At 42.1% G+C, this 117481-nt stretch overlaps 6 protein-coding genes and 1 non-coding gene across 9 annotated transcripts; 4 read left to right on the forward strand and 3 right to left on the reverse strand.

Annotated features, from left to right (window-relative positions):
* Window positions 1–1397: 1397 nt before the first annotated feature.
* On the reverse strand, window positions 1398–2357 carry LOC114229946 (olfactory receptor 13C7-like). Its single transcript, XM_028139143.2, has one exon. It carries the CDS (start codon window positions 2355–2357, stop codon window positions 1398–1400), a length of 960 nt encoding a protein of 319 aa, XP_027994944.2.
* An 8516-nt stretch (window positions 2358–10873) lies between these two features.
* LOC103286599 (olfactory receptor 13C7) lies at window positions 10874–11833 on the reverse strand. The gene has a single exon (XM_008142148.2). The coding sequence runs from the start codon at window positions 11831–11833 to the stop codon at window positions 10874–10876; it is 960 nt and encodes a 319-aa protein (XP_008140370.2).
* A 5073-nt stretch (window positions 11834–16906) lies between these two features.
* On the reverse strand, window positions 16907–17863 carry LOC103286598 (olfactory receptor 13C7-like). Its single transcript, XM_008142147.3, has one exon. The coding sequence runs from the start codon at window positions 17861–17863 to the stop codon at window positions 16907–16909; it is 957 nt and encodes a 318-aa protein (XP_008140369.2).
* Window positions 17864–28355: 10492 nt separating this feature from the next.
* Window positions 28356–29315, forward strand: LOC103286434 (olfactory receptor 13C7-like). Its single transcript, XM_008141915.3, has one exon. The coding sequence runs from the start codon at window positions 28356–28358 to the stop codon at window positions 29313–29315; it is 960 nt and encodes a 319-aa protein (XP_008140137.2).
* Window positions 29316–32049: 2734 nt separating this feature from the next.
* On the forward strand, window positions 32050–34564 carry LOC103286596 (cerebellar degeneration-related protein 2-like). Its single transcript, XM_054726849.1, is given in 3 exon segments — window positions 32050–32068; window positions 32719–32866; window positions 32868–34564. Coding segments are annotated over 3 exon segments (1323 nt in total). The 3' UTR covers window positions 34024–34564.
* Window positions 34565–41923: 7359 nt separating this feature from the next.
* RECK (reversion inducing cysteine rich protein with kazal motifs) lies at window positions 41924–107215 on the forward strand. Of its 3 annotated transcripts, XM_008141914.3 has the most exons (21): window positions 41924–42065; window positions 53287–53345; window positions 61175–61249; window positions 62168–62204; window positions 65348–65433; window positions 67088–67135; window positions 78236–78269; window positions 80988–81185; window positions 82207–82474; window positions 86690–86869; window positions 87165–87377; window positions 89413–89549; window positions 91438–91578; window positions 93023–93214; window positions 94123–94245; window positions 97026–97197; window positions 101064–101256; window positions 102421–102631; window positions 103811–103884; window positions 104617–104772; window positions 105685–107215. In XM_008141914.3, the coding sequence occupies exons 1-21, from the start codon at window positions 41966–41968 to the stop codon at window positions 105892–105894; spliced, it is 2907 nt and encodes a 968-aa protein (XP_008140136.2). In that variant the 5' UTR covers window positions 41924–41965; the 3' UTR covers window positions 105895–107215. The 3 variants fall into 3 exon arrangements, with proteins under 3 accessions (XP_008140136.2, XP_054583182.1, XP_054583183.1); XM_054727207.1 differs by lacking the exon at window positions 86690–86869; XM_054727208.1 differs by lacking the exons at window positions 86690–86869; window positions 87165–87377.
* On the forward strand, window positions 95368–95531 carry LOC129151798 (U1 spliceosomal RNA). Its single transcript, XR_008558432.1, has one exon. It is a non-coding gene; the product is annotated as a U1 spliceosomal RNA (small nuclear RNA).
* Window positions 107216–117481: the final 10266 nt, after the last annotated feature.

Here is a 117481-nt window from a genome sequence, read left to right on the forward strand (position 1 = left end):
TGGTATGGATCCCATTTGAGTTGGGTGGTGACTCTGGATTGAGGAACCCTTGGGGGATGGAGATGAAGGGCAGTGTAAGCTAGCACAACCCTATTCCCTCTACCATCTTCTACCTTCGTTTTGGCTCCATTCATAATTTCAGCTTAAAGATCTCATTGGGGTTTTAGTCACTCGAATAAAAACATGAAACATCACTGGCCTCAAACTGTGAAGTTGAAATAATACATTTGAATAAGTGTAATAATATGATAGTATTCCTGTCCCCCAAAACAGTTTATCTTGAATTTCACAGAGAATACTAATGAGAATTTTCTTCAACATTTACACCATCTTCCTGCAATAACTCTTTCTCAGCAAAGACTGATTGTTTGGGTTGTTAGTTTGTTTCTTCTCTATTGGATTAAAAATCTAGATGAACTATCAGAGGTTTTCCATTCTGCTCACTCTTTTCTCTGGACTTCTAGATTGATTACTCTTGGGAGCTGGCTTGGAATTCCTCACCAATTATGAGGGTGATTCTTAGATGCCTCCTGGTGAGCATCACTTCCATCTCCCTCTGACCTGTCTGTGGCTTTGGGGATTCTTAGGTAGAAAGTGAGTGATGATTCCACTTGGCTGCATGCTTGGTCTAACAAGGTCAGATGATTAATGAATTAACCTGATCTCCTTGACACATATCAGTTCCCACATTACTCTGATGACCCATAGGAGGCCAGTGATATCTAGGGACAGAACCCAGAGATGAATAACATTTTTAAAAAGTGAAAAGACAAGAAGCCTGAACCTTTGACTCTTGCATCTCTTTTGCTACATTTTCCTCATTACCCTCTCTGCTCCAAGAGTATGACTGATTTTCTGGTGGGGACCTTGATTAAGGAGAAGGAAAAGGGATTAATTATGGAGACATAGGGAGGGGAAAATTTAGGAAACAATTTTAAGAATTAATAAGGAGAAAGAAACAATGAGGATAAAGATAAAAATATTCTGCTATTTAATATGGAACAGGAAGAGTGGAAAGGTAGCATAAAATAAGGACCATTCAAATATATTCAAAGAAAGAAGCCAAAGAGCCATTGAGTTTAAGACTGTCAGACTAGAGCTTTTTATAAGTTAAACAATAAAACTTGAAGAGCTGCTTTTTCTTGACATCGATTTGTTCACTATACATCAGAGATAGAGAGCTATAAGGCTTTACCAACATGAACATACTTTTATAGAATTGCTTGTAGAATGAGGTGAAAAAAAGTCTCATAAAACGTTTGCTGTTCACACCTAGCCATTTTGTGGAATTAGACTTGCCTGTGTAACCTTTGATGTAGTTGGCCCTTCATCTTGAACTCTGAGATTCTCAGGTGAGAGAAGCTAGAGAGCAGAGAACCATCAGAACTTTTCCTCCATCACTGGGCGAAATGTTTGCGAAATATCAGGTTCTTTACAGCGGCTTTCACGTCCTTGTTCCTCAGGCTGTAGATGATGGGGTTGAGCATGGGGGTCACCACCCCATAGAAGAGGGAGATGAACTTGTCTGAAAGGTCCTGTTTGTCTGCCCCCAGAGGGTCTTTGGATTTGGGTTTCCCGTACATGAAGAGGATGGTCCCATAGAAGACGACCACGACTGTGAGGTGGGCAGAGCAGGTAGAGAAGGCCTTTCTCCTCCCCTCAGCCGAGGGGATCCTCAGGATGGTAGCAATGATGAACACATAGGAGAAAGAGATGAACAGGACTGGGATGCCTAGGAAGATCACGTTGGCCACTGTCATACTGATCACATTGATGGAGATGTCAGCACAGGCCAACTTCAGGACAGCCAGGATCTCACAGGTGAAGTGATTGATGATGTTGTCCCCGCAGAAGGGCAGTCGCATTGCTAGGGATGTCTGTACCATGGCAGTGGAGCTTCCAGCTACCCAGGAGCCGGCAGCCATAGGCACGTAGGCAGACTTGCTCATGATCTCAGGATACCTAAGGGGTTTGCAGATGGCCACATAGCGATCGAACGCCATCATGCCCAGAAGCACACACTCCGTGGCTCCCATGGCAAAGGAGAGAAACATCTGCACAGCACAGGCTGAGAAGGGGATGGTTTTCCTGGGAGTCAGGAAGCTGTCAAGAATGAGGGGAACTGAGGAGGTTGTGTAGCAGATGTCCAGGAAGGAGAGGTTCCCCAGGAAGAAGTACATGGGTGTGTGCAGGTGGGAGTCAGAGATGGTCACCAGGATGAGGACCCCGTTGCCCATCAGGATCACCAGGTACATCAGCAGGATGAGCACAAAGAATGTACTCACCAGCTTTGGGTGGGCAGAGAGGCCTAGGAGAATGAACCCCAACCCTGGGGAGGTCTGATTGGACCTGTCCATGTTGCATTTACTTTGTCATCTTCAAGAACTCAGAAAGCCAGCTTCATGATTCTCTGATGCCTAAATTGGTCAGAAAGTCAGTAGGGAAACGCCTTGCTGAGCAGCTGGAGAACTGTTCTGGCAATGTGGATGGTTCTCTCTGTTGTTCTAAGTAAAATGCAGAGGATTAGATCAAAATCTACCTGAGGTTATTTAGCCACCCCATAGAGATGTTGGAAATGTCACCTGATTGAATTTAATATTCTAATCAAATTCAAGATAGGAATTACTCATGTACTTCAAGTTATACCATTGATTCACTTTAATCAATTTTGTGAGAAGTGTTATATTTCATTTGTATGTTTTTCCCCCCTTTGGGACATAGATCTTGGGGAACTAACTTGTCTCCTTCATCCTCAATTGCTGACGGTTTCCCTCTCCACATACTTTTGGATATGACTTTCTTCCCCATTTATAGTTCTGTCTGACAGTCTAAAGGCCCCTAAGCTATTCATTCATTCATTCATTCATTCATTCATTCCTTCACTTGCCTGACAAACTCCTCTGGAGCCCTTGTCAGAAGAAGTGGGCCTTCACCAATCACTCATTGTGTGGGAATCATTAAGTCCCCTTTCCTCCCCGAGCCTTGTTTCCCTAACTCTTACTTTGGAATGGATTATTCTAATGGTATTTCATCCCAGGGCCTAAATGATCTCATGAACTTCTCATTCTTGGACTTTCTCTCATACCAATGAGATGTCCTTTTCTCTTTCCTTCAAGTTACCCCCATGCCACTTAGTCAAGGGATGAAGCCAGCAACGGGGCTGAGACCACAAGAGTCTACACCTTCTTTAAAAATTGCTCTCTTACCTTTTTTTTTTTGTAGATAAGTTAATAAAGAAAATTACTTCTTTGAGGTCTGGGAATAGTCCAGGGTCAGAAAATTGCCAATCTGGTCTGAAGTAGCAGCCAGAGGAGTTGGAGCCTGAAATGTGTTAAAGCTACGCTTTCTTGTCCTTGGATAAAATCCACAAAGGACCGTCCATTGGCATATATGAAGCCATTTAAATTCTACCCTCCTATTGGGATTATACAAGTCCCTGAAGTAATTTAAAGTTTAGAAACTAAAGTGACAAAGTTTAGAAACTTTATACATCTGGGATTATGTCCCCAAGACCCAATTTATTCTGAAGTCCTACCAGAAATACTTTCTTCCCCCTCCCTCCCTTGTACCCATCCTGCTGAGCTATTGAAAGCTCCAGTGAAGAAGGGTCATTTTGGTCCTGCCAGAATTAACATCAACCCTCAATCAGTGAGAACTCTCACCCAGAGCCCATGATATTCGTAAGAGGATGTGAAACCCATGGCAAAGGACAAATCCTTGCAGCTCAGTAGTATCCTTGGCCCATTTCCAAATTCAGGATCTTAGGGCTGGAAAGAAGCAAGTGACCTAGAAGGTGCCCTTTTATCTGTGTCCCGCCAAATAGATTCTGAGCTCTTACCATAGGCCAGGCCTTTAAAGGGCATTGGGAGGGTCATAAATGAGTAAGGTCTGGGCTCCTGCCAGGAGAGTTTCACAGCAGCTGTGAGCTTGAAAAGGGCCCTTTGATGGCAAAAGTGATATCCTATTGTTTGAAGTCTTTCTTATGTGTGGGTGCATGAGTATCCCATACCTATGCTTCTGTGAAAGCGTGGCTGGTTTACCATTGGGATCTGGTATCCTCCACTTCGAAGATCCCAGCCCAGCTGAGAGCTGTGACCACCCACACAGCAGAGAGGAGCATCTTAAACCAGGAATACTGTTTTCTGACATATCTCAACCACATTCTAGTATCCCCTTCTATTTAACACTAATTCTGGGCATGAAGGGTGGCACACGTGTTGAGCTCTCATTTCACAGGTGTCCTTGGTGTCCAAGAGGAGGCTGCCCGATGTCAGGAACAAATAAAAGACTTGAGTGATTCCTCCCACTTCTTTTACAAATGGCACACGCCTGCATTGTGCATTGGCTTCTAAAGATCTTAGAATCAAATATATGCTACTACATTCATGGTCACAAATCATTATGCCTTGCATAGATTCTTTTTCTTTCTGCGAAATATATTACATATACAGAAGAATGTAAAAAGTATATTGCAATAATTAAGGAAAAATATTAAAATATACGTTATGTACCACCATAGCTTAAAAATTAGGATGTTTCAGTGCCTTAGATTCCCCTCTTATTTCTCCCTGCAATTAAAGTCCCTTCTCTTTCTTCCAAAGGTAATCACTATTCTGACTTTCATGGAAATCATGTTATTCTAGGCAGAATTTAATGATCTCCATCTCACCCCATGATCCCTGTACTCTGAGGATTCAGTCAAACTCTCACCTAGGTGCTGCTGTGAAGATATTTTGTCAATGTAATTACAGTCCCAAGTCAGTTGACTTCAAGATTAGAAGATTATCCAAGTGGGCCAGACCCAATCAGGGAGCCCTTTGATGCAGACAGTTTTCCCAGGCTAATAGCAGAAGTAGAAGACAGACTGAAAGCATGGGGAGTATTTCACCTGCCATTTCTGGCTGTAAGGATGGAGGGGACTACAGCAAGGGCCTGAGAACTGCCATAAGAAGCTGAGAATGGTCCCTGCCAGTAGCCAGCAAGGAAACCAGGACCCTAGGCCAACAGCCCCCTAAACTGAATTCTGCCAACAGTCTGAATTTTTTCAGAGCCCACCGAGACAGCTCACTTACAGAACTGTTAGGCAATAATTGAATGTTGTTTTAAGCTGCTAATTTTGTGGTGGCTTGTTATACAGCAATAAAAAGTGAATATACACTCATAGTTTTCTTCATAGTTTTACCACCTACAAATGTATCTGCCTACAAAGCATGTTCCATTTAATAAAACTGAACAACAATGAAAAACTTAGCTTTATTTATTTATTTATTTATTTATTTATTTATTATTGTCTAAAGTTTTACATATGTCTCCTTTTTCCCCACCCCAGTCATTCCCACCCCGGGCAAGCCCCCACCGCCCCAGTGTCTGTGTCCATTGGCAAAACTTAGCTTTTTATGTAAAGGAAAAACTTGCCATTATCCGGGGGAAGACTCACCTGAGAATATAACCTTATAGTATTAGCCCATTCAGGAGAAGTCGGGCACGGCTGTAGTGCGGTCAGGTACCAGTCACCTGACAGAAATACCATCAGAGGAAGTGGTTGCTGTGTTTTCTGCTTCTAAGCTCTCACTATGGCTCATTTCCTACTCTTAGGAGCAGGCCAAAGTAGAATATTTATGTGGGGTGAAATGAGTGTCCTCAGCTAACCCAAGCAGCAAGGCATGGAGAGGGAAGAGGGACTTACCGGTGCGTGATCAAGATAAGGCAAGCCCTAACCAGTTTGGCTCAGTGGATAGAGCCTCGGCCTGTGGACTCAAGGGTCCCGGGTTTGATTCCGGTCAAGGGCATGTACCTTAGTTGCGGGCACATACCCAGTAGGGAGAGTGCAGGAGGCAGCTGATCGATGTTTCTCTCCCATCGATGTTTCTAACTCTCTATCCCTCTCCCTTCCTCTCTGTAAAAAAATCAATAAAATATATTAAAAAAAAAAAGATAAGGCAAGTGCAGGAAAGAAAGAGAGAAAACCAATGTCTCAGCTCAAAGGCAGTCGGGAGGAAGCCTTTTTCTACTCAGGCCTTCAGCTGATGGATGAGGCCCGCCCACATTGGGGAGGGCAATCTGCTTTACTCAGTCTGTCAATACAAATATTCATCACCCTCACAGGCGCACCCAACATAATGTTTGACCAAAGATCTGGGTACCTCATGGCCCAGTCAAGTTGACACATAAAATTAATCATCACTGTGTGGTATGGAATTCTAGGAACTTACTGGAAATCATCTTCCTTCTGAATTTGAAGTTACTACTGGTGCAAAGTCAGAAGCTATTCTAATTCTTGATCCTTTGTAATGATAGTCTTTTCTCCCCGGAATGATACAGTACCCATGCTCTCAACTGTGCTTGCTGTCCCTCAGTGCAGAAAGCCGTTGTTTTATACTCTGCAGAGAATAAACCTTTTGTTGGGGCAGGTAAGGGACAGTTGACCAGTGTCACAGAATGGGGGAGGGGTTGTAGGGACTGTGTTTTTAAATATGTTTTTCATCGAATCCTTCTTATCTTAGTTGTACCCCCTTCTTCCTGGGTCCAAAGATACCTGGTACGATGGCTTCTTCTGTGCTAGAAATCTGACTGTTGCTCAGCCCTCCTAGTTTGTGGCTTAGGATTTGGTTCTATCAAATCTACTATGAAAATGACTACTCATCCAGGCATTTTTCCAGCCTTCCAACTGTTATCACTCTGATGTCTCCTTCTTCTCCTTCACCTTATACATTTTGTCATTGCAAAAATAAAACAAAAAAATGCTTTATTGTCATTTTCGTGGGTTTCAGAAAGGAGCAAAAATGGACGCATGTGTTCAGCCCTCCTTTACACCTCAGTCCTGAGTCCATGCAGTTTCTAACATCCTCTTTTGCTTTATTTTTTGTTTTAGTTATTGTTTCTTGTCTGTTTCCCTTCTGCTAGAACGTAAGTGCCACAGAGGCAGGGTTTTTCCCTGTTTTGTTCACAGATGTATCCTAAGTATAAAAGTAGGACCTGGCTTGCAGCTACTTAATGAATAGTCGCTGACTAAATTAGTAAATGAATTTTTGACCTATCCCTGTTTTATTCTTTTCCCCACATTAGCTCTTGTTATCTATTTTAATTTCTATTTTTGTAAACATTTGAGAGTGTGCATAACATGTTGGTACAGTAAAACATCTATACCTTTTATAAATAAATAAACACACAGTGTAAATGGTAAGGAAGCATGATTTTAAAACCTAGGAGGCCCCTGACCCCAGATACCGAGGCTGCACTACAAATGCTATAATAATCTGGGATTTGTTTCAAAATAACCCAGGAGAGGGAGAAGTAATCCATGGAGGTATAGGTGAACAGGATTGGCCATGAACTGATCATTGTTGAATTTGAGACATTAATATCTAAGGATTCATTTTATTATTCTCTCCACTTTTCTATAAGTTTTAATTTTCTCATAAAATGAAAGAAAAATGACCTCAAGTCTTAGCTCATGTATTGCAGCTTCTATTTCTGTTTTTTTTTTTTGTGTGTGTGTGTGGGTTTAGTTCTCTTTATGCACTCGATTTGTCATCTCTTTCTGCAGACCAGCTTTCTCTGTCTTATAAGACCCATGGCCACATCAGTCCTGGATTTATGTGGTCTCTCAGTTTAAGAGCCCTGTGCCGCCCTGGCTGGGTAGCTCAGTTGGTTAGACCATTACCCCAATACGCCAAGGTTGTGGGTTCACTCCCCAGCCCTATGCCAACTAACAAGGGTCCCTATATCCAAATCCCAAATTCCTTGGAGAGAAAAATATGGTGAGCCATATTTTGGTCAAGAGTCCAACCATCTGTGATCAGGAGAAGAGACATGACTGTCCTTTAACCAGGTGCTAAGGGAGAAGATATTCTGCCTTTGGTAGGCTTTCTAGCTGGTATGCTACAGGCTCCAGATATGCCAAGCTCAGTGCCCGCTCCCCGCCCCCCAGGGTCACTAAGTAGGACATGTAGTGTGACCTAAGCCCCCAGGCGAATAGACTCATCCACTTACCCCAGGGTGCCATTCAAATCCCATTATTTTCTATGTATTTCATGCCAAGGAAAAGATTGGGAAATATTGAACTAGTGGGCAGGGTGAGGGCAGGTTCCAGAGAAAGTTATCTACAATATAAAACAAACCAAGGTTACAAGCATGATAAATAGGGGAGCTGGAACCTAACCCAGGTCTGGTTCCAAAACTTCTGATGCTAACACCACACTAGACTGCCTCACCCGACTATCCTACATGATTTTTGCTAAGTATTTCCAGTGTTCACAGATTATGAAAAGAGGACATGTGTTCCTTGAGCATTGGAGTTTGTGTGGTGTCACAGTTTGAATTTGCTGGGAAGCAAACTCTGAGATGGAGATTGGGGTGCAGGAGGTTCATTAGAAAGCACTCTTGAGATCAACACTGGTGGGAGGGAGGATAAGGAAGCAGGACTGGGCAGAGGGAGAAGTTGGGCTGTGGTGCAGTTTCAACAAAGGCTTTGGCCAACCCCATGGAACTGGGATGGCGCTACAGAATTGTCCCAGTGGGAGCAAGACATTTATATCCCTCATTAATCGGTCATGGGATATGGGCTGCCCTGAGGAAGGGGGCATGACGTTGGGTGAATCCGCTCTTTTTACTTACGAGCCCTCTTTGGTAATTCCTGAGGATGACTGAGAGCTGAAGGCTGTGTGCTGGCAGTGCTTTCAGCAGCTGGAGGAACACCTCCTTCAGTCCCGTAGAAAGATCTGGGTGGGGATTAGGCACAGTTTTTCAAGTCAAAACTAGTGAAATAAAGTTGTTGAAAAGGAATTTTGCTCTTCAGTTATGTTTCATATATTTTTAAAAATATATATTTTTATTTATTTCAGAGAGGAAGGGAGAGGGAGAGATAGAAACATTAATGATGAGAGAATAATTGATCAGTTGCCTCCTGCATGCCCCACACTAGGGATCGAGCCTGCATCCCGGGCATGTGCCCTGACCAGGAATCAAACTGTGACCTCCCGGTTCATAGGTCGACACTCAACCAGGCGGGATGTTTCATTTTTAAGTCAATTCTTGACTTAGAAAGGTTGGAATTAATTCCCGAGTTAATGTCATCCTCTCTATAGTGAGCTAAAAAGTGCATGGAATGACTCCATGCTCAATAAGGCAAGAAAAGTTCACACCAGGGTGGCACAGATAACACTGCCTTTGAGATGGTGAAACACGAACATGCCCCATGTGCTCACTCTTTCAGCCCGAGACTATTGAAGGGGTCACACAGGCTGTGACTGGTGTCCTTGTTTCTGCCCAGTGTGGGCAGGAAAGCACCATGAGGCCAAAGAGAGTTGCTGGCCATGTCTTAGGCAGGAGGAACCCCAGGCACCCAAGCAAGGCAGGCAAGGAGCATTTTCTTCTTCTTCCTCTTCTTCTTCTTCTTCTTCTTCTTCTTCTTCTTCTTCTTCTTCTTCTTCTTCTTCTTCTTCTTCTTCTTCTTCTTCTTCATTAGAAAGTCTTGATTCTCGGGAAAAAAATGGACATCCAGTTGCTTCAAGGAAACAGAGATATTCAAAGTTCTCTGTGTTGCAATCGCTTGCCCTTTTTCATTTCTCTACTGATTGAGAGCCTCACATATTTTACTTCTGGACCGCTTGTCAGGTACCTTACTTCACCTTATTCTGGCCACGCCTTACCATTCTGACTCTGGCTTCTCTCAGACTGCAGTGGCACCCTGCTCTACTCCCTCCCAATAGGTCCATCCTTTAACTCTCCGGACTATAGAGCCAGACTATGTACAAGACTTACTGAGGGCAGGAAAATTAACCTTAAAACTGGATGGAATTAATGGGTTCCAGCTATGAGTGCTCCCAACCTAAGACCCTCCATGCCTGTGTTACAGGATCTGTCTTACTTGCCCTCAAAGGAAATGCCTGACATGGAATCTGCATGGTTCCAACTCCTTTGAGTGTCAGGGAAAGGAAGAAGACCAACTTCATTCTCATCTCCAATGTCAGCCCTGCCTTCAAGAAAAATAAAATTTGAAAATGTGCCATTTCATCTACAATGAAGACAGTTTTTTATACTGTTACTAGAGGCCTGATGCATGGAATTCGTGCAAGGGCCTCCGCCCCTGCCACCACAGCAGCCGCCTCTGCCTCGAACCCTGCCCGACGCGGCTTTGTCTAGAGGGAAGGACTTGCAGAAGGACATCCGGTCTAATTAGCATATTATGCTTTTATTATTATAGATGTCATGAAGTTTTTCCCACACTGTCTCCAGAGTAGCATTTTGGATCTTTATGTAACATAAAGGTACATTAAACTGTTTTTTCCCCCAAAATGGAGCAACCTACTCACAAAGATGAGTTCAGATGTTCCCAGTAGATAATCAGAAAATTCACTAAGTGTGTTTGTGTGTGTGTGTGTGTGTGTGTATGTGTGTGTGTGTGTGTTTAGCAGCATTCCACTTCCATTCCCTCAAGTCACTCTCTCATCAGGTTTTACATTAAAAAAAATAGGTCCCGTAAAATTTTCCATTATATGTGTCATTTGATTTTCTGGTCATTTCTTTTATTTTTTAATCATCACCTGAGGATATTTTTTCCATTGCTTTTAAATAGAGTGGAGGAAGGGAGGGAGGGAAGAAGGAGAGAGAGAGAGGTGAGAGAGTAACATCAATCAGCTGCCCTCCACAAGTGCCCCAACTGGATCAAACCTGCAACCCAGGCATATGCCCTGACTTGGAATCAAAGTGGCAACCCATTGATGGACAGGATGATGCTCAGCCAACTGAGCCACTTCAGCCATGTTCATTACTGTTCACATGTGTCTTCTTTGGGGGACACATTCTTTTGAGATTGGTGGGTGAAAGCAGCCAAGGGGAACAGAACTACACAGGGATATCTATTCTCCAAACATCACTGGGTGAAGATTTTCTGACTCACCAGGTTCCTCATAGCAGTCTTCACGTCCTTGTTCCTCAGGCTGTAGATGATGGGGTTGAGCATGGGGGTCACCACCCCATAGAAGAGGGATATGAGCTTGTCTGAAAGGTCCTGTTTGTCTGCCCCCAGAGGGTCTTTGGATTTGGGTTTCCCGTACATGAAGAGGATGGTCCCATAGAAGACGACCACAACTGTGAGGTGGGCAGAGCAGGTAGAGAAGGCCTTTCTCCTCCCCTCAGCTGAGGGGATCCTCAAGATAGTGGTGAGGATAAAGATGTAGGAGACAAATATGAACAGAACTGGGATCCCCAAGAAGATCACATTTGTCACTCCCATACTGACCACATTAGTGGAGATGTCAGCACAGGCCAACTTCAGGACAGCTAAGATCTCACAGGTGAAGTGGTTGATGATGTTGTTCCCACAGAAGGGCAGCCTCATTGCAAGGGATGTTTGAACTATGGAGGCAGCACTTCCAGCTGCCCAGGAGCTGGCAGCCATGGGCACGTAGGCAGTCTTGCTCATGACCATGGGGTACCTCAGGGGGTTGCAGATGGCCACATAGCGATCGAACGCCATCATGCCCAGAAGCACACACTCCGTGGCTCCCATGGCAAAGGAGAGAAACATCTGCACAGCACAGGCTGAGAAGGGGATGGTTTTCCTGGGGGTCAGGAAGCTGTCAAGAATGAGGGGAACTGAGGAGGTTGTGTAGCAGATGTCCAGGAAGGAGAGGTTCCCCAGGAAGAAGTACATGGGTGTGTGCAGGTGGGAGTCAGAGATGGTCACCAGGATGAGGACCCCGTTGCCCAGCAGGATCACCAGGTACATCGACAGGATGAGCACAAAGAACATCTTCTCCAGCTTTGGGTGGGCAGAGAGGCCCAGGAGAATAAACTCTGTCACAGAGGCTGTCTGGTTGACACTTTCCATGGTAGGTCTCCTCTTTCAACTGAAGAAAATACTGAAATCCAAACTCAGCATTCTTTGCCCCGCATAGGCGCAGGCCATCTGGTCTTGAGTTCAGTCAGGCTGAGTGATTAGAAAACAGTTCTGAGAGTTCACAGTCTCTATTTCTTCCTAAGAAAAAGAAGCAACAAGACATCAAATTTACAATGTTTAAAAACGGTGGTTCTAATCATTTAATGCATTTAATCAGAGACAGCACGTTTATTTTAGCGATTCCATGTCTTATGTGGCAATTCATCTCATTAAACTTGGATCGTAAAAATGACTTTACGTTTGCTCCATGTTCTTCCACTGTGCCAGGTACTAGTGATATGATTAGTTGTGAATACTCACTTTATTTCTGTTCTCCAGATCATTCTCACAGAAAACATACTCCTGTCGTTCCCAAGATCTCCTTTCTCATGGGCAGCATCCATCTCCAGGGCTCTCCATCCATCCATCTATTCATCCATTCATCCATCCTTTTGTCTGTGTCTGAACACCCATCCATCAAAACACTTGTTAATAACCCAGTATGTAGGAAGGACAACTCCTATGAGGAACAAGGGTGCCCCATGGCCCAAGCTTCAATGGACTCACAGTCTGACAGGGAGGGGGAACACAAGGTTTAGGAGAGGCCAGAGTGTCTGGAAGGGCACTCAGGGTATTGGTAGGAATAGGAGTTATGGAAAGCTACTTTGGCGCTTTTTTATTTATCATTCTACTGGGTCACCTTCCCTCCTGGTGAGTGTCCACACAAGAATCAGTGGATATTAACAGTCCTTCTGGCTCAGCTCCTCATTAGATATGTTACCCAGATTAATATCCTATCACTAATTATGCCCCCCCAGGTAGTCTAGTCCAACCCTCACTTCCATCCTAGATCGTCTGCACCACACTGGAGCATGGCTTTTCAGTTTAGGCTTTATCTCTTCTCATGATAAAGAGGTCACTACATTACCAAACAGTGTATTCCATTATTTGCAGAGCTCTGGAGTATTAGAAAATGCTTTATATTGAACCAAGCAGGCAGCTTTCTAAGTTTTTCTTATTTAACTTCCATCCAGAATTGCATTGAATTTGTGGAAAGTCACCTGGCCTGTAAGCCACAGATTTGGGCTATATTCTGCTTAACCTTCTAACCTGCTATGTAGAGTTTGAACTCCTTTCCTCTCTTCGACCCCCAAGTTACCCTCTTCTGAATTGGGACTAGAAGAGAGCAATGATGTTACGAAAGAGAACTTTTGTTTTCTTAAATTCAGAACCCTCAAATGTAAAGCAGAGCTGCTCTTGAAGTGGGGAAGGAAGACTCAGAAAGTATGGGCTGCGCAGGCCATGAGGCCGCTTCAATTCCAAGCCACAATGATATAGGGTTCCAGGAGACCCCACTTATATTGTAGACAACATAAACGATACCCTCTGAAGCATAACTCCAGGACAACTCCAGCCATTTCCATGGCCACAATGTGAATGGTGCTCCCTGGAGTTGTACAAGAGGAGGCTTTGAAACCATGTGACCCTCTCATTTCTCAAGGAGTCTCTGAAGTTAGGGAGTTCATAAAATGAGATTGAAAAGTTGCATAGGTTTCTTGCCATCTCGGTAGTGGTTGTTTTTTTTGTTGTTTTTTTTTTGACCCAGGAAGAAGGAGATCTGTATGGCCCTCAATCTTTGTGAAAGCACTGAAATTGTTTCACTTCTTCCCTTCTCAAGCCCTAACCCTTTTGGGGGGAAAAATCCAGAAGCTGAAAAATATTACTGTGTTAATGAAAGGTTAAGGATTCCTTTTATAAGAACTCTCACTTACCTTGATCAGGAACCTACTGAGAAAGGGTCGCTTTGTTTGGGGGACACACCTGGGCCAGAAATAGCAACACCAATTTGAAAGGCCCAGGCTGAGATGTCCACCTCTTATTTGAAGAAGTGATGAAAGCCAGTTTCCCCCACTCTGCCTTGCTTCTGTGTTTTAGGCAAAATACCCAAAGGAACAACTAACACATGTAGAAGAAAAATTGAAAGCAGCACTGTAATTAGAACTACAGTGTTCCCTGGAGTGATTAAAAGTTTGGAAATGGAATCATAGAAAGTCAGAAAACTTTTTATATTTCTGAATCAATGTCCCCAAGATCCAATTATTGCTGAAAGCACTCCAAAAAAGACTTATTTTTCTCCTTTGTTCCTGATAGAACTTTCCACTCTTAAGCCACTAAAGGACATCAAGGGAAGCATTTCCATGTCCTGATTGAACTTCTGCAAACTTCAAAATGCTTATCATTCTTGAAAAGAGCAGCTGAGAAGATAAGAATTATTTATAAACATGCTATGCTTGTGACACATGGAACCAGCAGCTGTGAGCACAGTGCTTCTAAACCATGACTTGGGGAGACTTTCACCTAGAGCTCTAGAGCTGTGGGGAGACTTCAAGGAGGAGGCAATTTCTGGCCAGGCATTGAACATGGAGGATAATTTACAAATAAAGGGATAGGCAAGGGATGGAGGGAAGGGGAAAACCATGTTGGGGACAGAGGTTGGCACAGGTCTTGGACTTGATTATTTCTTCCACAGCCTTAACAAGTTGTTTTTTTTTTGTTTTGTTTTTTAATATATTTTATTGATTTTTTTACAGAGAGGAATAGAGAGTTAGAAACATCAATGAGAGAGAAACATCGATCAGCTGCCTCCTGCACACCCCCTACTGAGGATGTGCCCACAACCAAGGTACATGCCCTTGACCGGAATTGAACCTGGGACCCTTCAGTCTGTAGGCCAACGCTCTATCCACAGAGCCAAACCGGTTAGGGCTCAAGTTGTTGTTGTTTTTTTAAACTTCATTAACTAGAAGTTATCGAACACAGTCCAGGGAGGCCATTCTATGTTGGTAGAATCTGGAATGTGGAGGCAGCCTTTAAGATGGCCCCAGTGATTCTTGCCTACTGGGATTTATGGCTTTGTGTAATTTCCTCCCCATTAGTGACTTGCTTTTAACCAGAAGACTACACTCTCTTTCTGGGTTTGATGAAGCAAATAGCCAGATTGGAGAGACCCATTTGGCAAGGAACTGAGAGAAGTCTTTGGGCAACAGACAATGTAGAACTGAGGTCCTCAGACCAACAACCCTCAAGGCACTGAGTTTCACCAATATCCATGTAAATAAGCTTGGAAGTAAACCTTCCCCAGTCAAACCTTCAGATGAGATCCCAGTCCTAGCCAACATTTTGATAGCAGTCCTGTGAAAGACCCTGTAGCAGAGAACCTAGATAATATGTGCTCAGGTCTACATAATCTGTATTAGATATACATAAACCATAATCCATATAATGTTATAATTTCAGCTTTAAATGCTCATGTAGATGTTGAAGAAATTAAAAGAAAAATAGTTTTCTATTTACTCACATATCTACAATCTCCAGTGCTCTTCTTTCCTTCTTAAAAAACTGACTTTCCATTTGATATCATGTTTTCAACATGAAAAACTTCTTTTATATTTATTGTTATACAGATCTGCTGGAAAAAAATACTCTTAGTTTTTAATTTATCTAAAAGAACCATTATTTTGTATTCATTCTTAAAATTTTTTTGCTGCTTATAGAATGGTTTATTTTCTTTTTTAATATTCTTAAAATGTTTTCCACTATATTCTAGCTTGTTGTTTTTCTGATGAAAAGCTACCAGTCATTCAAATCTGCTTTTAAGATTTTCTCTTTATTTTTCCTCTTCAGCAGTTTGATTATGGTGTGTCTATGATATATTTTATTCTTTTTATTTTTGTTTATTATTATAAAATTTTCTGGTTGTTGTTGTGGTTTTTTTTTTTTTTTTTTTTTTGAATCTGCATTGCTATGTCTTTCACCACTTCTGGGATATTTTTCTCTATTATTTTTTGAAATATTTTTCTGCTTCATTCTTTCTCTCTTTTTGTCTTCTGTGATTCAAATTTATATGTTAGACCCGTGGTCGGCAAACTGCGGCTCTTCGGCCCCTTGAGTGTGGCTCTTTCACAAAATACCACGGTCTGGGCGAGTCTATTTTGAAGAAGTGTCATTAGAAGAAGTTTAAGTTTAAAAAATTTGGCTCTCAAAAGAAATTTCAATTGTTGTACTGTTGATATTTGGCTCTGTTGACTAATGAGTTTGCCGACCACTGTGTTAGACCATTTTTATGGTCCCAAAGTTCACTAAGACTCATTTGTTTCAATCTTTTATCTCTGTTTTTCAGATTGAATACAATTTATTGTTCTATTTTGCTGACTTTTCCTTCTGTAATCTCCAATAATTTGAAAGCCCAGCTTGTATTTTTAATTTGAATATTTCAGTTTTTAGTTCTAGAATTTTCATGTTATCCTTTTTTACTTTCCCTATTTTTCTATCTATTCATACATTATGATTATATTTTCCTTTACCTTCTGGAGCAAAGTTATAATGGCTTCAATTATTTTTTCTCTTTGCAGAGATTAGATTAGTTGGGGAAGGAGGGGGAAAGGTAGGAATAGATATGCTCTATGTACAGCAAGAGGTGTTCCCCAAAATTGGCTCTAGAATATTAAACAGGAAATAATTAAACTGGAAACACTCTGAGCTCCTACAGTCAAAGTGGCATTAAATAGTGTCATTTGGCATGTCTTGTAACTTTCCAAAATGCAGATTGGATTTTAGTTTGGACATCACTTAACTAGTAACTGTTCCTCATTGCCATGCTCCCCATTGCACCGCAGAGCAGAGAACAACATGATTGGCATATACAAATTGCAGCTGGTCTGTACATGAACTAAGAAAGAAGTATAATTTTTTACAAAGTTGTAATTTTATTGCTTATTTTTTCAGAATAAAAATAAATTTTAAACGTCACTTATTCTTGGTTCTACATGATTTAGCACAACCCCCTCTTCATTCTAGAGAGTTGATGTTGCATTGTTAATCACTCAGGAAAGTCCCGTCCTGATGGACATTGTTTGGGCAGTTTTGTGATAAAACCGAGCAAGTCTGTACTTAGCATGCGGTCATTTCTTAGGGGATCCCCTGTGTGCACAGAATCACAAGACACTCTACTGCTTCCTCCCATTGTCACCGGGTGAAGTATTTCTGACTCGCTAGGTTTTTCATAGCAGCCTTCACATCCTTGTTTCTCAGGCTGTAGATGATGGGGTTGAGCATGGGAGTCAGCACTCCATAAAAGAGAGAGATGAGCTTGTCTGAAACATCCTGCTTGTCTTCCCCCAGTGGGTCCTTTGATTTGGGTTTTGCATACATAAAAAGAATAGTCCCGTAGAAGATGACCACCACAGTAAGATGCGAAGAACAGGTAGAGAAAGCCTTTCGCTGGCCCTCAGCTGAGGGGATCCTCAGGATGGTGGTGAGGATGAAGATATAGGAGACAAAAATGAACAGAACTGGGACCCCCAGGAAGATCACATTGGCCACCCCCATACTGATCACATTGATGGAGATATCAGCACAAGCCAACTTCAAGACAGCTAGAATCTCACAGGTAAAATGGTTGATGACATTGTCCCCACAGAAGGGTAATTGTACTGCAAGAGAGATCTGCACCAAAGAGTTGACTCCACCAGCCAGCCAGGAGCTGACAGCCATGGGCACGTAGGCAGCCTTGCTCATGACCATGGGGTATCTCAGGGGGTTGCAGATGGCCACGTAGCGATCAAATGCCATCATGCCCAGAAGCACACACTCTGTGGCTCCCATGGCAAAGGAGAGAAACATCTGCACAGCACAGGCTGAGAAAGAGATGGTTTTCCTGGGGGTCAGGAAGCCATCAAGGACTAGAGGGATGGAAGAAGTTGTGTAGCAGATGTCCAGGAAGGAGAGGTTCCCCAGGAAGAAGTACATGAGTGTGTGCAGGTGGGAGTCAGAGATGGTCACCAGGATGAGGACCCCATTTCCCAGCAGGATCACCAGGTACATCAGCAGGATGAGCACAAAGAAGGTTTTCTCCAGCTTCGGCTGATCTGAAAGCCCCAGCAAGACAAATTCTGCCACAGTGGATTGGTTGGCCACTTCCATTTTAAATTCTCTCTTCTACCTTCAGGAAAACTGAGCAAACACATGTTTATAGGAATCCATACTGGGGATTGTAATGAGATGCTTCCAGCAATTATAATTAAATGTACCCATTGACACACCAGTTTGTAATATCAGTATCTAAGGGACAAAATTCACTGTCTACTAAATTTACCTTAAGTCTCAGGCTATATCACATCAAAATCAGGAAAGGGACAGCCTGGTAATCTAATCAAACCATGATATATGAAAGAATTTTAGCTGGCTCAATAGTGTTAACCCTTGAGGAAAGGGATGCATAAGGATAAACCTACATGAAGACCAGAAAACAGAAACCCAGAGGGTCAGCCCTGCCTTTCCCCAAATTGTCCCTCCAGTGTCCTGGGAGGTTGTCATATTCAGTGATGCTGACCAGTGACTACCTCATTCCCCTGGTTCTAATTCTGTGCTTGTGTAATAATTTTTCTGATGGTAATTTGGCTCCCCCTGGAGTCCTGTACAAAAGGAATGTGATGATTAGGGTCTGCCTTGCATTTACATTTGTTACTCGATGCCTGGTTTATACTTCATTTCTTACGTTTGGTGCTCTCCCTTCATGACACTGTCAGTACGGAGTTTCTGGCTGGTGGACTATGGAGACCCTAACAGAGGCACTTCCACATCCCCCCTGTCTACCCATGCCTTTGTCCACGGCACTGCAGTTTCCTCAGTCTACTCTGGCCCTAGGGGCTGGGGAGCAGGAAAAGAATCCAAGGACAGGTGTCCTATGTGCCTCCCACTGTGAGCATCTGTGACATTGTGATCAGGCTCTATGCTTCTGGAGCTGTTTTATGTCACCACTCCAAGCTCAGACCCTTCTCTATCTAGTTGACCATTCTAACCACTGCAACGCCACCGTAATGCTTTCTCCACAGGAAAGCAGACAGTTCTACCCAGCCTTGCAGAGAGGTGACTCAAAGGAGCCACTGCATATAGGATGTCCTTCCGTCACCACAGAATGGTCCACTACATTAGAGAAAACCGCAAGCCTTGACTGCTCATGTTAAAATGAGGAAACAAGATCAGAGAGGTCACAGGCAGTGCAGACAGGGCCAGGCCAGAGCCTGGTTCCCGACCTTCTCCCCAGGGCTCCTCCCTCACCACCCTGATTGTATTCTGGCTCCTCCATTTGTGCCAGAGCAGGTTTACGGAGAAGCAGAGGAGCGATGATGAAGTCGTGGTCCTCCTCACTCTCCCTAGGACACTCATGAGAGAGACAGGTATCACACCTTTCTCCAAAGTATCTGCCTCAGAGCAGGGCTTGGGGGTGGGGGCTGGGGGGGCCGTCTCTGGGCTTCACACATTGCATCTGTGACTATTACACTGCTGCTGGTTGGGGGCGATGGAATAGGAGAAGCCATTGGGAAGCTGTCCTCATGCAATTTTCCGAGATTAACTGTGGATGTTGGAAATATTTAGGGAAAAGAAATCTGTTTTTGGAGATATTAATATTATTGACTGGAGATTTGCAGACTGGGCAGGAATGCTGTAAAACAACTAGCCTTGCCTCTTTCACCGCCCTTGTATATGAATACCTTCTATGAAACAATTTTCCCATTCCTGCTTTGAAAATCTGGGGGTTTGTGAGTGCATGCTTCCCATTCCTTTGCCAGGCAGGCTTGATTGTTGGAAAGTGTCCCCTACTTTAAGGAGACACTTCCTTCCTCTAATGTCCTCCCCACTCCTCACTCTGTCTGCCCCCACACGGGTCTAGGCTCCCAGGACATGCCTGCTCCCTTCCCCTAGAAAAACCCTTCAGACATGGAAGCTGTGACCAAGTCCCCCTCACAACCACCTCTTCTCTTCCTCCCACCGACCTGAAGAAGCTTTAGCCACAGAGAGCACTCCATGTGGGGATGAGCCATGGTGGGGACAGGAGCTCACCTGGGCAGAGGTCTCATGGCAGGGAGGATGCTGGAAGGCGCTGGGCTTGGGAGGTGATTTGCTTCAGCTGCCCTGCTTGGCCCTCCCTGGTACAGCCCTACCTGCTGGGGCTGTGCCTGGAAGCAAATCGTGCTTAGTTGTCTTGAGGCTCAGCAGTCCCTTCGCTTACACAGCCAGGTAAGCAAAGGTTAGGGTTGACCATGGGTGAAGCGGCTCTGGCTGCTCCCTTTCAGTGGCCTCCTCCATGCCAAGCAAGAGAGCAAGAGGAAGGACAGGCTGAGGAGCTGCTTCCCAGGGGTCCTGGCAGCCAGGCCCAGCCTGCATGCGCAGGGCAGACACCCCCTGCTCTTTGCCCCTCGCCCTCTCCCCAGAGGCTCTGTCCCAGAGCCATGGAGCAATTTGGAGCTCTGGTTGTTTGGGGCCAGCTTCAATCCCAGAAGCAATTTAAAGTTTGGTGATAGTCCTCACAGGAGTTTAGGGCTTGTGTCCTGTAAACCCAATTAGGTAAGATTCAGACAGTTCTGTGTAAGTCATCTCACTACAAAGAAACATTCCTTAGCCCAGCCGTGATGGCTCAGTGGTAGAGCGTCAGCCTATGAACCAGGAGGTCATGATTCGATTCCCGGTCAGGGCACATGCCCGGCTGGCAGACTCAGTCTCCACTGTGGGGTGTGCAGAAGGCAGCCGATTAATGATTCTCTCTCATCGCTGTTTCTATCTGTCTCTCCCCCTCTCTTCCTCTCTGAAATCAATAAAATACAATTTTTAAAAAACAAAGGAATGTCTTTGCAGACATTCCTGGAAGTAGAGGGATAACTAAGGTCTGGGTGTGCTTTGACCACAATGGTGTCTGTTAGCGGGGCTCTGTACTTGTTTTTGCAAGGCTAAGTGTCAAAGCAAGAAGCGGAAGGTTTGCCTTTTTCCTGAGCAAGCTGGCCCTCCCTGCAGCCCCTCAACACTGTTCCTCCAGAGCTGCCCAGGCCTGGCCTCTGCCCTTAAAAACAGGGAGCATGAGACATGGGCCAAGGGCCGGCACCACGCACTAGAAAGAGAGCAGAAAGGACAAGGGCAGGTTGCAGCTACAGTCTGTGAGATGACTGCCAAGTGCCCCTAGGTTATATGGGAGCCCAGAAGCAAGGAGGGGGTCAGGTGGGAGGCCAGAGGGGAGAGTGTGAGGGCACCCATGTGAGAGACCTGTCAGGAGAAGAAATTACGAGGTTTAGGGACAGGTCAGGATTAAAGAAAAAGACTGAACGGAGGGCAGGAGTCCAAAAGTAAGAGCAGAAAAGGAAAACAGCACAAAACAGGAGACAGGAGGGAGGGTGTGTAAGCTAGCGCAGGAGACTGGGGACCAAAAGGTTGTTTGGACCTTCAGTCAAAACAGTGAATTCCTCTGCCCATCTCCTTATTCTCAGCCAAGCACCAAAGGATAAGGAGATAAATAAAAAATCTTTCCTGTAATCGAGTAGACACGGAGGGTTTGAGTTGACAGTGAGATTCGAATGTTAGTAGTTGTTGCCACTTGTTGAGAACAGAGTGCTTTTAATCAACCTCCCTTTAACTATTTCCCCAGATAAACTAACAATACTCATTCCCTCTGCAAAATGCATGCACCAATATCCATGGCAAGTCACCCGCTCAGGGAGGGTGGATTGTCAGGCAGGTCTGCTCCTCCTAGCTGGGAGGTACACTAAGAGGCATGTACACATAAGGAACTGGTGGATATTGAAATTGGGTCTCAAAAGATCTGTTGGTCCAGAAAGAAATTCACTTCAGACTGATTCATTTGCCTGTCAGCATAACTATTATTGCTCATCTCACATTCGGTTCTTATAAGTATATTTCTAGTAACACATGATCTCGCTCATCTAGGGGAAATAAATGATGAACAACATAGACTGATGAACAAGAACAGAACCAGAAATAAGGAGGCATCGACCGGACTGTCGGGCCTCAGAGGGAGGGTAGTGGAGGGTGGGGGTAGGGGGGAGAGATCAACCAAAGGACTTGTGTGCATGTATACGAGCCTAACCAATGGTTAAGGACAACAGGGGGGTGGGGGCATTCGTGGGGAGGGGTGTGGGATGGGAATGGGGGGATGAGGACAAATATGTGACACCTTAATCAATAAAGAAATTTAAAAAAAAAGAGAGAGAGGCAGCTGAAACTGGTTTGGCTCAGTGGATAGAGCATCGGCCTGCGGACTGAAGGGTCCCGGGTTCAATTCCGGTCAAGGGCATGTACCTTGGTTGCGGGCACATCCCCAGTGGGGGATGTGCAGGAGGCAGCTGATTGATGTTTCTCTCTCATCAATGTTTCTAACTCTCTATCCCTCTCCCTTCCTCTCTGTAAAAAATCAATAAAATATATTTTTTTAAAAAGAGGCAGTTATGTATGGTCCTCTGGTTACTCAAGCCAGTTGTTAATCTTGTAGTTATATTAATTTTATTTAAACTAAATACACTGAGCTAAAAAGGGTGAAAGGAGTTGCTTTTATGAAAACTAAGTGGAATGCTTTGGAAAGACTCGTTAAAGGCAAGTTGTTAAAACAAATCATTGTCATATCAGATGTCAGGGAGATCGCTGTAAAATCCTAGACAGATTCTGCACTTTGGTACTTTTGCAAAAAAAAAAAGGTCTTTGAGTTCTTACTCCACTTTAAGAAAGTTGAAATAGAGAATTGTAGACAATGTATCATAGGTGTGGTTAGTTAAGAGTCCAAATTGTGGGCTCATAGGAAAGAAAAGGCTCTCTTTCTGCAGTAAACGTTTGGCAAATAAGTCCAGTTATTTGTTTTAAATTAAAAGAAATGTTTAAGGCGATGGTTCTCAAACTTTTCCATCTCAGGATCCCTTTACATTCTTCAAGTAGTTTTCTGTTCCTTTCTCTCTTCTCCTTCTGGTACTTCCATTACACATTATGTTACACTTCATAGTTTTATCACAGTTCTTGGAAACTAGTTTTTGGGGGAGGGGGTTGTCTTTCTTTCTTTTCTATTTTGGACCTACCTGGTGACATATCCTCAAGCTCAGAGACTCTTTTCTCAGCTGTGTCTTCCAGTCTACTAATGAGCCCCATCAACGGCATTTTTCCTTTGTATTGCAGTGTTTTTCATTTCTAGCCTTTCTTTTGTATTCTTTCTTAGAATTTCCATCTCTCTACAAACATTACCCATCTCGTCTTGCTTAATAGTCTTATGGGAGTTCCCTTGCATGTGACAAGTCACTTATCTTTTGCTGCTTTCAACATTGTCTTTTTATCTTTGACTTTGATAGTTTAATTATAATGTGACTCGGTGTCACTATCATCCACCCATCATCTGAGCTACAAATATTGGCTCGACTCTCTTTCCTGGCTGCCATATCCAACCAAATGTTGATGTTGTATTTTGTACCTTCCAAATACTTCTTAAATCTCCCTGTCTTCACCACCCTTCAATCACTTCTCCAATTAGTGTCCTTATCTTCACTTTTGAAAAGTGTTTCCCTGTCTCTTTAGTCTTTGTCCTCCGGTCCCCAATCTTTCCTCCACATTGTGCCCAGAAGGATCAGCCTCATATGCAAATGTGATCATGTCAGACCTTCACTTAAAACTGCTAAGCACCTCCTCTTCCCCTACAGGAGAGAGTCCTAACTCCCAGAATGCCCAAGAAGACCAACCACAGGTCCAGCCCTGCCTTCCTCCCCATCAGCAGCACCTGCCCCTTCCTGCTGTAGTAATACTGCCCTGCTGATCACGCCCCATCCATCGCTGGGCTCTTTCTCATTTCTGTGCCTTTGTTGATGCAGCCCCTTCTGCCTGAGGTGCTTCCCAATTCCCCTTCCTCGGGCAAACTGCCACTCATCTGTTCCAGTGGTGTGCTGTCAATGTGTAGCAACTGGATCTCCAGAACGAAAAAGCCCTGATCTGGATCATTTGCCGATTTTCTGTGATGTAAACACTCCCACGATATCCAATTTTAAACTCCCAACAACATCGCTAAACGTAAGTCGGGAGGAGATTGCACAATTGGTGAGCCAGCTGCAGCACACCACGGACCTCAGATCCCCTGCAGGAAGTCTGGCCCTTTCTCCCTCTGGGCTGTCATAGCAGTGTGGGCATTCTCCCTGTCCTACACTTCCTACCTTGTTTGGTAATTTTCTTTCATGTGACTCTCTCTGACCACTAGAGGGTGCACTCCTGAAGGCAGAATATTTACTGCATTTTCTGCAATAATCACTTGGTGAATAAAGGAATGTTCCCCTTCTCTGGACCCATCCCTGTTCTGGTTCACATTCTGTCAGTGACGCCCCAAGAGCTCTCAAAGCACATGCACAGATGATAGGACGCTGAAAGGACAATGATTTAGAGAGATTTCAAGTGAAGTCTGAGGAAGAACAGGGCAGGTTACTTCAACGGGCCTAATCCAATGAGTTGAAAATTTAAAAGGAAAGTATTTCTTTCATTCAGACCTTCTAAAAACTACTATAAGGCCCTGGCTGGTTTGGCTCAGTGGATAGAGCATTGGCCTGTGGACTGAAGGGTCCCAGATTCGATTCCCGTCAAGGGCACGTGCCTGGGTTTCCGGCTCAATCTCCAGTAGGGGGCGTGCAGGAGGCAGCCAATCAATGATGCTCTCATCATTGATGTTTCTCTCTCTCCCTCTCCCTTTCTCTCTGAAATCAATCCTATATAATAAAAGCCTAATATGCTAAGTGCCCGGTCATCCGTTCACCCAATTAAAGCATAATATGCTAATGATATGCTAAGGTCGCTCAACTGCTCACTATGACGTGCTTGCTATGACGACCACCAGGGGGTAGATAGTTGACTATTCGCTATGACATGCACTGACCAACAGGGGCAGATGCTCCGACCGGTAGGTTAGCTTGCTGCTGGAGTCCAGGCAATCAGGACTGAGAAAGAAGGGCCACATGCCCTGGAACCCTCCTGCGGTCTCTCCCTGGCTGGCCAACCTCCCGCATCCCTCCCCAGCCCCAATCGTGCACCAGTGCCCTCTCACAATCTGGGTTTAGGGCTCCCCACCCCCAACCCGAGTGCACGAATTTTGTGCACCAGGCCTCTAGTAATAAATAAATAAATAAATAAATAAATAAATAAACAAACAAACAAATAAATAAATAAATACAAACAAACAAAAACCCACTATAAGCACAGACTTGGAGTGGTGGGGCTTGGCTACAACACAGGAGAAAAGACTGGTGGCTGCTGGACTCTGAAGGGGATTACAGTGTTCAGAGAAAAGGAAGGAAGGAAAAGGAGGCAGGGAGAGAGGAAGCGCAGGCGGCAAACCTTCTCCAGTGCCTTCATCCTAATTGGATCTTGGGGATCTTATCCCAGAAGAATACAGACTTTCTAAACTGAGTACAACTCACTTTCCAAACTTTAAATGACTTTAGGGACAAAAATGATCCCAAAGAACAGACTGGAGTTTAAATTATCATCTAAGGGCACTGTCCAGTCCTTTGGAGAATGTGCCCTTAAACACACAAGGCAGGCGGAGGGGAGGGACTGGCTGGACCCCTCACCTGTCACACATTCTGAACTCTCACCCTGGAGCTTCAGACCCAGTGTCACTATGTCTGACCTGCGGCCTCTTCCCAGCCCTTAGGAAACAAATCATTGTTACTCACCGTTTTTCTGATAAAGGTAAGCGCAGGTTTGTTTGTTTGTCTGTTTTTTTGTTTTGTTTTGTTTTTGTTAGTCCTCACCTGAGGATATTTTTCCATTGCTTTTTTTTTTTTTTTTTTTTTTTTTTAGAGAGAATAGATGGTGCATGTGTCTCTAAGAGATATATTGATTTTTTTTAAGGCCCTCAGAGAAGAATAGAGACTACACTTGTTTATGTTCATGCTGAAGCCACACTATTTCTGGATTTTAAAATGTATATATTTTTATTGATTTCAGAGAGGAAGGAAGAGGGAGCGAGAGATAGAAGCATCAATGATGAGAGAGAATCATTGATCGACTGCCTCCTGTACGTCCCACACTGGGGATCTAGCCCGCAACCTGGGCATGTGCCCTGACTGGGAATCGAACCGTGACCTCCTGGTTCATGGGTCAATGCTCAACTACTGAGCCATGCCAGCCAAGCTATTTCTGGATATTCTGAGGGCTTTCTGTGGAAGAGGGCTTAAAGCTGCAAAGGAGCATATTTTAGCTCAGCATCAAAGGGGAACCACTTCCAAGTGAAAAGACCCTGGCCAGGAAGTTAATACAGCACCCCACACCACCCAGGGAGTCAGGCCAGGCGGGAGGACTGTGAGGAGTGCAGTAAGGGGCTTTCTGCTTTGGAAAGGGAGCAGATTGTGAAATAGACCCTAAGGCCTATTGTCCGTAGCATGAAAGCGATTATTACAGTCCACGGTGATGATGACAACATTGACGATGTAATTACTTATGTAATTAATAATGGTGATCACCACTTCCCCACTAGATTTTGAGCTTTTTGAGTTAGGGGTTATGCCTTTCATTGCTGTGATCCTGGCACCTGGAATTCTGCCTGACCCAGAGCAGATGCACAATACATGTCTGTCCACCTGAATTGAATTATTATGGGACTGACCTGGTAACAGCTACAATGCGAAGTACCAACCGGGGAGCGTCTCGTTCTCCAGGAAGGAAGTGCCCCTGTACACCGAGGAAGGGGCCGGATAACTGAAAACACTTGGAACTATGGACGGGTGGGAAGTTCATGAGTATTTTAGATACAGAGCAAGTAAAACTTAGTGCCCAACACCCTCAATGTTGCCTAAAGTTTTCTACTGGCCCAGCATACTAGTAAATCCCAGTTTGGGGAGCACTTAGCAGTCTGAGGAGAGATTCAAGCTGCCCAGAAAGAAGAGCTGACAGAGCAGGACTAGGGCGCTCTGAACAGTGTCAGGGAGAAGCCAGTGCCTCCCGAGCAGGCAGACGGAGAAGGACAAGAAGGGAGAAGTCAGAATTCCCCTTCAGCCTCAGCAAGGCCACTTGCTGCGCTAACTGTACAAAAGGATCAACAGCCTGTTCAGACCTTGGCACTGTGGTCTGGGCTGATTCTCTCAACAGGTAACGCCTCAGCAGAGGCTCTTGGCTCCCACCAGCCCCAAGGAAAGGGACACTTGAGTTTCATTTTTTTTTTACCTGTTGCTTATCTTTAAAAAATAAATTTATTAGGATGACATGGGTTATTAAAATTATATAGGTTTCAAGTGTACAATTATATGTAATACATAATCTGTATATTACATTGTATGTTTACCACCCAAAGTCAAATCTCCTTCTATCACCATGTAGGACCCCTTCTACCTTTTCCTACCTCCCCCATCCTGCTTTCCCTCTGGTAACTACCATACTGTTGTCTGTGTCTGTGTTTTTGTTTGTTTGTCTTGTTCTTGCATTTGTTTTTGCCTTCAGTTTGATAGCCCACAAGTGAGTGAAATCATATGGTTCTTGGCTTTTTCTGTCTACTGATTTTGCTGCTCCAGCATGATATTCTCAAAATCTATCCACCTGGTCACAAATGGCAGCGTTGCGTCTTTTCTTACAGCTGGGTGCTATTCCATTGTACGTATGTCCCACCTCTTCGTTACCCAGTCATCGATTGAAGGACACGTCAGTGGCTTCCTTGTCTTGACCACGGTGAGTAATGCAGCTCGGTGGCCCGTGTTGGCCCCGGGGCCCACGATGCAGTGCCTCATGGTGCACACGTGGCACAGCTGTGGCCACGAGAGCGCTGACCTTCACAAGCTCACGAGCCGCAACCTCAGTCACCCTGTGTATTTTCACTTACGTTGTCCTGTCACCTGCGTGCCATATTTTTTAAAAATATATGCCAGGTGTTGCATTGGCAAAATTTTTGTGGAAATGATTTAGAGACTGCAGTGATGTTAACCTTCCTTCAGAGTGGATTTACGTTTGCTTCTGTTTGATATTTGGGAGCCAAAAATCTGGGACGGCCTCCATCCAATTTCAGGGCTTGGGGAAATTTGCAGCTAGCTACAAAACCTGTAAATGCGTGTTTCCTTCTGATTCACTCTTATGCTTATGGAGCTGCCCTGGGGGTGGGATCCGCGGCCCTCCCCTCCAACAGAAGGAAGCTTCATTAGGAACAACTTCGTGGGGGGCCTTGCACTTCAAAACCTGCTCCCCACCTCCAGGAGGCTGTCAGCAGCGCTTCTTGGCCTCTCGGTGACCACCTCCAGAAGCTGCAAATGCCCCAGTTGAAAACAGCCCCAAGTGCTGATCTTACTTCTCTGAGTTCTTACTTATCCAAGAATGATGATTCCTTATTGTTTTATTTACCTTGCCAATACTTTACACAGATGTTTTATATAGTTTGTCCAGTGTTTATAATTGCCATCTGCAGGAGAGTTAGGGCAAATTAACGCGTTTGTTCTTACTGAAAACAGACGTTAAATATTGATCTCTACTACGTTTTTCCTAGAATCCTGTAGAGATGACCAAATTATCAGCGCTATTCTCCAGTTGCTCAGCTGGGTGGGGATTTTGCCTGGCTGACCAGGCACGTTTGGAGTCAGAGAGTGCTGAGGTTGACCTTCTGAGTTACTGCAAGTGACAGAGTAGTTACAACATGGACAGGTCCAATCAGTCCTCCCCAGTGGTGGGGTTCATTCTCCTGGGCCTCTCTGCCCACCCAAAACTGGAGAAAACCTTCTTTGTGCTCATCCTGCTGATGTACCTGGTGATCCTGCTTGGCAACGGGGTCCTCATCCTGGTGACCATCTCTGACTCCCACCTGCACACACCCATGTACTTCTTCCTGGGGAACCTCTCCTTCCTGGACATCTGCTACACAACCTCCTCAGTTCCCCTCATTCTTGACAGCTTCCTGACCCCCAGGAAAACCATCCCCTTCTCAGCCTGTGCTGTGCAGATGTTTCTCTCCTTTGCCATGGGAGCCACGGAGTGTGTGCTTCTGGGCATGATGGCGTTCGATCGCTATGTGGCCATCTGCAACCCCCTGAGATACCCCATGGTCATGAGCAAGGCTGCCTACGTGCCCATGGCTGCTGGCTCCTGGGCAGCTGGCATCACCAACTCAGTAGTTCAGACATCCCAGGCCATGAGGCTGCCCTTCTGTGGCGATAACATCATCAACCACTTCACCTGTGAGATCCTGGCTGTCCTGAAGTTAGCTTGTGCTGACATCTCCATCAATGTGCTCAGCATGGTTGTGGCCAACATGATCTTCCTAGGCATCCCAGTCCTGTTCATATTTGTCTCCTACATCTTTATCCTCACCACTATCCTGAGGATCCCCTCGGCTGAGGGGAGGAGAAAGGCCTTCTCTACCTGCTCTGCCCACCTCACAGTTGTGGTCGTCTTCTATGGGACCATCCTCTTCATGTACGGGAAACCCAAATCCAAGGACCCTCTGGGGGCAGACAAACAGGACCTTTCAGACAAGCTCATATCCCTCTTCTATGGGGTGGTGACCCCCATGCTCAACCCCATCATCTACAGCCTGAGGAACAAGGACGTGAAGGCTGCTGTGAAGAACCTGGTACGTCAGAAACACCTAACTAAGTGACTGCCACAGTTTCCCAGACTGTCAGAATGCAAGACCTCCAAACTCCTCATTGTACCTGTGGGAAAATGGTAACCCAGGGAGGTCCTTGGCGATCAGTGGAAAGAGCCTTTTCATTTCTGCCACTACTGATTAGTTTGTTGGCTTCATACAAAACTACGCTGTATCATATAATAGCTATATTTTGCTGCCCAAATCTTAAATTCTCTGATACCAGAACTTGATGAATAGCTATAAAGCGTTACAGATGTGGTCAAAAGAAACAAAAATTTGAGTAGTACAGGGCCTTAGAGTATGTTATGTTTCCCTGTGTAGAACTGTTGCTTACTCTACTCTGGTCTCATTCCAAAGACCTTTGCTCTATGTGATACAGGGACCAATTAAAAAATGTCATCTGCCTCAACGTATATCAGCGATCATTAGCACCTCATATATTAGCATGACTTATCTTGAGCAGCTGCTTGGTTTTGATCTAATGGAATCTTGTCATTCACCATATTCTCCTCTTTTTTAAAAAAATATTTTTATTGATTTCAGAGAGGAAGGGAGAGAGATAGAAACATCAATGATGAGAGAGAATCCTTGATCAGCTGCCTCCTGCACGCCCCACACTGGGGATCGAGCAACCCAGGCATATGCCCTGATTGGGAATTGAACCATGGTCTCCTGGTTCTATAGATCGATGCTCAACCTCTGAGCCACGCCAGCTGGGCCATATTCTCCTCTTTATTGTCAGTGCAGAGAAGCTCAGAGGCAGACATGCCACCTCACTGCAGGAATTGCTAGAGGGCTACATGACTGAGTGCCAGCAGCTCCCCTCTTTCATCCATGCAGCTGATGTGCCACCTGGATGGCAGTTACATACACCCAGCACACACTCCATGAATGCCACACTGTGATGTAACCCCAAAAAGATTGTGGGGAAGCAAATGCAGAAAGCATTCTTAATTCCACAGCTAATAAGAGGCCAGCAGTAACAGTTACTCCTTACCACCAGTGGCACAGGTAAGACTGGCCTTGGAGCAGCGTAGCTTCCAGAGCTCTAAGTCCATGACTTTCTCCTACACCCAAGGAACATATTGAAATAGTATGTGTTTGCTGTATTACAGAGATCATTTTAATCCTCTTAAATTTATATTTGTAAAAGTCTGTTATTACCAAATTTTGGTCCTTAATTATCAGTATATAGCAGGTTGTTTTCTCTTTTTCTTTTCTCCCTCTTCCTTCCTCATCCCCCTGTTAAATCAGCTCCCTCCCTAGGGGGTGAATAGGGGGGAAAAGAGGGACATTGGTGATACTCTCAATAATAAAAATGAATTTTTTAAAAATATATTTTTTTTAAAAAAATCAGCTTCCTCCTCTTACTGGTTGATAGGTACCTCCAAAGTTATATTCATTTTCTATTGCTGTCTATATATTTAAAACCTATTTGAATTGGGGGAATAAAAGATGTTTGGAATTCATATTACCTACTAATGTAATTGTATTATCTAAAATATCAGAAAAAAATCTTCGTATTGAAAATGGCATCTCTTTTAAGAATGGTGTACAGGATAGGGTAAAATTAGGTTTACAGTTGTGAGTATGCAAAACACAGAGTGTATTCTTGTATTATTTATTACTGGATTATTTTCTGTATGAACAACTGTAAACCTACTTTTGCCCCATCCTGTACATATGTGTGTGCACATACGTGTGTCTTTGTGGGGTTTTATAATTTAAATGGGAAAAGATTAATAACAATGTGTTGATTTATGGCTGCCCAATTTAAGCTTTCTCTCTAGCATAACTCAGTTATTTCCTGTACACAGACCTTTACTTCAATCAGTCTTTTCCCACATGTTGACTTCCTGTTGTGAAAAGAATACATGAATAAACCAAAATCTCTCGCAACCATGTCTGATAAACTAATAACCAAAAATGCTTTCAAATATTTCCTCTCTATAAAAGGAGCCCTTTGGCACCACACTTCATATTCACCCCTATTTTTACTGGGGGAAAAAAAAGATTTAAAATTGCCTCCCTTGCTTTTATTTACCCCAGTACATTTGTGTAATCCTTGGCTAGGTAATCTGAGGAAGTTTTAATCTAGCTCCAATTAGTCCAAGATTGCAGTAAGACCGTTACCAGCAGCATGCCAGTTTCAGCTGTTGGAATAAGCTGACTCTGATGGGATGCTTCTGCTGCATCCCATAAGTTTTGGTGTATTGTGGTGTGTGTTTTTGTTTGTCTGGATGTATTTGTTTTCTAATTTCCTTTTTTTTATTTTTTCTTTGACCCAATGGGTGTTCATGAGTGTGTTAATTTCCACATACGTGTGAATTTTCCAGTTTTCCTTCTGCTATTGATTTTTCGTTTCATCCCACTGTGATCAGAAAAGGTACTTGGTGTGAGTTCATTCAGAGGTAAATTTGTTAAGACTGGTTTTATAACCTGACATGTGATCTGTGCTGAAGAAAGTTCCATGTGGGCCTGAGTGGACCACAGTCCCAACCTCCTCACTACCCAGAGGTGGGTGGGGCCTCTGCTGTGAAAAGAAAAGTGGTTGTAGCCCAGGAAGGGGTGAGCAACAGGACACAGGGAGGGTCTGGGCTCTCTGTTGGGGTCTCTGCTTCTCACTTATTCTCTGTGCTGTCTCTGCATTTATCTTTGTCTTGTGGTCTCCACCTCATCTAATTCGCTGCTAATAATGTGGGTAAAGCAAGTCTTAGTAATGGTTAATAAGAGGATTGAGGCCATGGCTGGGGCCCTGGCTGGTTTGGCTGCATGGTTAGAGCCACAGCCTAAGGATTGAAAGGTCTTGGGTTCGATTCCCGGTTAACGCCATGTACCTCGGTTGCATGTCTCTCAGGTCAATGTTGTTGTTTTTTCTCTCTCTCTCCCCCCTCCTCCCTCCTTCCCACTCTCTCTCTAAAAAAAAATTAATGGAAAAAATATCCTTGCGTGAGGATTTTAAAGAAGAAAATAAAATAATAACAACAGGGTTGGAAATGAAGACTTTTATAACCCTTTGCTTCCTCCCCAATTTTTTAATCCTCTCCATGAGAAACAGCGATGGGGTGCCTCCTGCATGCGCCCCACAGGAGATCAAACCCACAACCTAGGTACGTGCCCTGACCCAGAAACGACCCCGCAACTTTTTGATGAATGGGATGATGCTCCAACCCACTGAGCCACCCGGCCAGGGCCCCCAACGGCCGGCACCTGGCGGGAGCGCCCCAGCCAGAGCCACGACCCAGCCCCCCGCCACCCCCCAAGAATAGAAGTCTTAATAGAACTGAGGCCGTTGGAGCTGGTGGGGGGGCGGGGGGGGCGCTGCTGGGCGGCGCGAGGCTAACGGCGGCTCTGGCTGGAGGCTGAGGGGCCGGCGGGGCATCCCCGGGCAGAGCCTGAGGCGGGGCCGCAGCCCCCGGGAGACACGGCCGGCCGAGATGCTGGCGGGGAAACGGGGCGGAGGAGTTTGAGAAGAAGGAGGACGCGCCCCGGTGCGACCCCTGAGACCTCCCGCAGGATCTCCAACTTGCTGCTGAGCTTGGGAAGACATCACTGGGCCGGGGCAGAGGTGGAGGGCTCTCTGCAGCAGCTGCAGCTGCAGGAAACCGAGGCCCTGGCCCAGCAGATGGAGCTCCCGCCGCAGGTGAAGGAGCAGGGAGCGAAGGTTTACGAGCACCTCGCGGTCACGGCGAGGGAGCTGGAAGAAGCCAACCGACAGCTGGCCGCTGACAGCACGGCCTCCCAGCAGAAGTTTCTGAGTCTGGCTGAAATGATCAAAAACCTGCAAGCCAGCACCCAGCAGCTCCAGGGCCAAGTGGAGGAGCTGAAGTCCTTTGGCCAAAGCAGGGGGAGCCCGGGGAGGCGCGGCCCAACGCCCGCACCCGGCTTCTGGGGTGGGAACGAGCTGCCTGAGCTACGCCCACGCGGCGTGCACGACCCCGCGTCTGCAGAAAAGGTCGCTTCCTTGCCCAGTCAGCCAAGCCTCTGCGCAGAGGAAAATGCGCATTTGAAGAAGCTGGTGAGGACGCTGCGGGCGCGGCTGAGCCTGGAGCAGCAGCGGCGGGGGGCCCTGGAGGAGCAGTTCGGGCTCGTGCTGAAGGAGAACGCGGAGCTGGAGCAGCAGCTGGGGGCCGCCAGCGGCTACCGGGCCCGGGCGCTGGAGCTGGAGGCCGCGGTGGCTGAAATTCGGCGGGTGCTGCAGGTGGAGCGTCCCTCCGCCGTCGAAAAGCTGGTGCCCGCCTCCCTGTCTGTCCCTTTCAGAGAGCCCGGCCAGAGCCTGCTGGAAGAGATGCCGCCGACGGTGCCCGAGGCCCAGCGGAGGCCCCTCCGGAGGCCGCTGCAGCCCAACAGCAGCAGCAGCAGCGAGACGGTGCTGAGCAGCTTGGCGGGCGGGGACGTCGGGAAGAGCCACGAGCGGACCTGCATCCCTTCGCCCGTGGAGCAGAGGGGTGTGTCCCCGCCGCAGGAACTCGACACACTGGATAGCGCCCTGAAGGCCAGGTACGAGGAGCGGCTGACGAAGTGCGAGCAGCAGACGGGGGACTCGCTGTCCCACAAGGCTGTGCAGACGGCCAGGGCCCCGCCCCCCGCTGGGGCCGGCACCGGCACACCGCCTCCCAAATACAAAGCGCTCTTTAAGGAGATCTTCAGCCGCATCCAAAAGAGGAAGCCGATCGACAAGCAGGGAGGGAAATACCGCTCTCTCCCCTCTCCTTAATGGGGCCCCCAGCTCCCCCTGCTCATTGCCTAATCTCCCATCACCCCTCTCCCACTCAGACATGTGTGTGCAGACCCCAAAGCCTGAAGCTGCTCACTGCTTTGCTTACTTAGCAAGTGTGTGTGTGTGTGTGTGTGTGTGTGTGTGTGTGTGTGTGTGTGTGTGCGCGCAGTGAGGAAAGAGGATGGCTCCTGGTGTCAGTTTCCTAACCCAGGTCCCTTTAAGCCCCGCAGTAAGTCCCTCCCGTGACACACGGGCTTCTGGCCGCCACCCATTAGGCCGCCCTTCCCTGAGAAGCCCCAGCAGCAGCGAGGGCAGAGCTGTGCTCCTGGAGAGGTGGGCCTGGAGCTTCCATGCTTACATGCACAGTGCATACTGCAGTCAGCCGCCAACTTGAACTGTTCCCAAGCACTGTTGGAGGCTGTGAATTCATGAAGACCGTTCAGGGGGAAGTAGGGGGTCTAATCCAAAGAAACAGTATTAACCCAGTAATTGCATATATTTTCCCTAAAAACCAAATAAAACTACCTTTGAACATGAAGAGAGAAAAAAAGACTTCTATTATTGAATTCTGCGTGATTTCCCTAATTAATACAAATGGATTCTTACTCAGGAAAAAATATATGAGAAAAAAATTCACTTGAGCTTGTGCAAGTGAATCTTTGTTCTTATAATGAAAACAGCAAACGTAAATAGGTTGGGGTGAAAGCGGATGGAAGAGTCAGAGGCTCACAGCTGGCGCTGGCCATAGACTCAGGAGCATCCAAATTCCCAGAGGACCCTCTGGGGACCAGGGCTGGTCCTGTTAGTCCCAAATTACACCTGATGCTTGCTTTGTTCCCTCGAAGGTTAAGTCCAGTACCCTTTGTATTGTGGAAAGCCCATTAACCTTCCAAATTGAATTATTACCATTATTATTACAATTATCCCAAAGAAAATAAGATAGCTGTTCAAAGAGCAGCTGGGTGGGGGGGGGGGGAATCAGGAGTGGGGTAGGCAGGTGGCCCAGGTCAGCACCTGAGCCATGTCTCTCTAGAGGTGCCCTCAGCTCAGGCCAGGCAGCCAGAGACCTGCCTTCCAGTTCTGTCTCCAACACCATTTGCCACTGCTGAGTGCTTGGCGAAGTGTCTGGGCCTCGATTTCCTTGTCTGTAAAAATGAGATGTATCACTCCATCCCTCTCACTAGACAATGAATGTGGAAACACCTGGGGTAAGCCCAGAGAGGGGGATTCACGGCTCACCCGCCACAACCTGCCACTCACTGAATAGGGTTCTCCTCTGGGCTCGCTCTCCCATTCATGCTTTCCACAGTTCGTGGGCAATGGCTCCAAACTTCTAGTGCCGTTCAGGGCACTATTCGAAGGAGACTTGGCGCCTGATTGTGGCTCTGCCGCTAATGCCTGCTGCAATCCTGCCACCTGGTGGACATTTCTGCAAGCTCCTGCGATCAGAGCTTCTTGAACTTTATTTCATGTGCTCGTCACCTGGAGATGTTGTGAAAAGGCAGATTCGGATTCAGTGAATCTGAGGTGGGATCTGAGACTCTACGTCTCTCACAAGTTCCCAGGTGATACCTAAGCTGCTGCTCTGCAGGCCACACTTGGAGCAGCAGGTCCTGGGAGGCTTGGGGCCAGGGCTGAGGGACCGAAGGAAGAGGCAGGGAAGCACCTCCCGTGGGGAAGCCCCTGCTGTGTGCCAAGTCCTCAGGCATCAGCCACCCAGTCTGGTCTCTCCAATGCTAGGGCAACAGTTTGCCCTCTGACCTCACTTCTTTTATGGATCTAAGAGGAATTGTTGCTTTACCAACATGTTCATCTTTTTATTTGCTAGCACAGAGGGGCCACTCCAAGCGTCTTACATGCTAGACTAGAAACGATGCATTCCTATTCAAGAAGCTCTAAAATGCACAAGAGCAAATAGATATAAAAATGTGCTCAAATGCAAAATAAGAGGCATACATAGAGCAAAGGAAGAAATACTGTCAAATTTTGCAGAAAACACTATTCTTGTGTTTCTAAAAATTAACCAGAAAACTATTAGCAGTTATATGAGTTCAGAAAATTAAGGAGATAGGAATAACTTCTCAAAAATCAATTGTGTTTCTACATATCATCAATAGGCAGAAAAAATAACAGGAATAATACCATATTTACACTAGTAAGTATAAAAAATTTTGGAACAAACACAATTCTAGTCATGACAGATGGAGTCAATTAAAAAAATTGTTATGTGAATATAAAGTAAGGCAGAGTGATTGACCAGGGCTTGGAAGGAGAAATACTACAATAAAAATGACCTCAGTTTCTACAGTGGAAGCTCTCAAATTGTAACAAACAGAAGGACTTCTTTAATATGCTTATTCCAAGGCTCTACCCTCCAAAATTTGTATTTTTCTATGTCTGAGGTAAGGCCAATAGGAAACCTGGGCTTAGAAACATAGTTATTTAGTGTTTATAATCCCCCAAGACTCTACTGAACTACATGCATTGCTAGTGAAGAACAATTGAACAATACAAGCCTCTTTTGAAGGTAACAATGTTAGATTCTTCCTATCAGATTTGAACTTACTATGAAGTATCAACTACTAAACTATACACCACTGTAGTTTATTAAGTTTTGTAAAAATCAGTGGTATCAAAGACAACAGAAAATTCCAACTATTCAAATTTAATATGTACATGCCAGATCAAAATTAATAGCACAAAGAAGGAAACACTTTTTAATAATGAGTGAGAACAACAATATTCAATTGAATGAAGGTTTGCCTTTGATTCATACATCACACCATACGTTACCATAAACTTCAGATGAATTAGAATTAAACATAAAACATCATCATGATTACAAAAAGCTAAAAAAGAACAGAATGACATATTTATTCCAGCTGTGGAAGAGAGCGTGAAAGGAGGTATCAGAATTAAAACAGACATGTTCAAGCATACATTGTAAAAAAACCTCTTGAATAATATAGTCTGACCGAGCAAAAATCAAACTCTTCCCAAATGGAGGTCCCTCAAGTGTTTGATTTGAGTTTATTTTATAGATATTCTAAATAGCTTTTAATGTGTAGTAAGACAACAGACACACACAAACTTGTTCTGCTTGGTTTTTGACACTGGTTACCACCATGTGTTGTTGAAGTGATTGCCCTTTTTTTCCTACTTTTTTTTTTTTAATATATTTTATTGATTTTTTACAGAGAGGAAGAGAGAGGGATAGAGAGCCAGAAACATCGATGAGAGAGAAACATCGATCAGCTGCCTCTTGCACACCCCCTACTGGGGATGTGCCCGCAACCAAGGTACATGCCTTGACCGGAATCGAACCCGGGACCCTTGAGTCCGCAGGCCGACGCTCTATCCACTGAGCCAAACCGGTTTTGGCATTCCTACTTTTTGTTGTTGTTGATTTCAGAGAGGAAGGGAGAGGGAGAAAGAGAAACATCAATGATGAGAGAGAATCATTGATCGGCTGCCTCCACTGGGGATGGAGCCCACAACCCAGGTATGTGCCCTAACTGGGAATGGAACCTTGATCTCCTGGGTTATAGGTTGAGGCTCAACCACTGAGCCACACTGGTGGGGCGAAGTGACTGCCTCTTGAATAGTCCTCAGAATAAATGTTTTCATGCCGTTTCTGTGCATTTATTTTATCTTCCTTAAATATGTCCTTGATTAGAAAAAGTGTAGTTCTGCGCCGATCTTTTCTTTAATCCCAAGCCTATGCACATCTGCTTACTTATAATTGTACCAGGCGGTACACATGTGCACTGTTCTCAATCAAGTGTCGGGTGAGGCTCAGAGTCATCTGCGTGGTGCATGTTCTCCTCATGGTGTCACAACCAATTGCACAATAACAAGTGAACATGTAACTGACCACACAATAATAACGCCGCATTATGAAGGTTACTTTATGTGTAAGCTAGCTTATAAAGGCCAAATTCTGTTATATAAAAGTCCATGTGCTGCCTATAAAATTTGGTGTAGTTGCATGAATATTGAGAAAACTTGTGGATATGTCAAAATTTAGATTTACTGGAAGGTGAGACACATTTACAATATCTTCTCAAGAAGTCGAAGATAAAAGTAAAGGAAAGAGAAGTCAAGAGACTTTGCCCACGGTCACACAGCTAGTTAGTGCAGAGTGCCATTTGGACTCAGGTGTATCTGAAGCCCATGTTCTTTCCACTATTGGTAAATCACATTGCTGCTTTCTATCTCGTGGGAAAGCTAACTGCTCTGATGGTCTTAATAGAGGGAAACTGGAAATAAGCTATTGGCTTCATCACAGAACAGCGAGATAATCTAAAGTGGATGTGCTATTTGTTCAAGCCTATTGACCATGCCTGAGGCCAGTGTCCAACTATTTGCCTCAATGGGCAGTAACAGTCAATAGAGCCTCCAGGTCCCATCTGCTTATTGGCTCCCTTTACAGGAGGGGTAACGATCCAGATATTGAACCAGAGAATGCTTGGCCAAGAAGTACCTCAGTCTCCCTATTTTCTGACTTCCCCCAGGATGCAGGAGCTGGCCAGCCATCATTCTGGGTGGGAGGGTCTTAGGCAGCTTCCACTTAGTGTCTTCACAACTCAGATTGAGCCATTCTCCTAACATGTCTGTCACAATGACACATCTTGGTAGTAGAGAAATTGACTCCACTAACAGAGAGCCCCTAAGCTTAACTACTTTGTTTGACTCATCCAGAGCAACTTTGCTGCCATATCTCATGAGAGTTACCTGAAAATAAAGTCATTTCTGATTCTACAGCTATGAGATTTTCAAGTATTCAAGCATTCTCTTTGTGCGTAAGACTTCAGGTACCACTTCTGTGAGTCAACCAAAGTGAGCTCAACTACTCCCATAACTGGGGAACTTAGAATCTTTGAACAGCAACTGGGAAATCCTTTATCCTTTTCTTCCTTCTTCAGCCTCTCCTTCAGAGTCAATGATTTCTGAAGGGGTAGGTAGATGCTCTTTCATTTGCTACTGCTATGAGTTGAATTGTGTGCTGCCCTCCCCTACACCGAATTCCTAACCCCCAGATCCTCAGAATGTGACCCTATTTAGAAATAGGGATTATTGCAGATGTATTTAGTTAAGATGAGTCCTACTGGAGTAGGGTGGGCCCCTAAATCAATATGACTGGTGTCCTTATAAAAGCAGAAATTTGGACGGACACGTACGCACAAGAGGATCCCACATGAACAAGAAGGCAGAGATCAAGATGATACATCCACAAGTCAAGGAATGCCAAAGATTGCCAGCAACCAATGAAGCTAGGAGAGGCATGAGTCAGTTATTTCCTCACAGCTCTCAAAGGAACCAACCTTGCCAACACTTTGATCTCTGATTTCTGGTTTCAAGAACTTAGAGATATAAAAAATTTCAAGAACTTTGAGACATAAATTTCTGGTTTTTAAGCCACCCAGATTGTGTCACTTTGTTATGGCAGCCTAGGAAACTAATACAGGGAGCAATGGTCAAATGACCCATCTCCATGGCTTATAGCAATCAGTCCACCTATTGGATTACCTTGGGAGTGGTATCAGGTACCCATATGACCCCATTTTTCTATATAGAAACCCCCTTATAGGCTTCCCTTATGACATTTTCTAAGGTGCACAGAAGTAAGGAGACCAACTGTCCCATTTTGCCTGGGACTAATGAAGTTCCTGGGATATAGGACTTTCAGTTTTAAAACCAGGACAATTCAAGGTAAAGCTGTCGTATCATACATCATCGAGATAGATACCAGACGCCTTAATGAGCCAATTAATTAGGGGTCTTGATTCACTCGAACCAAGAGGGAGGTGTTTCCAAAATCTCAGAGCCCCGTCATAGAGGAAGTGTCTAGTATTTTTATACCTTTTGAGCTTCTTTGTTTGCAGGTTTCACAAAGACCTCTGTGTAGGTTATTGTTACAGTTACAGTTTGTAGCCTTGACTACATAATGAGTTAGTACTTGGAATTATTATCAGTATTAGTCTATTTTAAAATGTCTATTACGTTGGATGGCTAGCTTGCAAGGTCAGACAGTTAAGTTTATCTTTTTCTATTATTTAAACTAAAAAACAAAGTCATTTTACAGGACAACAGACTGTCTTAAAGTGACAGAGTTTATAATGACAGAGTTTACAGAACAAGGGATTATCTAACAATAGCAGAGAATTTTAAAAAGCAGTTTTCTATACAAGATAGAAGTTACTATGCTTCAAAGCAAGATGTGTCGGTCATTTTACACGAGCCCTCTTTTTTTTTTTTAAATATATTTTATTGATTTTTTACAGAGAGGGATAGAGAGTTAGAAACATAGATCAGCTGCCTCTTGCACACCCCCTACTGGGGATGTGCCCGCAACCAAGGTACATGCCCTTGACCGGAATTGAACCCAGGACCCTTGAGTCCGCAGGCCGACGCTCTATTCACTGAGCCAAAACGGTTTCGGCTACACGAGCCCTCTTTCTGCTCAGGTCCTTCTGGGGCCCAGTTGGGCCCAGAGCAACCATCTTAGTTCCCTCAGCTGAGCCAGGTTCCCACAAGAATTGGGGAATTCTGGGCAGAGGAGATACATGTTGTGAAAGGAGTGAAAGCAATTAAGAAGTCTGGAACAAGATAAGAGGTTCCGAGAGGATGATGGCAGGGGTACAGGGAGGGTGTGAAGATGAAATGGAGAAGGCTGTGAAGATGAAGTGGAGAAGGCTGTTTGGGTCCAATTGCTAAGAACCTCTGCCGCCATGTTAAATAACCGTACATCATTCTATCCTGTAAGAAAAAAGATGGCCTCTCAGAGAGTTTGAAGCAAGAGAGTTGCCATCAGAGCAGATGCTTTAGAAGGATTATCATAACTTATTCATGTTTTCCTTTTGTAAACTTAGGGAGACAATAGGTATAAAGAGACCCCAAGACATACAAACCAATTTCAGTATATGGGCTTTGTTTGGAACTTGAAAAACTGGGAAAGGAGATTATGAGACAATAAGGGAAATGTAAACACTGCATATTGAATGATATTAAGGGATTTATCTCTGGTTATATTTTGTTGTTGTTGTTGTTTTTAAGGGGAGGGAGAGGAAAAAGATATTAATTCAGGAACTGAGAGAGGAAGACCGAGAGCTTTGCTGGCCACTGTACCCTTTCAAACATTCCCCCACCGGTAGCTGCAGGGAAGGAGAGGTAAGGGGTGACGTGGGGTCCCACCTCCAAACTGTCTCTTCAAGTCTAAACCTGACGTTCAAGGATCTCCATATCTGGACACACAAGCATCCCTCCCCCAACCTTTTCCTGATAGGATTAGGTACTTAATAGTACATCAAGGGCACATGGAAGCCATGCGTGTCAGAGAACTTTGGGGGTGAATCTGTGCCTCGGGCCCTTGTCAGGGGACCGTGTCTCCAGCGGCGAACCTCAGACTTTAGGGGAGGCCGAGCTGTCCCGGGTGACAAGCCTTCTTTGGGTGTCTGAGCAGAAAAGGACATTAAGAGGATTATGGAGGGTACGCGAAAAGGTAAGTTACTCTGGTTCAGCCTCGGACTTGGTCTTAGTTCTCCTAAAAGTGCTGGCGGGGTGATCTTGGGCAGGTCCGTCCCCTCTCTGAGCCTCAGCGACCTTCTCTGCAAACCCCGGGAGGCGGTAGAGGAGTTCCCAGGGCCCTTCAGCTCGGACACCCTCTGCCTCCGCCCCGGGAGGTTGCCGGCAGGGGGTCTCCGCCGCGGAAGCCGACTCCCAGCTGGGCCGTAACAAAGAGCCGGGGTCGCGGGCACGTTCCCGCCCCCAGCAGGTTTTGGAAACGCCTTCAGACCGAGGGGCGGGGCTTGACCACGCCGCAGCCAATCATCAAAGGTCCAGGGTGCCGGGGCGTGGCCTCCGCGAGCAGCGGCGGCGGCGGCGGCGGCGGCCGGGCTGGGTCCGAGCATCCCGCGGCTGCGGACCTCCGGGCAAGGACATGGCGACCGTCCGGGCCTCTCCGCTCGCTGCGCTGCCGCTTCTCCTGGCCGTTGCGGGGGTCGCGGAGGTGGCAGGGGGCCTGGCCCCGGGCAGCGCGGGTGAGTGACTGCTGGAGCGGCGGTCCGGGGCGGCCGCCTCAGCGCTCCAAGATGGCGCGGGCTGGGAGCGGGGGGCGCGCGACCCCCCAGACCCGGCCGCGGCCGGTGACCCAGGGCCGGAGGTCCCAGCTGGCGGGAAGGGGTGCCGAAGCGGGACGAGCGAGGACCCCTCTCCACCCTCGCTCTCCCCGCCCCAAAGGCCAGCTGAGCTGGGAGCGGGGACCCAGGTTCGAGGCCTTGCTCTGTCACCCACCGGACCGGGTACTCCCGTTCGGCCCTCGTCTCCTCGCCAGGCTCGGTCGGGGAAAGGGGGCCGTGCCTTCGCCGAGGATCGTCGCGAGGGTTGGATGGGTTTGGGAGGTGCGGCCAGCCCACCGCCGCCCTGACCCGTTATTGTTACTGGACCCTCGCCGGGTTTCGAACGGCAGACCTCGGGCGGCGAGCGTGGACGGGCCCCGCAGCTGCCGGTTCCGAGTCCCAGAAGAGACGGGGCCAAGCCTTCCATCCGACCGCGCTGCGGCGCGCCGTGTCCGGGACGGCGCCGGGCTCCGACTGGGGACGCTACAACGTCAGCCAGCTCGCGCTCAGGGCTGGCCGGCTTGCGCAGAGTTCTGGGTTTGCTCCGGAGGAACTGAGCCAACAGTGGATGGGGAAGTGTTCGGTGCTTACGGAGCCTCCTTTGCTGGGCTTGGAGTTGATGCGAACACCTGCCCTCCAGTAGTTCTCTGGCTAGAAAGTGGGGTACATACAACAGGACACAAGCTGTGGCATTCAAGGCAGGGGGGTCCAGAGGAGATGAAGGGCTGTGGGTGCACTGAGGGAGAGAGCTGACCTCCATCCACCTCGGGTGGAGGAAAACTGACTGACCCTCCAACTAGGCACCAGACATGCAAAAGGGATGGAGCAGTGCCTTGCTCACCGCGAGAGCCTACACCTAGAACGAGCAACATCAGCCCCGACAGTAGTTTGAGGACGCCTGTTAAAGCTTTGTGGGGTTGTGTGGTTTTTTTTTTGTTGTGTTTGTTTTTTGTTTTGTTTTGTTTTTGGGGGGGGGGGTTGCAAGAAAGTCTTTAAAGAAGGGAGAGAATTATGTCAGGAACCTGGGATTAGTTCATTGCATTGGGTTCTAAATTTAGCTGTCAATTAGATGGAAATCATAGGGGGAGAGAGAGAGAAAATGCTTTGTGTTCTTGCTAAATCAGCTTACCTTTCTGGGCCTCGTTTGTCTCATTAAGTTAAAGATACCGAACTAAAGCATTTCCAAAGTGATGGACCATGGTTCATTCTCATCTCACAACTAATTGGTTCTGTGGTTGATAGTAGAGTGAAGTAGTTAAGAATACTTGAACAGGTTACTTAGCCTCAGTCTTTTTGTTCTTTAATATCCACATTATATATTTATGTAATACATTTTTGGTGTGGGAATTGAGGTAATACCTGAAAAGCATTTAGAATAGCATATAGTAAGCACCAAGATGTTAGCTATTAAATGAGTTTGAGTAACACTGCACATTGTACCCCCTTTCTTACAAATTCAAAAAGCTTGTCAGAATCCCATGAAAGGGTCCAGGGATTCCTGTGGTAAAGAAACTTGTTTGCTGGGGGAATGGGGAAATGAGTGCTAATGGATATGGGGTTTTCTTTAGGGTGATGAAAGTGTTCTAAAGTTAGATTGTGGTGATAGTTGCCCAACTCCATGAATAGACTAAAAACAACTTAATTTACACTTTAAAAGGAGGATTTTGTATTATGTGATTGTTAATATATAAAGTGAGACATTAAACATGTAAGAGTTCATTTGAGCAACAAATGATTCAAATGGGCAGCACTAAACAGGACGGGACAGGAGCTCAGGGGAAAGACTTTCATAGAGAAGAGGTGGAAGCAAAGAACAGAAATTGTTTGTTTGGCAATAGTTTAAGTGGATACCTTATTCAGGAAAGCCTGGGTGGCTGTTTGTGATTGATTGTCCTTAGGTTTCAATTCCTTAGCCTTGAGGTATTATAAGGTTAGGTTTTGGATTGCTTAGGTAGGCTATTAAGGAAAGCAGTAAAGCCACCTCAGTCTAATGGCCTTGTTTAATCAATTTATCATGATTTATATCAATCAAATTATTATCCTCCTATATAATAAAACCCTAATATGCAAATCGACCGAACAGCAGAGCAACCAGCGGAAGGACTGGTCGTTATGATGCACACTGACCACCAGGGGGCAGACGCTCAACGCAGGAGCTGCCCCCAGTGGTCAGTGAGCTCCCACAGGGGGAGCGCTGCTCAACCAGAAGCCAGAAGCCAGGCTCATGGCTGGTGAGCGTGGCAGTGGCGGTGGTGGGAATGTCTTCTGCCTCCCTGGCAGTGCTAGGAGCAGCGAGCAGGCTGGCGGTAAGGAGCGAGGGGTCCAAGACTGCGAGAGGGATCCCGGACTTCAAGAGGGCACAGGCCAGGCTGAGGGACTCCCCCCCCCCCCCCCCCTGCACACACACACACACACCCTAGTGCATGAATTTCGTGCACTGGGCCTCTAGTAGAAATATAAAAACTTGTTTGCTTCTAGAACTCTTTTTTTCTTCCTAGCACCTGGGCTAGGTGATTTCTAAAGGCCCTTCCAGCTCTAAAAGTCCATGACAGCATAGAGTTTGCATTGTTTGATTAAAAAGAAAAATTTCAGTTTGATCTAAATGTGAGATTTGTCCCTTGTACTAAATTCTAGGAAACATTTATTACCTGTTTCTTTACATAAAGACCATTGAGTACTACAATGGACAAAAGCTTCCTCTGTGTATCTGCAGAAAGTGTGGAAAATGTTCTTCAATCCTAAGCAAAAGTTGAGAACACAGTATTAAATTGTATTTCAGTGAAGGCTGAGCTTGTATTCCTGCTCTTTCCCCTGTCCTTTCCCCGTTCAAGATTGGATATGCCTGTTAACTCTGGTATAAGATTTTACAAGTGTTATCTGTTCTGACACAGGTTTTCATTCCTATTCTGGGGAGGGTATGAAGGTGAGGGAATGATATTATTTGCTCAATGATTATCATCTCTTGGGAAGTTTGACCACACCCTCTACATTGGAGTAATGCCACGCTTCCTATTCCAGTACACTTTCCTTCCACCTCTGTCCTCCCCCTTACCCCCCTTCCACACCCCACCACACACTTCTAGTGTTCCCTTTGAAGAATGGGATGGGACCTTAAAATGCAGTGGATCTGTCATGCACCTGATAATAGCTCTGTTTCTGTTTAAGATGTTTTGTTATAGAACAAAAGAGGGAAAGAGGGAAATTACAGGCTAGGTTTCAATAAGTTGACATTTGAGGAATTATGTAATAGTCAACCCAGAATCCTGAAAAACAGTGTAATAAATTTTAAGTTAGAAAAAGCAAACGCCTATCTGGAGGAAAGTAATAAGAAGCAGATTTTATTTCCAAAGACGTATCTTGGCCCACACACTGCAGAAAGAGCTCGAGTTGGTGATAGACCAGATATGACAGTTTACTCTGGTAGCCTGCTAAGACTTCCTGTTTTATATCCATAGATTTAAGCAACCTTTCATTAATCATACTTTCCACCATGTGCCACTTAATGGAAAAAAGTAGAATAATGTCAGGAGGTGGTTTTTATATATTAAAAATGTGGGTTTTAAAAGTGCAAAACAGATACTAGAGGTGTTTATTCAAAATATATTTATTGAGTGCTTACTGCTTACTATATGTCAGGTACTCTTCTAGGTGTAAGATTGATGTTCTTGAGGAGCTTACACTAGTAGCGGAGAGATAGACAATAAACAGATAAATAAGATGATTTCTAGTAGTGATAAGTATGCTATGAAGGAAACCAGATGATAACAAGAGAATTCTGAGAGTAGAGGGAGAGTGTTCTTTACATAGTGATGATGAGAGGTCTGTTTTAGAAGGTAAAAGTTCAGAACCAAGATCTGAAGACATGAAGGTGCTGTCCTTAGGAACAGATTAGGGGGTTATGTGGCCTCTAAGAGGGGAGCACATAGAAATCCAAGGGTAGGAAATTCAGCACAACACAATCTCAGAGACTATTTTGGAAACTAGAAGGCTGCCAGGAATCAAGACTGCTTTTGGAGACAGTCTCTCTCTACCTCTGATTGGTTCTCTCTCGTCCATCTCTTGTATTTCCTACTCTCCACCAACCAGCTTCCTCTTTTAACTGTACCACCATGAAACTTCCATTTTCCCCACCCATCTCTTCTTGACCTTATAGCTGCAGAGTCCACCACCAACTGGTTGCATACCTCTGTGCCTAAGTATATGATTGGGATCAATTTATCTTTTGACCTAGGCCAAAAACTCATGTTTGTTAAATTATGGGTTGGTGACCATATGAAATGTGGTACTGAAGTGGTACAATGAGGGAAATAAAACTTTTTGTGCTTTTTTTTCCTGATACAAAGGCATTTTATAAGTAGAAAGGTATTACTCAGTAACCAATGAATAAAAATTTTTGAGCTGAGCACTGTGCTAAATGGGTACAAGAAGTTTACAGCTAGTCTGGGGATACCATAAGTACAAACATGAAATGATGAGAGAAGAGTTAAGTTAAAGTTTCCAGTCCTGACTAGAATAGTAGGGATTTAAATAGCCAAGAAAACAAAGTAAAAAACAAAACAAAAACAACAATATGGCTTGGAGTTGTTGGAAAGAAAGGCTTACTAGGATAGGTCAGCAGGAGAGGGCACTTGAGCATTTCAGGCATAAAGCTGTGTTCAAGGTAAATGTAGGCTTTCCTTGTTAAAAAATAATGGAATGTCAGGGCAGGAAAGGTTAGAAGATTTGCAAAATTTAGAATTAGAATAGCAGGAAGCCATTATAGGCTCTTGATTAGAAGAGTAATATTATGAACGGTCTATTAAAAAATTAATCTGGCCCTAGCTGGTTTGGTTCGGTGGATAGAGCATCGGCCTGTGGACCAAAGCGTCCTGGGTTTGATTCTCCTCAAGGGCATGTACCTTGGTTGCAGGCTCCTCCCCGGCCTGGGCCCTTATTGGGGCTCATGCAGGAGGCAACCAATTGATGTGTTTCTCTCACATTGTTGTTTCTCTCTGTCTTTCCCTCTCTCTTCTACTCTCCCTAAAAAAGTCAATGGAAAAAATATCCTTGGGTGAGGATTAACAAAAAAATAATAATAATCTAGCAGTCATATCGGTAATAGAATTAAATGAATATAATTGTTTTTTGCAGCAGTGCAATATGAGGCAAGCAATGGAGGTTATCTGTATCTTGCAAGTGATTCAGAAAGAAATAGAAAATATATATCTGTCCAGATAGATAGGTAAAGCAGTGTAACAAGATGATAAGATGTTAGTAATATTGAATCCAGGTGGTTGGGTATATGGATAATCATTTTACTGTTTTATTGTTTGGTTCTTCATTGGCTGTTGATATAATGTGTGTGTGTGTGTGTGTGTGTGTGTGTATGTGTATACACACACACACACACACACACACACACATCATACACACTAGAGGCCCGGTGCACGGAATTCCTGCACGGGGGAGGGGGGTGTCCCTCAGCCCAGCCTGCACCCTCTCCAATCTGGGACATCCCTCTCACAATCCAGGACTGCTGGCTCCCAACTGCTCACCTGCCTGCCTTCCTGATTGCCCCTAACCGCTTCTGCCTGCCAGCCTGATCACCCCCTAACCACTCCCCTGCCAGCCTGATTGATGTCTAACTGCTCCCCTACCAGCCTAATTGCCCCTAACTGCCCTTCCCTGCAGTCCTGGTCACCCCTAACTGCCCTGCCCTGCAGGCTTGATAGCCCCCAACTGCCCTCCCTTGCAGGCCTGGTCCCTCCTAACTGTCCTCCCCTACTGGCCATCTTGTGGCGGCCATCTTGTGTCCACATGGGGGCAGCCAGCTTGTGTGTTGAAGTGATGGTCAATTTGCATATTACTCTTTTATTAGATGGGATATATATATATATATATATATATATATATACACACACACACACACACACACACACACAAACATGTATATTAAAGGGGTAAATGCAACAATTCATTTATAAATTAAAGTTGCAGTTGTCATTTAAACATTTTAAAAGTGATTGTCCATTTCCAGACTGTTTTAGAAATAAAGATTTGACTAAAAGTAAGAACAGATTTTTTATTAACATGTCTTTTTTATTTAGAATGACCTTTTTCCAGTATTAGCTCAGATTTAGTTTTTCCCCATCAATAGTTTGGGATATATATGTTCTGTTTTAGTAATTTTTTAGGAAGGCATTAATTAGAGAAAATCTTTATTTTCTTTAGAAAAGAAAACAAGAATGGCTTTTCATTAACCAAATTGAATTATAGCTTTTGAGAGGTTTCTGTGGCAAATCCTGTAATTCGATGAATATTTTAACTTCAAAAATCCTATAATTCTATGAATATTTTAGTTTAAATTAGGGTGTGTATTTATTTTTTTAAATGCTGGTTGGTCTTAGAAGTTGCATTTTTCCCTTGTGGCTGGAGCATGTGCTTCCTGCTTACTTGCCTATCTTTAGTACACATGTGGCCCAAACCAGCAGCCAAACCTTGATGTTTCTAATTATTGGATAATTCGGCTTGCATAGTTCTGGGGTACACTAATACCTTCTTAAACGCAAGATACATGGCCTTTAGTATCAGTTTTTTATCTTTATTAATTTTATAATTACAGACTTGGAATAAGAATGCAAAATAAAACATTCATTCTTATGTCTTTAATGAGAATAACACTATTTTCATTATGTCAATATTAATTTTTATTTTGAACTAATTTACCTTTATTCAATTCCATTTTATGAGAATAAGAGTTTTTCTTAAAGAACAAGTAATTAGATTAGAATCAAATAATAAACACAAATTTCTAGAATTCATTGTCTTTTGTATAAAACATTAGTCCTTGGAGAGTTTTGGGCACTATAATAGTTGACTGACCCACTTAATCCATTTAATAGCTCTAAAAAACACAAAGAACTTTAATTGCCACATAATTGCATTTGAAACCCTTCTCCCCATTCTTAATGAAGACATATGAATTGATGCCTATTTGTAGACATTTATTTCTTGAAAAATATGCGTTATTAAAGATTCTAACAACTTTTGTTGTCCCAGAGGAAGAAACATGTGTACCAACATAGTAATGGTTAAAGTTAAGACTAGAATGTGGAAAATGTGATGGAGCATTAGGTTCCCTAGCCTGTTCGAGGGAGGGTGGCAGTTTTCTCCAGGGAGGAAATGTACTATTATAGAGGAATGCTTGGTTGTGAGGGGGAAGGGAGTTATTGCCGGAAGACTTCAGGCTGACCTCTTTAATCCCATTTTGTCAGAAATATCAGGCATTTGGAAAGACTAAAAGAAAATGTGTCAAAATGTTAATATAGGTTCTAGCAGGACAGTGAGAGCATAGGTCATTTTTTTAAATCCTCAGCTGAGGAAATATTTTATTGATTTTAGAGAGAGAGGAAGCGGGGGATGTGAGAGAGAAACATTGATCAGTTGTCTCCCATCTGCACTCCGACCAGGGACTGAACCAGCAACCTAGGTATGTGTCCTGACTGATAATCGAACCCGCAACTTTTTGGTGTACAGGACAACGCTCCAACCAACTGAGCCACCTGGTCAGGCCTTTTCTTATTTTCTTAATGAAAAAAAAAAAAAAAAGTTATTTCAAAATTTTAACTCGGCCGGGAGGGGTCTCACTATAAATTTCACCTTCACCTTTAAATAGGAAAAAATAGGCTTTTTATATTTATATTTTAAATAAAACCTTCCATTGTTATTGAAGTTTTAATTATAATACATTTTGTGTTTCTGTTCTTTGGACCTTTGCTCTAAGAAACTTTTCCAGAAATTCCGAGGCCCAAATCAGACTCTTGTCTGCCTGATTGTTTACTTTTTGCTAAGCCTCTACTTATTGTGACCATATGTTATGAGCTATGTATCGTTGCTCATGATCAGCTGGATTTTCTGCCCTCATGTGACCTTTGTGTTAGAGCATCGATGTTCAGTTTAGTGTCCCACAGCAGGCACGCTGGCATGCCACAGGAATTTTTAAAATATGCAGTACCTGCCTGGCCAGCGTAGCTCAGTGGTTGAGCATCGACCTATGAACCAGGAGGTCAGGGTTCGATTCCGGTCAAGGGCACATGCCCGGGTTGTGGGCTCAATCCCCAGTAGGGGGGCATGCAGGAGGCAGCCGATCAATGATTCCCTCTCATCATTGATGTTTCTATCTCTCCCTCTCCTTTCCTCTCTGAAATCAATGAAAAAAAATACTTTAAAAAAGTGCAATACCTGACTATTTAGTCAGGGCACTGACCTCTTTTCCCTTAGATTGTCAAATTAAAAAATGACAACAGCCAACACAGTAGTTGTGAATGAATCAAAATTATGCAATCCTGGCCTGTGTGGTTCAGTTGGTTGGGCATTATCCTGTGCACGGAAGGGTTGCCAGTTAGATTCCTGGTCAGAGCAAATGTCTGAGTTGTGGGCTCCATTCTTGGTAGGGGACATGCAGGAGGCAGCTGATTGATGTTCCTCTCACATTGATATTTCTCTCTCCCTCTTCCTTCCTCTCTCTCTAATAATAAATTTTTTAAATCTTTAAAAAATTGTGCCATTTTTTTCAGATCAGCAAAATATAAATTTTTGGTGTGTGCCACAGGATTTTAGTAATTAGTTTATGTGTGCCATTAGATGAAGAAGGTTGAAAATCACTGCTCTAGAATAGTAAAATGCCCCTCCTGATTATCTCTATAGCCAATTTATGAATTTCTCTGGGCCCATAATGCTGTTCAGCAACATTTTGTCTTTTCTCTAATTAGATATTTCTCAAATTGACACTCTGAAATGTTAGTAAGTGGCATCAAAAAAGGCTGTGCTATGATAAATCAGTCTACTTAGGTCCCTTTATAGGAGATTAATGAAGAATATTAGCATTTTAAAGTATTCTTGAAGTCCTGTAGTGAAGAATTCTCTTTATCATTCCCAAATTTATTTGTATATGGAACTTTTTCTCTTGAGGGATAGATAATAACAACTCATGAAACAGTGTTTAATAGAACACAAGTTTGAGAAACGTATTTATATACCTTCTTTCTTTGTTCTTCAGAGTGGCTCTTCCAGACCTCTACGATTTCAGTCCAAGCCTCCAACCCCATCTCAACCCTTTTTGTTTTTAGACCTAATCACTATTTCACTGAGAAAATGGAGGCTGTCAATTTCCCTCTTGATTTATGAGTGCCCTTTCATCCTTTCCTCTTGTCTAGACTTTGTTCTACCATCAGACTGTAACCAGAGAGCATAATATTTATTCATGATTGTATCCCTAGTCCAAATACAACCCACATCCTATCTTATGGGTATACATCAACTGGGTATACAGCAATTCAATTCTGCACTGACCACCCAGAGTTAGAACAGACCATACAAGTTAAAGGGCATGAGCCTCAACAAGACTGCTCTTACTTCAGACACCAGCCACACTTTGGGGGTCCTCAGGCCACCCACACTTCTGACCAGCTGGCTATAAATCCAGATTTACCATGACACCCTCAGAATGAATAATTCACTGCAATGATTTGTAGAACTCAGGGAAGTGCTATAATTATGATTACAGTTTTATTATAAAAGATACAAATCAGGAGGACCAATCAAATGAAGAAACATTCATGGTCAAGTCTGGGAGGAAATGCAGAGCTTCTGTGTCCTTTCCTCGTGGAATCAGTGCATCCTCCTCCTGGCACATCAGTGTCTTCACCAGCCAGGAGAGGTTCACTGAGCTTTGGTATCTAGAGATTTTATTAGGATTCCGTCACATAGATGATTAATTGAATTATTGGCCATGTGGTTGAACTCAATCTTCAGTTCCCCTGTCCTGCTGGAAGTTGAGAGATCGAGGTGATATCCTGAGGATCAAAGCAACTCTCTTATCACGTGGCTGACCTTTCTGTACCTGAAAATATCTAGGTGAGACCTTGGGTCACTTCATAAACATAACAGAGGCATTCCTATTACTCAGGAAATTCCAGGGGTTTAGAGTTTCCCCAGAACCATGGACAAAGGCCACTCTAAAAAAATGGAAAAATCTTCCCTTGATCCTGTATCCTCGTATAACTACCACTCTCTTTTTCCCTTCCATTAGTGCTAGACTTCTCGAGAGCTAACTTTATTTGCTGTTTATACTTCCTCATCTCTGGTTTACTTCTTAATATCATTCACTTCTACCAAGTCCACAGAAAGTACATTGTGGTCACTAAGTGTCCTCGTAATTAGTAAACCCATTTCTTTTTTTGTCTTCATTCTAACCTGACTGTTCTGGTGTATGACACTAGCTCATTGATGGGCAACCTTTTGAGCTTGGTGTGTCAAACTTCGCCAAAAAACTAAGCATAACTCGGGTAGTGTGTCACTTTGAGGAAAAAGCATTATTTCGCAAATGTTTCATCCTCGGCATGCGGCCACCTTAGCGGCCGCGTGTCATCAGAAATGGCTACGCATGTCAGTGCTGACACGCGTGTCATAGGTTCGCCATCACTGCCTAGCTACTCCCTCTTCTGTGATGCCACTTTCTTGCTACCGTTCTAACTCTTCCATTTCAATCTCCGTCTTTATTTCTTCCCATGTCTCAGATATTGCTGTTCTTTAGAATTTGATGCTGTTGTTCACTTCTCACCAGAAACTCTCCTTAGGCAATATCACTAATTTCCATATACCTTCTTTATGCTGTTTCCAAATTTGGATCTTTAGACTTGGCTTTACCTGCAATCCAGACTTGGATTTCTGACTTCACTGGAATTTCTATCTGGATGTCCTGTAGGAACCTTAAATTTAACATGTCCAAAACAAAATTCACTCTTTTTTTCTTTTTAATTTAACCTTACATTATAAGTATAGTAATAGAATAGAGTCCATAGGGCAATTGTAAGCATTGAATAAGATACTGCATAAAGCAAACTTAGTAAAATTCTGGCACATGGAAAGTACACAGTACATTAGCTATTATTACATGACAGTCTCTCTATGAGACTACAAGCTTTTTGAGGGCAAGAACCAACCGAGCATTGTCCTTGGCTTCTGCTAGATACACAGTAAAGTTTTGTTGAATTAAAATGAATAATAATAACCAGTTGAATAAATTTTTTGTTGTAACTATTCAATTTAGCTTAATTATCTTATTTAAAGTGGACAACTTTGGGTATTTATTTTTTCTTCCTAGGTGCATTGTGTTGTGATCATTCCAAGGATAACCAAATGTGCCATGATGTATGTGAACAGGTAAGCTTACATAATAATTCTAGAGGGTATTAGTTATGTAATTGTTTATAGTTACATAACTGAATGCAATGCATGATCTTGGATTGGATCCTGGAATTAAAAGGACATTATTGGGATAAATTGGTGAAATTTGAACACAGACTGTAATAATACTGGATCAGTGCTTGCTCTGATCCTGAATTTGGTGATTGTATTGTGGCCAGGTAGGATGGTGTCCTTGTTCTTAAAGGATACATGCTGGAATTTAAGAATGAATAATGTGTCTGCAATGAATTCTAAAACATTTCATCAAAATAATAGTAATAATAATGTGCTTATGCAGAAAGTTAAACCATATGTTGCAAAATAGTGGGCCAAGCTAGATGAAGACTGGGTGTTCACTGTACTACTTTTGAAACTTGTCTGTAGGTTTAAATTTTTCTTGTTGAGCCTTTTCAGGCAAGTTCTACTGAAACAATACCTAAAGTCTTAAAGTCTTCCCTTTTCTTTCATCGTCTTGGTTGTGTAGTTCTAGCCTTAGTGCTTGAAAAGTAATGGCCTCAATCATCTTTTTGAATTCTCAAGTAATTATCTGGATTTTGTCACTGCCTAAAAACAAGAAAGCTATCTAACTGGGATTAAAAGTACTCTCAAACAATATTGTGAATTTAGAAAGATTTTGCAAGATACTTCCTAATTATAAAACAAGTCTGTGACTCGGCTTATCTAAATAGCTGCCTCAGAATTCATGTTGCAACACTACAGCAGATTAAGTTTTCTACAAACCTATTCCCAGAAAAATAGCTTTTAAAAGCAAAAATGGCCCTTTGATGCTGTCACCATAAGGGAGTTTTTAAAGAAGCTCTGCTACTTTTGAAAACACTGCTTTCCTGACTTTTTGCTTTGTTTCTTCTTGTTGTTTTTTCCCACTACGTGTTCTAATAGGGTGAATGATTTTTATGAGCCACCTGCAACAGGCAAATTCTAATTTCTTAAACTCAGAAATGTTAGAAATTCTATAACTTAGTAAATTAAATGAATACTATAGTTACCCTACTATAGAACATTCTTCCCTGACCTAGTTTCACTTTGAGAAATTAGGCAAAGAAATAAGGCAAATTGGACCCTAGATATTGCTCTTATTACTAGTTACACAAATGTTAAATCTAACTTTTATCTCCAAGTACACTAAACTGCAGAATTAGATTTACTCCCAGATGTGGAGAAGTAAGGTCTGAGTTACATATGTTCACTTTCTCCTACCAAACTCAGCAGTCGGTAAGTCAGTCAGCTAGTCAGTCTTCACAATCACTTGTAGGTGTGAGTGAGTGAGCCTTCTCTCACATGGAGAGAAGCCAGGCTGCTAAAACTAGCAGAGCTTACTCAAAATGAAAGGAAATACCTGGAGTAAGGAATAATTATTTCTTCAGTAGAGAATGAAGAAAGGATGGAGTCTTGATGACATTTAGGTTTTAAGTTGGAGTGAATGGTAGTATCCCTGACGGTTTTGGGAGGTTGGGAACATTTTGGTTTGGGGAGGAAGGTGAATTGCTGAATTATCAGTGAAAACCGCTGTGTGAAGACAGTTGGAAATTTGGAATTAAAACTTTAGAATTTGAATTTAGATTAAGTTAGGGCTGGTGTTTTATAATAGTCAATGAAAGAAGGTATTCGATGTCAAGGAGTTTGTGATCTGAGAAAAGGCCTTTAATTTTTAAAAGAAGACTGTTAGGAGAGATACTCTAGAGAAGGGATTTTGTTTGCTTTGTTTATGCTGAATCCCTCACTCACTGCTTAGACTGGTGCCTCACACGAAGAACTCTCAATAAATATTTCTAGATTGACTGACTGGAGTGGTGGGGCTCAAAAGTCATAGTGCAGAGATTTAAAACCTTTTTTTACATTTAAATTTATTATGTAATATTTCAAGTTTGAAAAAATGTATTTTATATATATATATATATATATATATCTCAATATCTTTCCAACTGTTATAAATTCTTTGAATATAGAGATTGTAACCTGTTTTATTCATCTTCATTGTGCTCATATCATACCATTGCTTAAGGAAGTTGATCAATGAATGTGCAAGTTGTTTGGTGAAGACATGGATGCAATGAAAGGAAAAGTTAGGATATTATTTGGGGAAGTCAGTAAGTCAGTGCAGGAAATTAAGATTTGTTTCAAGAAGCGAGTCTTTGCTTGTTTAAAGACAAAACTAAATGAGTTATGACAGAGAGAAGAGATAAGTATGAGGTAAAAACCTCTCAAGATCAGGATTGTAAGCTCTACGATCTGATTATTTCTGCCTTGAATGGGGTACAGTTTTAGTTATTAAGTTATTTGCTCTTAAACACACAATATACACAATATATATATATATACACAATACATTTTTTCAAACTAAGGAAATAACTAGAGGACCAGGGGCTCAAAGCCAAGTGTGTTTGATTACTCTTAAATGATTTGTGTAATCATAGTATGTATTCTGATAAACTGGGTAAGAATGCATCTTTCTTAAGTGTGATTATCAGTTTAGTGAGAAAAATAACTGCTTCTGTTCAAGTATACCTTATCTAAAAATATGTATATGCTGCCTTCTTTAAGCTAAATTAGTTATTTAACTTATATTCCTAATATTATTATTAGTTATTCACATTTCTAATAAGTTACCTTAGTTATTTATATTCCTAAGAACTATCTTTCTTGGTTAACTATAATCTACTTTATAATTTTGGAGACAAGAGTAACCTGATAGATTACCTTTTTTTTTTTTTTTTTTTTTTTTTAATCCTTACCAAAGTATATGTTTTTTATTGATTTTAGAGAGTGGAAGGGAGAGAGAGAAACAACCATCAGTTGTCAACCAGGGATCAAACCCACAACCTGGGTATGTGCCCTGACCAGGAATCGAATCCTCCCCCTTTCAATGTGTAGGACAACGCTTCAACCAACTTAGCCACACTGGCCAGGACGATTGTCTAACTTCTTAATTTTGCTTGTTAGCTATTCAAAAATCTGAAACCCAGGGAACAAATTTTTTTTCCTGTGTGCCAGGTTCTTTACATGCATTATTTCATTTAATTCTCACACTAAGTCCTTGAGGGAGATAATATTATTGTCTGCATTTTATAGATGAGGAAACTGAGGTATGGGAAAGTTAAATAACTTGCCGAGATCTGTAAGGAAATAACTAGAGGACCAGGGGCTCAAACCCAAGTGTGTTTGATTACTAAGTCCATGCTCTTAGCCACCAGGCTGAGGCCAAGTAGGTCACTCAGTACATTGTTCTTTCTGCTGTTCTAAATTGTTTCAAGTATTGTAGGTTTTTTGCTTTGTTTGCTTGTTTGTTTGTTTGTTTCTGTTTTGTGAGGAGATAAAGTTGAGGCAAAAGAGGATGAGTGAAAGCATAGCTTTCTCTGTACTTCTTCCCATTCCACTACCAATGTCATATGCTTACTTCTTTCTTTCTACCTGTTTTTATTCTTCTTGCCTTTGATTGTCTTTCCTTTTTCATTTATTTCTTTCTTCTTTTTTATCTTTTTATCATGGGAAAGATATATATATAAACACACATACACACACACAGTGAGTGGCCAGGTTATTATGATCTCTGAACGCATAATAATCTGGCCACTCAGTGTATATCCTATATAATAAAAGGCTAATATGCAAATTGTCCCCTCGACTAGGAATTCGACCAGCAGGCAGGCCGGCCAACTGCCCACGTCCCCTCCCCCTGGCCAGGCTGGCTGGACCCCACCCACGAATTCATGCACCGGGCCTCTAAAATACACACACACACACACACACACACACACACACTGAGTGGCCAGATTATTATGCGTTCAGAGATCATAATAATCTGGCCACTCAGTGTGTATATACACATACATACACACAAAGGTAAATGAAGATATAATAACCCCCCCAAGCTGGTGTGGCTCAGTGGTTGAGTGTTGACCTATGAACCAGGAGGTCATGTCATGGCACATGCCCAGGTTGTGGGCTCAATTCCCAGTGTGGATGTGCAGGAGGCAGCTGATCAATGATTCTCTCTCATAGTTGATGTTTCTCTCTCTCTCCCCCTCTCCCTTCCTCTCTGAAATCAATAAAAAATTTTATATATATATATATATATATAAAATAAACTCCCATATTCAGCTTCAGCATTATTAAGTCAAGGCTAGTTGTGTTTCATTTATATACCCATCCACTTCTCCACCCCCAATTATATTAAGACAAGTTTATATTGAAACAAATCCCAGTTGTCATATCATTTGATCTATAAATTTTCAATTTGTATAAATACAAATATCTAGTTATTTTTCAAGTTTATTGTTTCATAATTTTATTTTTAATTTGAATCAGAATCCAAGTGAAATATATTGGTTATATATCTTTTGGTTATATATCTTTTCTTTTGATATATGGGTTTCTTCTTACAATTTGATGAACAAATATGGTCATTTATTCTGTAATGTTTCCCATGGTCTGAATTATGTTGTTCACATCCCCATGGTTTTAACCTGTTCCTCTTTTCTCTATATTTCTTAGCAATTACTAGGTAGATTTAGAGTAGAGCTATTCAATAGAAATTTATACAGTAATGAAAGTATTCTATATCTATGATCCAGTTCAGTAGTCTCTAGCCACATGTGCCAAGTGAACACTTGAAATATGATTAAAGAGACTGAGAAACTGAATTTTTAATTTTATTTAATTGTAATGATTTTACTTAAAATTTAAATAACTACACATGGCTAGCAGCTACCTTATGAAACAGATCCAGAGGCTTGACCAGATTCAGGTTAGGTTTTATTTGTTACGTCTTCCTCGTAAATAGTATTGTATCTGGTTGTCTTTTTTTATAATATTATCAGTCATTATTGATAATCGCCTAAATGCATTAACTCACTAGGGGTTGCAAAATGGTGATATTCTAGCTATCTTCACTTATTAATTACTAGTGGCCCAGTGCATGAATTCGTGCACATTGAGAGGAAATTAATTAGAACAAATATTTTAATACCACTATTCGCCCTTTCTCTATAATATAAGTATCAACTAAATTCAGAATCGACAATGACAGGTCGAAACACACGCATGCGATTGGCGCCAGTGAGAGCTTTATATGTATCGCACATGCACGAGTCAACTTAGCTTTTTATAACTATAGAATAAACTTGGTTAGTTGGACCTGCTTTCTGATTTAGCTAAACTTTTTCCAGCCCAGTGAAGCACCCCAACTTCTCTTTTAGGTAATTGTCAGCAACACAGCAGTAAATATCGACACAAAGCAGATTATATTGTAGACCCAGGGAGAACAAAGGGTAAAATATTTAACTGTGGCAGTGTTTGACTATATTTTGTGCAGTGAGAGAACCTGAAGTCATTGTCAAGGTCCACCATTTCTTCTTTTCAGTCAGGTCAAGTTTCTAAGCTTTCTAACTCTCCATTTTCTGGCTAATGAAAAGAAAATAGGATTCCACCAAGTCTCCTATCTACCTCCTCCAGGACTTCTGTGAGGATCAAATGAGATGAGGCATGGGAAAACGCTTCACAGACATTTGGTTAAAGTGTGAAATGTTTGCACATGGCTATAAAGCAAGTTGTGTTCCTGGGCTAAAGAAACTCCAAGGAGGCTAGTTGCTAGGGAGAGGAAGCCAGGCGTTATTACTACGAAACATCATTACCTGGCACCCACAGCCACTGTTTCCAGGCTGGGCTGGGCTGTGGGCCACGTTTTGCACCATGGGATCTCGGCAGCATCGGCTGCAATTTGGGGGGATGTCACTCCGGGGTGGTGGAGGGACCTGTGTCCCACTTGGGGGAAGCCGAGTGTTGCTTTTTGGGTGCTAGGTCTGCAGTGCCATTTCTCTGTAAATGGCCAGTGCTCATCACAGCAGCTCCTGCATTGAGCATCTGCCCCTGGTGGTCAGTGCACGTCATAGCAACCGGTTGGATGGACACTTAGCATATTAGCCTTTTATATATGTATATATACTAGAGGCCCGGTGCACGAAATTCGTGCACAGAGGGGGGTTGTCCCTCAGCCCAGCCTGTACCCTCTCCAATATGGGACCCCTTGAGGGATGTCCGACTGCCTGTTTAGGCCCAGTGGGATTGGACAGTCAGACATCCCTCTCACAATCCAGGACTGCTGGCTCCCAACTGCTTGTCTGCCTGCCTTCCTGATTGCCCCTAACCGCTTCTTCCTGCCAGCCTGATCACCCCCTAACCACTCTGCTGCCAGCCTGTTTGCCCCCAACTTCCCTCCTCTGCCAGCCTGGTCACCCCTAACTGCCCTCTCCTGCAGGGTTGATCACCTCCAACTGCCCTCCCTTGCAGGCGTGGTCCCTCTCAACTGCCCTCCCTTGCAGGTCGGGTGCCTCCCAACTGCTCTCTCCTGCTGGCCATCTTGTGGTGGCCATCTTGTGTCCACATGGGGGCAGGATCTTTGACCACATGGGGGCAGCGATATTGTGTGTTGCAGTGATGATCAATCTGCAGATTACTCTTTTATTAGATAGGATAGAGGCCTGGTACAGGGGTGGGGGCCAGCTGGTTTGCCCCGAAGGGCGTCTGGGATCAGGTGGGGGTTCCCTTGCGGTGTGGGGCGGCCTGAGCGAGGGGCCTGTGGTGGTTTGCAGGCCTGCCACGCCCGCTGGCAACCCAAGCAGAGGCCCTGGTATCTGGAATTTATTTTCCTTCTACAATTGAAACTTTGTAGCCTGGAGCAGAGCCAAGCCTGGGGCTCCCTCAGAGGCCGGCAGCCATTTGTTTTGGGGTTATAATTGAAACTTTGTTGCCTTAAGCTGGTGGGCCCGGCCAGGGTGTGTGGAAAGCTTTGCTTCCCCTGTTGCCGTCGGCAACCCTGGCCTGCTCTCTCAAGCTCCATTCTGCCGCCATTTGTTTGAATTTGTTTACCTTCTATAATTGCAACTTTGTAGCTTGAGTGGAGGCTTAGGCCTGGCTAGGGCAGGCGGAAAGCTTGGCTTCCTCTGTTACCTAGGAAACCTTGCTCTCTGTGGCTGTAGCCATCTTGGTTTGGGTTAATTTGCATACTCGCTCTGATTGGATGGTGGGCATGGCTTGTGGGTGTGTCGGATGTATGGTCAATTTGCATATTTGTCTATTATTAGATAGGATAGAGAGAGAGTAGTTTGGGAGGAAAAGACTTCTAAAACTAACTGGAGATAAATCTTTTTTCACTGTCCTTAGCATTTATGGATTTTATAGTCTTAACTGTAACCATGAAGGTATGTCTGATATACATGATGATTTATAATTTACTGAGACATCAAAGAGTTAATCTCATTAACTGAAGTTCTGTTTGGAAGTGAGCCAGGTAGCCTTGTGAGTGAACTGTCAACTCCTCAGCATCTATATTAAAAAATACAGTTTTGTTTCTATTTTATGGCACTTCGCAGAGAAGTTTATGCCATAATGCTATTCACAAATTTATTCTTCACCAATATCAAGGTATAAGGTAGTGTTATTTTTCATTGTGGTCAGTTGACTTAAGCAGTTTGTAGAACAGTTTAGAATAAATTTATTGGGGGTTTTTCTTTTGTTTTCTTCTTCTTTTTTTTTCTCCCAGGCTACAGTTTGGTAGCCTGAATTTCTCTATTTTTGGTCATTAGGGAATAGGGTCTAGACTTGCTATATTTGCATTTTCTTTGCCAAATTAACCAACCTTTTAAAAAATGTCATTTTAATGGAGATCCTTTCAAAGGTTTTTCATTTATAAGAGTAAGATATTCTAGACAACTGATAAATCCAGAAGATAATATTTTACTACTACTTATGAAAAAATGCCACAAAAACTTTTTTCTTTTGTCAAATAGATATTCTCCTCAAAAAGTGAATCCCGACTAAAACATCTGTTGCAGCGAGCCCCAGATTATTGCCCCGAAACAATGGTAGGTCTTGTTTAACTTAACTATGGAAGCTTTTGTCTAAATGAAGTCATCTAATGAGTTCCCTTTAGATTTAACAAAATTTTCAATGTGAAGAAGGTTTGTGGTCAAAGTAAAATGTTAGATTTATCTAGATACTTTTAAAAGATCTTCACACAAATTGCTAGATAAAATATCTTTTATTTTTATTTATTCTCTGATATATGAAAAAATAATATTAAATACAACTGTAGTCTTTAAATTTTATTATAATAGTTTATCTGGAATTTGGAATTGCACTTATTATATTTTGGTAATTTAATGAAAACTATATTAACTAAATTTTATATTTATTTTGACTTTGAAAAGTTGTATTTGTGATAAGGGAAAATGTATGATTTTTCATTATTCCTGTCTTCCCATTTTCTGGGATACAGTAGATGTATTGCTTGCCTGTCTGAATCATGTAACTTAAAATGTCTCTAATGCTTGGGTCATCATCCTCAGTGTTTGAGGTACTCATAAACCAGGCTAAAAAAATCTGAGCTTGCCATGAGTGAGTCTCTTTAGATACGGTACAGTAGCTTGGGTTATGTGATGGGGGAGATGGAGATCACACAATTCTGACTGATACATTTTCGTTTAGTCACTCTATACTTTTGTCTTTGTACTTAGAAACGTGATTCCAGTAAGCAGCTTGAGTAACCAGACTAATCTTCAGTGCTCTTAGATGGGAAGATGGGAAAAGAGCAAGCAATATTTTGCATCTGTTTTATTTTTTCCCCATAAATATAGCTGGTTAATACTCATATAGTACTGGAACATTGACTGTTATAGACACAAACGTAGTAAAATCAGCTGTACATAATCTCTGTAGAAATTAAGTGTTGTATTTAGGAACTGGTTATCTACATAAAAGCCTTTTGGTGATTACAATTTTAGGTTGAAATTTGGAGTTGTATGAATTCATCTTTGCCAGGTAAGTAATAGAAGTGTAACATTTAGCACTTTTATTTTTAAAAACTTACTGTGATTGTGAAACCTGTGTTATAGCCCTATAACTTAATGTATACCCTTAAGTTTCTATCCTCTCTTTCCCATAGGCACTCAAATTTTCAAATGTATACTTTCTTCTCATTCACTCAATACTTAACTGTATTCTTGTCTCTACTTCTACCATTCTATTGGTAGAACTGGGTTTTTGAAAGATCACCAGGATCTTAGTTCATAAATCTTTATAGCTTTTTCTCAGTACTTACTCTCTTTGATTTCTCTGACATTTGATATTATTGACCACTTACCTCCTTGTGGCTATATCTTACCCTTTCTTACCTTTCCCCTCTTAACTTCACACCACTGCCCCAGGACTGTGGTTATTCCTGAGTACAGACCTCTTCCATTCTCTCTCCACACTCACTGCTAACTAATCAGCTCTGGGAAGGTAACTTTCAAATCCTAGTCAATTGGTTGTGACTTCTAGACATCTCTACCTGGATCACTGCATCTAGGTGGTATCTGAAGTGCAAATCCAAAGCCAAACTCATTTTATGATTGTCTCTCTTGTGAATGATACTACTAGAAACCAAGTTATCTTTGACTGCTTTTTCTTTCTAGCTCCACTGACTGTCCACTTATAAAATCTTGCATTTGTCTTCACTACTCGTAGTTCAAGCCTTTCTTTTTAAAAAAAAAAATATGTTTTTATTCATTTCAGAGAGGAAAGGGAGAAGGAGAGAGAGATAGAAATATCGATGATGAGAGAGGATCATTGATTGGCTTGCCTCTTGCAGGCTCCACACTGGGATTGGAGCCCACAACCGGGCATGTACCCTGACTGGGAATCGAACCAGAGACCTCCTGGTTCATAGGTCGAAGCTCAACCATTGAGCCACGTCGGCCGGGCAAGCCTTTCTTACTACATTCTTGGGATAGAATATTGTAATAAACTTGTAACTGGTATTTCAACACATCACAGCTGTCCTTCTGAGTCTTTCAAAAAAAATTCCTCAAGGGTATCCATTTCCATTGAAATAAAAGCCAAACTCCCTAGCCTTGCATTCATGGTCTCCTAGGATTAAAGCTTACTTTCCAGTCTTAGTTAAAGCCGGTGCCTTGAAACACGGGAATAAACCTTACATATCTCTGAACTTTAAAGGCTGTCATACAGTGTGAAATTTGCATTTTAAACATTTGTCTTCCTGAAATTGCCCACATTCTTACCTGTCTTCCTAATTATCCCTCTAATGTCCTGGAATTTTATTCATATATATATATATATATATATATATATATACACACACACATATATATGTGTGTGTGTGTGTGTGTGTGTGTATGTATATGTATATGTATGTATATATATGCACATACATATACATACACATTATTTTTACCAAACTGCGATTTCTATAATAGAATAAACCATCTATTTTATCTATTTCATAGTCCACAAAATATCTAATAGAGTGCCTTGTACATAGTAGAGGCTCAGCAAATATAAATACTTGTCGAATAATTTAATATTTTCTAAGAAGCCACTGGGTATGTGGAAACAGCAATATATGGCATTATGATATAAAAGTTCACAGAATTTATGACCTACAGTGATTCCATTCAAAATTATATCTAAAATCTGAGTGATTCTCAATAGCAAAAATTTAAAGGAAAGTATAGGCAATGGGGCTAGAAGAGAGTCTGTTGCCCTTTTTACTCTTAAAACATGTAGGGATATAGAGGCTTATGATATTCAGTATTTTTAGCCAATTGGGATGGTTTATATTACACAGGGGTGGACAAAAGTAGGTTTGCAGTTGTTTGTATGGAAAATACTATAATAATTAATAAATAATAATACAACAATAAGTTGTATTTTGCATCCTCACAACTATAAACCTATTTTTGCCCCACCCTCTATTTTTAGAGCTTTATCGGTGGGCCACTTTTTTTGCTTTTGTTTGTTTGTTTGTTTTTTTAGCAGAATGCTTCTGTTTGTTGTGTTAAACTTTGATTTGGAGAACTATGCTACCTATAGCCTTTGAATCCCTGACATTTTTTTCAGATGTAAATAATAATCTAATTTAATGTATATGTTGGTTTGAAGACCCATGTATTACATGGAAGCAACATAAACCATTTTTTAAAATATATTTTTATTCATTTTTAGAGAGAAGAAGGGAGAGGTATATATAGAGAGAAACATCAATGATGAGAGAGAATCATCTATTGCCTGCCTCCTGCACGCCCCCAGATCCAGCCTGCAACACGAGCATATACCCTGACTGGGAATCAAACTGTGACCTCCTGTCCTGGTTCATGGGCCAGTGCTCAACCACTGAGCAATACCAACAGGGCCGTAAAACATTTTTTAAAAGATATAAGGAATTTGCATCATCCCTACAAGCATAAATATTTTTCCTCTTCATAATTATTATATCTCCTCATTTTATTCTAGGAGTCATTCATTGACATTTGATGACAAAAGGGATCTAAAAATACACTAAAATACTTTTTATAATTTTATAAAAAGGTGATATTATAATACATCTTGTTATCAGTGATTTGGTTGGAGAAACAGCTGCTGTACATAAACTGAACCAGAAGACTTACTTTGCCCATCAAAGTTAGTCCTGGCTCATAGGAGATGGTCCTGTCTGTTTACTAAGTATTGATTTTAATTGGTGTCATGGGTTTCACACTGCTGTAGGTATTTAATATGTTTGAATTCAATATCACTTGTGCCCCTCTTTGTTAAGTTAAATTGTAATTTTTGCCTCTGTTTCACAGTCTAAAGGTGAGGAAGGCCTCTCCATGCTTTCCTAAATCTGTATGTCCTTGAAAGATGCTACCTACCCAAGAATGAGAATGACCTAGAGGGTATAGGGTGGGCAGGGAGATGAGAAAAAAAAACAAAGGACCTGATAATTATGCTGTGAGGTACCTCAGAAGACTGATAGCGTTGGGAATAAGACTGAGGGGAGAGGCTTACTAATTTTGAGGCTCTTTTGTCTGAGCTAGTTTTTCTGTAAACACTTTGATTTTTAGTGGTATCCACAAACCAATTTGACATGCTATTTGTATTTGTCACTGCTTATGACCAAAACATTGGAACATTTTGTTTTTAAGGTGTGTTTAAGAAATCCGATGGCTGGGTTGGCTTAGGCTGCTGTGAACTGGCTATTACCTTGGAGTGTCGACAGGCTTGCAAGCAGGTAATACTGAGCAATCAGGCTCTTGAAAAGCATGGAGTGCAGTTTGGGTTATAGTTGAGCATATGTCTTTAACCTTGCCCACCTCATACCTTTGGAGAGGTGACCTATAAAAGCTGAAAATTTAGTACTTCTTGCAGAGACCGCTTCCCTTTAGACTCGCTGTTTTTTCAGTTATGGCTGCTGCATATAATACCCCCAGCCCTCTCTTATTCTTTCTCAACTTCTCTGCCACACAAAGAAAGAATATTCACAAGTTATATAAATATCTAATCCCTATTGTAGGAATTGAGGCCTTTTGTACTTTGCCTATGGTCATGCTTAGTCAGTGCTGAATGACTCCAAATGGTCATGTGAACTTGGGCTATGCCTGAGTAAGAGCAGTTGATACAGTTGGCTTATTTTGCTTTCATCTTCCCTTCTGTCTTTCATCCTGGGTTTTCCCTGAGCATGTTCTTATATCCCTTCTCAGCTCCTAAGGTGAGCATGACTCCTACAGTGAATTATGACTTCATTTTTATTTGATATATCTCTAGTCCAGTTCAGGTTAGGCCCCTGAGTTATTCCGCGTTACGTTTATTTTTATAGTAGTTCCTCAGAGTGTTGTCAGAAAACTAGTCTGGTTCCTCATACTCCAAGTGGTGGGAGTAGACTTAACTGGGAAGTTTAGGTGGACCTGAAACCACTTTCATTTTCTTCTTCTAGTTACTGTCCTCTGGACAGGGGTATGTGAGACATAGTGTCACCTTCACTTTCATACATACCCCAGCAACACCCTTTGGGCAGTATACAGCCTGGCTATCTGCCACTCTCCTCCAGGCATTGGGATGAAGCTGAGTTGCAGAAGATTGGAACTATAATGGATCTAGTGGGACATAAAACAGTTGCCTGTACATTCTGCTTCTTGCTCTCCCCATCCTCTTCAGCAGCCTATTGAAAATTACATGAGCTTAGGTGATAGAGCAGAGGAAATAGAACAAGGGACCAGAGGCCATGCCTCTAAAATGTCTCTAAATAGGGACTGATATCATGTGGAAGAATAACCACCCCTCAGCAGATTTGTTTTGGCTTGTTTTATATAGAAAGTACATACTTTCTATGTAAAAACTTATTATTTCTCTGAGCATCAGTTTCTTCATCTGTAGAAGAGAAAATATCTCCATTAACTTGTTAAAAGAATTACATAAAAATAACTTGTTAATTTCTAGGCATAGCCTTCCCCTCTTTAAATGCCCTTTGTGTTATATATGGATCTTTTCTGAGGAAAAGTCAGTATGAGAACTTATAATATGAAGGGTTAAAGAAGAAGCAAAATATAAATATCCTGGCAGAGCTTCACAAGAAAATTTTCTGCAGAGTGGAATTCAGCTGGAAAAAAAAAAGTCTTCTGATTTACATTTCCTTCAAAGTTATCTAGTTTCTGAAATAACAAAAAGACTGTGTTATTATGTGAGATTAAAGCCATAAAAGGTTAGAGTGAAGTTCTAGCATATCTGATAGGTTCTGGGGCTGGTGTTTGTTTAAGAGAAATAGCATGAAATGTGTTTGTTGTATATAAGGAACTTTAAAATATTTGAGCATAAGGTTTTCCTGTTTTATTCTGTGCTGAATGGCAATGTGTAATAAAATTAATGGAGAAATTTGTTGTCTAATTTAGGCATCTTCAAAAAATGATATTTCCAAAGTTTGCAGAAAAGAATATGAGGTATGTATATTATTTAACAAATTTGGATAGACTATTCAGATATTATAAAAATTGATAGAATCACTTACATTTTAAAATGAATTAATTCTTACATAAATTGCCTTTTACTTTTCAGAAAATATAGCCTTGAGAAAAATATCATTTACCTTGTTTAGAAATCTTAAGACTTTAATTGACTTTTGTTAAAATTAAGCATTAATTTAAAATAAATGACTAAATCACATATACAGAGGATTTAACCTATAATGTTTTCTTAACAAAGCAATTGGTTGTATCCAAAGTTGTAAAATAGTTTTTCTTAGGATCCATATTCTCTTTTCTTCTTTTCCTATCCCTTGACACCCCCCCCCCCAAAAAAAAAAAAGAAAAGAAAAGAAAAGAAACAAACTCATATTGCTATTGTGAATAGCTTCAGTTTTTCCTAGGATCTTGCATTTGGGTGGGGTGTGGTGGAAGTACTAACTTACAAAGGCTGTATTAAATCTGAAGGACTCTTGTCACCCAATGGTGGTATTTAATGCACTGTGATATCTAGATGGGAGAGTTATTAGGGCAGGAGTAGGTAAGGTGTTTCATATTATGCAGATATGTACAGAAGAGTGTCCCTGATGTGAAAAGGTTTCCTTATTGGGACTACTTAGTTTTGTTTCTAGAACTTCATGGTTAAATGTGACAGTATTATTGTTTTTTCATAGTATAAGACCATGTAATTAAGGATACTTAAGTGCATATACCTCATTCATCATCAATATTAATAAAAGCACAATATGCTAATTAGACCAGACGACCTTCTGGACAAAGCCAGGCTGCAAGGGAAGCCCAGGTCCTGGGGGCTAGAGGGAAGCTGGTGCCGGTAGCTGGGGGAAGGAAGGCCTACTCATGCACAAATTTCATGCATCGGGCCTCTAGTTTTTATATATAATCACTAGAGGCCTGGTGCACAACATTGATGCACACAGGGGTGGGGGGTCCCTCAGCCCAGCCTATGCACTTTTGCAGACTGGGAGCCCTGGGGGGATGTCTGACTGATGGCTTATGGGAGTAGGCCTAAGCCGTCAGTTGGACATCCTTAGCACTGCCACGAATGGCCACGGCCACTGTGCTCGCCAGCCATCAGCCAAACTTCTGGCTGCGTGGCACTTCCCCTGCGATGAGCATCTGCTCCCTGGTGGTCAGTGCATGTCATAGTGACTGGTCGTTCTGCCATTCGGTCGATTTGCATATTATCCTTTTATTATATAGGATTGGAATTCCTATTGCTTTTTTTTTTTCATCCTCTCCCAAGGATATGTTCATTGATTTTGGAGAGAGAAAGGTGGGGAGGGGGAAGAGAAACATTAGTCAGTTGCCTCCTGTGCAAGCCCCAACGAGGGATTGAACCCACAACCTAGGTATGTACACTTAGCAGGAGTCAAATCCAAAGCCTCAAAGCTTATGGGACGATGCTCTAACCAACTGAGCCACCTGGCCAGGGCCCTATTGCTTTTAATAGTCTTTGTGCTCTTGGAGAAGAAAGATAGGACAACTTTCTTAACTGCTTCTAGATTATAGTTCTGATTTCCTTTTTTTTCTTTTCTCAAAGCTTATAATTCTACCTCTTGATTAATATTTTTAAATTGGAAAATCTTATTTATCTTTTGTCTCTTTGTACTATTTGCTAACTTACCTCTGTTTCTCTGAAGACAAATTTCCAAATTAACTGTAACTTTTCCTCTGTTATTATTGAAGGGAGCCTTGCTACAAAGAAATAAAAGATCTTTTTTTTTTTCTTATCTCTCTACCTTTGAAATAACTAGTTTTAGTTTCTCTTGAACAAAGTGGCTAACTATAATTCCTTCTTTTTTCCCACATGATGTCTGACATTGTCCATCTCCTGTAGCCTGTCCTCCATTATTTTAGTGTGCTTCCTTCTCTTGTCTGGATTTCCGCATTGCCCTAGGAAGTCTGCCAGTATGTGTTGATGAAGGACGGGACAGGAAAGGTAAGAGAGATAAACACTGTCCTATGAGAGAAATACTAAGAGTAGTTTACTTTTAGTAGTTTACTTTTCTCAGTCTATGCTCTCTTACTTGGCTTAGAATTAAGAACCTATTTTCCAAAAAGCTACATGCCAAGAGAGTTCATTTGTATATATAAAAAGTTGAACCTACAAATAATTCAAGATAGTTCAAAACTCAGTTTGATTTCTTATATGTCTTTAGAAATAAAAAGAGCACTTTTAATACAGAAAGTATTATAAACACCAAATAACAATCACTCTCATGATTGTTGAAATTTAGTTTAAAGATAATGTCTAAAGTGAATTGAGTAAGTTTGGTATTGTGGAACCTATTTTAACTAGATTGGTTATTTTTCAACATTAGAATAATTTATAAAATTAGGCTTTTAGTATGTTTTCCTTAACACTAGAGTGGTCCCTGTAGTGAACTTCTAGTTGTGTAAGTTTTCCTTTAGGCTGACAATTTTAGGGGTTAGCATTTATCCTGAAGGATGTTTTTTTATAGTTTGATTAGAGATTCAGAGAGTGAGAATATATTCAAAGGAGCTATTGTTTCTCTTTCCTGGTGAGCTGATGCAGAATGGCTTTTGAGGGGATTTCCTAAGAATTTACTTAATTGAATAAAGTTAAAGCAGTTTAATGACATTTAAGATTCTGAGTTTCATTTTCAAGGAAGCTAAGATAATCAGTTAAATGTAAGACATTATTATGTCTGATTTTATAACATCTAGTTTCTTACACAAATCAATAAATATTGAATACCGAGAGGCAGGAGGTTTTTTGTTTTATATATATTTTTACTGATTTCAGAGAGGAAGGGAGAGGGAGAGAGAGATAGAAACATCAGTGATGAGAGAGAGTCATTGATCAGCCTCCTGCACACCCCATGCCAGGGATCAAGCCACAACCCAGGCATGTACCTTGACTGGGAATTGAACCCCGACCTTCTGGTTCATAGGTCGACATCAACCACTGAACCAAAACCGATGAGGCCCCAAAGTAGGCTGATAGCAATAGAGTCGAGTATTCAGGAATAAATGAGAGATTTAAAGGCAGAATCCATCCACAGAATTTGTTGATGGATTCAATATAGGAGATGATATTCAGGAAAATATAAAAAATAATTATTAGTGAATTGGGAGATAGAACTGAAGAAATTGTTTGGCATAGCAGCATATAGGGACAGGCTGAAAGAGTTTAAGGGAAATGGTGGATAGAGAAAGTCTTCTAATTGGAATACTAGAAGAAGAAGAAAGAATATGGAGTTGATTCAATGTTTAAAGAAGCCCAACAAATCCCCAGCAGGATTTTTAAAATTTATATTTATAGACACACCTCATAACCAATGATCTTAAAAGCAGTCAGAAAAAAAGGACATCACCTTTAAAGGAGACCATCAACTGACTTCTCAATAGCATCAACTGACTTCTCAATAGCAACAGAGGAGGCCAGAGACACAATGATACCTAAACTGCTCTGAAAGAAAATAACTTTTAATCTAGAATTCAATGTCTATCAAAAAATTTTTTTCTAAGAAAGAGGGCATAATTAAGATATTTCCAGACAACAAAAGCAAAGAATTGCCATGACTAGACCCTTTATAGAAAGATTCCTCTCTAAAGGAAGTTGTAAAATAGCTATAATTATTGAAATGCAAAAGAAAAAAAAAGAATGATCACAATACAAAGTGGGTAAGTCACAAAATACACATTGTTTAAAACAATAATGTATTTTTGAGTTTTTTAAAAAGAAAATACACAACAACAATAGCATATAGCATTGGGAAGGTTGTGTAAAGAAATTGAAGTATATTGAGTGTTACGTCTTTTTAAATGTTAATACCTATATCTCAGAGGTAGTTAGGAATGCAGGACTAAAGAAGAGAAGAGATATCATGCCCAAAGATAACTGTGAAGTAAACCTTGAACTTCAAGAGTGAAAGAAAACTATGAAAGAAAAGCATAGAAAAGGGGAGAGGGCTAGGTTTTAAAAATTGCTTCTTTAGGGAACTAGAAGAGAAGGAGCCAAATACTAATCTGAGAGGACCAAATCTATGTTCAAAATGAAATGAGATATTCCAAGAAAAAGAACTTCTGTCACTGGCAATGTTCAAGCAAAGGCTTACTGGATTCACCTGTTGTGGAGGGGATTTCTGCAGTGGACAGGAGATTTGACTAAAGATCTCTCAACTCTACAGGTCTCTTATTCTGACCAACACTTAAGAAAGAATACTTCCTTCAGTACTTAAGACTACTTCTTTCAGAATCACATCTGTTTGTTTGAGGCCACCAAAATCAACCAGTGGCTTGATAACTCTGGCATGGACATGTTCAAGTGTCATGAGAATGTTCACTTCCAGGTTCTCCATGCATTTTCACAGGCTTGGTCCTTAGTTCACCTAGAAGTATTGGTCAGGCCACTGGATTCATGAATATGTGATGCTAGAACCAGAGATGATACTTGAAATACTTAATAACTGGAACCCCATAGGCACCGACAGAACAAATGCGGGCTATAAGCCATCAGTGTAGCCATACTAGTACACATTGGCTGATTAGAACTAAAGTAAAACGAATCCATGTTTTCCATGAATTGTGATACAGGGGTAATTTTTAAAAATTGTCTGATGATAGTTATTTTCTTCCTTGAACGTCATAATAAACATCAAGATGATCTGAGGCTGGTAAATTTCCAGGGACCTGGCAATGGTTGATGACACAAATTTTAGTTTCAGGTTGATAAATCCATTTTGTACCTTTATGTCAGTCCTTACCTACCATTCTCTTAACATAATGGCCATAAATATAAATACCTTTCCATTTGCTGCATGACCCTCTGAAATATAATGCTACAAATTTGTCAAGAGACTTACTTCGTCTACAGATTCGTCTTTGTGCTTTCCTTTGTATTTTCAGAAATTTCATTTTCATTTCTCTTCTTTCTTTCCTAGCTTTGTTCAGTCTAGTTATTTGGTGTTATTTTATAAGGAAGATGAGAAACTGTAAAGGAAAGTCCGTAGGAGATATTTTTGTGAGAACTCACTTTTTTTAAATCTTTAGGCATTTAAGTTTTCAACTCAACAGTTGCTAAACAAAACTAAAATAATATTCTGTCCTGGAGCTCTGGTTCTATAAGAATACTAAAATAAAATTAAGATTCAGGGTGTTAAAAAGAGGCTCTAAGAAGCTCAATAACAAAGATGGTTGGCCTTGTGAGTTTTAGGCTCAGTTCTTTCCGCATCATTCTATCAACATGCTGCTAAATGCATAAGAGAAGGATGCAGGTATGTGTTAAATTTTATTTTTTGAATATTCACATGGTTCAAAGTTCAAAATGTTATACAATAAAAAGTCTTTTTTCACCTCTTGTACTGCAACCATTCAGTTCCTTAAGTAAGCAGAGATATTTTATGCATATAAAAGCAAATATGTACAGATATTCCTCCTCTGCCCCCCTGTAACACAAATGGTAGCCTGCCATACACTTTGACCTACCCCTGGATGCCCAGTGTTTGGTGCATATTTATGTATGTCTACATGAGCTATACAGTATATCCTCAGGAAATTCAAAATTAAATGTTTTGTTCTAAAGATTTCTGTGAATTTTATTTTGTTTCATTTTCTCTCAAATTAACCTTGATTCTAGACTTACTACCAGAAGCATAAAGAAAAGGGATGAAAAATGAAAAAATAGCCCTAATTAGAGATAGGATTACAGGGATGTCAGCACCAGCAGGATTATCTGGATAGCCGGAGGCCTCCTGCACCTCACTGTGATTGGATCTGTGCTGCAGTGGGTCTCAGAATAGAGGAGACAGTCAGCTGTGGGGGGTTTTAACAAAAAGAATCTTGGGGTACTTTGCCCCAGCAAAGCCTTCAGGGGACCTAAATGTAAAGATAAGGAAACTCCGGAAATTGTCGTGATATAGTAAGTAGAAAACTGAATGGGAGGCTTGGTAAATGGTAAAATGCTATATAGGTGTACTGTATCAGACTAGATTTGAGCCGTTACCTGCAGCTGATGAGCTCCAAAAAGAGCGAAACCGATTAGGTCCTGCAGTACTGGCTTAAGATAGTATAAAACCTTGATTATGTTCCATTTGTATATTGTTTCATTTTGTCATACTTTATATTATAGTTTGGGGAAGATAATAACTCCTATTTAGTCTCCCAGTGCAAGTGTATTTCCTCTCTAGTCCATTTTTCTGAGAATGAGATCATCCCAAAAGGGAAATCTAATCATTCAGATTATATTATGACCTGGTCTAATCTCCATGGCCAGGTTTTCCCCACTGGGCAATCTAATCTACTCCCCCGTAACTTCATTGCCCCTATATGATGACAAACCCAGAATCTTCTTTGCTAGCTTCATTTAAGTACTCCTGAATCACTCCTGAATGTGTACTTTTAATATGCAATTGGCATTTCAAATCAGGCAAACTGATTGTTACCCTCCTTACCTTCCCTTCCCCTCCTTCCCTCCTTACCTTCTGCTGCATACTCCACACACACACACACACACACACACACACACACACACACACGCGCGCACGCACTCGCGCACCCCAAAACAAAACCTTTTTCTTATATGTCTTGCTTGGTTGTTCCAGACACATAAACTAAAAATCTAAGAGGTATTGTCTATTTTTTCCTCTTTCTCACCATCTACAAATAACTGGCTATCAAGCTCTAAAAATTTGCCTTCGAAATATATCTTAAATCAGTCTGCTTTCCAGAGCCTCAATTACTGTCTTAGCTGAGGCCTTTAAATCACTTGCTGGACAATAGCTGCCTAACTAGCTTTCCTATTTCTAATTTCTCCTTTTATCTACTACCTTCAGTACTCTTAGAATGGTTTTTTGAAAGACCAAATATAGTCATATCACTCCCTTAAATAAAATACATGGTCAATCTCAGAAATTATAAGTTGCATAAGGGAGGGAAGAGTCAAGTGTCTAGATAGAGAATAGCTTGTATATCAGACTGAGGAACATGAACTTTATCCTATAGGTGAGCCATTGAGGATTTTTGTTAATTGTAGTTGTACAACCTGTTTGTTCTACCGGGAAGTCACTCTTTCTGACTCCATTCTATCACACCCCATTCAGTGATATGATGGAACTGGCATCTTACTAGCTAGGGAGAACTGATGATTAAATATTCAGGAGTTTTATAAACCAGTTTTAAATTTGAAAGCAGCTATGATTAGGGTATTAATGCTGTGGACATCAGCAAATATGGCAAAATCTGGACTCTTTCCCCCCCTCCCCAAATTATCCAACTAGCAACTTTGCTTCAAATTTTGACTTAGTTTGTATTTAAAAACTTTCCTGCCAAGTTCTCTTGCCTCCACACACATAAAATTGATTGCTACTTCTAAATCCTTTACATGCTTTATTATATACTATTTGTCATAGGATAATTCTGTGCACATGTCACTTTTTAATACACTCTGAGTTCCTGGAGGCAGAGTCTATGTCTCTTTTTTCTTTGCATCTATCATTCATTTATTCACTCAACATTCATTGAATTTATACACACCAAACTGATAGACTTAACCTTTTGCACTCGGGTGTTGAGTGTGACTCGACACGGTTAGCATTAGAATAAAGGAATCAAGAAAAAAGCAAGCGAGTGCAAAGGATTAATTTGTGTCAGACACTGTTCTCAGGGTACAAAGATGAAAGGATTTAGCCACTAGAAGCTCATAATCTAGTTCATGACAAGAGAGAAATTCAAATAGTTCATTACAATACAGTAAGACAAGTACATTGCTAGAAATCTGTACAAGACACATTGGTGCCTGGAGGGAAAAAAATCAATCCCTGTTCAGGGTAATGGGGAAATCTCCACAGAGCAGGTAAGACTTAAAGGATGAACAAAAATTTTTTGCCTGTAAAAAGGCTCTACAATTAGTATTTTTATAGATAGAGCTGAAGGCCCGGTGTACAAAATTCGTGCACTTGCGGGGGGGGGGGCGGGGGGGGGACCCTCAGTCCGGCCTGCACCTTCTCGCAGTCTGGGAGCCCTTGGGGGATGTCCGACTGCCATGGAGGTGGGAGAGGCTCCCACCACCGCCATTGTGCTCACCAAGCATGAGCATGGCTTCTGGCTGAGCGGCGCTCTCCCTGTGGGAGCGCACTGACCACCAGGGGGCAGCTCCTGTGTTGAGTGCCCCTGGTGGTCAGTGTGCATCATAGCGACCGGTCATTCCACCATTCAGTTGATTTGCATATTAGCCTTTTATTATATAGGATTTTTAACAGAAATTTTTTTTCCACTCTGGACAGCTGACTTGCACAGGTTCTTTATTTCAGAATAAATAACACTTGTATAAATGTCTATAAATTAGGCATTCTTTGGATGAGCAGAGAAAGCACTGAATATAGCACATCATTGAATAGCATTTTATTCAACATTGTTTAGTAATGATGTTGGTGAGAGATGCTGTAGGAACTTAACTCTTGTTTATATCAATAAGCCAATGGTAAAATAGCATTACATGTCCTTTTGTGAAAGTCACAGAACCTATCAACGATGTTAAGTGAGGACGTACTGTATTGTATCTGTTATCATAATAATGTTGTTCAGCTGTGTAGTGAAGTTGAAGACCTCTTGAGACCCTGTCAACTCCGGTATACTGACATGCTCTTTGGGTCTCTGATGTGGTAGACCTTTACCTCAGTAACACTGTAACTTTGATCTAGTCTAGAGTAAAATGAGTGGTGAGGGAACTGTTATAGGAAGGCACATTGGGTATAATATTGGTGGCAGAATGTCAAAAGAGGCTCCATTTAATAATATATTTATTATATACCAATAATTATAAACTCTCCGTTACTTCCAGTTTTTGCCACCAGATGGCGATCAGACATTTGAAAGACTTAATTGACTAAGAACTCAAGATTGGCTATCTTAAGAAATGAGAAAAGCCTGGCTGGTTGAGCTTCGAACCATGAGGTCACGGATTCCCGGTCAGGGCACATGCCCAGGTTGTGGGCTCAATCCCCAGTGGGGGGCATGCAGGAGGCAGCCGATCAGTGATTCTCATTGATGTTTCTATCTCTTCCTCTCCCTTCTCTCTGAAATATATAAAAATAAATAAAAAACTAAAAAAAAAAAAAAAAAGAAATGAGGAAATATAAATTAATGTTGTGACTCATTATGTGTATATCTTAAGCCCTGTCAAACTAATCAGCAGTAATTAAACAGTGAAATGTAGAGTTATCGCTTAGTTACCTAAGGTATAGTTACCTAAGATATAATTTATGCCTAAATATAGTTACCTAAGATTAGAAATCTTCTATCACAAAAGGTGACATGATTAGAGTGTATGTAATCATGATGAGTGTAAAGTAAGCAAGAGAAGGATTGAAGGCCCATTCTTTTAGACATTAAAATTGGTAAAGACAAAGAGATATAAAAACAGTATTAACACTGAGGAAATATAAATGTTTTTTGTTCAACAAATTAGAGTGAATCTATTTGTGAAGGGTCTATAAATAGACATTAAGAGAAATGAAAGATACTTAGGGAATATTTCTGAACTCTGGAAATGATGTCAAGGGAGACAGCTGGGCCCCACAACAAAACCTTTTTCTTACATGTCTTGCTTGGTTCTTCTAAATCAAGGGTCAGCAAACTTTTTCTGTAAAGAGCCGTACAGCAAATACTTTAGGCTTGCAGGCCATATGGTTTCTTTCTACCCAATTCTACCATCTTAGTATGGGTAAAAGCTAGGGTCTATAAGTATTTTCCTTTCAAGGCCTGTCTCTGGCATCTGTCAAATAAGGAGTTAGATTAGATCATCTCTGACATTTTTCAGATTTTGTGTCGTTTTGTACCTCTCTCAAGCTAAGTGATCCCACAGGCTAATCCAGAGTGATATTTTATTTGTAAGGTCAAATTTTTATTTTTTTAAAATATATTTTTATTGATTTCAGAGAGGAAGGGAAAGGAAAAGAGAGAAACATCAATGATGAGAGAGAGTCATTGATTGGCTGCCTTCTGCACACATCCCCACTGGCATGTGCCCTGACTGGAAATCAAACCACAACCTCCTGGTTCATAAGTCGATGCTCAACCACTGAGCCACACTGGCCGGGCTTGAAGCTAGGTTTTAAATATCAGTAAAGCTGGTCCTTTAACAAGTCCAGGTCACATGGCTTGCTTGTGATTTAGCTAAATCATCTCTATTCAACAATAGGGTGCACTTGATTTCCATTTACCTTTTATTTGTGCCCATATCATTTCTTTTAATAATTCATTCTTTTCCAACTGTGAGTGATAATAATCATAGTGAACAAACCCTGAATATCCAAATGGCCATGTATAGGAATATTTTGTTTTTGTTTTTTTCACTTCTTATTTTCCTTACAATGACTTTAACACAGTGTGATATTATCTAAGAGTGATCTAAGAGCTTTATAAACACTATTGAGTCTCAGGCTCTGCTTTTGACCTGCTCTGTGACTTTGGGCAGTTTATCCCCTACGGAGAAAACCAGTTCTTCATCTGTAAAATGGTAGAGAGATTCCCCATCTGTCCACAGGATGGCTATGTAAGAAACACCTTTGAAGCCTTGTTTAAATTTTTGTGCCTTACTCCTGAGTCTGTTTCTAGTCTAGGATAAGGCCTAGGATGCTCAGGTGATACTAGTGCATGGCCAAGTTTGATAACAATTAAAGATGACTCCTAAGATTCTTGTAACTCTAACATGCAGTGGTTATATGAAATATATGTAATTCCCTATAGGTCCTTTATTATATATCATTTTCTGGAACTTTTATATATTCCTGCAAGAAATAATTGAGATTAATATATTGTAGTTTCCCCCAAATACACACATTGGAACAGCTTTGCATAAACTTGGTTTGCCATCACATGGTCAGTTTATGGCTCAGATGACAATCTTGATCCCTGATGTGTATTAGAAGATGGTCTCCCTTTTCACTAGAATGCCATCTTATAGCTGTTTTGTTTCCAGTCTTGCATTTAGAAAGAATTAAATGTTTGTGATATCCTGATTTTCATTTAACCATAAGTGAAATAAAATTAGAAATTCAGTATGGTTGTTAATTTCTGTTTGTTTTTAATTTACAGAATGCTCTTTTCAGTTGCATTAGCAGAAATGAAAGTAAGTATATTATTGATGGTTCTACAAGCAGTCCAAAGGGCAAAGCACAGTTTACAGATTATGATTTAGCTGTTTTAAATACTGCCAAGACCCTGGCATTATAACTTAGGCTCTTAGTAAGCCATCTGAAGGAGTGTGCCCCGCAGGATCCTGATAGGCACCTTCCTCTGGAGTGTTGAGGCCATTCATTCCCATGTCCTATTCTAGTGCTAGATGTATTAGAGGAAGATCGTGTATTTACCCCATTTGAGTAAATAGGATCACTTTCAGAAGTTAAGAACTCCCACGGGATACAATGCTGCACTTGCCGAGGGCTGCCTCTCAGTTCAGTCAGCAGACTTTCACTACTTCCTCTGTGTGGAGCAAACACACATCTATAGGGGCAAACCCTGTAGATAAACAACTCTGGGACTTGGTGGCTTTTGGATAGTATCACTGATAAAAGTGCTGTGGGACTTCAGAGGAAGGAGGGATCATATCCTGCAGGGGTGCTTAGAGGTGACTTCATGAGTTGGTGACTGTGCTAGGCCTTAAAGCAGTGGTTCTCAACCTTCCTAATGCCGCGACCCTTTAATACAGTTCCTCATGTTGTGGTGACGCCCAACCATAAAATTATTTTCGTTGCTACTTCATAACTGTAATTTTGCTGTTAATGAATCGCGGCCCACAGGTTGAGAACCGCTAGCAGGATTGCCTAAGACCATCGGAAAACACAGATATTTACGTTATGATTCATAACAGTAGCAAAATTACAGTTATGAAGTAGCAACTAAAATAATTTTATGGTTGGGGGTCACCACAACATGAGGAACTGTATTAAAGGGTTTCAGCATTAGAAAGGTTGAGAACCACTGCCTTAAAGGATGGGCAAGATGTGAACAGTGGAGTTGGAGGAAGGGCATTCCAAATGAAGGGAATAGTGAGAGCAGTGAGAGATACGAAACACATCTGAGGAACAAAGAGTTGTCTAGATTAGCTTGGCGGTGGGGTGTATCAAAGAATAATAAGAAACATTAGCTGTCTATACTTTATCGTCTACCCTTTCTTCTACCCCTCTGGCACATAATCTTATGTCCTCCTACACTGATGAGGAAGCCAGCATAATGTGGAATCAGATGATAGGCATCCTTATCCTGTTCTCACGTTTCTCTTCTGTCCTCAGCATACCCCAAAGCCCCCACTTTATCCTCATTGACATTGACAAATGTGATAAATGTAGCCATTAAGAATTGTTCTTTGTGATGCAAAAATGCATCAGTGAACACAATAAATTTGGTAGTAATTACAAGTCAAAAACTTATGTGGCACAATAGGTGTGAAACAATGTCCTTGCCCAGGGAACTGAGGCCTGTCCTGCATTAGTTCAGTCCTAGTTTAATTAATTTATATATGATATTATCATTATCATTATCATTTCTGGAAGTTGCCTGAACTCCCTGCAAATTCACCAGAAATCTGATTCTGGTTCCTCCATAATCATCTCTAACAATTATCAGAGATTTCCTACCTGCCATGTCTTGTCTTCCTTCAGCTTCCCACAGATTCCTTAGCCTCTCTATGAATATCTCTTGCGCTTTCCATTATAAATTCCACATTTGCACTACCCAGTCACTCATCTAGCTCTTCCCAGATACTTTAAATGGTCCTTTTGATTTTCAAAAATACATAAATCCAGAATCAAATGTGGGTTTTACTTTTCAAAATTGAAAAGGTTATATCAGTTGTGAGGTGAAGACTTAATTTAGGCATATTCTTTTTTTCTCTCTGTTTTGAGGATTTTTATTTTATTTTTATTTTATTATTATTTTTTTAATTTCTTTATTGATTAAGGTGTTTTAGGCATATTCTTGCAGATGTTCAAACATTGTAGAACTTTGGGGCTTTTGTTTCAAAATATATAGTTATATAATAGTCAAACTTATGAAATGATCCTGATATCTCTTAGTTTTTTCAAAATATATTTTTTAATGATTTTAGAGAGGAAGGAAAAGGGAGAGATAGAAACATCAAAGATGCGAGAGAATCTTTGATTGGCTGCCTCCTGCACGCCCCCTACTGGGGATGGAGTCGGTAATCTGGGCATGTTCCCAGACAGAGAATTGGACTGTGACCTCCTGGTTCATAGGTCCACGCTCAGCCACTGAGCCACACCAGCTTGGCTATCTCTTAGTTTTTAATGGTCCTATTTTATAAATGTGAGACATTTGGAGGTTTGTTTTATTTTGGTTTTATTTCATTTTGTTTTGCTTTGCTTTGTTTATAAATAAATCTCCACAAATCTAATGTGGAAAGCCGTTCTAGTAGTTCTCAACATGGGCACTATTGGCATTTCGGGAAACATTGGCTGTGAGACTGTCCTGTATGTTGCAGAACATATACTAGTCCTGACCCTCATGCACTAAATGGCATCAGTGTTCCCTAAGTCACAAAAACCAGAAACATTAACATATGCATCACATTCTCCCAGGGGGATGGTATTACTCCTGCTGAAAAGCCATTGGACTATAAGTTGGCCAATAGTGACTTTCTTATACTGGTGAGCACCTGAATGTCCCAATGGCTATGCCTACAGTAGTGCTGATTTTAAGTACTTGTCTTCTATGGCATGATTTTATTTCCAAAATTCAAAAAGACACATGTTGTTTTGTCATTATTATGATGATTTATTGTTAGCAAATAGCTGATCCATTTCAATGTCCTGTCCTTTTTTCCTCGCAGTGGGCTCAGTGTGTTGCAGCTATGCAGGCCATCACACAAACTGCCGAGAATACTGTCAAGCCATTTTTCGAACAGACTCTTCTCCTGGCCCATCTCAGATCAAAGCAGTGGAAAATTATTGTGCCTCTATTAGTCCACAATTAATACACTGTGTGAACAATTATACCCAATCTTACCCAATGAGGAACCCAACAGATAGTAAGTAAAAGGGACATATTTCTCTCATTTCAATCTTTTGTAAAATAACTTGTAAAAAGGAAGTAAAATTTTGTAGATATCTGCAGTCTGGGGCATTTGTTTAGACTTTACAGATTGGACATTATTGTCACAGCTAAAATATGCCAGAAAGACAGAGCTGGCAAGGGTATGAAAAAACGGGCACTCTCTATTCTGAGGTAGGAGAATGTGTTAGTATAGATTTGTGGCGGGGGAGGGGGCTGGGTTACAACTATGAGAATTTCAAATAATTATACCTTTTAATCTAGCAATTCCACTTTTCAGACGTTGTCCTTCAACAACACTTACAGATTGGCAAAAATTTATCTACACATATAAAGGATATTTGCTACAACATTGGTGATAATAGAGAAAAATTAGAAAAACCTAAACATCCATCAATAGGGTATTGATTAAAAATAATTAACTAAATCATATAGCTATATAATAACAACTACCTATTTACATAGAAAGAATTTCAATATATAATAAACAAAAAAAGTTGCAGAACTAAATGTATATGATACATTTTTAGTATATACCTATTTGTTCCATATTATATGTATCTGTAATGTTTGGATTTTTACTAATAAACAATTATTACTTTTATAGTATAGAAACATCAATAAATGAGATGAGAGCCTGATATTTTTTTAAATGTCAGCTTGTACATCCTATAATCAATTTTCTTCAGGTTATCAAAGTTTAAAAAGCTGACTAATTAACCAACTGACAAAAAACTGATAGGATTTATAAGCCAGATGCCATTGTTTTTATTTATACTGGTGATTTCTAGTAACAGATACCTAGTCTATAGGTATACCTGGTAAATATCTTTATTTACTATACTGCAAAGTAATGGAGAGGGAATTTGGTGGGCCCTGTATACTGCAGATATTGATATATGACTCAGAGAAATAATGGTTTCTAGTATAGCACCATGTTCTGAGTAGTACATGACATAAAACCAGCTAATTTAGCTACTTATATCCTGAAAATGTAGGTTTATATTGCTGTGACAGAGCTGAAGACCATGCTTGCCAAAGTGCCTGCAAGAGAATTCTAATGTCTAAGAAAACGGAAATGGAGATTGTTGACGGCCTCATCGAGGGTTGTAAGACCCAGCCCTTGCCTCAGGATCCTCTTTGGCAGTGTTTTCTTGAAAGCTCACAGTCTGTTCACCCTGGGGTCACTCTGCACCCTCCTCCCTCTACAGGCCTTGATGGGGCTAAATTGCATTGTTGTTCTAAAGCAAACACTTCAACATGTAGGTCAGTATCTCATTTTCCTTTATTAAAACCAGTAGAAAATAGCACTTTAACTAATGATTTTAAGTCTAACAGATATCTATTATACTCTTGCATTGTGTAGACTTGAGTTTAAAAGATATAAAAATCTTTCATTCTTTTATCCAGCAAATATTTATTAAGTATCATATATATAGTAATCTCCCCTTATTTGCAGTTTTGCTTCCCATGGTTTCAAGTTACCCTGGATCAATCATGGTTGGAAAATATTAAATGGAAAATTCCAGAAATAAATAATTTATGTTTTAAATTGCATGCTGTTCTGAGTAGTGTGATGATATCTCACACCATCCACCTCATCCATTCTGCTTTGTCCTTCCCGGGATGTGAATCATGTCTTTGTTCAACATCTCCAGGCTGTATACGCTCCCTGCCCATTAGCCACTTAGTAACCTTCTAAGTGATCAGATCAGCTGTCAAGGTATTGCAGTGTTTATGTTCAAATAGCCTTTATTTTACTTAATGGCCCCAAAGCTTAAGCAAGAGTAGTGATGCTGGCAATTCAGATATGTCAAAGAGAAGTCAGAAAGTGCTTCCTTTAAGTGAAAAGGTGGAAGTTCTTGACTCAATAAGGAAGGAAAAAATCCTATTCTGAGGCTGCTAAGAACTATGGTAAAAATAAATCTTTGATCAGTGAAATTATGAAGAAGAAAAAATAAATTCATGCTAATTTGCTGAGAGAGAGAAAAACCACATTCATATAACTTTTATTATAGTATAATTATTTTATTATTAGTTTTTGTCAATCTCTTACTGTGCCTAATTTATAAATTAAACTTCATCAAAGGTATGTATGCACAGGCAAAAACATAGGATATTATAGGGTTTGGTATCCACTGAGGGTCTTGGAATGTATCCCCTGCAGATAAAGGGGGACTACTATATACACAACATTGTTTTTGTACATTGAGTGATGAAAGCACTGTGTTTGGGGTATAGAGGATTAGTATTGGCAAGGCAATAAATATTTTTAAGTAATGCAATATGGATTCCACACTTGAGGATATTAAGTAAGCTTATAAATTAGAATATATTTTAATATGTCTGTCATCTAAGGGATATTCTCTTTGTTAAATTATGACACTTTGGCCCTGACCGGTTTGGCTCAATGGATAGAGCGTCGGCCAGCGGACTCAAGGGTCCCGGGTTCGATTCCAGGTCAAGGGCATGTACCTTGGTTTCGGGCACATCCCCAGTGGGGGGTGTGCAGGAGGCAGCTGATTGATGTTTCTCTCTCATCGATGTTTCTAGCTCTCTATCCCTCTCCTTTCCTCTCTGTAAAAAATCAATAAAATATATATTTTTTAAAATTATGACACTTCGAACTTAACTAACTTTTTACATATATTAGTAAATAGCCTGGGTTGACACTTATACCCAAAGTTAGGTAGCAATGTATAGGTATTCATTGACAGTACAGATACAGGATGGAGGAAACAAAAGCTAGAGACAAGAATAAATGGAGATAACTAAGGTCATGGTGGAAAACAGGTGAAAAAGAAGTTTACTTTATTGGAGATGTTTTGGGTGAGAAGGGACCAAATATTACTAGAATATCCTGAAGTGAATCTGACATCACAGGAGTAAAACCATCTTTCCTGTGGTTTCTAAATTGGATGAGCCTTTTAGCAAAAAAAGTGTGCCTAGAATAGCTCATCAAACTTGACCAAAGAGATGAAAAATATCCAAAGAAAATTAATAGAAGGACTTAAAGAGTAGTGAAGTTGGTCCTGTAATTAAGGAGATTGGGTTGCTGGAAGGAGCTGATAAATGTATTTATGGGAGGGATGCTGAGTAATTCTTTGAATGTCCACAAAAGAGTTTATGCCCTAAAGTCACTGGAGATTGGAATGGTTGTGTTATCTCGAAGAAATTCAGTAAAAAACAGTTTGTCTTCTCTTACTTTGATATAAGGTTTTCTGTTAACTAATGCTTTAACTTCCATCTTATTTTGTCCTCATTAAACTTTGTAAGATGATTGATTGATATCTCAATTTGTATAATTCTTGTTTATATATAGAAAAATAACTCGATGTTGAACAACTCCCCCAAGGTCATACAGAATGTTAACAAAAGGGCTTAATGAGGAGTTAAGTTGTTCTGTACTAGAGAAAGGACTGATTTCCAGATCAAGGTACCCAATGTAACGTGATCTCACCTTCTTCATCCCCATGATGTGTAAGCTCCTCGAGAGCAGAGACCTTGTCTCTTTTATTCACTACTGAATACCCAGTGCCTTAAACAGAGTCTCACACTAATTAGGCACTCAATAAACATTAATAGAGTGAATGAACAAACATAAAATTAAAGATACACTCCTCATAGGAGTAATTATGAAAATCAAATAAAATGTTACAAGAGTGGAGAATTTTTACGTGTGAATTTGCATACTTTAGTAGTATTAAAGTTTTGTACTACATGTATTTACATTTTTATTATATTTATAAATTTTTAAAAATTAAATTAATGAATATAATGTGTAAAAGCACTTTAGAAATAGTAATGATATTATTTTAGCTATATTTAGTATTTAAGTTGCATTGTAATCATTGACTACTGAAAATAAGAATGTCATGTATTAACTACAATAGGAGATAGAAGTTTTGGAATTCATAAGCCTTTACATAGAGAATGTCTTCATATATCTTCAGAAATATAAGTGGTTTGGGGATAGTTTTTCAGGGAGAAACTGGTGAACCCTAAATCTGTAGTGCTTATTAAAAGATGTCTGAGGACCATGTAACAGTTTTGCCTTCTGTGATTGGAACATAAATATAGTGAAACTAGTGGCCCAGTGCACGAAATTTGTGCACAGAGGGGGGGGGTGTCCCTCAGCCCAGCCTGCACCCTCTCCAATCAGGGACCCCTTGGGGGATGTCCGACTGCCGGTTTAGGCCCAATCCCTGTGGACATCCCTCTTGCAATCTGGGACCACTGGCTCCTAACCACTCACCTGCTTGCCTGTCTGATCACCCCTCACTGCCTCTGCCTGGTTGCCCCTAACCCTTCTGCCTGCCTAATTATCCCTAACCTCTCTGCCTGCCTGCCTGATCGCCCCTAACTGCCTCTGCCTGCCTGCCTGATCGCCCCAAACTGCCTCTGCCTGCCTGCCTGATCACCCCTAACTGCCCTCCCCTGCCAGCTTGATGATCTCGCCCCCAACTGCACTCCCCTGCCGGCCTGATCTCGCCCCCAACTGCCTCTGCCAGCCTGATCTCGCCCCCAACTGCCCTCCCCTGCCGGCCAATTTGGTTCTAATTGGTTGGTTTCTATGTCAGTCAGCGTCAAAAGCTCCGCCTCCTAGGCAGCCATTGGCTCCTCAAAGTTCACCCAGATTTGGTTCTGATTGGTCGGTTTCTATGCCAGTCAGCGTCAAAAGCTCCACCTCCTAGGCAGCCATTGGCTCCTCACAATTCACCCAGATTTGGTTCTGATTGGTCAGTTTCTATGCCAGTCAGCATCTCTGGGCCTATCTCCAGGCCTGATCAGAGAGGCGGGGCTGATCAGCAGCCCCCACAGAGGCCTGGGGAGAAACAGAGGCGTGGCTGCTGGTGAAGCCCGGAGAAAAAGAGAGAGGCAACGGCTGATCAACAGCTGCCACAGAGGCTGTGGATCAGACCATGCCTCTCTCCAGGCCTGATCCGCAGCCCCCTCAGCAGTCAGTGCTGGGTCTCCATGTCTGCATGGGCAGCAGTCAGTGCTGGATCACCACAGCAACCCAGCACTGACTGCAGGACTGACTTCCGGTGTTCAGTTGAGCCTTCCGTCGGTCATTACGGACCCTGGGTTTTTATATATTAAGATATATCTTTGTGGAGACAAAATTGTGTGCTTTAACTTTACATAAAGGTAAAAGAGAAATCAGAAGTTTGGAGGGCAAGAATTTTGTCAAGAGCGAGGATGTACAAATACTATAATTAAACGTTAAATTTAGCACTGAGCTTTCTAGCAACCATAGCAAAAAGGAAAGAGATGGGTGATAAAAGAAGGCTAACTCTTTCATGAAAAAGATCACTTTTTCTGGCTCTAAATTCTAGGAGATAGATCTTAGTCTTTTGGTTTTTGTATTTTTTTCTCACATATTCTAAAATACAGTTCATAGAGTTTGAATTTTATGCAAATCAAATATTTATTCATTTGCTTTATCTATATGTTTCTGCATTTGTACTTTCGTTTCAGGGAACTGTGCACTAAACTTTATAGTATGAGCTGGGGCAATACACAGAGTTGGCAAGAGTTTGATCGCTTTTGTGAATATAATCCAGTGGAAGTGTCCATGTTGATCTGTTTAGCAGATGTTCGGGAACCTTGCCAGTTGGGCTGTAGAAACCTTACTTACTGTACTAATTTTAACAACAGGTAGGAGCAAATTACTGTACATGGAATGGAAGTATTTTTGTCCTTGGTTTTCTTGTTTTTAAATAAGTGAAAAGACCACTATATTCTGATTTTATTAAGTTAAAAGGAAGTAGTCTTTCTTTATGATTTCATCTTTGAATGCTTTATTCCATGTGGTAAATCCTCTCTGAGGAAGGAAGCACTGTAACAGAGTTTCTTCTAATCTAGGAGGATTTCCTGATTAGAATTTTACCCATCGCTTCTCTCTATAAAGTAATGGCCTCTTGATTCCATCTGGCCTTTTTTTCCTCTTCAGGCCAACAGAGCTTTTCAGGAGTTGTAATGCTCAGTCAGATCAAGGAGCCATGAATGACATGAAGCTGTGGGAAAAAGGAAGCATAAAGATGCCATTTATCAACATACCTGTTCTTGACATTAAAAAGTGCCAGCCAGAAATGTGGAAAGCAATAGCTTGTTCCCTGCAGATTAAACCTTGTCATAGTAAATCCCGGGGGAGTATTATTTGCAAGTAAGTTTCTTTCATCATAAAGACTCTCCAGCTTGGGTTCTGACCCTCCCTGATCTTCACCCATAGCCTATTGGAGTTTCCTCTCCCACTGCTTCCCTTTGCCCATCACCCCCACAGGTCACAGGCTATCCCACGTTTTCTTCCTCTGCTTGAAATTTCTTCCTGCATCTCCATTTGCCCACAGCCTGTCCTTCCTAACCCCTCTCAGATACCTATTTTCCACTTTTCTCCAGTTGATAGTAGTTAATCCTTACTACAGATTTCTGTAGATCTTTATTTTTACTTATCTTAAGGAACTTGACTCAACAAACATTTATTGAGTATCTTCAATGCACAATTCTATTTTTATTAAAATATATTTTATTGATTTTTTACAGAGAGGAAGAGCGAGGGATAGAGAGTTAGAAACATTGATGAGAGAGAAACATCGATCAGCTGCCTCTTGCACACCCCTTACTGGGGATGTGCCCGCAACCAAGGTACATGCCCTTGATCGGAATTGAACCTGGGACCCTTGAGTCCGCAGGCTGACGCTCTATCCACTGAGCCAAACCGGTTTCGGCCACAATTCTATTTTTATATTTCAATTGTTTACTTATATTCTATTCAACATGGCTCTCTTTGAGTTTATTCTTCTTGCCTGCTTTTTTCTTGTATCCTCTTTGGGGATTAGCATAATCCTGACACATGTTTGATAAATGAAGGAGTTAGTGCATATAGTCATTAGGGCCTGTTCCTAGTAAACACTTATGAGTGGTTTGCTTAGGACATCTAGGACAAAATAAAGATGAAAGCTGCTATGATGGGTGAAGCCAAAAGCATTAACTACATTGTATTCAATGTCAGCTGCTCTGCAAACACTTTTTTAAAAGTTTTTCCAAAACCAAATTAATATCCAGCCCCTAAATTGTGTGGCTGGTGCTGCTGAGCACTTAATGACTGATTGCCGATTACTTCAGTTTTAAACAGGGTTCAGATCTATCCTCTGACATGATTTGGGGATGACCTGTTTAGGGGAGAGATGAGGGTAACTATTGGATGACAAGCAAGTGTCAACAGGTGGGAAATTTATAGACTCTTAGCATAGAAAACTTATAGGAGTCAAATCCCTAATGAAGACTGAGAAAATTTTAAAGTAGTGGACATTCTAATTGTTATAGACCAAACATCTTAATGTTTATAACTAAAAGAATATTTTAAAAAAGAAGAAAGGGAGGGGAAAAGCAAGCATGCATAAGGTCCTAAGAGAATGGATGTATAATTTCGCAAAGAGCAAATCAACTAGCCTAAGTTAATTTCCTTTCAAAGAGTGAAAAGCCACACTGGTGGTAGTAACAGTAAGTATAATTACAAAATTTGAGCAAAGCCTTTGATCTCAGGTTCTTAAGAGAAAGTTAGGGATGCTTCCATAGTGTAATACATTGCTTACTATTCAACCTAAAGTCTGCTGTGATTCCTGTTCTCTTTTGCCATACTTACACCTAACCAAGTGTGAAACATTGTTAGTAAAACTCACTTTCTAAGAAAAATACCACAGGATCTCACTCATTTGTGGAATATAAAGAACATTATAAACTGATGAACAAAAATAGATACAGAGGCAAAGAAGCATCGAACAGACTGTCAGACTACAGCGGGAAGGCTGGGGAGGGTGGAGGGGGAGGTGAGAGATCAACCGAAGGACTTGTATGCATAACCAATGGATGCAAGACACTGGGGGGTGGGGAGGGTGAAGGCATGTGCGGGGGTGGGGGGTGGCGGTAGGGGAGGCCGGGGGAAGGTTAATGGGGGGGGAAAAGGAGACATATATACTACTATTTATAATACTTTAAACAATAAAATAACATTAAAAAAATAAAGTGCACTTTCTAGAAAGTTTCAGAAAAAGAATTGATATTGATTAGACCAGCAGTCGCCAGCCTTTCAGACCTCATAGACGACCAGTGGTCTGTGGACCACTGGTTGGCGACCGCTGGATTAGACAATATGAGGAGGTTCCTTGAACCCTAAATTTGTATGTATTTTCCTTTTTAAGATCAGACTGTGTGGAAATTCTCAAGAAATGTGGGGACCAGAACAAATTCCCTGAAGACCATACAGCTGAAAGTATTTGTGAGCTTCTATCACCTACAGATGACCTGGAGAGTTGTATACCTTTGGATACATACCTCAGTAAGATCTTTAAACTTCCAAACACGTCTCCCTTCTATCTCTGCCTTTAATGTTTGCTTTGGATGAACATGTGGTTTAACGCTACTTTCTCAATTGGTGACTCTTATCTTACTTGGTTGGCCTTTTTGGAAATAATTGTCATCTTAAAATATATAAACAGAAGCAATTATCATATCAGACTGAGGAGGTAGTGAGCTGTTGCAATCAGGAATTCTAAGCAGTTAGTCAGGGGCCAACATTCTCAGATAACCAGCTCCATATCATTGCTGTCTCCTTGCCATGATTTACTAGGAAGTGGAATTTCCCCGAGCCAGGCATTGGCCTGACTCACCCACCAAATAGGGAGTAAACGAATGATGGTTTGAGTTAGTACATGAAAATGAAACTTTTTTCTCTGCCAAATACTCCTGCTGAGAGCTAGAAGAAAATGTTAGTATCCCATCGAGGGATCCTGGATCTGAGCTCCCTGGCAGGAGGTGACTGTATGGTGGAAACCAGGGGTAACAAGTAGAATTCCTGCACACCAAGGAGTGTGTAGGCTGCCACCAGGGGGCGTTAGTGCCATGAACTGGCCAGAAAGAGTGAATTTAGCTCCTGCTTGGTTTTTCCTGTGTCAGATAGGATTAAGTTCCACTGCAAATAACAGAACAACAGATGGAAGTAAAAGAAAGCCCAGAAAGAAGTAGTCTAGGGCTGTTATGATGGTTCCATCATCAGGAATCCAGGTTCCTTTTTCTTGCTCCATCATCTTTAGTGCTTGGCTCCCACCATCAAAATTACTTCATGTACTTTATCATCACAACATGGCTACTGGAATTCTCGCCACCATATCCTAGTGTAAGGGAAAACCACCCCTAATTGTAAGGGAAACTGGGAAAGGTTACCTTTTTAGCTGTGGGCCCATTGCCATCCTAAGTAAAATTGGAGTTCTAGTGAAATATCTGCCATATTTTCTCAAGACCAAAAACTATTTCCCTTAGCTTTTGTGACCAGTATAACAAAAAATGAAAGCATTAGACTAGAATCATAGGCCTCTGTGACTTTGAGCAGATCACATCTTTGAGCCTCAGTTTCCCTATTTATAAAATGATTGGGCTGGATGAGAAACTCCAAGAGCCCTTCTACCTCTATTAGCCTTAAAGTCTGAGTCTGGCCTAAAATCAAGTAAGCAAAGCGAATGTATTCACAACATTCTCTCTTTCTTTCTCTCTCTCTCTTTCCTTATTGTCTGTTTCCTGACCAGACCAGAATATAAACTCTGTTCAGGTGTGTCAGTTTTATTCACTACTATATCTCTAGTACCTAGAACCTTGCCGGGCATCCTATATAATAAAAGGCTAACATGCAAATTGACTGAACAGTAGAATGACCAGTCACTATGACATGCACCAACCACCAGGGGGCAGACGCTCAATGCAGGAGCTGCCCCTGGTGGTCAGTGCGCTCCCACAGGGGGAGTGCCACTCAGCCAGAAGCCAGGCTCACGGTTGGGGAGCGCAGTGGTGGTGGCGGGAGCCTCTCCCACCTCCACAGCAGCACTAAGGATGTCCCCTGCGGGGATTGGGCCTAAGCTGTCAGTCGGACATCCCCGAGGGCTTCCGGGAGAAGGCACAGGCTGGGCTGAGAGACCACCCCCACCCCCCACCCTGAGTGTACAAATTGCACCTGGCCTCTAGTATTATATATACCCAAGTAAACGAATGAATGTATGTTTGTATTAAATTCACAAATGACCAGAAAATCTGGATGTTTTAATAGCTTACTAGAATGGGGCCTTGCTTTATGCTTATCAGCTATCCATTTATTTCAGACATAATTAATTCAGATAAATTATAGACTTCTGCTACTCTTTTGTTTATGTTAAACTGAACTGTGTTTTTGTTTTCAGGGCCAAGTACTTTAGGTAACATTGTAGAAGAGGTGACTCATCCCTGTAACCCCAATCCTTGCCCTGCTAATGAGCTCTGTGAGGTAAACCGGAAAGGGTGTCCATCTGGAGATCCCTGCCTTCCATACTCTTGTGTTCAGGGTAAGAGGTAGATGGGGGTGGGAGTGTAATGACTATGGGTGTATTGCTGGCATTTCTTTATAGGAATTATCTTAGAAGATCGCAAGGGACTTTATTTTCTAAATTATGTTTTTCTATAATGTTTGTGGGTTTCCTAGTAAACATGTTATTTATGTAAGCAGAAAAGGACAAAGACAAATGTAATTTTCAATAGTCATTTAGATTATAAATTAATATTGACCCAAAACCAGGCTCTCATAAAGATTACATAGTTCTTGACAACAGATGGAAAAAGAACTTTGGACCAGCTTTTTGTACTTTGTACTTCATGTTGTAATGTTTGAGAATATGTACTGCATGTTGTTTGTGGCTTTTCTTTTTTTAATATTTAGAGAAAAAGGCATTCTCAGTGGGATGTGTGATTACTCCATAAATTTTTATTTATTTATTTTTTTAATCCTCACCCGAGGATATTTTTCCATTGATTTTTTAGAGAGAGTGGAAGAGAGGGCAAGACAGAGAGAAATATCGATATGAGAGAAACACATTAATTGGTTGCCTTCTGCACCAGGGCCTGGGCCAGGGAGGAGCCTGCACCCGAGGTACGTGCCCTTGACCGGAATCAAACCCGGGACCTTTAGGTCCACGGGCCAATGTTCTATCCACTGAGCCAAACCGGCTAGGGCAACTCCATAAATTTAATGTTATATAGAAATGTATATGACTTTAAGGCTGAAAATTTTTTAGCCCATAGAATTTTGGTAGTCTTTAGCTCTTTGTCGGTTCCTTTAAAATATAGTTGGGGCAACATTGTGCTTTCTTTTATTTCCCAGTTGAAAATGTTTCTATATCATGTTAGACTTAACATTTTAAATGTGTGCAAAATAAAAAGGAACAAAAGATAAAATTAAATAAGCATGATGTCTCAAAGGATCATCTATAATATGTGTATAATACCATAATATACCAGCTATAGAGAGTCATAACAAATCTTGTTAAAATTTGAAATTAATGCTTTTTCCTTAAGCCCAAACAAATACAGTTATTTTAAGAATTTAAGGTATACTTAACATTCTATCACTAAAAGTTTTCTGACCAAGATTATTCTAAAAATGTTATCAGTTTTTATACTCTATTTAAAAAATATCTGTGATTTTAAAATATCTTTGATAAGTCTCCCAAAATAAAAAAACTGCATATCTTGTAGCAATTTTAAACAAAATATAGCTAACTTTGGGATATAGGTCCTTAATCACCACCATCTCACAGAACATGGAATTTTTGTTTGCAAGAATATCTTTCTGGCTAGTAATTGTGAATTAAAACAATTACTTACTTTGGTGAAAAAGTCTCTTAATCTTTAATAGACACACAGAACCTATAAAACTTATATGAAGTATATCTAATGCATAAAATAGTATCATAGAACAAGACCATCTCTCTCAGCTAATTTTTGTTTATACAGGTTGCAAATTGGGAGAAGCCTCTGATTTCATCGTCCGTCAAGGGACACTAATCCAAGTGCCATCATCTGCAGGTTCGGAAGTTGGTTGTTATAAAATTTGCTCATGTGGACATAGTGGACTCTTAGAAAACTGCATGGAGATGCATTGTATAGACCTTCAGAAGTCTTGTATTGTTGGAGGAAAAAGAAAAAGTGAGTCTTGGACTATATTTATTTGTTTTTTGTTTTTAATATGAGATTAGTTATCTTAACTTTGTAGGAAGAACATTGAATGGATTCTCACCAAAGTCTACAAATCAGATACTCCAGGGCAGTATTTTTCAAACTATACAAGGACACTAGGACTTCTGATGAATTCTCTTAGAAGCCTCCTCAAGAAAAGATTAAAAGCTAATAATAACTAACACTTATTGAACTCTCATCTGTATGCCATGCACTACGCTAAGTTTTATGTGTGAGATTTTATTTGAAAAAATCGTGCTCTTGGGCGATTTCTGCCCTAGAGCAATTCAGGTATTCATTTTTAGTCCATATTCTACTTAGCTAAAAAAAATGTCAAGTAGGTACTTTGTATCACAGAAAATATCTAAGGATAAACAAATTAATTCCTTTCATAAACTCTAACTGATTAATACCTATTCTATACAAAAGAGCATGCCAGTTCTTGTGGAGCTGGGACTGAGAGGAGGGATTGAGGTCATGCTTTCCATGATAAGAAAGGAGAGAATTTGAGCCACAAAAAGTAGCAAACCAAGCACTCTTCAAGAAGCTGGTTATTTCTGCCAGGGCTTTGGGAGAATCTGTGGTCCAAAGGTGGCATCAGGGCTGGTCCTGGAGAGATGAGTGAAGTTCCAGAAGGAGGAGAGCATTTGAGGCAAAAGAGCAGCCAGAAACATTCTCAGAGAATAGGGAGCTGTCTGGTGAGGCCAGCCCATTAGGGCTTTGGGGGATAGGGTGGGGGAGAAATACACAAATATAAATATACAGATTAACTCCCTAATTGTATATTCAGAAGTCAATTCAAGAACTTCTATTTTTAAACTTTAGATTTATGATTATTTATAAATGCATGATATGGAACAACATTGTATTCCTCTCAGGTCATGGAACATCCTTTAATGTCGACTGCAATGTTTGTTCTTGTTTTGCTGGCAATTTGGTGTGCTCCACCCGCCTGTGCCTCAGTGAACACAGTTCGGAAGATGACCGTCGCACCTTCACAGGTAACCGTGACCACTCAGAGCTGTCCTCAGCAGGCCAGCATCCCTTTGTACCCATGTTTCCTTCCGGCAGCTTCTCTGGTCTTGCCTTAATTGCAAAAGTACACAATGAAATGAGTGCATAATCTTTATATATGAGAGCAAGATACTTTCCCTCTCTGGATCTGTTTCCTCCTCTATGGATTGAAGGCATTGAACGAAATGGTTTCTTAGGGCCCTTCCAGCACTAATATTCTGGAATTTCATGCAAAAAGAACAGGGTCAGTGATTGGGATGGTTTTAGTTAAATGGAACTTTTCTACCTGCTAAAATACCCCATTTACCCCTGCAAGTATGGTCATGATCTAAAATGCCTGTGTATTTTCTATGTTTGTTTCTGTTCTCACTAGAGGCCCGGTGCACAAATTTGTGTACGGGTGGGGTCCAGCTGGCCTGCCCCGATGGGGGCCATTGGGGCCAGGCTGGCAGGGGGGGGGGGGTAGGGGACGCGGGAGGTTGGCCGGCTGGCCCTGCGCCTGATTGGGGTAGAGGGGCCGATTGGGGCTTGGCCAGCCAAGGTGGGGGGGCCAATTTGGGGCAGGGCCAGACGGGGGGGGGGGTGCCGAAGGAGATTGGGGGTGCCGATTGGGGCTCCGATCAGGATGGTTGGCCACTGTAGTCCATGTCATAGCAACTGGTTGTTTCAGTTGTTCTGGTCGTTTGGCTTTTATATATATAGATGCTTTCTCACCCCCTTTTTAAAAAAAATATATTTATATTGATTTCAGAGAGTAAGGGAGAGGGAGAAATAGAAACATCAATTAGGAGAGAGAATCATTGATCAGCTGCCTCCCACTGGGGATCGAGCCTGAAACCCGGTCATGTACCCTGACCAGGAATCAAACCATGACTTCCTGGTTCATAGGTTATTGCTCAACTACTGAGCAACACCAGCCAGGCTCACCACTTTATTCCATGACCTACCTTAGTTTGGCCCACTGGTTCATATAAGGTAGAGACCCCTATAAACTAAGCTATAAGTAGGAAAAGTAAAGACTTTCTCCCAACCTGGTGTATAAAATCTAGAATTTAGATGTTTGAAATCTGGCTTGGGGGATTTCTGGCAAGTTAAAGGGTAATACCACCATACTTTCCTGGCAGGGGAGATACCATGATCACGAAGGTGGTTTTCCCAGGGCGAGGCTTATCCATTGCACTCCGGATGTGCTGACCCCTGCGATTTCCCCAAATGTGGGAAACTCGACTGCATAATTTGTGGTAGTGGGGGGCTGCGTTCGCGCTCTCCCCTAAAAAAAATAAAAATTAAAAATAAATAAAAATAAATAAAATAATTAAAAAAATAAAAATAAAGGGTAATACCAAAAACAAGACAGAAGGCTGTAAACTCCTCACATGGGTTCTTTCCACTTGTTTCCTTAGGGGTTTCTCCAAGAAGGTAACCTGGAAAATTATTTTAATTTTGAGATAAGAATTTTTCTGAACAATCAAATAAGAATACTACTTTCTTGACTTTCCTATGTTTTCTGCTACTGGAATGCTCACACCAGCTACAGTAGGTGAAAATGTTGGTGAGATGAGATGCTCTTTTCTTGAGATGAAGCTGCAGTTGTCAACAGCAGCAGCACAGTCTATGGGCCTTTGCTCTTTCCCAGATCTGAAATACCGCTGGTTCTGGGTGAAGAGGAACCAGGTGGTTGTCCTTGTCTGGTTTCATACTGCTACAGCAGTTTGGTTTTTCTTTCCCAGCATGGGGTCGGGGAGAACAGGATAGGGTTTACCTACATTGTGTCTCCAGCACATTGGAAATAAGAAGTGAACAGGAGGCTGATGGGGAAGGATAGGCAAGATGAACTCCACCCCATCCTCTATCAACCCTAATAAGCACCAGCCCTCACTGCTAATTGTCGTTCTTTGTTCATTATTATCCTTTATCTGCTCTGCTCTGCTGAGGATGATAATTCTGCTTAGAAAAACCATGGAACTTCCATAGGAATGAAGAGTGAACTAAGGATTTAGCCGGAAGACTTTTATTTATTTATTTATTTATGTATGTATGTATGTATGTATGTATGTATGTATGTATTTGCTTATATCTAAATGATTTTGAAAGATGGACTTTACAATTAGCAGGACCCCTTTCCCTGCAGCCCCTCATGTCCTGGGATAAATTAAGTTAATGACTAATGACTATTTAGCTAGCAGACTCTCAGGAGGAGATTTTACTGGCCCCAAAATGTACATTTCTTGGTACCCAGATAGTGTTCCAGTCCAAACATGACTCAGAGAGAGAGACATTCATAAAAATTCTTAAGCCTCAAAACTACAATAATTTCCCAACTTACCTTGTTCTCCTCCTTCCGGAAGGAGATGGGAAGAACCTATATGACGAGTTATAACCTTTTCTACTTTGTCTTGTTTTTTGTACTTGTTGGTCCATATTCTGCTTACCTAAAATCTAAGGTGGGTACATTCCAGAAATCCCCCAACCCAGACTTTAAACTTCTAAATTCTAGATTTTATACTCCAGATTGGGAGGAACATTCTTTACTTTTTCAACCTATACCTTTGTTTATAGGGGTCTCTAACCCTGGCCCTCAGTTATCTGGCAATAAATAGTACAAAGGAAAGCCATTATTCAGCAAATGGCTTCTCGGAGCCTGCTGCCTTTCAGTCTATCTTCACAGGAGACCTCTGCAGGATTGTTAGTGGTTTGTCTTCCTGAGGAAAAGTCAGGGAAAGGGGAATAGACAAGTACACATCTTGAGACTGTTTCTTCTCTTCAGGACTGCCCTGTAACTGTGCAGACCAGTTTGTCCCCGTGTGTGGGCAGAATGGACGCACCTACCCCAGTGCGTGCATTGCTCGCTGTGTGGGCCTCCAAGACCAGCAGTTTGAGTTCGGGTCGTGCATCTCAAAGGACCCATGTAATCCTAACCCCTGCCCAAAAAACCAAAGGTAAGTCAAATGGCTCCTCATCCTCTTAACTGAAGACAAGCACTTACTAAGCATCTAGTATGTACAGACAGTGAAAATACAAAGATGAATTCAGAAGGTCTCTGCCCTGGTTGGAGTCATGAAAGCTGGTTGGTAACATGCTGTGTGACTGGGGGCCTGGGAGGGGAGCAGCTGGGGCAGCCTGGGGGAGGCCAAGAAAGCCTGTACGATGTGACATTCATCTGGAAAGATGAGTGGGACATTTCGGGCAAGGTTTACAGTGTTGGTGGTGAAGGCAGAGAAAGCAAAGGTCCTGACTGCTGGAAATGAGATAGCACAGTATATGCTGGGAGCTATATCAACAGTTTTGTAAAAACTGAAACAAAGTGTGAGGCAAGGAGGGGTAACATGAGACGAGAGAAATGAATGTATTCTAATTATTAGCTATTTATTTCCGATAATAATGGGAAATTTTCTTTTACTTACCTACCTCCATTTTAAGAACTGAATGTGAGAAATCAACTTCATTATTATTTGAAATTATTTGTTTAGGGGCCCCTTTCTCTGCAGTTTTCTCATGAGTTCAGGGTGTAGTTGACCTACCCTTCATGGATTTCTGTATGTGGTGGCCACAGGGCAAGTGTCCTGCTGACTCTGAGATTGCAGCCTTCTAGAACTGGGTCTCACTGGCCACCTCATGGACCTGGGCCGGGCACATCCCAGTGCCACAGTCCTTTCCTCACGAAGGACTTTGTGGGAAATAAGCAATTGCCTCTCTCCATCCTTAAAACTGTGCAGTATGGAGGGAGAGGAAGGTTTTCTGATGTGTTAAAAGAAATAGCAAAGAGAATTGGTGGCCCATCTGGCAAAGTTTATACCATGAAAACTAAGGCCATAAGGTTCCTATGGAATGAAGACAGGGTGCTAAAAAAAAAAAAAGATAAAGAAATAAGCCAAAAGGATAATATAGTTGTGTTGGGAGGTAGACTTGAGTGTTGTTTTCCTTTATTTGCTAATCTTTCTAATAGGTAGTCTTGGTTTTATAATTTAAAAAATGTATAAAATCTCAAAGTGGGATGTCCTTTCTGAGTATAATACAAAATCAACATAAAAGATTGAAAAATGCAGCTATATGAAAATGTTCTTCATGGTCACAGACAAATAACAAACAGGGAAGAATATCACAGAGAAAGGCTGATGTCCTTATAATATAAGAGTCCCTGCAAATCAATATGAAAAAGATCAACAGTCTAATATAAAAACGGGCAAAGAGTGATAACCTAATAGAAAAATGGACCAAGGACATAAACATAGAAAAAGAAATAACAATAGTTCTTAAACACTTGAAAAGGTGCCAGGTAGCTCAGTTGGTTAGTGTTGTCCAAAGTTTGAAATACACATGCTCTTTGAATCAGCATGTCCCGATACACCAAGGTTGCGGGTTTGGTCCCCGGTCAGGGCATACAAGAATCAACCAATGAATGCGTAAATAAGTGGAACAACAAATCTCTCTATCTCTCTCTTCCCTTCCTCTCTCTCTCAAATCAATAAAAAAGAAAAGATGCTTTTAATAGTTAGGGTGACTACCTCTAGCTACTGTATACAAACCCCTAAATATCACTACTTTAACATAACAGAAGTTCAAATACAGTCCATTTGGATGACTCAGAGACTTAAGATCCTTCCATCTAGTGACTGCCAGCTCTGACCTCCAGCCTCCTAGTCCTCCTCTGTATCTTCTGCATCAAGCCAGCAGATGAGAGAAGGGAGGTGATGGAAATTGCTCCTGAGAAGCTTTTATGGGCCAGGTTTAAAAGTGGCATTCATCTCTACTTCCAGCCACATTCCATTGTCTAGAACTTAGTCACTTGGCCACAACTGCCTGCCAGGGAGACTAGGAAACGTAATCTAGATGTATGCCCAGGAAGAAAATTAAATGAATTTGATGAATGTCTACTAATCTACCAAAATGCTTAACCGAACGGGGGGAGGGGATTGAGGACAAATATGTGATACCTTAATCAATAAAATAATTTAAAAAAAAACAAAAAAAAAAACAAAATGCTTAACCTTCCTCATATTAAGCGAAATGTAAATTAAATTAAAACTCCAAGGTGTACCATTTTCCATCTACCAGACTGACAAAGATAAAAAGTTTGATAACATAATATAGAGAAACAGGCGCTCCCATACAAGGGCGGGTTAGAAGGAAGATTGGTATGTCCTCTATGGAGGACAGTTTGGCCAAGTCTGCCAAAGTCTGCAATACGCATGCTCTTTGAATCAGCTTATCTAAATGCTTATACTTACATAACCTATCTCTAGAAGAATAAATAAGAAATTCAGTAATAGTGTTTGCTGCTGGTGAAGGGAACTCAGTGACTGGGACACAAAAATAGGAGAGAGACTTATTTTTCACTATATACCATTTCACACTTTTTCAGTTTCACCATGGGCTTGTATTATCTGTTCAAAAAATAATTGTTTAAAAAAATAAAAAGTATTCCTTCATAAAGTATGTACTGATGTACCAGGCATATTCCCCAGGTCACAACAGTTAGCAAGACAGTAACCCATGTTTAATTTACCCCCCAGTTCTCAACTTTTCCTATTGGTCCTCTTATTTCTATACTAGAGGCCCGATGCACGAATTTCTTACAAGGGACTTGGCCTTTGCAGCCCTGGCTTGCCTCGGCCCTTGCAGCCATGGCTTCATCCTGAAGGTTGTCCGGAAGGTCATTCGGCTATCCGGTCTAATTAGCATATTACGCTTTTATTATTATAGATACTCTATTGAAAAGTTTTTCTTTGTAAAATTACCAATTTGCTCCTGATAGTCTTGGTTCTCATTCCTTCCATGTTAATAAGTGATTAAGTTCTAAATATTCTTTTCCATTATTTCCCTTCAAATATCTTAAATTTCCATAACTGCACACAATCTAATTTTAGATGAGAAAAGACAACCATACATAGTAGTAGTGATGGTGATGGTGGTAGTTTCAGTGCAGGAGGCTCATCCCTAAAAAGGATAGAAGTAATTTCCTTTGAAATTAAATAATGCTGGCTACTATAATCTTTGTTTTACAGACTAATATTTGTATGTCCTGTTACTTCAAAGACCCAGTGAAAGCTAAACGTTTTATCTTCCTGTAGAAAGTTATAAATACTCTTTATAGAAATTAGGGAAGCAGAAAAGTCTAAAGAAGAAAAGAATCATCATCCCTAATCCTTCTTAGTTCAGGAGTTGAGAATGAAGCAAGGTCCAGATGTTTCTAGGAAAACCCAGCTTCATGAAGTGACGTTCTCTCAGTGACTCGCAACCAGCCAACATCAGGTCCTCAGCTCGTAAGCACAGAAACCTGAAATTTTCAGCACACATTTTGAAGCCTTCTCTAAGACAGACTGATATTAGCCAAGCTAAAAATTAAGTCCCTGAAAATGCTTCATTTATTATTGACTACAAGGCTGCTAGCATCAGCCCCACTTGATGGCCTCAGGTCAGGCCATTCCTACCTGTGCATTCTTTGCTCCTGCCCTCAGGATCACCTGCCCTTCCTCAGCACCACACCTTTGCATATGCTGCTTCCTCAGCCTTCAGGCCAGTGCAGCCTGCTTATCCTCCAGGTGCCAGCCAGGGACCAAGCCACCCGTGCTTTCTCCAGGCTCCCCATCAGGATGACTGATTCCCATTAGCGTTGGTGTGTGATTTTCTCCCTGATAGCTACTCTGTGAGTGCCTGCCTCTCCTGCTCTCCTTAAGCTCTTGGGGATAGGAAGTGTTTTCATTTTCTCTCGTGCTCTCTCCTTGACCTCCAATGCCTCGTCAGTACTCTGCCGCTCCCTCCCCATAGTCCTTCCTGACTCCTGGTGCACATTTGTGTTTTTCAGATGCATACCCAAACCACAAGTCTGCCTGACGACTTTTGACAAATTTGGGTGTAGCCAATTCGAGTGTTTGCCACGACAGCTCACCTGCGACCAGGTCCGAGATCCTGTTTGTGACACAAACCACATGGAGCACAGCAATCTCTGCACTTTGTACCAGCGAGGGAAGAGCCTCTTGTACAAAGGCCCGTGCCAGGTACAGGTGTACAGCTGACAAGCCCACGTACCAGAGCATTAAACTGGCTTAAGGTCTTTTACAGATGAATGAGCAGTAAGACCACTCGAGGGTCTTCTATGAACCCTGTCCCATCCAGAGAACTCGGCCCTCCACTAAAAGGAACCATCCCAAGACGGGCTTTTTCTCCCAACTCCGGAGGACTCCTTGCTAGTGTCCATCTAGTATACACGCAAGAAAAGAGAGTGGCTTCTTAGAGGAAAAGGATTTAAAGTTTCACACCCCCGGCACGAGTCAGCACCGTTTTCACTTTCCGTAGTTCTGTGGGCCCTCACCCGAAAACAAATCAGGAAGAATGGGCATTAAAACAACCAAGAAAAGAGTTCTTTTTCACACACTCTTCCATGAAGTCCCTATCACATCACTGAAATTAATCAAAAATTTCTCTAGACAGTGTCTTTTTATATCAGTGTATCCTTGTGTCTTGTAAGGTTGTAGAATCTGTATTCATGTTTTAAGAATAACCTCAAGGACAACCCCGCTGAGGCTTCCCACACACACCACTGATCTGTGCGCTGGCCCCTCTCCCCGGGAATCCTCTGCCCACAGCCGGCTAACGCCTGGCATGATTGCTGCTCATTCCTGGTCTTCGTTGTCAGGAAAATCCCTTCCTCAGTTTGTCTCCCCAGGGAGCTTGTGTTCTGACACCTGCTATTGAATTCCCAGTCTTCTCTTCTCTTGTGCCCTCTTCCTGGCTCTTTTTCTCTCACAGAGTCCTCACCTGCCCCACGGATCTCTCCACTCTTCCTTCTCCTTACCCTTACCCAAGAGTGAAATGATAAAGCCTCCATATTTGCATGAAGATGGATTTTGGTTTCTCCAGACAGGCACTTCTGGAATGATAGAAGTCTGAGGGAGTGGGAGTTTTATCTCATTGGTTCACATGTGTGAGCACCAAGCCCCAGAACAGCTGAGAACAGTCACCTCTTCAGTTCGTTTTGGGACAGCCCGCTTGTCCCCCTCCACCATGTGTAGCCCACCTCAGGAGCTTGATTAAGAGGGTCCCCAGAACTTATATCTGCATCTTTTCTCCTTCCTGAAAGTAGGGAGACCTACTATGTGGTCTTGGTCAGGAAAAGTGCACCATACAGGTTTCCAGGCTAAGTGTGATTTGTTTGCCCTCAGCCCTTCTGCAGAGCCACGGAGCCCGTCTGTGGGCACAATGGGGAGACCTACAGTAGCGTGTGCGCAGCCTACTCGGACCGCGTGGCAGTCGATTACTATGGGCCCTGCCAGGCCGTCGGCGTCCTCTCAGAGCACAGTTCTGTCACCGAGTGTGCTGCTGTGAGGTGTCCTTCGCTCTCGGCAGCTGAGTGCAAACCCATCGTCCCACCCGGTATGAGGGGTGGGGCAGGGGCGGGAGTGGGAAGCCTTGATTACCTGCCTCCAGACAGTGAATCCCTGAGGAGAGAGTCACTAGCTTATTTAACATTTTCAAAAAATCTTAACCCTACCCGATACTGATTGTGGATTACCTTAGACATCATCTGGTCCAGTGGTTTTAAAACAATATGGCAAACTTTTTTCAAGCAAAATCTTATACCAAACACCTATATGTAAATAGATAAAGCAGTATTTAATTACTAAAATTATGATTATTAGTTCAAATGCATGTTTATTTTTAAAATTATGTATTACCATAAAGTTAATGAACAAAGAATTAGTAATTAACAAATGGATAATTGAAGTAGTTTTGATGAACACAAACATTTGAAATTGAGAGAAGGCCTAGCCCACGTGATTCAGGATAAAAACAGAAGACAGTTGTCTCAGATCGGCCTTAGGATCCAATTTAGTTGTTTTAGTTGCATATAATGGAGGAAGTCTTGTAAAAAGACTATTATAAGCGATAACAGTTTTCTTAAATAGCTTACCTTACAGTCTCTTACTCTTCAGTTAAACAGAGCAGGCAGAAGAGACTGTATCCCAAGTCAGAACACTTTAGTGCGGAGACTAGCAAGTCCATTCCTCCACCCATGAATTCATCAATTGTTTTGAGCTTCCACTATGTGTCAGATACTCTCCTAGGCACTGGGGGCTCAGCAGTGAGTACACCAAAGCCCCCTTCCTCCTGGAGACCTTGTTCTGATATTTTGGTGTTTATTTTAACAGTTTAAAATAATTTTTAAAGTTATATTAGAGTTAGACACCCATGGAATCCCTGAAGTACCTGCTCCCTTGTTTTGCCGGCAGAAATCCAAAGCCGAGGAGAGCACTTGCCCAGGGTCACAGTGAGGTGGAGGCGAGGCAGGTCTAGGCTTCGTGTCTCTCTGTGCTGCCTCGCACCACAGCACCGCACCCTGAGAAGCGGCAAAGGGTGAAGCAGGGATGGAGGAAGGATTTGGGTAAATGCATAGATTGTAAGACCCCAGGTTGGTGAGGGGACCTAAAGTGCGGTCATCGGGGAGGCCAGCTGAGACTCTCCGAGCACAGAGCGGGGGGTTGGCCATGTCACCAGCCGCTTGTGTTCCTGTTTCTGATTCTGACCACAGATGATGCGGTTTCTGTTGCACAGGTGCTTGTTGCCCATTATGTGCTGGGATGTTAAGAGTTTTATTTGACAAAGAAAAACTGGATACAATTGCCAAGGTAAGCTGCTTTATATGCTAGGTGGAAACTTATTGGTAAACCGCAGTAATCCCACAGAGTACAGTGTTGTCCCATTTATAGATGAAGAGACTGATTGCAGAGAAGCAGCTTGCCCGAGGCCGTTCAGCTCAGAAGCGGTAGAAGGAGGGTTTGAACTCCAGCTGTCTGGCTCCCGATCCAGGCTCCTTTCCTCCACACCCTGGCTGGGTGGCAACCTTGCCCACTCCCTCTGAGCACAGCCCGAGCCTTTCTGGGAAAGGTACCCTCCTGGCACAGGAAGCGGGTGAGGCTAGAGGCAAAGCCAAGCAGCCAGAGACCGGCAGATGCCAGAGGGTTTCAGGGTTGCCCGCCCTCCCCAGCCCCGTTCCTCTGTGGGCTGCTCCAGAGCCGGCCACCGTCCCATGAGGGTTTTGCCTCTTTTCCTTTTCTGTATCATCGCTTTTACGGCCCCCTGTTGTGGAGACAGCGCTCCCAGACACGTAGCAGCCGGTACCTGTCACCGCCTCGAAAATTACCCCCGTGTCCCCACTATCCTCAGATCAGTGCTTCTGGTGAGAGTGCTTAGTTTAGCTACAGAGCTCCATGTCAGGCAAAGCCCCATTGGCATCCACTTTAAACCCAGCTGGCAGGGCCCTGCACTTACAGGCTCCTGGGCCAAAACAGCCTCCTTGGCTTAGGCAGTAATGAGGAGATCTTTTTTTCTGATCATAGAAATTTATTTTCTTTTTCTAGGTAACGAACAAAAAGCCAATAACAGTTCTGGACATACTTCAGAAAATCCGCATGCATGTGTCCGTCCCACAGTGTGACGTATTTGGATACTTCAGCATTGAATCCGAAATAGTGATCCTGATCATTCCTGTCGATCATTATCCAAAAGCTCTGCAGGTGGGCTTCAGCGTACAGTTGTGCAGCATCTTGTCAACTTCAAGTTTGGTGGCCTTGGCAGGGGGTGGGCACGGACCAGCATGGGGGAGGATCGGGTGGTGAGGAAATGGCATTTCGGCAGGGCAGGAGGGAGAAGCTGGGCGTCTCTGAGGGACAGAGCTGCACCCGCGAGCACTGTGCCAGGTGATGGGCCAGGTACACACCTGACAGCAGGATGCTGAGTGGGGGAGGGGAGAGGTGGAGATGCTGTCACCCGAAGTCTGGACGGATGGAATGCATCTGCTCATCCTGCAGACAGGCAGCTGGGCCAGGGAGGCAAGGGAGTGACAGTCGCACAGTGACGAAGCGGGACAGACTCCTGTCTCCTGCGTCTGTGCTCCCGCCGGGGAGGAGGAGCCCACTGGAGCTGGTCTCGTGGGCCCCAGTTTTCCTTCCCCACAATATCAAGGTGAACCTCACTCACATAGACCCCCAAGTTTCAGCACCAAAATAGTGAGGGCCCAAGCGAAGGAGGGAATGCAAGCGGCCTCTAAACGGCCATCATTAGAAAGCTCGTTCAGTCTAATTGCTTGCCTCTAATTGCTCCTTCAGTCTAATTGATGTGTGAACAGGCATGAAAGTCCGTTCCCTATGACTGTTTAACCATGTAAAGCTAATGTCTGAATGTGGGTAAGCAGTGACAGTGGATAAGAAAGGACAGTGGCATTGTGGATCCTTTCATTTCTGATTTGATTTCCACTGATGCTGTTATTATTTATGTAATAAATTAAGACTATAATTAAAGGCTTCTTTGGCTAAGAAAAAGACAAAGTGAAAGCATATTCCCTATGTGGGAGTAGATGTGGAATTTGACTTGACCTCTTCCTGGGTTCTGTGGTTTTATATTAAGAGAATATGATTTTCCTCTCCCAGATTGAGGCCTGCAATAAAGAAGCCGAGAAGATCGAATCCCTTATCAACTCCGACAGCCCTACTCTGGCATCCCACGTCCCTCTCTCTGCCCTCATCATTTCTCAGGTGCAGGTCTCCAGCAGCGTGCCATCGGCCGGGGTCCTGGCCGGAGCTCCCTGCCACTCCTGCCTCTTCCTCCTCACCCTGGGCTTCGCCTTGCACATAGTCTAGGCACATAGCTGACTGCCCATGAAACATGCAGAATGTTCCTAATGCAGGTTCCAGGTCAAAGCATTCATCACCTCTGTTCACCACGCAGTATTTTCTTTTTAAATCTGCCAATATTAGTAAGGGTTTTGTTTTGTTTTTATAAATGTTAAAAAATTTTCCTCCAAATACTAATGAAAAGAGGATGTGTCTTCTGGTGGATCACTGCCTTCCAATTTACAGGTTGCTCATTAGGTGGGTCCCTCACTCTAAAACATGTTCAGTGTCACTGATGAATGAGATGATCACTTTTTAGAAACATAACTCACTCGGCTGTGGGCTTTGTATCACAGGAACTTCGTTTTAGAGTTCCTGTAAGTGTTAAGGGCCCCTAGTGTTTGTGTGTTTGTTTACAGACAATTACCTACTCTGGGTAGAAGCTGGGGGCTCAGGGAAGAGCCCCTGCACTAAAGTATGAAACGGAGATAAAGCATCTTTGGGACTATCGTGTAGATCATCAGGCAGCCTTAACGTACAGCTTTAACTTAGGAACCCCTCTATTGTGATCATCAAAAGCAAGCTAACTAAATAGAATTCACAGTCTCAGTGGTTACAAGCGTGTGTCTGTGACTTTGATGAAAGGGAGAAGTTCTATTGCATCAAAGCATCTTGCATTGTGCATCTTTATGTTAACCAGATGTATATTCTTCAGTATTCATCGAGGTAAATTTAGAGTTTTTAAACATCAATCTTTAAACCAATTGCTGCTACTTAAATAATTGCCAAAAATGAAATAATTAGTAGTTCATGTAAATAATACATGATTTTCCTATTTTATTATGAAGAAGGTGAATAGCCATATTTGTAAAGTGACAATCATGTGTATTAACCCAGTACTTTCCGTTTTGAAGACACGTTTGCGTTTGTGGCATGCACAATGTAGATATGTGTTCTGTCTGACTTTTCTGATATAAAATTATAAAGAATTATGGTTTATATATTTAAAATGTCAATCTAAATGTTAAAATGTTTGCATGTTGTCTAAGAAAGTGAATACTTTGAATGTGTTTCACAGTTTGAAATAAGCTATTCAGTGTAATACTTTTTTGTATGCACATAAACTTAGATTTTACATGAAGTATTTTTCAGTATTATATGTACCCTCTGAAATATATAAGGATATGCTTATTATACCAAAATGTTGTTTAAAAGTGGGCACTTAAGCTTTCAGGATATCTCAATGCCAATGTAGCATGTTCGTTGCAATTGCTTTTTCTATATAAATGTCTTTGATGCAATATATTGGAAAACTTTTATATTTTAATAAAAATGATTTTTATATGGTTATGTGTGTACGTCCAGGCAATGTGGACATTTAAAATGAAGCCATTTCTCACTCTTGGGTGAGCTGTGTCGTTTGCTCTGGACTCTACTGAGGACATGTCAGCTGAGCCAGGCTGGTGCCGGGCCTCCCCTGGGCTGGTCCCCTCCCTCAGGGGTAGCCTGGGTCTGTTTCAGCTCCACTGTGGGAAGAAAGTCACACCTGCCAGCAACACTAATGACCTTGAAACAAAATCCATAGAAAACATATTTTCCTTCGTTTGATTTAATTAATGATTTTCCTTCAGCCACAGGCTCCTGGAAGTCACCCTCCCACACTCCCACAGGGGGCGCTCTATTTCTCAAAGGGACCTGAGGCTCTGCCCGGAGCCTTCCCCCTCTCTCAGCTGCTGAAGGGGCTTGAGGGAAGGGGAAGGGGAAACAGAAGGAAATTCCTTTCCCCAACCCAACAATCCTGAAGCTGGAGGGCTAGGTTCCACTTCGTCCCTCGAGGGAACCAGGCCCAGAGAGCAGAAGCACTGGTTCAGGTTCCCGCAGTGAGTAGGGCAGAGCCAACACCTGAGCCAGGTCTGGACTTTCCCTGGCACGGGCAGCTGGGCAGGGCAAGTGCTTCTCAGGGATGGAGCCAGCCTTGCCAGAGAGCCCCAGGGGTCAGCCGAGGGGAATAGGCTCAGCAGACCGACAAGGCAGGCTTGCTGGGTGGGGTCTGACTATCAGCAGGACCAAAGAGCAACAGGAATCATAAAAGTCATTGATCAGCTCTCCAGCACTTTCGTTTACACGGCGCGTTTCACCTTGTCCTCTCACTGAGAGAACAAATGCCAAGTCTGAGGTCGAGTTGAGTTCTCAGGAAGGTAGGCTGGTGAGGGTAAGGATGAGGCAGGAATCCTTCACACCACACGGGAAGTTTGTTTACACCCTTGCCACGCCTCCACCTTCTCTCCTTTTTTCCAAAACTATTGTTTTCTCATAAAAACAACATGTGCATTCCCCAAAATACCTGGAAACATAAGCCAAGAATAAAGTCACCTACAGTGCACCTGAGTGGGTGCAGAATCCTGAGAGCGGTCCCTGTGCAGTAATCTCTGCACTCATTGGGGCAGGGCCCCTCTGTCCGCGTGGGAGCAGTACGTGCCTCGAGCCCTGTGAGGGGAAGCTCGGGAACACGGTTGCATGTTCGGGATGGCCTCTGCTGGTTGGCACGTGCCTGCCTAACGACTCACAGGTGGAAGCCCCACCTTGGCCAGAATCTCACCAGGTAATCAGGCGAAGCACAGCCTCACCTGTTATCCCAGACCACGCTCCCTCCGAGTTCCGCTGGAGACGTGAGCAGTCGCTTTACTGAGCAGTCCGGCAAGCGTTTATTTTGGTCAGAGTCTGACAGGGAAATAGGTGGGCCACCCAAATTAGGATAATTCCAGGAAGGCTTGCTAACGAGACTAATTACACGGGTGTGAGCAGGTGTAAGAAAGCACAGGGAGTGTGCCGGGCAGGAGCTCCCCTAAGCCCAAAGGGGTGAGGTGAGGTGAGGCGCTGCGTGGAGCCGGCATGTCCCCCCTCCCTCCTCCCTCGGTCTTGTCCCACCGCTGAAGCCAGTCAGAAACCAGAGGAAAAGGGAACCTGTTGCAGTAACCTTGCAGGTCAGCCTTCTGGGCCGAGAGCAGGGTGGAGAGGCAATTTAGGGAAGGAAGTGGAGCAAAAAGAAGATGCCAGCACAGCAGGCCAGGGCAGTGCCAAGTAAGAGGGCCGGGAGATGGTACGGTACGTGCCAGTCATCCCCGCACACGGCCCAGGGTGGGGAAGGCCTCTTGCTTTAAACTTTGGGAGATGCTCCACTGAACACGCCTTCCTTCCGGACCTCCCTCAGCCTCCTTAGCTCCTCTCCATCTTCTCTGCCAGGCCTTCTCCAGGCCCACATTGCCAGTCTCTCCCCAGCTCCCTGAGAATCCTCACCCTCCAAACCTAGAGAAGGAGCCCTCCCGTTCCTGAGTCACACAGACGTGGCCAGCGCTTCAGACCAGAGCAGAACCAGAACGCCAGGCTGCCCGCTGAGGCTGTGGCAGGAGCCTCTCCCGTTCAGGCTTGGCTGGCTCTGAAATGCGGGACCAGCCTCTGGCCCAAGCGTGGGCAAGGCGGGCGCCGTGGATCCAGACCACCGTCCCCATCAGCAAGGACAGCACCCCTCATCACGTGAGTGCTCCTTTACTTCCTAACGCAGCCCAGGCTGACACGTGACGATGGGATATCATGCTTAGAACAGAATACATTTGGCTGTGTGTCTAGACTAGAGAAATGAATCTGTACTTGGTTGCTTTTAAAATGGGTTGTTGTGCCGAAACCGGTTTGGCTCAGCGGATAGAGTGTCAGTCTGCGGACTGAAAGGTCCCAGGTTCGATTCCAGTCGAGGGCATGTACCTTGGTTGCGGGCACATCCCCCAGTAGGGGTTGTACAAGAGGCAGCTGATCGATGTCTCTCTCTCTCATTGATGTTTCTAACTCTCTATCCCTCTCTCTTCCTCTCTGTGAAAAATCAATAAAATATATTAAAAAAAAATAAAAAATAAAATGGGTTGTCGTTGCTCTTGTCAGTATTTCCCCAATATTATCGTCTAACTGGTTATTGATGCTATGTGGGAAAAGCTATTGATTATTTTTTATTTTTTTCTTGGGTCTGGCTATCATTAAAATTTTTTAATATTAATTTAATAGATTTTCTTAGGTTTTTCCAGGGAGAAGTCATAAGGAAAACTATGCCCTTCCTTTTCCAATAGTTACTCTTCTCTCTCTCTTTGTTGTCCTGGTATTGGCTAAAACTCCCAGAACAATGCTGAATAATAGTGGTGACAGCAAGAAACTTTGTTATGCTCTTGATTTTCATGGGCATGTCCCATTGTTTTACTGTTAAGCAGTCTGATATGTTTTACTGTTTGTCTCCGGAAGCTTCTTTTTAGTCTGCTAAGGGAAAGTAAAAAAAAAAAATTTAATTCAGTTATGGATATTGAATTGTATCAAAGATATTTTCCGCATGCATTTATGTTATATTTTTTCTTTGTCGTATTATAAGTTCTGGATATATTTCTTAATATTAAGCCATCTCTATACCCTTAAAATAAACTTGATTTGGCCATGATGTATACTGCTAGATTCAAGTTGTTGATATTTTACTTAGGATTTGGTATTTATATTCACTATGGTTTTTTGTACTTGCTATATTTTTCAGGTTTGGAATCAGGATAATTCTAGCTTCATGAATTGAACAGGGGAGGTTTACTGTGTTTTAGAACAGTGATAGTCAACCTTTTTCATCTCGTGGCATACATAAACTAATTACTAAAATTCTGCAGCACACCAAAAAATGTGTTTTTTGCCAATATAACAATAACAACAAAAAGTATAATTTTGATTCATTCAAACCAGACGGTTATTGTTCTGTTAGCTGCTGTCATTTTTTAATTTGACAATCTGAGGAATAAAAGGTCAGTGCCCCTGACTAGTCAGGTATTGCATGTTTAAAAAATATTCATGGCAAAAAAATGAAAAGAAAAAAATATTCATGGCACCCTGGTGGGAAATTACTGCTTTAGAACATGGAAATGGTATCAGAATCTTCTGTCTCTCAAAAGGTTGATAGAACTTGCTTGCAAACCTAGCTGGGTCCAGCTATCTTTAGATAAGCAGTGACCTTTTCCTTTTTTTTTTTTTTTTTAAGGCTACATCGGTCCATTTAGATATTTTTCTCACCTTAAATAAACCTTGGTAATTTGTATTTTCCTAGAAAACTGTCCAGTTCAGAAAAACTACTAGTGGAGAATTGTCTATATTTTTTTGAACACTACTAAGAAGAGATTGCATCCCCTTTTTTATTACTAATGTGATACATTTGCTTTTTCTCTCCTTTTAGATGGACAATTTTATCTATTTGGTTTTGTAAAGATTTGTCTATTTAGTATGTCTTCCAGCCCTTGGCTATATTTTTCAATTCCATTCTTTCCTGTTTTCTAATGTATACTTTTCTGCTTTTATCTATATTAACTTATTCAATTAATTTTAAACACTTTGTTATGGGAAATTTCAAACCTACAGACAATTTTATTTTATTTTTATTTGTTGTTGTTGTTGTTAATCCTCACCTGAGGATATTTTTTCCCCATTGATTTTTAGAGAGAGTGGAAGGATGGGGGAGAGACAGAGAGAGAAACATTGATGTGAGAGAGAAACATCAATTAGTTGCCTCCACCATGGCCCCAACCGGGGTGAGGGGGGAGGTGGATCAAGCCTGCAACTGAGCTATATGCCCTTGACCAGAATCAAACCCTCAACCCTTCAGTCCACAGGCCAACACTCTAACCACTGACCCAACAGGCTAGGACATCTACAAACAATTTTAAAGTGAAAATCCATATATTTACCCTCTAGATTAGTGGTTCTCAGCCTCTCTAATGCCGCGACCCTTTAATACAGTTCCTCATGTTGTGGTGACCCCCAACCATAAAATTATTTTTGTTGCTACTTCATAACTGTAATTTTGCTACTGTTACGAATCGTAATGTAAATAACTGTGTTTTCTGATGGTCTTAGGCTCTACAGCAGCGGCTCTCAACCTGTCGCGACCCACAGGTTGAGAACCACTAGCAGGGTCACCTAAGACCATCGGAAAACACAGATATTTACATTACGATTCATAACAGTAGCAAAATTACAGTTATGAAGTAGCAACGAAAATAATTTTATGGTTGGGGGTCACCACAACATGAGGAACTGTATTAAAGGGTCGCAGCATTAGAAAGGTTGAGAACCACTGCTCTAGATTCTTAATGAACATTTTGTTGTGCTTGCTTTTTTTCACTTTTATCCATCTCTCCTATACATCTACCTCATTTTATATGTGGTTCAAAGTAACTTGAATCCATTTTTTATGCATTTCAAAGTAAGTCACAAACATCATACATTTCACCTCTAAATATTTTAGCATTTATTCATTAACTAGAATGAAGTATTTGTTTATGGTTCTTTAATTATGTTTTGTAATTTGTCTAGTTCCTTTAGTTCAATACTTAGTTTATTTTTCTCCTTTTAAATAAGTAGTATAATAACATTTAAGATATACTGACTGTATCAATCATGTTTCAGGCCATTTTAGGGGACCCCTCCCAAATTTATTTTTATTTTTTTAAAATATATTTTTATTGATTTCAGAGAGGAAGGGAGAGGGAGAGAGAGAGAAAAACATCAATGATGAGAAAGAATCATTGATCAGCTGCCTTCTGCACGCCCCACTACTGGGGATCGAGCCTGCAACCCAGGCATGTGCCCTCACCGGGAATCGAGCTGTGACCCCCGGATTCATGGGTTGATGCCCAACCACTGAGCCACAATGGCCAGACTGGGGTTCTTTTATAAGAACACTAATCCCATTCGTGAGGGCTCCAACCTCATGACCTAACCACCTCCCAAAGGCCCTCATCCAAATACCATCACACTGGGGATTGTTTCAACGTAAGAATTTTAGGGGAACAAACATTCCATCCACAGCAATACAGATACCGATTAGAGGGAATCTCCATTAAAGTGCTTTACTTTCAAATCAGGGAAGTACTAAGTAATAGTAAATCACTGTCTACACATTTTTCTCAGCCCTTTGACAGTGACGCCTCTCTCCTTCCTGTTTCTAAGCTGGGGGCAGAGAGTCAGAGAAGCCCCTCCCTTATGAAGGAGGGACAGTAAGAGACTCATCAACAGTTTAGTTCCATGGACCTGACCTGGTGACAAGCCCTCTCCCTTCCAGCTTCCTACTTCCCTCTTCCTTATCCAAGATTGACAGTGATGTCATCTAATACAGCTTTTCTTTCTCATTTGGACTCTGACAGATGAACTTGGTCTATATGCTAACAGGAATACTAGACAACATATGAGCAAAATGTGAAACCTACCAAATACTCCATGTTCAGTTATATCTCACATCGATGATCTCATGGGACCAGAACAGCCTGAGCCTGGTGTGTCACGCTCTTCTACAGTCAGTCCCACGGGAAGAACTGTCATGTGACAGATGGCCAAGGAGGTTCCTGGACCACTTACTGAAAATTGTGCGAGAATTTCTTTCATAAAAGCATACGACCAAGTGCTTTAAATGAATTACCTCATGCAATGCTCACAACCTCTCCATAGAGACAAAGAGTATTATTAACACTGTTCACAGTTGATGCAACTAAGGCTTGGGAGATTAAATAATTTCTCTAAGGTCACATGGTTGGTAAGTAGCAGAGCAGGGATAGTTTGAACCCAGGTCTAACTCAAAGCTTATGTTTATATTTATTATACAGTGTATTTGCCTCTCAGTACAGCTTTGGCTTCATCCCATTCCATATATTTTCCAACATCCATAAGAAAGAGAGCATAGCCCTAGCTGGTTTGGCTCAGTGGATAGAGCGTCGGCCCAGATTTGATTTTGGTCAAGGGCGCATGCCCAGGTAGCAGACTCAATCCCCAGTGGGGAGCGTGAAGGAGGCAGCCAATCAATGATTCTCTCTCATCGTTGATGTTTCTATTTCCCTCTCCCTTCCTCTCTGAAATCAATAAAAATATATTAAAAATAAAAATATATTTTTTTAAAAAGAGAGCATAACCTAGTAAAATAGGGAGATTTTCTGCCAAGGTTTTTCTTTCCTCTGCTTTTCTAGTTTCCATGGCCTTCCACTCATTGAGCTATTACAACTAATTTTTATTCCCAAAACCTCTGTAGATCAAGAGCCAAAGCCTGAAGGGATTAAAGCACAGTTTGTACCTTAAACCAGCAGTCACCAACCTTTCAACCTCACGGACCACCGGTTGGCAACCGCTGCCTTAAACCATACTTTGGGGAAGAATTCATAATGATGTCAGAGCTTAGACACTGAGAAGGGCTGAGTCATGGAGTGTGGAACATTCTGGGGAACCATGGAGGACAGAAACAACATCCCCCGCCTCCGCCCCCCCCCCCCCCCCCCCTTGAACAGGGAGGGATGGGAGACAGTTGCTGTGTGAGGCTGCTGGGCGTGCGGAGAACTCTCCATTTCAGTACCGAAGACCTTGTACCTAACTGTGCACACTAAAGTGGAGGGGCGGGGTGGGAGGGGGGGCAGACATTCCTGTGTTCTTTCTAGCGTGAAGGCATGGGACCCAGGCTCAGCCAAATAGGTGCTCTGTCCAAGAACCTGGATCTGGAAGGGCTGACCCAGAGGTGTGGAGGGGAGTTGAGAAAGATTCTAGAATGCTTCAATATTTATCCCCAAGAGATGAAAGTACATGTGACCAAGTTTCCTTCAATGAGCAAGTTTAAGTTTTCTACCATCAGCAGAATTTTGCCTTGATCTCTACAGAGAAACAACGGTACATTTTTACATATAAAAACTGTGACCATGAAATACTACACAGACAAAAATATGTGACATTTAAAGGGTGCTTTTGAACACATAGCGGACCAGTAGTTTTATTGCCAGCTTTACCCAGTGGCCAGATAAGTTTCCATTGAACGAGTACAAAAAACGTTTTACATAAATGTTAAAGGCACGCTTTAAAATTAAATATCCATTGCATTTTGAAGTTATTTATTACCTGTTCTTACAAACTAATATCTTTTTAAAGTATGACTGGCCACAAGCCTTAGAACAGAAAACAGGAGAATTCTTGTGATCCGTCCACAATGTGTTAAGTGTCATCGCAATCTTTAAAAAAAAAAAAAAAACATCCTCTAAGATAGGTATTACTGTCTTCATTTCAAGCTCCTGGATCAGAATCAGTTGTTGGGCAGCAGACACAGAACTTGGACTTGGGCCACATGACTTCCAGTCTTGCCCCACGTTCATAACTAAGTATTCTCATTGTCACTCATCTCTGCACATCTGTTTTGATTTTGCCTCATTTCTGTTGTTGATTCATGAACACTCGACTCACGGCCAGCAGCGCGGTGACTCAGGCCCGAATGAAGCTTATCTAGCACACATGTTCTCCCTCAGGCACATCACAGGATTCCTGCACTTAGGGACACCACACAGCACCTCCACACCCCACGTGTGGGCATTCTAAAGAGCGAAATCACCAACACAAAAAGGTAACAGTGCAAAAAGCCTGGCACTAAATAGACTGGGAAGAGGTCACTTGTTGACAGTATGGGAGCCGGAACGAGACGAGCGTCTCCTCTCCAACATCACCTGGGAACCGCTTGTCTCCTCTCCAACATCACCTGGGAACCGTGTGTTGGGCAACTCCGATTTCCCGCTGCTCCGCACATGCCCTCAGGAGACTGTCACAGCACTGACAGCATTGACTTCAGGGTTCCAGATAAATCCTGGCACGTAGGCAATCTCATAAATACAGAATCCACACATAAATGAGGGCTGGCTATACTGATCAACCTCTAGAAGACACAAATTACCAATATCAGAAAAGACACACAGCATACAGACAGTAAAAGGATAACAACACACTATCAACACCTTTATGCCTATGAATCCCATGATGAATGAAATGGACTAATTCCTTTTAAGATACAAGTTACCAAAGCCCCTCAAAGAAATAGATCATTTAAATGGTTCTGTATCTATTAATGATGCTAAATTTATTATTTAAAACCTCCCATCCCCCCCCAAAAAAAAAAGAAAAAGAAAAACACCTCCATACCTAGATGGCTTCATTGAAGATTTAGCAAATGTTCATAGAAATAATACTAATTCTTCACAAACTCTTCCAGAAAACAGAAGAGAGAACCCTCTTCAACTTCTTTTCTAAGGTTAGCATTGCCCTGATTTCTAAATCTAAAAAACACACTGCAAGAATAGAAAACTCAGTAGAGAGCAACATCCCCAAAAACATAATTGAGGGAGATGAAAGCAGATGAATAAAAAGATACACCATGCAGATGGGTCAGCAAGCTCAACGTTATGAAGAGGTCAGTTTTTCCCAAGTTTATGTATACATTCAAGGCAATACCAATCAAAATCCCAGCAGGCTTTTTTGTTTGTTTGGCAGTAATTTACAAGCTGATTCTAAAATTTATATGAAAATGCAAAGGACCTAAAATGGATAAAACAACTTGGAAAAGAAAAAATGAGAATTTACACTACCTGATTTCAAGACTTACATAAAGCTGCAGTAATTTAGACAGTGTGTATTCGTGTAAAAATACATAGATCAATGGAATGGAATGGAGAACCACATATATCTGGCCAATTGAGAGAGAATTATCTTTTCAAGAAATGGCACTGGAGCAACTGGATATTCATATGCCAAATAAGAAAGAGAGAGAGAGAGAATTACAACCCTGACTTCATACCACATGCCATAATAATCCAAATGAATGTAGGAGCTAAAACTACTAGTAAATGTAAAAGCTAAAACTGGGAAACTTCTAGAAGAAAACAGAAACTTTTAATGATCTTAGGATAGGTAAGGCGTTTTTAAATAGGACATTAAACCAAAAAGAAATGATCACTTGGGTCAAACACTCTCTTTGTTGCCATTCCTCTTGTCTCTGCTGCCTGGGTACCAGCTAGGACCCGCTGGGCAGGGACTCCCCCTCCAACCTGCTCAGAGCTCTTGATAGGGGACAGCTTTGGCACTGCCCTAACTCTGTTCCGCACACTGTCCCTGTAGGCCTATAGACTCCGAATTGTCCCCCACCCACTCTCAGGCTCTCTCTAGCCTCAGCCTCCACCTCTGTCCAAGGAGATGTGCGTGGAACTTGTTGGTCCCCGATGGGCTTCCCTCTGTGTGCACTGCGTGCTCAGCTGTCTCCACCCCTTACCCTGGAAGTTTTGGTTAAGAGGGAAGCAGCCTTCTAGAGATGCTAGAGGTGACATGGATTTCTTCCGACCGGGTTCCTTTGGCCACGACCGTGGGGGTTTGTTGGCAAATGTAAAGGAGAATTGAATGTAAATGATCAGATGCCCGCCTAGCACCAGAAGTCCCTTTTGACTCAGAATGAGCCACGCTTCCCAGCACTCTAGCACCGAAAGCACTCAAATTAGTAAGTATTTGCCTGATAACCGTGTGAGGAGGGAGTCAACAGGGCAGTGCCCAGCCTTACTGCTGCCCTATAATCAGCAAGCTGAAACTAAATGTGCCCACTTACTGGAAGATTTGTAAACGGGCGTCCTTCAGTGAGAATGCACTGAGCTCTCTGCCCAGAAAGAAGTGACACTGGGGAGTCACACTCAGGCTGTGCCCTTCTCACACAGGGGCGGGCCATCCCTGGGACCCAGGCTTCCTCGTGCCCGCTGTGTACCGACCGCTG

The sequence above is a fragment of the Eptesicus fuscus genome, chromosome 15 (genome assembly GCF_027574615.1).
Source record: "Eptesicus fuscus isolate TK198812 chromosome 15, DD_ASM_mEF_20220401, whole genome shotgun sequence".
Classification (NCBI taxonomy): Eukaryota; Metazoa; Chordata; class Mammalia; order Chiroptera; family Vespertilionidae; genus Eptesicus; species Eptesicus fuscus.

Coding starts and splice junctions, on each gene's coding strand:
- LOC114229946 (XM_028139143.2), bottom strand. CDS start 2,357: ATGGACAGGTCCAATCAGACCTCCCCAGGGTTGGGGTTCATTCTCCTA.
- LOC103286599 (XM_008142148.2), bottom strand. CDS start 11,833: ATGGAAAGTGTCAACCAGACAGCCTCTGTGACAGAGTTTATTCTCCTG.
- LOC103286598 (XM_008142147.3), bottom strand. CDS start 17,863: ATGGAAGTGGCCAACCAATCCACTGTGGCAGAATTTGTCTTGCTGGGG.
- LOC103286434 (XM_008141915.3), top strand. CDS start 28,356: ATGGACAGGTCCAATCAGTCCTCCCCAGTGGTGGGGTTCATTCTCCTG.
- RECK (XM_008141914.3), top strand. CDS start 41,966: ATGGCGACCGTCCGGGCCTCTCCGCTCGCTGCGCTGCCGCTTCTCCTG. Junction 65,434..67,087: donor GTCGACAGGCTTGCAAGCAG/GTAATACTGAGC, acceptor TGTCTAATTTAG/GCATCTTCAAAAAATGATAT. Junction 91,579..93,022: donor TCCATACTCTTGTGTTCAGG/GTAAGAGGTAGA, acceptor TTGTTTATACAG/GTTGCAAATTGGGAGAAGCC.